Source organism: Dermacentor variabilis, chromosome 10, assembly GCF_050947875.1.
Source record: "Dermacentor variabilis isolate Ectoservices chromosome 10, ASM5094787v1, whole genome shotgun sequence".
Taxonomy (NCBI): Eukaryota; Metazoa; Arthropoda; class Arachnida; order Ixodida; family Ixodidae; genus Dermacentor; species Dermacentor variabilis.
This window is the reverse complement of record NC_134577.1, coordinates 111829835-111974013: the sequence shown is the minus strand read 5'-3', so window position 1 is coordinate 111974013 and position 144179 is coordinate 111829835. Positions and strand designations below refer to the sequence as shown.

The 144179-nt window shown below is 47.3% G+C and overlaps 1 protein-coding gene across 1 annotated transcript; it reads left to right on the top strand.

The window, feature by feature from the left end:
* Window positions 1-51689: 51689 nt before the first annotated feature.
* On the top strand, window positions 51690-101012 carry LOC142560878 ((3R)-3-hydroxyacyl-CoA dehydrogenase-like). Its single transcript, XM_075673285.1, has 3 exons — window positions 51690-51912; window positions 89121-89314; window positions 99937-101012. The coding sequence occupies exons 1-3, from the start codon at window positions 51762-51764 to the stop codon at window positions 100351-100353; spliced, it is 762 nt and encodes a 253-aa protein (XP_075529400.1). The 5' UTR covers window positions 51690-51761; the 3' UTR covers window positions 100354-101012.
* Window positions 101013-144179: the final 43167 nt, after the last annotated feature.

Here is a 144179-nt window from a genome sequence, read left to right as displayed (position 1 = left end):
GCGCCCGGAAAACATTTTGATGTAGTACGTATTGAGCTACGGAAAGCTGTATCGGGAGTTGTTTATGTTGCTCTACAATTGTCGCATTTGCACTTTTCATCTACCTATAATAATTTAGAAGTTGAATAAATAATTATAGCTAATTATCTTATTAGGCGGAATGCAAATAAATATTCTGAGTAAGGCAAACCACATTGCCTTGGTTCGGTCCAGCTACGTGGCATTTACATATCTTTAATGTTTGGCTCAAGGTACGTGAAACCCTCTGTATAGACCTCCGGTCGATGTGCAACTAAGCGCAATTCAGTCATGATCCGTAATGCTGAATATTCTATTCGCTGCCGAGCAAGTTGTATGCGACTCTCTAAGGCCACGTGGGCACCCAGACTCGAGCCCCCAGACCTAAAGCCAGTTTGATTGGGTATAAGCACTGAATTTTCAAAAATATGGGTTGCTCTTCTGCAATTCGAAATTCTCTTTATTAGTTTAACCAGGTTGAATGTGAGGGAACTAGGTCTAGTACTATCTAACTCATTTCCACGTCCCTGTTTTCTAAGTATCGGAATTAGCTTCGCAAGTTTTTATTCTGAAGGTATCCAGACATCTCTTAAGAGTAGTTCACAATATTCAGAATTTCTTGCGGAGACGATTCACGAAGGATTTTTATCACTGCTTCGATAAGTCCATCAGGACCTGGAGCAAAAGAAAGCAAAAAGGGAACAAAATTCGCCAGTTTTTGTAATCTGACTTCGTGAAGTCTTCAAGTGGCACCGGATTCAGTAGGTGTGGTGGACCGATTGAACCGGGGAAACGGCTGGCGCAGGACAGGGGCAATTGGAGATCGCAGGGAGAGGCCTTCGTCCTGCAGTGGAGATAAAACAGGCTGATGATGATGATGATTTTTTGTCCATTTGTAATATTCTCTAAAAATTCTGACAATACACATGGAAAAAGAACAAAATAATATTTGTTAGAACCTGAATCATCTTTCGAGACGTAAAAATCTAAAAAGAGCTTTCTTGTTTTTAGGTTTAGACAGATAACTAAACTTGTTCCTATTATACTTACGTTTAGTTTTAGATCCCGTACGCTTGAAAGACGCAGAAACAAATTGGTAATTACTTCAATTTTGGCAGTAGCGGCAGCATCGGACGCTTCTCCGCTGAACCACGTTTTTGAAATATTACAGGTACGGTGGCTTCTGCCTCGTCTACAACCTTTATCCGTAGAATCGTCGGGCACTCGTCGCAAGACTGTGGTACCCATACCCAATCTTTGGCCTACCCCGGTTTCAAGCATTCAAATTTACTTCCGGTTTCTTCTGCCACTTGCAGCCTCATTGCCGATACTGCAAGCCCATACCACTGCATGGATTTCTTTGCCATCGATCTCCTATCAACGCACTTTTCGTAGCACCCCCTGGAACAGCGGCTATGTCAAGTCTTGACAACCGTTTACCTGAGCATTTCGGCAGTATCGGCAGCATCTGACGCATGTCCGCTGAAACACATTTTTGAAATATTACAGGTTGGTGTTTTCTATCAGTTACCTTTTGTACGTGCGAGCCGCTGCTGCCAACGCTGCTTGATATTTACGAGTGTTACTAGTACCCGTTGAAATGTCGCGCTGTTGTGTGTGCCGTTCCACGGTGCCTGACAATGGCTTGTACATGACTTGCTGTGAGTGCGAATTCAAATTTCACTTTGGTTCTTGATCTGGTATAACGGAAGAAGCTTTTACTGGAAAGAGCGATATCTCTAAGAAGGCATGGAAATGTGAGACATGTCGGGGGGTGGGACAAGGGGCGGAGGCTGAAATTGAGCGGCAAACGCCGCAGCTCGACTCCTAGCAATCGAAACCAAGCTAGATACCCCTTTGGTTCTGCCAATCAAACTAGTGGAACTGGAATCGTCTGTGCAACATCTTTCTGATAAATTCGATGAATTTCAGACGGGGCAGCAGGCTCAAGAAAAAGTTATCACGCAACTATCAGACAGAGTTGATCAATTCGAACAGGCAGATTCGAGCAGTGAATTGTCCCAAATCAAGCGGTATCTGGATAATCTTGAATGCCATGGCCGCAGGTTAAATATTGACACATGTACTTATCTTTATCGGGCGACCACGTTTCGCCGCCTAACAAATGTTATCGCACAGTGCGGTACGCGCCTGCATGTATCCGAAGTTTCTGGAAAGTTATCGATGCTTCTATCCACTGTCTGTTGTCGCCGAACCTTGTGTCATCTTATTTCATCGCGTGGCGCGAATATTGTAGAACTTTGTGGAAGGCACGCGGGTCCCAACAATTAGTCTGGAACATTCGTCGACTGCTGTATAAAAGCCAACGCGCTTGACCCGCTGATCAGATTTTTCGGCGACCGCCGACTGTGTTCGCCGCTATCGTTGTGCTTTAAGTGTAGCCTGTCTTGTGGGCACAGGTTCGCCCAATAAAAGTTAGTTTTGTCGTTCACAGTACTGCTACTGTGTTAACGTCAACATCACGTGACATCTGGTGGAGGTGCTTTACGTTCATCTATCGGACGCCCCCGACAAGCCGTAATCCAAGCCCGGACCGCAAAGACAACACCAACGTCGTCCCGGAACACCGTGCAAGCCGCCGGCTACAGCAGCTGCCCCCAGAACACGGTCTTCTAGCAGATACGACCAAGAAGACAGTCCAAGAAGATCGTCCAGAAACGACCAAGAAGACATCCCCAATGGCAGCCGCAGCGGCCCCAATAATTCTTCAGCAGACCAGGGAACCACCAACGTTCCGCGGTTCCACATTTGAGGACCCGGAAAGCTGGCTGGAATTGTATGAGAGGGTCGCTACGTTTAACAGCTGGGGAAGCGACGACAAGCTGCGACATGTCTATTTCTCATTGGAGGACGCCGCCAGGACGTGGTTCGCGAATCGAGAGGCCAGGTTGACGACGTGGGATCTGTTCCGAAGCGGCTTCCTAAAATCATTTACAAGCGTCCTGCGAAAAGAGTGAGCCCAAGTTCTACTGGAGACCAAAGCGCAGCTGCTGAATGAGAAGATCGCGATCTTCCCTGTGGAACTGAGCCGTCTGTTCCGCCACGCCGACCCGGAAATGTCCGAGGAGAAGAAAGTCCGCCTACTGATGTGTGGTGTAAATGAGGAACTTTTCGCCGGAATGGTAAGAAGCCTACCGAAGACCGTCGACGAGTTTCTTCGTGAGGCGACGAGCATCGAGAAGACACTGGAATTGCGGAACCGGCAATTCGACCGCCGCACCAAGCAAACAAGCTACGTCGGAGTTCAATCAATGGCCACCGACGACCTGCGCCAGACCATCACGGCAGTCGTACGAGAGGAGCTTCAAAGAAACTTCCCTTCATAGCAACCTCAAGTGGCTTCAATCGCCGAAATTGTCAAGGAAGAAGTCCAGCAATCGCTTGGAGTTCCTGAGGTGAAACCACAATATTCGCACCCACAGCCAGAAGCAATGACCTACGCCGCCGTCACCCGCCGTCAAGGTCCCCCTCCACGACCGTGCCAGGGCCCTGTAACGCCGCAATTCCGTCGACCACCGCCACCAGCACGCCCACCCGTCGCCCAGCGCAGCTACCCGAGGAAGACAGACGCTTGGCGCGTTCCTGACCACCGCCCGCTCTGCTACCACTGCGGAGAAGCGGGTCACGTCTACCGACGATGCCCAAACCGGTGGATGGGACTGCAAGGGTCGGCCTTTAACGCTCCGCGCCCGCAGCAACGTGAACGCCCTCGCGATATCGCCGACTACTTCGCCGCTACTCAGTGGAGCTCTGGACGACCGTCCCGTTCGCCATCACCAGGCCGCTACCTGTCTCCGCAGCGCCGGCCATACACTGGCCCAGCCCGAAGCCGGTTTGCGAGCCCATATCCGGAAAACTAAAAGCAGTAACCGATGGAGGTGTGGTAGCTGTTCGCCGAACTGACGAAGATCCTCCGTCGCCGACGAAGCCGCCGTAGAAACTACCATGGCAACTTAACGACACGCCGCCGTCCTGACGAAGTCTGGAAGCAAAGGATACGACAACGAAAGACGACCTGACGACGTCACATACCAGCCACAGGTCAACGCGACGCAGCCGTGATCGGACGCCAAGACCGAACTCTAATGCAAGACAAAGAACCACCGACCTCGATGTGCTTGTCGACGGTCACGCAGTCACTGCCTTAGTAGACACAGGAGCCGATTACTCCGTCGTGAGTGGACCCATCGCCGCTCAGTTGAAGAAAGTTAACACCGCATGGGAAGGCCTTCAAATGCGGACCGCTGGAGGGCACCTGATCACGCCGACTGGAATCTGCGCGGCAAGAATTAACGTTCATGACGGGACTTACCGTGCCACCTTCGTTATCCTCCAACAGTGTTCACGAGAGGTCATTCTCGGTATGGACTTCCTGGATCAACACGGCGCAATCGTCGACCTGAAGTCGAAGTCAATAACGCTGTCGGAAGATGAAGCGACACCGCCGGAGAGCCCTCGTAGTCACCACGCCTTGATTGTGCTTGAAGATCAAGTAAGCATCCCGCCGCGCTCCAGCATTATTATTTCCGTCGGCATCGAAACACCCGCTGACGTAGAACGCGTCATCGAGGGTGGCCAACATCTACTGCTCCAGCGTGAAATTTGCGTCGCAAGAGGGATCGCTCGACTCCACGGAGGGCAAGTGGAAGTTATGCTAACCAACTTCAGCCAAGAGTTCAAGCACATCAGCAAGGGCACGACAATCGCATATATCGCGGAAATTGTGGAAACAAGCAATGCCTTTGTCCTCTCGGATTCAGCCGCATCTACCCCGATGAGCATAGTCCCCGAAGCAGACTTCGACGTAAATCCAAGTCTCACCACGATTAAGTAATAACAGCTCGGAAGTCTACTTCGACGATACAGGGAGTGGTTTTCGACGTCATCAAGGATTCGACAAACACCAGTCGCAAAGAATCGCATAATACCCGAAGAGTTTCCTCCACCACTCCGCCGAAGCCCTTATCGAGTTTCTACGCGAGAACGGGACGCTATAAGGCACCAAGTCGACGAAGTGCTGCGCGACGACATCATGCAGCTGTCAAAACGCCCATGGGCATCTCCTGTAGTCTTGGTGAAGAAAAAGGATGGAACCCAACATTTCTGCGTCGATTATCGTCGTCTGCACAAGATCACGAAGAAAGACGTATACCCCCTCCCACGGATCGACGACGCATTGGATCGGCTCTGCAACGCTAAATACTTCTCGTTGATGGACCTCAAGTCTGGCTATTGGCAAATAGAAGTCGACGAAAGAGATCGCGAAAAGACCGCTTTCATCACCCCAGACGGCCTCTACGAGTTCATGGTTATGCCATTTGGACTGTGCCCGGTGTCTGCAACGTTCCAGCGCGTGATGGACACGGTTTTAGCAGGATTGAAGTGGCAGACCTAGCTCGTTTACTTGGATGATGTCGTCGTCTTCGCCGGAAATTTCGACGATCACCTTAGGCGACTTGAAATGGTACTAGAGGCCATCAGGTCATCAGGGCATAATCTGAAGCCGAAAAAGTGCCGCTTCGCTTACGAAGAGCTTCTGTTTTTAGGCCACGCCATCAGCAAATCTGGAGTCCGCCCCGACCCGCAGAAGCCTGCTGCCATCGCACAGTTGCCGCAGCCCATCGAGAAGAAGGCAGTGCGTAGATTCCTTGGCATGTGTGCCTACTACAAGCGCTTTGTCAAGGACTTTTCACGCATCGCGGAGTCGCTAACACATCTAACCGAATGCGATGTAGAGTTCAAGTGGGAAACGCCACAGGCCGATGCATTTCAAGAACTCAAACGACGCATGCAGTCGCCGCCGGTACTTGCACACTTCGACGAGGACGCCGATACCGAAATCCACACGGACGCCATTAGCCTAGGCCTCGGTACGGTCCTAGTCCAGAGGAAAGACGGACTTGAATGGGTGGTATCTTATGCTAGCCGGTCGCTGTGAAACGAGGAAGGCAATTATTCTTCGACTGAAAAGGAATGCCTCGCCATTATTTGGGGTACAGCAAAATTCCGCCCTTACCTATATGGGAGGCCATTCAAAGAGGTCAGCGACCAGCACGCGTTGTGTTGGCTAGCTGACTTAAAGGACGCTTCAGGACGGCTGGCACGGTGGAGCCTCAGACTACAAGAATACGACATCACTGTAACCTACAAGTCCGGACGAAAACACTCAGATGTCGATTGCCTATCACGCGCCCCGATTGACCCGCCGCCGCAAGATGACGAGGATGACGACGCCTTCCTTGGAATGATAAGCGCGGAAGATTTCGCCGAACGGCAACTAGGAGACCCGGAGCTGAAAGCCGTGGCCAAGTATTTCGAAGGGCACACCGACGTTGTCCCTAGAGCATTTAGGCGTGGATTGTCTTCATTCACGCTTCAAAACAATTTACTCTTGAAGAACTTCTCACAAGTCCGCGCTGTCTACCTTCTTGTTGTTCCGTCGGCGCTGCGTTCAGAAGTACTGCACGTCCTACATGACGATCCGACCACTTGGCATCTCGGTTTCTCCCGGACGCTATCGAGGATACAAGAAAAGTATTACTGGCCGCACCTAACCGCCGATGTCGCCCGTTACGTCAAGACATGCCGAGACGGTCAGCGACGCAAGACACCACCGAAAAGGCCAGCGGGCTTACTACAGCCGATTAAGCCTCCTTACCGACCTTTTCAGCAGATCGGGATGGACTTGTTGGGACCGTTCGTGACATCAACTTCCGGAAATAAGTGGATCATCGTGGCGACAGACTATCTCACCCGCTTCGGTGAAACTAAAGCTCTACTGAAGGGCAGCGCAGCCGAAGTGGCGAAATTTTTCGTCGAGAACATCCTGCTGCGACATGGTGCTCCAGAAGCCCTCATCACCGACAAAGGAACGACTTTTACAGCAGAGCTAACCAAAGTCATTCTGCAATACAGCCAGATAAGCCACAGGAGGACAACTGCTTACCATCCGCAGACGAATGGTCTCACGGAACGCCTGAACAAGACCCTCGCCGACATACTATCAATGTAGGTCGACGTCGAGCACAAGACGTGGGATGCGGTCCTGCCGTACGTAACATTCGCTTACAACACTGCGGTGGAAGAAACAACACAAATCGCGCCATTTAAGCTGGTTTACGGCAGGAACCCGACGACGACGCTCGACGCTATGCTGCCGCACGTCACTGACGAGGAAATTCTTGACGTCGCTACCTATCTCCAGCACGCCGAAGCTCGACAGCTCGCCCGCCTACGTATCAAGAACAAGCAGCGTACCAACAGCCGACACTACAACCTCCGACGACGCTTCGTCGAGTACCAGCCCGGCGACGGTGTTTGGGTATGGACCCCGATTCGCCGATGAGGTCTGAGTGAGAAACTATTACGACGCTATTTCGGACCCTACAAGCTCATCCGACGTATTGGCGCGCTGGACTATAAGGTCGTGCCAGACGGCATTTCGCATTCACAGCGGCGACGCGCACTATCTGAAGTGGTCCACGTGGTGCACCTTTAATCCTTTTACGGACGCTGACGAACTTCCTTATTTTGTTGTTTTCTTTGCTACGAGTGCTTTTCTTTATAAATTTCGTTTGTTTGCAGCATCGGGTCGATGCTTTTTAAGAGGGGGTATTGACACGTGTACTTATTTTTATCGGGCGACCACGTTTCGCAGCCTAACAAATGTTATTGCACAGCGCGGGACGAGCCTGCATGTATACGAAGTTTCAGGAAAGTTATCGATGCTTCTATCCGCTGTCTGTTGTCGGCGAACCTTGTTATATCTTATTTCATTGCGTGACACGAATGGTGTAGAACTTTGTGGAAGGCGCGCGGGTCCCAACAATTAGTCTGGAACATTCGACGACTACTGTATAAAAGCGAACGCGCTTGACCCGCTGATCAGATTTTTCGGAGATCGCTGACTGTGTTCGCCGCTATCGTTGTGCTTTAAGTGTAGCCTGTATTGTGGGCACAGATTCGCCCAATTAAAGTTAGCTTTTTCGTTCACAGTACTGCTACTGTGTTCTTCAACGTCACCACCACGTGACAATATTGAAATACACGGTATTACTGAGAGCAAGAGCGAATACCTAATGATAAAGGTAAACGAAATAGGGATGCAAATTAAGCTTCCACTATTGAACAAAGGTGATGTTTGGGCTATACACAGATTTCCCGCTAAACCAGACAAAACACGGGGGATCATTATCCGTTTTGTTCACGGATAATGGTCGTGAACGTATTTTTCTGTGAAAACATGACGCGGCTATAACGTGCTATTGTATCAAAGACGAAGGAATGGGCCCAGACCTCTGGACTGGCACACCTCTGGCACTCAAACGGTAAAGTTTTGGTGCGAAAAAGGAGCGGCGACCGAGCTGTTCTCATACGCGGCGAGGAGGATCTGGCCTGTCTTACAGCCTCGAAGTGATGGCGGCATACGTGATAGCAATACACGGATTATGTTTACTTAACCACAATGGTGACCCTGGAATTCCAATTTTCTTGTGATGTCGCGTCATTAAAGAACCAGTGTCCACTTTCAATATTTCATTTTAATGTGCGAAGATTGAGAAATAAGTTTGACAAAGTCAGTTTGTATGTCTCAACTGCAACATTGCTTCCACTTGCTTTGTTTTAGTGAACGTGGTTTACATCAGAGGATGAATGCGCTTCTATTTCTGAGTATGAATGTATCTCTCTTTATAGAACGAAAAAAACGAGGAAGCGGAATTGCTATTTATGCCCGTTCTGGTTTGTCGTACAGTAATATGCCCAACCTCAACATTGTTAACGAATGCTATGAATGTATTGGTCTTCAGTGCATGAACACCTTGATTTCGCTTGTTTACCGCCCGCCATCTGGATCCATGTGTAAGTTTTTATAATTTTCTGAAAAATTATTAGAACTCAGCATCGAACTTAAACTCGAAACAATATTAATGGACGATTTTAATATAGATGCTTGCCCAGACAACCTAGAATGTATGCGTTTTCAGGAAACTTTTGAACCATATGGGTATTCAAATGTTATCAACGTGCGGTACTCACATCATACCTTCAAGCCAGAAAACGCTTGACCTCAGTGTGACGAGTTTTTCTGCTGAATATGTAAGAGCAGGGGTCCTGATGTGCGATCTTAGCGATCACTTCCCCATATACTGTCTGCTACCTCATAAACAGCCATCCAGTATATGCTGGGAAAGCTGAAAAATAATTTATTCAGAACAAAGCGTTAAGAGATTTGTTGAACTAATCTCTGGTTATCGGTGGGACGAAGTGACTGCGGAAACTGATGTAAAAAATGCTTACGATGCTTTTACATCTACCTTCGCGTTCTTATGCAACAGATGTTTTCTATTTAAGAAGTTAAAAAAAACAAAGCTAGAAAGCCTTGGATAACTCGTGCAATCTATAACAAGACAAAATGTCGTAACAAGCTCTTTCACATTTTTCTGAGTAGCAGAAGTGAAGATGACTTTCGGTCTTTCAAATCTGAGCGTAACAAATCATATTCTGAATATAAACGATCTAAACAAAAATATTACGCCAACAAGTTTTTTGCTATCATGGTAAATTCAAATCTCATGTAGAAAGCGATCAACGAGGTAATTAACAAAGGCTCTATCGCAAAAAAAGGTTGAACTTCAGCATAGTGAATTGTCAGATATGGAGGTTTCAAATACTTTAAATTCTCATTTTATTGATGCTGGTGCGTCCTCACCAAATGATACACCGGTCTCTTGCACGGAACATATATTAAATCGATGTTCTTCTACAGTGTTCTTGGCGCCTACTGAGCAATACGAGATACAGACCATAATCTTATCGTTGAAAGACAGTTGTGATTCAGGTGAAGATGACATAAAAGTGAAGCCGTTGAAAGCCGTCAGTGAAATTGTAAGCGCGCCTTTTGCACATATCTGTAACTTAATTCTTTCTAACGGTGTGTTTCCAGATAAGATGAAGCTAGCCCGGGTGACTGTCATTCATAAAAGTGGCCCAGTAAACTACATGAATAACTACAGGCCAATATCCGTTCTTTCTGTCTTCGAGAAAATTTCTTCGCATGTAATTAATAGAAGACTTTGCAAATTTTTAAACACATATAATATAATAGCTCAGGAGCAATATGGTTTCTGCAAGACTGAATCTTCAGAAGCCGCTTTACTTGAAATAAAAGTACAAATTCTCGACAACATAGAAAACCGAATTATAACCCTAGGTATCTTTCTAGATTTTAGGAAGGCCTTCGATTGCATGCAACATGAAGTCCTCTTGAAAAACTACATCTTTATGGAATTCGTGGTGTCGCATTATCCTTAATAAAAAGCTATCTCACCTCTAGAACACAGTACACAACAATAAATGGAGTTCCGAAATTCAGCACAATAAGTACGGCTTGCCGCAAGAATCCGTCTTGGGGCCTGTTTTATTTTTACTCTATATTAATGATATTGTCAATATTCAAGGCTGTTCCAATATTATATTATACGCGGATGATACTAACGTGTTCTTCTCAGGAAGGGAAATAGGAAATCTTTTTGAGTAAGCTAACATCTGGTTACATCAACTAAGCTTGTGGCTAAATGCAAATAAACTCCAATTAAATATAACTAAAACTAAGTATCTAGTGTTTACATCAGAAGGAACAGTAATTCACCCTCAGCTAACACTCCAATTTCAGGAGATCAACCTCGAACAGGCACCAACAGCCAGATTTTTAGGAATTGTATTCCATGAAAATATCTCCTAGTCGACGCACGTAGATGTTCTCAGAAAAAAATATTGCTCGTGCTGTCGGTGTGCTAAACAGGTTGCGATATTTGCTAACGGTAAATATTTATAACGCGCTTATACATTCTCGATTAACGTATTGCTTTCTAGTTTGCTCAACCACTACACAAACTAACTTAAGATAAAATCAAACACTCCAAAACCGTGCACTGCGCGCGATAGGTAACTTAGAACGTACTGATACCACTAAACCATATACTATACCAAATATAAAATATTAACAGCATCAAAACTTCACACTTACAAATTATTCATCGAAATTTCACGGCAATTCTGGGAAGACAGATGTTCCTTCCAAAGTAAATACAATGGCAGAATGAGAAGCTATAACCTCAGAAAACCTCTGATGGGAAAACCACGTTGCAGAACAAAATACGGAGATCAAAAACTAGCAGTTGAACTTCCTAACCTTCTAAACGACTACCCCTCGGTATTGGACCTGCTAAATTCTGCAATTTCAAAGCAAAGCTTTAAAGGCGTTGGGACACCAAATTTTGAGGCTATAAAAAGCATGTTGTAGGCTGCTTCCGTAAGCAAGGACACCCAGAACAATGTATTGGACGCTGAAAACATTTCAAAATAATTTTAATTCGGCTCCAAAAAGTCATTAAAAACTCCTTCTCGTAGTCGAGACCCATCGCTAGCGCGGCAGTTATTACGTCACAGAGGAGGAACGAAAATATTGACGTCATAGCACATTAGCATAAAAACGTGACGTATGATGAGTAGCGATGAAATGCCGATTACGGAGCCTGCTGAGCCGAGTGACCGAGCATAGCCTCCACTATGACCGAGCTACAGGCATATAGAAATCCTTTCTTAATGCAAAGAAAGCGTGCAGGCACGGACACAAGAGGAGAGAAGTGGACAACACGAACGCCATACGGAGGCCCGCCAACGGCAAACTGCGTGCGGCGAGTGGCCGTGCGGAAGGGCCTTTACACGTTTGAGTGTAACACTAGCCGGCCGACTCCGAAAGGGACCAGGATATGCGGCGTTCGTGTTCTCCGCTTCTCTCGTCGCATAGTCGCATAGTTCGGCAGCTAGGAGCGGCCTCTCGTTCGCTTGGCCTTTCTCAATCTGAGGGCCCGTCCACGCTGCCGGCATGGAAACTCGCCGCACGCCGTTTGCCGTTCGCGGGCACTCTTGCGACGGTGGTTTTGCTCGCGAACGGCGAGATTTCCTTGTCGTAGAGAGGACGGGCCCGGGACCCATTTGTGCGGCAGCCGTACGGCGAAGCGGCCAATCAGTGACCGAGGAGTGGTTACTCTGACACCGACGGCAGCTTCAGCCTTCACCGCCTCTGATCGTTCAGCGCCGCCGATATCGCCGCTAAGCCTTTTCCGGTTCACTCAAAGCTAAACGGCGCTTCGGAAGGAATCACCGACCCTCACAAGCCGCAATATTTTTTTACCGTTGTTGTCGCTCTTCGCAATAATTATAATAATCGCGACATGCACTTCGAATCGCCAGTTGCTGACCTCTGCTAGCAGAGCACGCGTATGCGCGAGCAGACGACGCAGCATAGTTTTACGTCACTATTTTTTTGTGGCCGACGTGACCAAGCCATGTTGCGTTTCCTCCTCTGTGACGTCATAGCATCCCCTGGAGCCCAGAAACCGAAAACGAAATCGCTCGGCATAAAAATTCTATTATTAAATTATTTATCGGATATATATGAATCCCGCTGTGTGTATCGTGCTCCCTGAAGCATGACGCAACGTTTGAATCAACAAACGCATGAACGAAAATTTCGGTGCCTCCACCCCTTTAAGAAAACGGTAGAAGAACTGTTACTATCCGAAGACTAATAGAAATGTTCAACTACAGGTATAGAAAATTTCGTACATGTCTTTTTTCTCGTTGCTGTCGTTGATCTTAGAAAACTGTGTAAACTTTAACCTTTCAACTACAGGTATAGAAAATTTCGTACATGTTTATTTTTCTTGTTGTGCTTCAAGTGCTTAGAAAACTGTAAATTTTAACCTTTTTTCTTTGTTTTTACGCGAATTGTGTACTCAAGTGTTGGAAAATGTTTATTACTTTAATTTCATGTGTGACCTCCTTAAAGTCTGCAACTGCCACTTTGCTGCCAATGGCATGTCCTAGTCAGGCAAACGTTTGCCTTTAGCTGTGTCCCCTATGACAATCTGTTCATTGTCTTAAATAAATCAATAAAGAAAAAAAGAAATTTGCTGGACATTGATTACAAGGTTAATTCCAAGGAGCTTTGCGTTTTCGATTGGTGACGTGCATTATGACTTCCATCGAGGACTCAAAGATCCGCCAGTATCTGAGGTTTAATTGAAAGCTGCATTCTTCAAGGAACGTTTCAAAACTGCACAGAGGCTCATAGCCATCATACCTTCTTGCATATCTATGCAAGAAAGCATGGTCGACTACAAGTGATCTTGATATTTGTCATAATGCACCAGCGTGCCGATTTCGCTTCTGAAAGAAATCGAAGAAAAATCGATCTAAAACATAATATGAATATGGTTGCTATTTGTAGTACATTCTATAGGATTCCACAAGGAGATTGTTGCATAAAGTAAGATAATTCGATGATTGAGACGGGCCGCAAACAAGCACAGTAACTTTCGAATTTAGACTAGTAAGATTGTTATCCAAAGTCCATTCACACAGGTGTTTTTCACCTAAATTATTTCGGAAACCCCAAAACACATGGCGATAGTTAAAGTAACCGGCGAGTATTACGGCTTTTCCGCAGGAAGATAATGCGCCGACTAGAGATCGGATATCATGTCCACTTGCTGGGAAATATAAGTTAACTAAGCAAAAAGCGAGCAATATATGATAAATGTTGCATGGAAAAAATTAGCATCCCCCGAAATGTAGCAAGAAGTTACAAAAGGGAACCCATACATGTTTATCACAAAGAAAGTCTCGCAGTTGAAGAAAAATTTGCCCAAATACGGTGTTGGAACCCAGAACTAACGCCATTCCGGGGTGGTCGCTCTACCATCTGAGCTAACCAGGAGGCTAGCCGACAACTTGAGACACCGGCACACTGAAATAGTAAATTAGTTCGGCGGAAGCCATCAAGGTGCAGGAAACTACATGAAAGAGAAAAGTTGGCATCTACCCGAATTGTACCCCAATTTCCACCACCTGAATTCCATGAATCCGAATTTCCATCCACCCGAATTTTTCCCTTCCATGTACTTTCTTCCACTTTGCCTGCTTCAGAAGAACTGATTTGCCATTTGATAAATTTGTAGTAGGAGAAAAATTCAACGACAATTACACTCTTTGATTTTCGGAGAGCCTATGTTGAAGTTCAACGGTAACAGAAACTACCTGATCCTACATACACTCTTTCTAGAAGCCAAGAAACAGCGACACCAAGGACAAGATTGGGGACATTACTTGTTCATACTAATTGAATAAAGAAATTTTAAAATAACGGAAATGAAAGAGGGGAACCGCCGCAAGTGGGGAGCGATCCCCCGTTTCATAATGACGCGTGCGATGCACTACCAATTGTGTTACCGTGGCACGTTTTGCAATACACTTCCTTGGGTGTTTATGTTTTACTGCTGGAGCTAACCCTGGGAACGTTAGCCATCGGCACCACTCACAAACCTTGGCGACGGATGTGGAGCATTCTTTCTGCCGCAAACGTACGAGTACGTGATTTTATTGGGTGAAGGCAACTGGTTATTAAGCCCACACATGCGACCTGGAGGCATCAGTCTTGCCGGCTTCGAGACGCTCGTTATGTAATAACTAACAAACCTTGGCAGGAAGGATGGTCCACATCCGCCGCCGAGATTTGTCAGTGGTGACGCTGGCTTACATTCACAGCGTTAGGGCTAGTAGTAAACATAAATAACTAAGAAAGTGAATGGGAAAACGCCGCTACGGCAGCTCAATTGTTAGAGCATTGTACGCGAACTGCGAAGACGTGCGATCATTCCTTAGCTGCGGTAAGTTGTTTTATCATCCACTTTCATTGCCATTAATTTATCATTTCTGTAATTCAATAAGTAAAAACAAGTTTTTCCCCCCTTGTTCTCCTTGGTGTGATTGTTTGTTGGCTTCTTGTGATAAGATTATAAAAATTGTACCTTTCGGTTAACCCCCTTTCTTCTCATCTCTTTCGAGAAGTCTTTCTTGGAGGGGTTGTCTTTCACAAAGTTTTTAGTTTCTCTCTTAAAGTGGGGGCGACTGGCTCATCGAACATTCAGTGGTTTTCCGCGATAAATTTTAATAGAGCGTTTACTATAGTATGCACGTGTAAAAACTCAGTGCCCTTCCCCTCTGTGAACAAGGATGACCAGCGAAGCTGAGTATTTGGGCCGCTTAATGGCGAACATCACCTCCGCCACGGGTCGGCCCGTCATGACACTATCTTTGTGATCGGCCTACGTATGGGGAGTGCTTAACGCTTGCTTCACCTCTGCCGCACGTCGGCACGGCATTGCACAATCTTCGGGATCGGCCCACGTATGAGGAGTGCTTAAAGTCTACGTCACCTTTGCCGCGGGTCGGCCCGGTATTGCGCCACCTTGGGGATCGGCCCACGTATGGGGAGTGCTTAACGCCTGCTTCACCTCCGCCGCGGTACGGCCCGGTATTGCACTATCTTGGGCATCGGCCCACGTATGGGGAGTGCTTAACGCCTGCTTCACTTCGACAGCGGTACGGCCCGCTATTGCACAATCTTGGGGATCGGCCCACGTACGGAGAGTGCTTAACGCCTGCTTCACCTCTGCCGCGGTACGGTCCGGTATTGCACTACCTTGGTGATCGGCCCACGTATGGGGAGTGCTTAACGCCTGCTTCACTTCCGCCGCGGTACGGCCCGCTATTGCACTACCTTGGGGATCGGCTCACGTATGGGGAGTGCTTAACGCCTTCTTCACCTCCGCCGTGGGTCGTCCCGGTATTGTACTGTATCTTCGGGATCGGTCTACGTATGGGGAGTGCTTAACGCCTACTTCACCTCCGCCGCGAGTCGGGCCGGTATTGCACTATCTTCGGGATTGGCCCACGTATGGGATTTTTTTGCTTACCACGTCAACGACAGGAGAATTTCCATCGACGGTAGAGGTATACAGCTTCGCTGTAAAACTGGGCGGTAAAAGCACATTTCTGTCCAAAATATGAGAAAGAACTCACCGGCTCTAAGCCCTGCCTTCCAGATACCACCGCCATTTTGCCAGGCCATTTGTGACGTCATCTGCTCGACGCGACCGAGCCATCGTCTGCTACAAAATCAGCCACCGCACCACGTGAGGTCGGAGCATAGCTGCCGTTTGTTGCCGTATTCACTCCAGATATCGCGTGCCATGTCTTCTACAACGCGAACTTCCTGTGATCAAATAAGCGACGAATCTGAACAGCAGAAGCAGCGATAACGTTACGCATTGCGACCTCAACTAATAAACTTAGAGAAAGGAGACTGCACCTTCCACAGTGCAACGGAAATAAGAGTAGCGTGGTCGTTGTGAACTAAAGTATGCGACCGAGAGATGCCGCTAACAAAATCAAAACTAATGTCATCATTATTACTTAGTGAGCAACATTGGCCGCTACGGCAGCGGCTGGTGGGGCTCGTCGCGCTACTCGCTCGCGGGTTCGGGGAGCTTAGTTGCTGCTTTCGGGGCGGTATTCGTGTGTACGGTACTCTAACATGACTACGGCTATCTTTATTATGTCGCCAGGTGAGCGAGAGGCCTCAGCTGGCAAAAAAAAAACATTTCAAACAAGTAAGCGCATATCGCTTATTATCATGGCAATTAATCAGTACATGTCGCAATTTTCGCACAGGTCAAGTGGAGTTACTGTCGACAGTCACTGAGTTTACAGCATACAGAAACACAAAAAAGCCATCTATTTATTGAAATTGAATGCTGAAATTGATTTTTCTCATCGTCTTCGGCCAAAGAAGGGAAAACAAAGTTTTAGACAACGATATCTATGCTGGGTTACCTCGTACTTGTATTGCGTACAGTGCGGCTTGGCGTGTTTCATGGTATCTTGTCAGCGTTCAACGATTTCACCTATATTAAAAATGAAACATAAAAAGAGCTTAGAAAGGATCTACTTTCTGCAAGATAAGCTCGAGCTGCAATCTTCCATTGTTTTCATAACACATTGCCGTGAGGTACGAAGTGTAGGGGTAAAAAACCGTTATGCTAAATTTTACATCACGCGTTGTCTGCTCTTGATATTTCTGCTGCACATTGAGTGTTCAGGTGCGGCAGGAAAGGCTCCGAGACAAGTGGAGTACTCGTAAGAAAGCGAGGAACGTTGTGGAGGCAACAGTGCTTACAAGGACCTTTGCAAATATTGTGTCAATAAACAAGGACACTAAATAAACATGCAAGGTCAAATAATGCTCAGATATCCTTGGAAAATGCAATTCACGGTTTCATGTTGAAGAAACATCTCGGTTTGTGTACCCGAACAAGTCAAAAGAGGTTGCAAGGAGATGAATATTTTAATTGAATAACAGACGTGAGCAAGGGAAGCCTCAACCTGCAGCCAACCTTTCAACAACCAAACATATTTGTGAGGACCGTGACGAACATAATTTCCCACTCTGAGGCTTCCCTTGCTCGTCCAGTGTTGATTGGATGAATATAAAGCCAAATTTACTCCCGAGTATATTTCAAAATGTTTTTGGGAACACACTGCTCAGGTTTGTCATGTGCTGTTTGAAGAGGAAGAAAAATTGTTTTCAATGATTTGTCATGTTTTAGTAGTGTGGAGTAGGCCGGCTGTGTGCATTTGCCTTTTCTAAGTATCTCTTATGGTGCAGGGTAATCTAGTCATTGATTTCATGCAAATTCTGCATGAGCCTTTTCCAGTGAGCAAATGTAAAATACTGCACGTATAGCGTCCTCTTAGATTTCATCATGTCATATAAATATGTGGGTGTGCACATTACAAATAACATAAATTGGACCATAAATATAATATGCCTCAATAACCATTCTAATCAGATGCTGGGGTACGTATGGCGTAGCTTTTCCAAGTCACCGTCTACATCGAAACCACAGATTTAGAAGATTCTAATAACCTTGACAATTGAATATGCATCTGCAATAATGGAACCAAGTAGCGTTGATCTTATTACTTCACTCTGCTCGTTTCATTCCTTCTCATTATAACCCTACCACGAGTAACTCAATGAAAAGAAACCTAGCATTTATTCCACTAGCTAAACACTGCAAAGTCGCCAGTCCTTTCGCTATTTCATAAAAGTTCCCACCACCCCACACGTCCTGACGACTTCATACTGCGACCTCGGTACATTTCAAAGCGCGTCGATCATCGCAGTAAAGTAGGAAGGTATTCATGTTACACGAAGCCTTTCTTTCAATCCTTCATCCTCCGTACATCTAAGGAATGGAACCACCTTTTCTCAAGTATGGTAGCCATCACCAATAGCAAATTTTTTTGCAAAACATTAGCTAACATTGTATACGCAGGAGAATCATTACGTTACCACAACTCACTGCATTTGTATGCGTGTTTTTTTTTTGTTTTACGGCGCTACTTTGTAACCACTCCCCTTTTAATGCCATGTGGTCCTGAGGCTACTTTAAATAAAAGATAGGATAAAAAAACTGAAGAGTGACTGCCAGGGTTTCAGTCAACATGAAGTATAGTTTCTCCTAAATTGCGTTGAGCATTTTTGAATCTTTTAAAATTATTTCCAATTTCATGTAGCAAATTTACGTTGTGAGCGGCCATGCGATATTTGGTGGTTATGCCCGTCAAGCTGGTTCGCAAAGAGCAGATGACATAGCTTGTGAATGAGCAAGTAGGGTCTTGCTACATTGTTTCTGCTCTGCTTGCCATGGCTAGAACGACTTGAAAACAAGCAAGTTCGCACTAAACATGTTATTTCTATGGTTTCAAAAAACGACCGTAAATGCAAGTAAGCTTCTATGTAAAATTTTAGCTTTGCCACTCGATACGATACACAACTGTAGACTGCTGCTTTCCTGGCGCTCACACCCCTCTATCTGGTAAACTTGCAAACATTCCATGATGAGGCACATATTTCAAGAGGACCTGTTGTCATTATGGTGACTTTTGAGCTTCTTATGGCTTGGCGTTGGCAACTTGCAGACCAATAACGTCTCCTTTGATCGCCTTCCTGAAAAGAGAAATGATGAAGCCATGACAAACATGCGAGCAACAAATGGTGAAATAAAAATTATTTAAATAAATGAACAAATGACGGTTCTAGGTGAAGAGATCACAACATACCTAAGCAGAATAAACAGAAATTAGAGACCCAATTAGAGTAGCTCTTTGAAGGGGCAGCGCAATAAGACGAATACAAAAGGCACTACCACACAGGACAGCTCTGAAATCACAACTAACTTTATTCGAAGGCATACACACACTTATGTACACAACCCATAGACGCGTGCTCTCCCATCTATGGCGTCATTATCAGTGCGCAGACAAAAAAAAACACGCAAAACCATTTAATCTAATGCTACGCTATGAGGCGGCTTAAAAATTCAAATTCTCTGTCATGCAAATTTAACGATGGCATGCTTACACAACGCGACCCTTTTTTTGCTGATATAGTAGGCCTCAATAATCTCCCTCGTGGTCTGATTTTTATGCGCGGAAAGTATTGTGGTATATTTATATATCTGAGTGCACCCATGTTCAGAGCAATGCCGCGCGACATGCGAGTAGGCATTACCCGTTAGTGAGGGTCTATGCTCAGACAATCTAATATTCAGGCAACGACCTGTTTGAACGATGTATACATGGCCGCAGGAAAATGGAAGCTCGTAAACAACTCCCACTCTACAGTGCACAAACGGGGAAGTATGCTTAACAGTACAGCCTTTCCCATGATGAGTGGAGGCAGCCCAGGCCAATTTCCTATCAACCTTACCACAAATTTTGATCAACTTGTTAGGGGCAGAAAAAACAACCTTTATATCAAATCTGCCTGCTACATTTCTGAGGCTGTGTGATAATTTATGCACATATGGAATTACAACCACTTTTTTCTTCTTGTCGGCAGGGTCTGGATTGTTCAATCTTGTGGGTGCTCCTAATTTTACACGCTTAACAAGCTTCTGTACTGTCATGCGGATAGCATCCTCTCGAAAGCCTGGCACTCTCAAACGCTCCAGTTGTTTGAGAAACTCTCAGACGTCTTGTGAAAACACGATTTTCAAAGTGCGGAAAATAGAACCGAAAACGCAATGCTATTTTTTACCACCTTGGAATGTGCGGAGTGGAACTTTAAAATTGGTTTTTCTGACTGCGCGCCTACAGCCGCTGTCGCCACTTCTGTGACAGCCGCCAGATGGCAGCGCCGTTCTATCGAGCTCCACTGCAGACGCCTTGCCGCAGCCTTGGGTTCGTGCAGACGGGCAGTTTGCGCGTGTTTTACGGTCGCTGGCATTCTCTCTTGTCCGAATTAGTGATACCATGAGAAAGCGGTATCCACCCACAGGAATAAGATTTATCGGGCCCGTTGGTTCATACTGAAAGAAGGGTAAACTGCACGAAAGGAAGAAATGCATACAACGAAGCGCAGGAGCTGTGTTTCTTCCCGTCGTCTTAACGTTTCGCGTAGCTTAGGCTCAGGAGCCTGAAGATCTGGTCAAAGTGCGTGATCGTAGGATGATCTTAATCCCGACCGAAGCTTCTCACCACGCCAAAGAATCGCTACAAAAAGAAAGATGATGTCGGTGTTTGAACACACAAGTCACACACACACAAAAAAAGAAAAAAAAATCGTCGGCTTTTTCACTCCGTGAAGATGGTTAACCAGCGCATCTGAAACCTGCGGCCCCTGTGTTTATCACTGGGTTAATCGCGAGGGTTCATTAAAGTATTTCTCAATTAAGAGGCTACACGCACAATCGGCTGCGACGGAGAGAACGACGTCACTGACGGTATGCCCGCAGTCCGCCGTTGTCGCTTGCGTTCGATGTCTCGAGTTTGCTCGGCGGCGTGGTTAGCAGCCTTCGCCCGCCATTTGCCGCTTGTGATTCTTCGAAAATAATTTCTTCGAAATTAAATATATCCGTTACGCAAGACTGGGCGGCTAGTACTACCTTAAGAAATAAATGTACACGCGGCCTCCCCAGTACGACGACAGAAGAGAAGTGAAATTCTACGCTGGAATGATGAACGGCAACGCAGCCTGCTGTGGAAGAGGACGACGTTAGCGGCAGCAGTACACGAGAGCGTGCCGTGGATTTCGCAGAAAGTTCGCGGTCGGCACGAGGAAACACTCTGTTCCACGCCGAGCGAAGCGTCGCATTGCTGGGAGCACAGAAAAAGTGGCGCGCTGAACTGTCGACATAGTTCCGATAGCCGCCTATGCAGCCAGTTACGCAGCACGTCGGCATCGTCTACTGATATTCTTAACAAACTCGGCGAAGGCTACAGTTTCGCGGATGACATGCTTGCTGAAATTCGCCGTCAACAACGAACCACAGTATACACCAACGCTTCACCGCGTGCTTAGTCGGGCCTGCCCGCGTAGCCGGCTAGTGATGAAGTGAAGCTAGGCGCGACTGCAGCGCCACGGAGGCGCGGGCAGGGGGCGCTTCCGCGCAACGGCACCGAGTTTTCAAATGAAGCTAGTCTAGTAACGTTGTTATGCGTCATCGTTTGACGTTCGCCGCAAGCGCGTTTATCGCGGAGGCCGACTATATAACCGCTTGCCAGAGAATAGGCGTGCGCATTCAACATGGAAGGAGAAGACAGTGAATACTACCGATACAGAGAGCTGTGTTTATGGCTGTACAGAAATCGCAAGACAATGAATAAAGAAGTTTAATAATCCTGCATACCTTATGGTATATATCTTTGATAAGCAATTTGCATAACTAACAAGGCACACGTATTGCATAACCATAAGCTAACCAAAGCGTATTCGTGAGTGAAACTTAAACCATAAGCATATCCGTAAGTTAAACCGTAAGCATATCCATAGGCTAAATCATAACGCATAACTATAAGCTAAACCTTAAGCATAACCGTAGGCTAAATCATAAGGCATAACCATAAGCTAAACCATAAGCATCACCGAACCTTTTCGCTTCGAGATATCCAGGCTTAACCTTAGCTAAGCACCAGCCAACTTTTTATCAGAATTTTTGGATCTGCAGTGAGGATGAGATCGTTTACTGCACGCATGCTGAGAACTGTGATAAGTGAGCGCGATAGCGATTATAGACCGGCACTAGTTGGAGGCAGACGACAAGTGCGGCCATAGGTGTGAGAATGTACTATTTTGTTTATGAGGTCGATGTTCATGCGATTAATGTTTTCCAAAGTGTTGAAGTATTTCTGCGATAATAGGTACGTGGTTTTGCGGTTTCTTGTCCAACTGCTTTGGTATTTGACTAGCATAACGAAACCAAGCGCATCGAAAACGAAACGACGCTTTTACACCTGATAAGTGCTTCGTGTTGCTGTAACCAAGCGTGCGCTTGTGATTTCGGAGCGAGCTGGAACAAAGGATTTTAGCTTGCATGCGTGCTCAGAATTTATATCCTTACGAAGTAGCACCCAAACGTCATGCTTAGATGGACGAAAGCGGCAGCGGATGCGACGAGTCTGACTTGCACGATAGATCACCTTGCCTGCCACAAGCAGCGTTCCTGGAGAGTGCCGGTTGGTAAATCCTTACGCACACTAGGCCGATCCCACAGCGATTTCGGTCTGCCGACTGTCCACAACAGCGTTTCTTTCCTTCGTTTCGGCCCCTCTGTCACACTGTATCCTACGGCGACAATCTGCCGACTGTCGGCGGAGAGCTCGGCGTCGGTACCCTGTGGCAGAGGCGCCGGCACGAAGGTAAAAAACGCATGCATTTACGGCACAACTTGTCGATGGCATCTTCCATCACAGGGAGATCATAAAAATCTGGGCACTTTCAAACTGGTGCTATACTCGCGCGCGTGTGCAAGAGCATGTGCGCCGCCATGCATGGGACACGACGCGAGCGCCGCTCATTAGCGTGGACGTTCTTTACTTCGTAATACGCATAGAATAAAGCACAAGTGTCTAACAATATGCTAAATGCAATTTTAAGGAATTATTATACTGTACTTAATGACATTCGACTTTCGTACGGTAATCTCCCGGCTACATTTTGAAGTGTCAAGATTTCACCGGCAGGGTCGTCACCTACTCGTTTTTTTTTTAATTGCTTTGCCAATGTAAAACTAAACTTCAGACTTAAACCCTAAACAGCGTGCAGGATTCTATCACTGTAAATCATAGTCACTTCATTTCCATCATCGTGTCCCAACGCATTCTGGCGAGTTGTCAGTCCCTTTAACTACGATACGTATCACTACTTGCTCCGTTCGCTCTGGCACCCATCAACGCTACAGAGGCGCCGCGCTGGCATTCTTTGAGCCGCTGCAACTTGAACAATTCCAATGGCAAGCGCAACAAAGCAAACGTTACGCGCATGCTGCACATTTGAAACACGTATTCTTCGCCGGAATATACGTGTTCGCTCGGCAAGCATGCAGCCTATGACGTAACGGCTCGCGAACGTGCCAGCGTATCTTATGTAATGCCCGTTCAAGTGTAATATAAAAAATTCAATTACAAATTACGTGCTGGCTCAGATGCGCTCAAATTTTGCCAACGTGTTATTGAATGTACAAATATTATCTTACACCCTACAGATTATGGTCGAAAATTGGGTGTCATGCCCCCTTTAAAAGGAGACATTTCTGGGGTAGGGAATCTGGTGCGCTTCATTGTCTTCAGTTCCATTTCTACATCGTACAAGTCTTTGGATTCTTCCGTTAGGGATTCTGCTTCAGCCTGTTCTGCATGAGTAGAAGGTCCTGCGGCAGGAGAGCCATCTAACAGATTCGGTGTCAATCAATGACGTAGACAGAAATTTCGCTCGGGAGAGGGGAGCGGGGTGCTAACGTTCCAGCTCGGCCTGTTCCTTATAGAAATTGTCGAGGGATCAAATACATCATTCATAACTGCATTTCCATTGCCAAAGATGACGCAAACGAATTCTTGAACGCTACGCAATGTCAATAAATGTGAAATACGTATTTTTTCATCAGAAAATATATTCGTATGTCCCAAAAAGATGTGCAAGAAATAATTGATATTGACATGTGTACTTGTTTATCTTTGCCGGTTGACCGCTTGTCACCGCCTAACAAATGTTATTGCACAGCGCAGGACGCGCTTGCATGTATCACATGTTTCTGGAATGTTATCGATGGTTCCATCTGCTGTCTGTCACCGAACCTTGTGTAGTCTAACTGCATGTATGCGCGACGTGAATAGTGTAGAACTTTGTTGAAGACACGCCGGTCCCAGCGATTACACTGGAAGATTCGACGACTGATGTATAAAACCCGACGCGCTTCACCGGCTGATGATATTTGCGACGATCGCCGAGCGTGTTCGCCGCTATCGTTGTTCTTTGAGTGTAGTCTGCTTTCGAAGGCACATGTTCCCCCAATAAACCGCTAGTTTCGTTAATCACTGTTTTTCTGCCATCCTCGCCGTCACTACTACGTGACATCTGGCAGAGGTCCTTTACATTATAAAATATAAAGGCGCCAAATAAACGGACACACACTAGAGAACGGGACAGGAATCGTGAGGGGGCGTCCGGTACATGAGGTGCTTTACATTCATGTACCAGGCGCCCCCGACAAGCCGTAATTTAAACCCGGACCTCAAATACAACATCAACGTAGTCTCAGAACATCGAGCAAGCCGTTGGCGCTACAGCAGCTGCCCACGGGACGCGGACTTCTACCAGAGACGACCAAGAAGATCATCCAAGAAGTTCATCCAGAGACGACCAAGAAGACAGGGCAGCCCCATAGTTCTGCAGCAGCCCAGGGAGGCACTGACATTCCGTGGTTCCACATTCGAGGACCCGGAAAGCTGGCTGGAGATGCATCAGAGGGTCGCTACGTTTACCAGCTGGAACAGCGACGACAAGCTGCGTCAAGTCTATTTCGCAATGGAAGACGTGGCCAGGGCGTGGTTCAAGAATTGAGAAGTCACCTTAACGACGTGGAACCTGTTCCGAAGCGGCATCCTGCAAACATTCACAAGCGTCCTGCATAAAGAGCGCGCCCAAGCGCTACTAGAAACCAGACTGCAGCTTACCACTGAGACCATTGCGATCTTCCCGGAGAAGAGATCTTGCGCTTCCTGATACGGGGCTTCAAGCAAGAACTTCTCGCCGGACAGATCTGCAACCCGAGGAAGAACGTAGCGGAGTTTTCTACAGAGGCACCGACGATCGAGAAAACTGCAAATGCGCACTCGGCAATAGAACCACCAGGTGCTCACGCCGTTGTACGCTATCCAAGGACTTTGTTGCGACGATCTTCAAGAGGTCATGGAGGCAATTGTGCGCTAAGAACTGCGCAAGGTCTGGCCCTCGTCGCAGCCTCAAGTGGCCTCGATCAGTGACATCGTCAAAGAAGAGGTTCAGCGTTCACTTGGGTTTATTGAAGTGCAACCACCATCGCCCCAGCCGGAAGCGATGACATACACCTCCGTTGCCCGCCGACAGATTTCCCGTCTGCGCCCGCGTCAGGACCCCATGACCCCGCGATACTGTCGCAAGACGCCGCAACCGCCATCGCCGCAACCTCACCCGCCTGTCGGCCAGCGAAATGCCCCGAGAAAGGCGCCCCTGACCACCGTCTGCTCTGCTACCACTGCAGAGAAGCTGGACATGTGTACCGCCGATGCTCATACCGCGAAATGGGACTAAGAGGGTTCGCTGCGAACGCGCCGCGCCCGCAGCAAGGTGAACGCCCTCGCGATATCGCCAACTATTTTGCCGCGACTTAGTGGAGCCCATGACGACCGTCCCGTTCGCCGTCACCCGGACGCTACCTCACCTCGCAACATCGACCATACACTGGCCCAACCCAGGGACGGTCTGCAAGCCCATATCCGGAAAACTAAAATCAGCAACCGATGGAGGTGCGGTTGCTGTTCATCGAACTGACGAAGATTCTCCACCGCCGACGAACACGCTGAAAAGTCTTTCTGGGCGATATACTGAAGGGACGCCCCCATCCCGATGAAGAATTCGCCGACGAAAGATGACCACCCCACGCGACGTTCCAGCTTCAGATCAACAAGACGCAGCAATGATTCGACGTGAAGACTTAACTGCAACTCACGGCAGAGAACCATCGACGTCGACGTGCTTTTCAATGGCCACGGAGTCACCACCTTAGTGGACGCAGGAGCTGATAACTCCGTTATGATTGGACCGCTTGCCGCCCAGTTGAAGAAAGTTAAGACTGCATGGGCAGGCCCTCAAATCCGGACATCTGGAGGACACCGGCAATCTGCATGGCCAGAATTGCCGTTAATGACCGCGCATACCCTGCCACTTTGATCATCCTTCAACAGTGCTCACAATACGTAATTCTCGGCATAGATTTTCTAAACCAACACGGTGCAATCATCGACCTGAATTTGAAGTCGATAATGCTATCCGAAGACCAAGCGGTACCGTCAGAGAGCTTTCGTAGTCACAAGGCCTTGAGTGGGCTTGAAAATCAAGTCAGCATCCAGCCCCGCTCCAGCATTGTAATTTCTGTCGGCACCAAAACACCTGCCGACGTAGAAGGCGCCATCGAAGGTGACCAAATGCTGCTGATCGACAGTGACATTTGTGTCGCAAGAGGGATCGCCCGACTGCACGGAGGAAAAACGAAAGTGTTGCTGACAAATTTCAGCCAGGAGTTCAATCACACCAATAAGGGCACGACGATGGCACACATCGAGGAATTTCGGGAAAACAGCAATGCGTTTGTCATCTCGGATTCTGCCGCAAATACCCTGACAACCGTAGTTCCCGAACCAGACTTCGACATAAATCCAAGTGTACCCATGAGTAAGGAGCAACAGCTAAGAAGCGTTCTCTGACGATGCAAATACTGTTTTTCTACGTCATGGAGGACAAGCCAAACACCAGTCGCAAAACTGGCATAACAGAAGAGAACATTCGACCACTCCGTCAGAGCCCTTACCGAGTTTTGACGTGAAAACACGTGACGCTATTAGGCAGCAAGTCAACGAAATGCTGCGCGACGACATCATCCAGCCGTCGAAAACCCCGTGGCATCGCCTGTAGTCCTGGTGACGAAAAAGGACGGAACCCTACGTTTCTGCGTCGATTATCGTCGACTGAACAAGATCACGAAGAAGGAGGTATATCCCCTTCCAAGGATAGACGACACATTTGATCGGCTCTGGAACGCTAAATACTTCTCATCAATGGACCTCAAGTCTGGCTACTGGCAAATAGAAGTCAACGAGAGAAATCGCGAAAAGATTTCCTTCATCACGCCAGACGGCCTCTACGAGTTCAACGTCATGCCATTCGGACTGTGCTCGCCGCCTGCAACGTTTCAGCGCGTCATGGACACGCTGTTAGCAAGATTGAAGTGGCAGACGTGCCTTGTTTACTTGGATGAAGTCGTCGTCTTCGCCGGAAATTTTGACGATCACCTTAGGCTGCCTGCGACAGTAATAGAGGCCAGCAAGTTATCAGGGCTTACTCTGAAGCCGGAAAAGTGCTTCTTCGCTTACAGTCAGCTTCTGTTCCTAGGCCAGCTCATCAGCAAATCTGGAGTCCAGCCCGAACCGCAGAAGACAGCTGCCGTCGCAAAGTTCCCGCAGCCAATGGACATGAAGGCAGTGCGCAGATTCCTTACCAGTGTGCCTACTATAGGCGCTTTGTCAAGGACTTTTCACGCATTGCGGAGCCGCTAGCACATCTAACCAAATGTGATGTCGAGTTGAAGTGAGAAACGCCGTATGCCGACGCATTTCAAGAACTCAAAGGACGCCTGCAGTAGCCTCTGGTACTTTCGCACTTCGACGAGGACGCAGATACCGAAATCCACGCCGACGCCAGTAGCCTAGGCCGCGGTGCCGTTCTAGTGCAGGGGGAGAACGGACTTGAACGGTGGATAGCTTAAGCTAGCCGGTCGCTGTCAAAATCGGAAGGCAATTATTCTACGACTGAAAATAAATGCCTCGCCATCACTTGGGCTGCAGCAAAATTCCCCCTTACCTATTAGGAAGGTCATTGAAAGTCGTCAGCGACCATCACGCGTTGTGTTGGCTAGCTAAGTTAAAGGACCCTTCATGGCAGCTGGCACGGTGGAGCATCAGACTGCAGGAATATGACGTCATGGTAATCTACAAGTCCGGACGAAAGCACTCTGACGCCGGCTGCCTATCTCGCGCCCCCATCGATCCGCCGCCGCACGACGACGAGGACGACGACGCCTTCCTTGGAATAATAAGCGCTGAAGGCTTCGATGAACAGCGACGAGCAGACCCGGAGCTAAAAGGCCTCATCGAATATTTGCAAGAGAACATCGACGTTGTCCCTAGGGCATTTGAGCACAGATTTTCTTTGTTCACGCTACAAAACAACCTGCTCGTGAAGCAGAACTTCTCACTAGTCCGCGCCAACTACCTCCTTGTTGTTCCGTTACCTCTGCGTCCCGAAATACTGCACGCCCTTCATGACGATCCAACTGCTGAGCCCCTCGGATTCTCCCGGACGCTGTCGAGGATACAGGAAAGGCATTGCTAGCCGCGTCTGACCACCGCCGTCGCCCATTACGTCAAGACATGCCGAGACCGTCAGTGACTACAACAAAGGCGCCAAATAAAACAACTGATGAGGGAAGGCAACACGGTGCGCCTAGGTGGTTCTTCTGTGTCGCCTTCCTTCGTCCGTTGTTTTATTTGGCGCTCTCGTAGTAAGAATGTATGACTAACTCGCCCACCAGCACGTGCTCAGTGATGTCAGTGACGCATGACACCACCGACAAGGCCGGTAGGATTACTACGCCTGATCGAACCTTCTTGCCCACTATTTTAGCAGATCGGTATGGATCTGTTGGGACCGTCATCCACTTCGGTGAAACTAAAGCTCTAACGAAAGGCAGCGATGCCGAAGAGGCGAAATGTTTCGTCGAGAACATCCTGCTGCGACACAGTGCCCGAGAAGTCCTCATCACCCACAGAGGAACGGCCTTTACAGCAGAGTTCGTCCAAGCCATCCTGAAATACAACCGGACAAGCCACAGGAGGACAACTGTCTAGCACCAGCATACGAATGGTCTCGCAGAGCGCCTGAACAAAACCCTCGCCGACATGCTAGCAATGTACGTCGACGTCGAGCAGAAGACGTGGGACGCGGTCTTGCCGTACGTAACTTTTGCTTACAACACGGCGGCGCAAGAAACAACCAGCAAGAACCAGCAGCGTACCGACAGCCGACACTACAACCTCCGACGACGCTACGTCGAGTACCGGCCAGGAGACCGAGTTTGAGTTCGCACCCTGATACCCAGTCGAGGACTCTGTGAGAAACTATTGCGACGCTTTTTCTTTCCCCACAAGATCATACGACGGATTTGCGAACTGGACTATGAGGTCGTGCAAGACGGAATTTCGCATTTACAGCGGCGCCGCGCACGATGTGAAGTGGTTCACGTGGTGGCTCTTCAGCCCTTTTACGCACGCTGACGAACTTCGTTATTTGTTTTTCTTTGCTACATGTGGTTTGTTTGTTACTTTCGTTTGTTGGCAGTATCGGCTCGATGCTTTTTAAGAGGGTGGTATTGACACGTGCACTTGTTTATCGTTTCCGGGTGACTGCTTGTCACCGCCTAACAAATGTTATCATGCAGCGCAGGACGCGCCAGCATGCGTTGGAAGTTTCTGGAATGTTATCGATAGTTCCATTCACTGTCTGTCACCGAACCTTGTATAATCTGATTGCATGTATGCGTGACGGGAATAGTGTAGAACTTTGTGCAAGACAAGCAGGTCCCAGCAATTACTCTGGAACATTCGACGACTGATGTATAAAAGCCGACGCGCTTGACCCGCTGATCAGATTTTGGGCGATCGCCGAGTGTGCTCGGCGCTATCGCTGTTCTTTGAGTATAGCCTGCTTTTAAGGGAACAAGTTGACCTAATAAAACGCTAGTTTTCGTTAATCACAGTTTTACTGCCTTCCTCCCCGTCACTACTTCGTGACCATATTAGTGCTTCCACCTTTTTTGTCAATTTAAAAGAAAATATCACACGAACTTTAGAACTATGTCAATTCGAAATGAGCAAAGGAGTGCATGCCGCTGATATGAAAAACATGAAGGCCATGAAATAAACAAACTGAAGACAAATACTTGAGTGAAACTGTGTGATTCAAGAACCTTCTTTACATTTTTGTACATATGCAACGGCAAGAGGAAAATCTGAATTGTGCTGTCCTTCCTTCCACTGTATTGAGCAGGAGCAGCTGTCACCGGTCGTGTATTGTAATTGCACCAAAATCATAGTCGGAACAGAGTGTACACTGTAAAGCAGGAGTTTTGCAAAATGTACATTAGAAATGCGAAGATACAATGGAATATACAAATGCGCAGATGCACCTTGATAAAGGGCAAGAAAGTGTCACTGGAAACAAAGTTCAGTGCATGTATACACAAAAGCTCCCAGCAAGATATTTAATCCTGCCTATATACCTCCAATAAATCTACGTATGGAAACAAAAGTCAGTGTATATAATGCATCAAACAAGGCAAATAAACATGTAGCGAAATTTCAGATTCCGAGATCACAGAATCCTAAAGTCCGCCCCCTCCTTTCCGCTCACTCTTCCCGATGCATTGCGCGCGACGGAAGGCGGCGCGCTTCCTCCCCGCATTTCTCCCTCGCTCACTCAAGACTGAGCTACCGTCGTCGGCTCAACCATCCCTCAACGCTGTCAGTGCTCAACGCTGTCACTCACACGTGCAGCATGCGGCGCGTGGTGCCCATGTTACCGCCCTTGAAGTTTGATGAATAAGCAAGAAAAGGTACACCGAGCAAAGTACACCGACAATAAGGTACCCCGACAATAAAACCCACAACAGAGATGCAACGTATTTAAGTACATTTCAGTACCTGACGCAAGCAGCAAGCGCACACCATTGGAAGTGTCCCGTCATGCCTACTTAGCGTGTGCGCCGTGGTATGTATGTGCAAGGATTCTAGATGCAGGCGTGACGCAAGCTTCTTTTGCTTGGCGAGGACGCGTATAGTTGCCCAGTCAATATTGTGGCCTGTAGATTTCACATGCTCAGCAATGGCACTCGAGGCCACGTGCCGTTTTTAGACATCATACTCATGCTGCCTCACGCGTTTCTTGAAGTCACCTGTCTCGCCGATTTACTTGTAATCACAGTTCTCGCACGTTGTGGCGTGGACCATACCCGGGAAATTTTCCTGTGGCAATTCCTCTTTTACGTTTACTAAAATGTTCCTTACTTTCCGGTTGGCACACGCGCAATTTTGACCTCGTACCTGCCCATGATACGAGCGATGGTCTCACTTGTGGCGGGGACATATGGAACGGCAGCTCACTTCTTCGGAGACGACGTATAACGCTGTCTTTCTAGGAGTAACACTTCTTTTGTTACCGAAGACAAAAAGGACGGAGGGTAGCCAGAGGTTCTTAAGTCTTCACAGATACTCCAGATATCGCGCGTGCAGTCTTCCTATCTTGTGCAAGCGGTTTTTGCTTGCTGGAACAGCGTAGCAGGAACAGACATATTGTGTGAAACCGGATGTACCGATTTAAAATCCAGGTACCGGCCTGTATGTGTGGAATTTTAGTAGACGTTGAAAGGAAGGCCAGAGTCACCGCGCTTGAGAATAACATCAAGAAACGCTAGGCAGCCGTATGCTTCTTGCTCGACAGTAAACTGAACCGCCCCTTCCACGCTGTTAAGACGAGCAGTGAAGGCAGCGAGAGTAACCTTGTGAATAATACAGAATAAATCGTGTGTACATCCCGGGAAAACCTTTGGAGAAGGGGTAAAAGATGCAAACGCCCAGTGTTCGACGTTCTGCATGACCAGATTCGCAGCAGAAACTGATATAGATGCTACCCTATAGCGGTACCATGCGTTTGCAGGTAACAATTGAAAGACGAAGTATTTATTCGACAAACATAACCTATAGAGACGGGACAGGTCTGGAACGTCATTCGGAGAGCTATCGGGCAGCGACACGTCAGTTTGATGACAGTGGTGCAAACCTTTACAGCCAGTTCTACTGGAACGCTTGTGAATAGGGACATCAAATGAGACCGTGGTGACGTCTTCATGAACAGGAACAGCTTGCCGGATCTTTTCAATAAAGACGCCAGAATTGCGTACCTGAGTGCCGCTTTTTCCAAGGAGTGGCGAAATGATCCCGTGTAGGTAACCGGAACGCTTGTACAGGCGTGAGCGAGTATAGTCGAGAATGGCCCGCATAGGAAAACCTTGCTTGTGTATCGTTGGTAGACCATAAAGCGTAGGAGCTGATGCCTTGCGACTAAGTAGTCGGTAATAGTGTGATTTATGCTGGGGCGGGACCAAATGGAAGACTTCAGCTTGAAGCTTCTGTAAGTACCTTAGCAGTTTTCCTGTGGGATCACGCGTCACACGAGTATAGGTATTGGCGTCACTAACCTGCGCCAGCATCTTTTTGTTGTAGCCACCACTACCAAGCAAAACAGTTGTGTTTCCTTCGTCAGCCGTAAGAATGACGATGACTGGATTGCTTCAAAGTCGGTCGATAGCCTGATGTTCCTCTAGTTAGAGCGCGGGGTTCGAAAAAGGCTTTTGAAGCCTAGAAAGCACGTTCATAACACGCGTGCGAGCTTCTTCACGTCTAGTGGGATCGACTTAGCTTACAGCCTTTTCAACAGCACAAGCCAGCTAAATCGTATCTCGTGTGAGCCCTGTGCTGGAGTTTAGAGCAAGGCTAAGGATCGAAAGCTCTGCTTTATCAGGCTTATAGGAAGAAAGGTCATGTATACCTTCTTCGTAAACTTCGGGATGTTCCTTTTCAGGATGGTCGCAGCCTTTCCACCTAGGGATGATGCATGAAGTCGACATTTCGTGTTCTCACTCTTCCTTGAAAGTTAGCGTGTAGATGTATTGAACCGAATTCCGCTGGGCACAGGAACTATAGTCGGCGAAGGGCACAGAAGGTATCATTTTCCACCGTACGGATCCTAGCCTTGCACTCCGATATTCTTGTTTGTAGTGGTAGTCGCTCAGCTCTTGAAATCACGCAGTCTTTGCTCGCTTATTCAGCATATATTTATCCGACCAGACTAGCTGCCGTCATACCTTCAATTACCGCTTTCGGAGTTTACACGGAACATGTCGGCGACGGCGACGCCAGGAATGCGCCTGAAGTGTCCGCATAATTGCTATCGCAACAATATTGTTACAAGCGTGAAAGTCTTATATGATTTGGGAATGTGCCGCCAGCAGTAGCGGGACACGGTGTAATAGAGGGAAAAAGAAGACGTTCGCCTAGAGATAACGGATGGAAGATGAATCTCGGCTGGCGCTTAGGACCGTCGATAGTGTACCAATAAACCCTCGCTACGCAGAGAATAGCCCGTAACAGAGGGGTGGAGGTGCTGGGTAGACGACGTCGCCGTATTACGGGGTCGCAACTGCTTGAACTTCGCCGAAGCCGCCGTCTAGCCGGTCTCTCGCCGACAACAATCATGCCACAGAACGAAGGACCAGACCCGGAGCCAGTTGCTACCACGCAAAGGTCAACGCCAGCTGCTGCCGCACACCACTACATGGAACCACGCTCGTTCGCGGGAAGAGCGGGATATGTTGACGAGTGGCTTGCACAGTACAATCGGGTGAACCGATATAACCACTGGAACTCGGTCACGAAGCTTGACAACGTCGTCTTATTTTTGACAGAGACCGCACTGATGTGGTTCGAGAATCACGAAGAGTCCTTAACAACATGGGAACTATTTGAGGAAATAGGAAAATGGTTTAGCGATTCTGATGTCAAAAAGGAAAGTGCGGGGAGAACACTTGCCCAAAGAGCTAAAACTCCGACAGACCTGCACTACCTATATACAGGAAATGCTGAAGTTGCGGAAGATAATAAACCAAGCAAGAGGATACCTGAGGAAGACTGAGCAGGCATGTTCTGAAAGGGATCCCAGAAGACGTATGCAATTTGCTGATAGGTAGAGATGACCTCACGTCCATCTCAGATGTCTTGCGTCACTGCCGTACATTTGAGACGTTGAATACACGTAGTATTGTGCACAAATTTTGACCACTGGCAAACATTACAACTGTCGCCACCGTCGATACGAGTCCGTCCACTGACCTTGCCTCTAGTATTCGAGAATGGTACGCGAAGAACTGCGGCAAAACAATGAAATTGTGTGCAATACAGTTCAACCGCCGGCTACGTATCTCGTATATCACTCGGCGCCCGCAGCACCATGCGCTACTTTGCAGCCATCTATGTGTGTCACGGACGTCCATGTGGTTGGAACGACGTGGAAACATCCAGAGACGTATCCGTCAGAACAGCGATATGAGCAACGCTCCCACCCCAGCCTTGATGCAGAGGCGGACAACTCGTGTTCAGCGTACTGTGGTTCCGTAGCCAGTTCGACAACCTCTGCCCACTGAGTGCTTTGGGCGGCATTTCGTCGAGCGTACTCTGCCCTTGTGTTACAACTGTGGTATCGAGGGCTACATCGGCAGGTACTGCAAGTTGTCCCTTAACGCCGCCAGCCCCGAGGTGTGACCGATCAACTATATCTGGCCAAGAACGCGTTATCCGTGCGTACACTATCCACGCGGTATGTCCGACGAGTCTCTGAGAACGCTGCGAAACCATTCACCGGCCTCCGATTGGAGCTTCACACCACCGCCTGCCCCTCGCGTAAGCCGGTCCCCGCCTCCCCGGCGCCGCTGCCCGTCGCGTTCGCCAGAAAACTCGTCACCGTGACCATTGGAGGTGGGGCCGCTGGACAGCCTTTGATTATGACAGTAGTGCCTCGCCAATTTGCATGCTTGAAAATAAGGTTTGTGTGCGTGTAGACGGCGTCTCATCATTGGCCTTAGGGACACTGGAACGACCGTTTCTGTAACGAGTTACGCATTCAAACGCCTACTAGGACGAAAAGTGCTGTTTTCATGAGACCATGCCGATGTGCTTCTTAGGGTGAGCGGAGAACTATTGTACCCTGTAGGTGTGTTCAGTGCAGCAGTTAGCTTGCGTTGTGAAACGTTTAACGCGGAGTTCGTAGTTTTACCTAATGCTACGCAGGACGTAATTCTCGGCCTCGATTTTCTGATGCTGTGTGGTGCCAATGTAGATTGCCAAACGGTAGAAATTAATGTAGATTCGAGCCTTCCCGCCGTATTTGTCGAACACCCGCCGTGTTACGAAAGTGCCCTTTGTGTGTACGCAGATAACGTACCGCCGCTGTCTGCCATATGTGTCCAAGTCACCTGCTCTCCTGCAACCGACCGTTCATTTGACGGTCGGTTGCCGACCTTAGTTGCATTAAGGATGTTCTAATGCCCTATTGTACTATCGACGGGCGTACTGTCTCATGGACGATGGATTGCTCCAATGAACCCCTATACTACGGGAGGGTCTGAAACTTGCGGCTTTTCGTGAACATTAGTATTGGCGTTCGCCTTCCTTGCAGAAGCCCCTGATGCCAAGGATGAGTCCAAATCGGGTTCACGTGCCACGGACACTTACATGATGGCTTTGATAAACAAATAGCTCAGTACCAACTAACGTCACGGACTGGCAAATATTCTACGAAAACACATTGCAGTGTTCGACTTTTCTGAGCAAGAGGCTCCAGCATCCTTTCCACCTTCTCGTGTACATCATTGCATATACAAGGGATCTCACCAGCCCCTGCGACAAAAAGCATACAGGGTGTTACCTTCGGAGCGCAAGGTGATCAATTACCAAGTCCATGATATGCTAAAGAAAAACGTTATCCAAGAGTGGAGTAGTCCGTAAGCAGCCCCAGTAATTCTAGTCAAAAAGAAAGATGGCACATGGCGATTTTGCGTTGACTACCGCCGCCTCAACGCCGTTACCAAGAATGACGTATACCCTTTGCCACAGATTGATGTTGCTATGGATTGCCTTTCTTCGGTCTCATACTTTTCGATTGTAGACTTGCGCTCCCGATACCGGCAGATTCCGATGCACAAGGCGGACAAGGAAAAAACGGCATTCTTTACACCAGACGAACTTCTCGAATTTAATGTGATGCCGCTCGGGTTGTGTAACGCGCCTGCAACTTTTGAGCGCTTCATTGACAAAATTTTGTGGGAACTCTGCATGTGTTATCGGGATGATGTGATTTTCGGACGCACGTTAGTGAACACAACGCTCGCCTCAGCCTTGTACTAGAGTGCCTAGGCAAAGCACGCTTGGTACTAAACTCCAAGAAATATAACTTTAGACAACGCCAAGCACTATTTCTAGGCCACCTCGCAGGTAGCACACAAAGTCTTGAAAACGTCGTATTAAGGGATTCAAGGTCTGAAACGGATTTTTGACCAAGATCGACGCATCAAAGACGTTCCAAACAAGATAGCTTAAAAACGAGGGGTGAATACGTTTTGATAACGTTGGAAGCCAGGCAGCTTAAAAACAAGGGGTGAATACGTTTTGAAAACGACTCAAGGCGCCACCGCCACGCCACGGCGCGTCAGCCTTTTTAGCTGCTTCTACAATATTCAACAACCCATCAACTCGATCCAACTTTGCGCAAGGTGGAGATATCGTCGTCAAATCCTGTGACCAAGGTGGCCACGTGATTCGTGATGCCGCGCAGCCGGGCGAGCCGGGCATAGTCGCGTCGTCATGGCGTCGTCGCGTCACCGCACTCGCATCGCGCTGGTTTGTGTTTGCGGCTGTTATGAATGTGCTGCCGCTGCCCTTTGCTATGTAAGTGTTGCAGTGTTTTGCTGTCAAGAAAACGATATTCTGTGATCAGGTTGGGTTGTGCGATATGTTTGTGTGGTTTTAATTTGGAAATCAGTAGTGTTTTCAATTGTTATGTGACCAAGGTGGCCACGTTATTCGTGAAGCCGGGCATAGTTGCGTTATCGCACTCGCATGGCACTATGGTCTGTTTGCGACTGTTCTGAATGTGCTGCCGCTGCCCTTTGTCATGTAAGTGTTGCAGTGCTTTGCTGTCAAGAAAACGACATTCTGTGATTACTTTGGGTTGTGCGATCTGTTTGAGCCGGGCATAATAGCGTTATCGCACTTGCATTGCGCTGTGGTATGATAGCGGCTTTTCTGAATGTGCTGCCGCTGCTCTTTGTCATGTAAGTGTTGCAGGGTTTTGCCGTCAAGAAAACGACGTTCTGTGATTAGTTTGGGTTGTGCGATCTGTTTGTGTAGTTTAATTTGGAAATCAGTAGTGTTTTTCTATTGGAGGGCGCGGAGTGGAGGGCACTAACCAGCTCTTCAAGTTCATTGTCATGTTATGTGAGGCGCCTTTTCACTGACGCTATAATTAAGGCGTTAAGGGCAGTATAAGGACGAAAGTTAGAGGGTCGAAATCGTGCCTGTGTGTCCCTAGCGTCGGGATCGGCCGCTAGGCGTGATCCTAACAAGAAAGCATTTTGCAGAATGCGAAGAAAGGCGGCAAAATTTCTGTCTGTGCGCACCTTGCCGATCTCCGCAATAGAGCCGTCATCGTGGTATTTTAGTCTCCCGTTTAGCAAGAGTGTTGCAGACAAGGGAACTGGTTCAAACAGGCTTTTTTAATGATTCAGTACTAGTGTGGTATCCCAAAAGGTGAGGTCAAGTGCTCGCCCTATTTTCTTCCCTCGCGCTACAGCGCACTGACAGAATTTCGCGTGCACCATACCGTGCTTTTATCGTTCGCGCTTCAGGTTCTCGATTGTGTTTTCGCCCCCTTTACTCACGTGATGGGTATTTCATGGTCTTACCGGGTACCACATGTGTCCATATATTGTGTCCAATATATGAAACGGCCAAATTCGATTTTATTTGACGCCTAAAATGGTAGTAATGAATTGAGTCCCTTGTAGCTTTGTGCTTGTTATCAATTTTACTATTTGGCGAATGGATACAGCATGTACGCTGCATAACTCGCTTGTGGATACTGCATACGTGAGTCGAGTATGCCCTTGGTATAAGATAACTTGTATGCTTTAGGTAGTACGATTGTTTGCAGTTTGGGACATGTGTCGGAATATACGCTGCGCGCCCTTCGCGCTTTACGACGGCCTGCCGAGTTCGTGCGGGTGCCATGTGTGCGCATGGAGTTCGCGAAGCGCTCTGGCAGTTTTTTATATATATATATACATGTGTTCTGTTCACGCGCTTCGCACAACAGGGCATGTCGCAGTTCTTTGTCCTTGTGCAACACATTTTCCTAGCGTACGTCTGTGCATTATTTGATACCGGTTTCACACAGGGCTCTTTTAGCCTCTATTCAGTCCGTTACAAATCGAATTTCTCGGTCCTGATTGGCTCCTCTGCGCAAGCTACGAGAGTGAGCCAGTTGCATCGATAATTTCGATCCGGATCGGGCTTGATCGCGATCGAGAGTTGTCGTGTGACACCGTTTTTACACATGGCTCCCACATAGGGAACACTTTAAGTTCAATGCTACTGAGTAAAGAGCAAGTGCATATATATGCCAGTGGTGGTATGTGGCCAAGTCTTTCTGGTGAAGCCAATACTTGTGCATTCAAAACATTTCAATTACCAGCGTAGTGCATCAATGTGTCTACTTCGACAAAATGGAGCACCAGTGCAGATATCTGGCATACCTGTCCAGGGCAGCAAGTGTGTCTACATTGAAACCACTACCAGCATGTGCGGCAGTTCTATTTCCAGCAGCGGGACTGCACAATAACCACTAGGGTGCTCTCAAGCTGTTTATCTATGAAGCTCTGCCTGGACTGTGTGCCAAATATTTTTGGACGTGAAAGTGGGGGTGAATTGGTAAACATCAGTGGAACTGCGCCTGGACTTTGTGGCAAATGTTTTTGGATGTGAAAGTGTGAGTGAACTGGCAAAGAATTTGCTCTGGGCTACATGTGTTAGTTTTTCTCATTCAGAGTGCTTTTTTTTACTTTAGGAGACTGGAGATGTGCGCAAAGTGTGACATGTCAGTGTGCTAATTAATGTATTTGCTGGTTTGCAAATTATTCGTTGCAACTTTGTTTTTGCCAGAGAGGTACAACTTTGGCTCTTGTAAAGGGCTTTTTAGATAAAACACTTACTATTTATTATGACCATTGCTTCCTTTGTTACACAAATGCAGCTTCCAGTGCATTCCAGTTTATTTCGATGCTTATGTAAGTTTCTAATATGAGGCTTGCATATTCATTTATCACGCTCTGGACTGGCAAGATGCAGCATTACTGTCTCATCGTTCGCTGTACTACAGTAGTGTTCACTTGTTACACTTGTTACACGTTTAAGTATTCTGCACTAATTTCACTTTATTGCTTTCTTGTTGTATGGTTATTCTTTCTCGCCATTACCTTCTTTGATATATCCTAAAGGCAATATTTCCAATTTTGCATTGTTCCCATTTTTTTTATTTCTGCCACAGGATTATTTTATGATGGTATGCGGTGGTATTTCCTTTTGTGCTCTTTTCAAGCTTCTAGCTGATTGGTAACATTCCTTGGAGGCAGTTACCATCCGATTCATACTCTTGCATTTTTCAGTCTACTTCTTCCATTCGCTCCGATGTCACTTCTGCATAACTCTAGTCCATCTAATAGCACGTGCACTTTACTATGATAAATTAGACACTTTAGTACACTCCAGGCTTTTCTGTTCATTTTTGTATGTGTACTTGGAATTTTGTTTATGTGCTAGTGAATGTTCACTTTCGAGTTCATTACGAATCCTTTCTGCGACTTTTGTCATTGTTGATGTACTTTTACTTCTATTTGTATTTCTCACACAGTTTGTTCGAACCTTGCATAAGCATTACATTTTATTAAAGTGTTTTTGCTTTGTCACAATGTTCTCATTTCATGCACTCTTGGCATGAAGGGCTTGGTCTGGCCACCTGCCAAGACGTGGCCATTTATTCTTTCCAGGATGTCATTCCCATTGTGGTTGTAAGCATCGTAGCTTACTAAAGGCGGTGTTAAGGATTCATTATTCCTAACAGGCTCATTTTCGTGCGACTTGGTAGAGGATGCGCCGGCCATGCGGAGAACAGTGCTTGGCACTGCGCCATGGCTCTTACAGTCAACAACGACGCTTCTACTCATCTGGGGCGCGATTGGAGATCGTTGTTCGAAACGCCCGATCAGTCTCACCTCACGCGATTGGCCTAGGCCGTGCGAACGGCCTAGGCCAATGAGGTTTGTTTCGCGTGAGGCGAAACTAAACGCGTGTTTTGAACAACGATGCTGATCGCGCCCGTCACCCGCGAAAATTAGCTTCAGATGATCGTAAACCTTTCAAGACCGCTTCTAGACCAGCTTTTTGATAACGTCCTAAAAACGTTTAGAAATTGGTTACGAATAGTTTTGGCAAAGGGATTACTTGTGTCTTTCCCAATCGTATTTCTAGACCAGCTTTTCGAATACGTCTTGCAGACCTGTTCTAGATCGTCTCAAGAAAGTAATTAAGCCGGACATTAGCAGAGGTATACGACGTTTTCCCGCCGAAGTTCTCTCATTCGTGTCTTCTTTAACCCGTTTATATCGTTTCGGATAAACGCTACGAAAACGTTACGTATCTCTTTTGTGCTACCTGGGCTCGTGAACAAAGAGGGCATAAGACCTGATCCACCGAAAACTGCTGCGGTCGAAGCCTTTCAGCAACCTCGCTCAAAGAGCTACGAAGCTTCTTGAGCCTTTGCTCATGTTTCCTGCGGTTTGTTCTCGTATTTTCTCACATCGCGCATCCGCTGACGTGTCTGCATCAGAAAGGCGTGGACTTTGACTGGGCCCAGAATATGCGTGTGCTTATCGTTAAATAAAGTTCCTTTTGACGTCCCATTAAGTTTTCAAACACTTCGAAACCTTAGCTCCCATAGGACTGCACACGGATGCTGGCGGCATTGTTGTCGGCGCTGTTCTTATTCAACGCTTTGATACCAAAGTAAGCTAGCCTGTAAGCCTCTGTAGACTAGCCTCTGTAAGCTAGCCCGAGCGCAATTACACCGTCGCAGAACAAGAATGTCTCGCGGTGAATTTCGCAGTGCAGCGCCTTCGGTCATACCTATACGGGCGCCCTTTCACGATAGTTACAGAGCATTACTCTTTTTACTCGCTCGTCAGTCTGCATGATCCCTCTGGTAGGCTTGCACGTTGGACACTCCGTCTACATGAGTACGATTTCACCGTTGCCTACAAAAGCGGTCGACGGCACGCCGAAGCCGACTGCCTGTCGCTGCTGCCACTTCCAACGACGGACTGTGACATGGACAACATTGACCACCACATCGTATCCTTGGAGCCCGCATTTCCTAATCCCAATACCTTTGAGACTGAGGGGCAAAACGACACTTTAAAATGACTGCTTGCTGCCATGCAGAAATCAATAGCCAATCGTTTGCGCACACGTAATGGGCTTCTATACAGGAAGAACTATTCTACCACAGGCTCACGATATCTCCTGTGAGTCCCGAAAAGTCATCGCACTTCCATCTTGCGGGTTATGCATGACGAACCAACTTCCGGTCATTTGGGAGCACCTAGAACACTTTGTCGTCCTGAAGAAAGATTTTACTGGCCTGATATGCGTCAGACGACGCGGCAGTACGTGTCTAGCTTCAACGAATGTCAGCGTCGCAAACCTCCCACAAGTACTCCTCCTGGTAGATTACACCCTCTGCCACCCGCAAGGACTCCATTCGAGCAAGTCGGCATCGACACTTTCGGCCCGTTTCCACGGTCGTCTAACGGAAATCGTTGGATCGTTGTGTGCACTGACCACCTGACACGCCACTGTGAGACAACTGCAATACCAGCGGCCACTGCAGCTGACATGTGCCTTTTCTTTGTACGTTTTATCATTCTCCGACACGGGCCTCCTAAATTCATTATTAGCGATCATTGGCGACAGTTTACTGCAAATGTGGTTGAAGAGTTCCTTCGTCTATGTTGTTAAAGTTTTCGACACTCTACGCCATACCATCTACAAACAAGCTGCCTTACGGAACGCACCAACAAAATTCTCACGAAACTGTTATCCATGTACGTCTCGACGGATCACAAGAACTGGGACAGCGCTCTACCTTTCGTCGGTACCTTTCGTAAGTCGTTATCACCACCCAGCACAAAACTACTGGATACAGCCCCTTCTTTCACCTTTACGCTTGGTCGCCATTTTGATACGATCTTTGATACCCTTGATACAATCTTCCCATTTATGAACCCCAATTAAACCTGCATATCTAAGACCATCTGTCGAGCAGAAGCCCACCGCCTCGCTTATTTGCGCACTCTTGCTTCCCAAGATCGCTCGAAGGCACGTTACGACCACCGACACCGACATGTCACATATGATCCTGGTGACTTAGTGTGGCGCTGGACACCTGCTAGAAAATGTAGGTTGTGCGAAAAACTTCTGGCGCACTATGTTGGACCTTATGTTGTGTTAGACCGTATTAGCGAATAGACGTTGTTACGTTTCGCCTACGACGCGCGGTATAGCCGGCGCGGATGCAACGGACGCCGGGGCTTCGTTCAAAGCGGCAGACATTTTGGCCCGTTCGGCGCCGCCGCTACGCCTCCCCGCCAAGCGCGTCCAGGCATGTTCCAATGCCACGTGTCTTCGTGTGCGTGTGTGTGTGTGTGTGCATGTTGGTGCCCACGCTTGTCGAAGCGCGGCAGCCGGGGAGAGGAGCTCCCCCAACTGTGAAGCGAGGAGGTCTGACCGGCGCCGGCCCGGCGGATGCGTCACCTACTCGTCCCAACGTTCCCGAGCGGCGCCGGCCCGGCGGATGCGTCACCTACGCGACCCAACGTGCGCGAGCGGCGCCGGCCCGGCGGATGCGTCACCTACTCGTCCCAACGTGCCCGAGCGGCGAAGTCACGTGCGCGTCTATAGAGGCGTTCCTTCTTGCCCTCAACTGCGAGAGTATAAAAACAGCTGCCCCCGGACGCCGAGGGAGGCTCCAATTTCTTCAGTTGAGTTACGTGCTCTCCAGTCTCTCCACTTCGGTCGACCTGACCGCCCGCTCTTTTGCGATGCTAGAATAAACAAGTTGTTCTGTTACCAGTCGACTCATGCTTTGCCGGGACCTTCGAATGCTTCCAGTTGTGCCCCAGGCCGCCAGGCCAACGCTACCCTTGGGGCTTGCGACCCAGCTGCAACAACGGGCGTCAGCGCTGAGGTTACAACAACTGTCTGCCAGCGGTGAGATCGCGACAACGGAGGCCAGCAGCGAAGATATGCAGTTGACTATATGCTGAGCAGCACAACGGCCATCCGGGAGCAGTGCAACGAGCCCTGTGTGATGACTGGTTGCCTGCAGCGGAACGACTGCGCTGAATTCTTGGCTGCGAGGTTTGGTGAGTGCGGGACTTTCTTCTTCTGAGTTTTGCCAGGCTTTTGTTAGTGTCAGAAACTGAGCTGGTAATTGTGGTTGTCGTTGCTGCCGGGTTAGTTTGCGGCAAGACAATAATAGGCAGTAGAGAAAGCAGCATTCAGAGCAGCCATGGATTTGAAGTCGTTGCGCAAACCGAAATTGCTGGAGCTTGCAAGAGAGTTGGGTCTGGATGTCTCGGACAAACTCAGAAAACCAGAACTGCTAAGGGCTATTCTTGAGTTAGAAGCTGAGGATGACGAGCTGTCGGAATGCCTTGAGACCATTGAGGAGAGGGAGACTGCAATAAGACAGGAGCGCGAACTTAAAGAACAAAAAGAGAAAGAAAAAGAAGAGCGTCAACACGCTTTGGAAATGAAGCGTCTCGAGATAGAGATGGAACGCGCTCGTAACGGAAGTCAGGCACACGGTGCAGGAGAACGAGTATTGTTCAAAATGACTGACCTGATGCGGCCGTTTAAGCTTGGAGAGGACATTGGTTTGTTCCTGGTTAACTTTGAGCGAACGTGCGAGAAGCAGGGGTTCTCTCGGGAAACGTGGCCACAGCGCTTGCTCACTTTGTTACCCGGCGAGGCGGCCGACGTAGTCGCTCGCTTGAATAGAGAGGAGGCAGAGGATTTCGGCAAAGTGAAATCGAGTCTGCTAAAGAAGTACAGGCTGTCAGCGGAGGCGTTCCGTCGGAAGTTTCGGGAAAATGAGAAAGGCAGAAGTGAGTCATATACAGAGTTTGCCTACAGGCTTATGTCAAACATGCAGGAGTGGCTCAAAGAAGAGAAAGCGTTTGGTGACCACGAGAAAGTTCTGCAGTGTTTCGGGCTGGAACAGTTTTATAGTCGGTTACCTGAGAACGTGCGTTACTGGATCTTGGATAGGCCAGACGTTAGTACGGTTGCTAAAGCCGCTGAGCTAGCCGAGGAGTTTGTGACGCGTCGGGCTCGCGGAGCTAAGGACGGTCAAAAGGGTGAATTTGGCTCGAAGTTTGAGAGGCCGAAGTTCACGCCCATGAGATTAAAGGGGGACACACGTAGTGCGGATGCGAGTGAAAGCAGTCCGACAGAACGTAAGGAGACGGCGGCAGCCGAAGCCGAACGCAGAAAGCGGTTCGAGACGAGGCAAGCGCGCGTGTGTTATACGTGCCAGAAGCCGGGTCACTTTTCGGCGCAGTGTCCGGAAACAAAAACAAAAGTCGTGTTTTTGTCATTATGCAGCACTGACGAGAACATGAAGCTTCTCGAGCCTTACATGCGAGACCTCCTCGTGAACGGGAAAGAGTGCCGAGTGCTTCGCGATTCCGCAGCTACGATGGATGTAGTTCACCCGTCTTACGTAGAACCCCATATGTTCACGGGCGAGTGCGCATGGATCAAGCAAGCCGTGGAAGCTCATAGCGTGTGTCTGCCCGTAGCAAAAGTGCTCATTGAAGGACCTTTCGGAGCGCTTGAGACGGAGGCCGCAGTGTCATCTATGCTGCCCCCCCAGTACCCGTACCTATTTTCCAACAGGTCCGATCACCTCCTGCGCGAGAAGGGGCTTTTGTTTGGTGAGGCTAGCGTTCAGGCCTTAACCAGATCGAAGGTTCGGGAGCTCGCTGCAAAGGCGGTAGTTGCGGCGCCGACGTTGTCAAACAATGAAAAAGGGTCAGAGGCGCAGCAAGCTGATATTCAGAGCACGCCTGAACTGAATAAAATTAAGCCTGTAGCGTTAAAGGCACCAGATACTGGAGAGGAAATGCCCGATAAGGGAAAGTTAGAAGAGCTATCTGCGGATTTGCTCATCGCGCCTACGTCAGACGGACTTAATAGGTTGCTAAAAGTCAGCCGGTCGGCTTTGATAGCCGAGCAAAAGAAGGATGGCAGCCTAGAAAACATACGCTGCAATGTCAAGGAAGGTATCGCCAGGAAAAATGCGCGTTTTGTGGAAAGAGGTGGAGTCCTGTACCGGAAGTATCTAGACCGCAGGGGAGTGGAGTTCGATCAGCTGATCGTGCCTCAATGCTATCGTCAGGATCTGTTGCGCTTGTCGCATGGGGGTTCGTGGTCCGGACACCTAGGAGTTAAGAAAACTAAGGACCGTCTCTTGCAAGAGTACTATTGGCCAGGGTGTTTTCGGGACGCAGACCATTTCGTGAGGACATGTGACACCTGTCAGCGGGTGGGCAAACCAGGGGACAAATCGAGGGCGCCGTTGAGATTGGTACCTATCATTACGGAGCCTTTTAGACGGCTCGTTATTGATACAGTGGGACCTCTGCCGGTAACAGCCACGGGGTACAGACACATTTTGACTGTGATCTGCCCAGCGACAAAGTTCCCTGAAGCAGTGCCGCTTAAAGAACTCAGCTCAGTTGAGATAGTCAATGCACTACTGTCCATATTTGCACGAGTTGGTTTTCCTGCGGAAATCCAGTCAGATCAGGGCACGGTGTTTACGAGCGCTTTGACGACAGCCTTTCTCGAAAGGTGCGGGGTAAAGCTGTTACACAGCTCGGTGTACCACCCACAGTCGAATTCCGTTGAGAAGCTCCACTCAGTCATGAAGCGCGTGTTGAGAGCATTGTGTTTTGAACAACAAACGGACTGGGAGCTGTGTCTGCCTGGGGTGATGTTTGCATTAAGGACCGCGCCGCATGCGGCTACGGGGTTTTCGCCAGCTGAGCTGGTGTACGGTCGCTCGCTGCGATCTCCGCTTCGCATGCTTCGAGAATCGTGGGAAGGCAGGGGCGACGACCCAGTCGTGGTGGAGTACGTGCTTAAGCTCCTCGAACGCTTAAGAAGGGCACAGGAGTTGTCAGGTGAAGCGATGGCAAAGGCCCAGCAGAGGGCCAAGGTTTATTATGATCGGACAGCCAGGGCCCGTCGTTTTGAGGTGGGGGATGAGGTCATGATATTGCGCACATCGCTAAAAAACAAACTAGACGTGCAGTGGGAGGGCCCAGCACCAATTGTTCAAAAACTGTCGGACGTCAACTACATGGTGAGTCTGCCAGGAAAGCGGAAAGCACAGCAAGTTTACCACTGTAATCTGCTCAAACCTTATAAACAACGGGAAGCAGTGGTGTGCATGATGGTAAACGTTCCTGAAGAGCTTCCGGTCGAGCTTCCGGGACTAGGCTCAGTGACGAACAGGAAAGACACCGATCAAGTCATTAGTGACTTAATCAGTAGAGCATCGCTGTCGTCTGAGCAGAAAACCGAACTACACCAGCTCTTACAAGAGTTTCAAGGTCTGTTCTCTGAGAGGCCTGGAAGGACTTCTGTCCTTACTCATGACATAGAACTTACCTCCCCAGAGCCAGTACGATCCAAGGCGTACCGGGTGTCACCCCGCCAGAGCGATATTATGGAGGCTGAGGTAAAGAAAATGCTACAGCTCGGTGTTATTGAGGCGGGTGAGAGTGATTATACCTCCCCTTTGATTTTAGTTGAGGTACCGGGCAAGGAACCTCGTCCTTGCGTCGACTACCGCAGGCTTAATTCCATCACTAAGGATCAAATTTATCCGATCCCTAACATCGAGGAGCGCCTTGAGAAAGTTAGTAGCGCTCAGTTTATTTCCACCCTAGATCTTGTCAGGGGTTATTGGCAGGTTCCACTTACAGAAGAGGCTAGTAGGTATGCGGCGTTCATTTCACCAATGGGAACATTCCGTCCTAAAGTGTTGAGTTTTGGTTTGAAGAACGCGCCATACTGCTTTTCAAGCCTCATGGTTAAAGTGTAGCGGGGACAGCAAGAATTCGCTTTACCGTATCTAGACGACGTAGCGATATTCTCCGCATCCTGGTCTGAGCATATGGCACACTTGCGGGCAGTATTAACCCGCCTGCGCGAAGCGGGCTTGACAGTCAAGGCTCCCAAGTGCCAGTTAGCACAGGCCGAGGTTGTCTACCTCGGTCACGTGATTGGTCGGGGTCGTCGCCGCCCCTCTGAAATAAAGGTGGCCGCTGTGCGAGACTTCCCGCAACCGCGCACGAAGACCGATATTCGGTCGTTCTTAGGTGTCGCCGGCTACTATCAGAGGTACATCCCCAGGTACTCTGATATCGCGGCTCCCCTGACGGATGCTCTAAGACAGAGCCGCAAACAGTCGTCTGGGACGAGACAAAGGAAAGAGCTTTTAGCGCCCTAAAGAGTGCCCTAACAAGCCAGCCTGTGCTACGATCGCCCGACTACACAAAAGGGTTCGTTGTTCAGTGCGATGCTAGTGAGCGAGGCATGGGCGTTGTACTGTGCCAACGGGAAAATGTAGAAGTGGAACACCCCGTCCTGTATGCTAGTCGTAAGCTGACCAGTCGTGAGCAGGCGTATAGCGCCACCGAGAATGAGTGTGCGTGTCTCGTGTGGGCCGTTCAGAAATTGTCATGCTATCTAGCCGGCTCGAGGTTTATCATTGAGACGGATCACTGCCCTCTCCAATGGCTGCAGACCATCTCTCCCAAAAATGGCCGCCTCCTGCGCTGGAGCCTCGCTTTGCAACAATATTCCTTTGAGGTGCGTTACAAAAAGGGGAGTCTCAACGGTAACGCCGATGGCTTAAGTCGAAGCCCCTAACGTAGGAATCAGCCTCAAAATTGTTTGTTACTGATGTTTTTCTTCCTGAGGCAGGATTTTTAACATATTGCTTTTGTGTAGTGTTTCAAAGTGATGATGTGCTTTCTAGTGCAATTTTCCAATTTGTGGACGCGTTCTAAGTGCTGCTAGACTACTGTAAGGAACTAGGCAGTGGTATAAAAGGGGCAAGAGCCTGGCAGGGCTTAGTGAAGGTTGTTTCGTGCTTGCTGACTGAGCGGTTGAGTTTCGGCTTAGTTCTACCGCTTGCCGGGAACGAGAACAAATATGTCAACTCTCCCGAAGTCACTTTGCAGTGTCCTGTGCGAACCTGAACGAGAGAACGAGGCCTTCTCTGTGCGCTGCGCTCAAGAAACGTCGAGGGACGCCCGACTTCGGTTATGAGCATCATCGAGCGACATCCCTCCGGACAGCGGATGCAGTCCCCTGACCATCGGGATCTCCCTCCCCCGGCGGGGCGGTCTGTTACGTTTCGCCTACGACGCGCGGTATAGCCGGCGCGGATGCAACGGACGCCGGGGCTTCGTTCAAAGCGGCAGACATTTTGGCCCGTTCGGCGCCGCCGCTACGCCTCCCCGCCAAGCGCGTCCAGGCATGTTCCAATGCCACGTGTCTTCGTGTGCGTGTGTGTGTGTGTGTGTGCATGTTGGTGACCACGCTTGTCGAAGCGCGGCAGCCGGGGAGAGGAGCTCCCCCAACTGTGAAGCGAGGAGGTCTGACCGGCGCCGGACCGGCGGATGCGTCACCTACGCGTCCCAACGTTCCCGAGCGGCGCCGGCCCGGCGGATGCGTCACCTACGCGTCCCAACGTGCCCGAGCGGCGCCGGCCCGGCGGATGCGTCACCTACGCGTCCCAACGTGTCCCAGCGGCGCCGGCCCGGCGGATGCGTCACCTACTCGTCCCAACGTGCCCGAGCGGCGAAGTCACGTGCGCGTGTATAGAGGCGTTCCTTCTTGCCCTCAACTGCGAGAGTATAAAAACAGCTGCCCCCGGACGCCGAGGGAGGCTCCGATTTCTTCAGTTGAGTTACGTGCTCTCCAGTCTCTCCACTTCGGTCGACCTGACCGCCCGCTCTTTTGCGATGCTAGAATAAACAAGTTGTTCTGTTACCAGTCGACTCATGCTTTGCCGGGACCTTCGAATGCTTCCAGTTGTGCCCCAGGCCGCCAATCCAACGCTACCCTTGGGGCTTGCGACCCAGCTGCAACAACGGGCGTCAGCGCTGAGGTTACAACAACGTACCACATAGCGCGTCTCCTTTCAAATGGTCGACGCTCTTCAAACACTGAAGTGTTTCATGTTGCCCGCTTGAAGCCCTGCAGCGGGCAACAAACAGCCCTGCAGCCCTGCAGATGCTGTTTGACTAGACTGGTGGGCTTCATCTGCGCGGGGGAATGTGTTACACGTGTGAAAATCTTTTATGATTTGGGTATGTGCTGCCAGCAGTAGTGGGACACGGGGTGAGAGAGGGAAGAAGAAGACGTTCGCCTAGGCCATAATGGAACTTCGGTTGGCGCTCAACTGTCGGTTGCGTCCCAATAAATCCTCCCTACACAGGGAGTAGCCAGTAACAATATATTAAGAGTATCAGAGTCCCGTGGCCCATCACTCTGTGCAAAAGAAGAAGTAACGAAACCTAACTTTCACCATGCGGCAATTCGCTGCCCGGCGAAAATGTCTTTTATTTTCTTTTGTGGAACGGGGGCACCGATGTGTAAAAAAGGAACGCAAAGGAAAGCATTTTGGCTACAATGGAATGCCTAATTTTGGCATCTAATGTTGCTACAGAAGGAATATCGAAGCAAAGGTGAGACGCTTGGTCCACAGAGAACCATACGCATACTGCTCGGTATCCTTCACCGGTGAGATAAAAGACTTTCCGGAGAGGTTGCCATAACATGGAAGTGAAGGTGATGCTCTCAAGCGAACGCGTTACAATCCGTCGAGTCCCCACAGTGATCGCAGCGAGCGATAATTGTTTCTCTTTCTCGCCTGCTAGCCAGAAAGCGACCAAAACTCTGGCAGGCCAAAATCCATTCGACCAGAGAAAAACGAACGCACACTAAAGTGCGCCGCGGGGTGGTTGGGGCCACACGGTTCTGGCAGCTCGCGAGTAGCGAGAACAAGGAAACTGAACAGGTTGGATTTGGTCCGCGCGAATAAAAGTCAAGGTATAAAACACAAATGAGAACTTAGTTACATTTGGCGGCTTTACTGTCTTGACAACGGTGCTTTGGCGCAGGTGAAAAAAAATGTTGATATTTTTTTCTGTGACATGTCGGCGCAAATCAACCAGCATAACGATTCGTCTCATAGGACGTCGCTGCGCGCTTTGCCAACTTATACGAGAGCGTGTTGATTTAGCTTGTCTCGTTGTATGGTCCGATGTACGACTTAAGAAAAGTCGCTACACCTTTAATATCAGAACATTACACGCACAAAGCTCAGAAATTGAAAATTTAATGCACGATTCTTGAAATGTCAATGTACCTTCCGCATCAAAAGTTTATGAGAACTTTATTTCCATAAAGCTTCGGAACTGAAATTCATACGCTCCGTAGTTTCCGCGGCCTCCGCAAGATGCCGCGACGAGCTCGCTCGTCATCGAAACGGCCTTGAAACTTTGTGCTCGGATGGAGCTCCTCGGGCGTTAACTGACTCCAGGTGGATGGGGGTTACCAGAAAATTCAGCCCTAGTTCAGAATGTTTGCACCGAAATGTCTTTTCCAGCGTAAAAAAAGACCCCCCCCCCTTCTACACAAAAGCCAGAATTAATTCCTGTGCCAGGGTTGCTTTCGTCGGTGGTGGATGACAGCAGGAAAGAATTTCGGCGTGGGGGGGGTTAAGCCGCATAAGCCGCCCCCTCCACCTATGGCTACGCCCCTTGTGTCAAAGTTTGCTTTTGCGTATGTTTCAGAACATCCGAAACCTGGCTGGCACGAACTCGGGTAGAGGCTGCACCAATGAACTGCGGCCGCTGATTAGACCGAACACTACGGGCGTGGCGAATCAAACGTCTACACGGCCTTCCCTTTGGTCTATCAGCGCTTCTTTTCCTTTTCGTCACTTTCGCCGCGTTGTAACAACATTCTTATGGACTTTCTTAGCAGGTATACTGTTTTCACTATTCTACCTACCAAGCGCTTGAAAAGAAGTGTCGCCCTTATGCGTAAATACGGCTGGGTAAAACACTAAGGGTACATTAAACAGAAAAATTATTTGAGCTTCGTTAGGGGATGACCGTTCCGCGATACCAGAGAAAATAACTCTTAATGCGAGCAGACGCTTCGCGAGCCCAAGACATTCAAGACGCAAACACCAAAGACAGGTGGCGCCACCGCCTTGAAGTTCCGGCAAGAGCTAGCCGTGGTGTCATGCATTTCGACGCCGTTCTTATCGGTCCAAGTTAAATTATTATCGGTAAAACTGTACTACATTGCGTTCGAAGAAGTCAGAGACAAAATTGGGGATATTTCAAGAAGTTTGACTGAATCACAACGTATTAGGGCGAAATAAGTTCTTTAAGAATGATTTATTAGACTAACCTGAATAAGGGGAGATGCTGAAATCTATCTTAAAGTTCATGTCAAGTGCAACGATAACCTATCACAGCGATTGTATTTTGATCTGTCGGAATATTTTTTTGGAGGAAAGTGTATAACACGTTTTCTCGTGGTCTTCCAGCTCCTCTTCTTTCGGTAAACGAGCGAGACAATCAGGGAGGAGGTACCTGTAGATCAGACCGGTTTGTTCACTCGTGCGCACAAAAACTATCGAAAAAAGACAAGCAAATGCATGGCGGACGCCGACAACCACTGATACAAGCACTCTCGTCGCAATTGTGGCGGTCGCACTCGTTGCGATAAGGCATCGACGGCGTTCTGCGGGCACTCTCGCCTCAAGCGTGGCTCCGAAAGGTATGTCTCTCGTCGGACGGTTATCTCTAGTGACGGGAGGCGCCAGCCGCATCGGCGAGGCCACATGTCTCGCCTTAGCCGGCGAAGGTGCGACGTTGGTTGTCGCCGACAAGCAGCTGGAGGGTGCACAGAAAGTGACCGAAACCTTGCCAGGTTGGTGGCCTTGTCGTTGCATGGACAGTTCTCCTTTGAAAAATGGACCCCAACTTTACTGTGCTAAGCCGTTATATAAGCCGGAAATATCTCGACATCTCTGTGGCGTCACGTTATTACGCCTCAGGCAACACAAACGAAATTAAAATACACTTCGTCATTAGCTGTAGGGAGTCTATATGCAAATGCTGTCAACACGCATGAAGGCTCGCTGATTAGCTGGGTTCGAGCCCTGCGGTTGTGATGGTTGTGATGCGCGTGCTATAACAATATTCCATAGGCTGGTTCTTTCTTTTTTCGTGGAACTTATGACGAAAGAAACAGAACCGCATTTTATTAACCGCTAGAAAATGGCGGTAAAACGTAATTTTTCTAGTTTACAAAGTGGTGTAAATGGCTGTCATTAGGGGAAGCATCGGAAAATATTAAAATTGTTTGTTATTGTTTCATTATTGCAATGAAGCCTGGAAAAATCAAAGGGCCAAGCAACCAAGCAACGCTGCGCCTCTTTGTCTTCGTCCATCCCGAAAAAACAAAAAAATGAGAACCTTAACAAAACTGACATTTGGGCGAGTTGCTTTAGGTTCATCTTGGATAAACAGCGCAACACAGACACGAATCGGAGCTGAAGTAGTGACTAAACAGCCGCTCATTATTAGTTTCCCAGTTCGCAACATGCTATTCAAGGGTCACATTAGAGGTAGAATCAGAAAATATGAACTCCAGAGCGCCGTCTACGGGGTCCGAGCCCCCTCCGGAGTTCTGTGGGGCGAAGGGGGCCGAGGCCCGCCCTCCCCCGGGCGATGCCCGAAGCCAACACCCCCCTCCCCCCCCCCCCCCCCCCCCCAAAATGTCATGACCAGAGCTTTGTCACCCACGTCATTAGAGGTTCCTTTTGGTTTGGCTCTACTTTTTCCCCTAAAATTTTATTGGAGTTAATAGGTTAGTGCATCATTGTTGGAGTGGACGGCTTGAAATACATAATTTCACTTTATTTCTTCAAATTTATACGATAGGAATAAATTAAAATTAAATAATGGGCTTTTCCGTGCCAAAACCACTTTCTGATTATGAGGCACGCAGTAGTGGAGGCCTCCGGAAATTTCGACCACCTGGGGTTCTGTAACGTGCCCTCAAATCTAAGCACACGGGTGTTTTCGAATTTCGTCCCCATCGAAATGCGGCCGCCGTGGCAGGGAATTGATCCCGCGACCTCGTGCTCGGCAGTCCAACAACATAGCCACCGAGCAACCACGGCGGGTAGACGATAGGATGACAAGCGCATTAGAAGCATCAGCGGCGGCAGCCTCATCCGCATTTTCTCACTTCATTGTTTATTTCCGCTGTAAACACCATGCACATATACACTATATTTAAATATATACACAGGACAAAGATTATTATATTTTTAGCCAATCAACAATTATTTTTAAAGGTCTGGATAGCCTATGCCTAGTACGTTGCTGTATATTCACCTTTCTTCAAATTACTTTGCGTCCATTTTACCCAGAAGAAACGTGCGACATCAGTGACCCCTTGGGCAGTCTTTTATCAAAGGCGTGTGAAATGCACGTGAATGATATGAGTTTCAGTATTGACACTCTTTGCAGTAAACGGTTCTAGTGACTCCAGAAAAAGAAAGGAGAAACCATTCTAATAATTTACAATATTATTTAGGAATGGAAACATCGTCCCTTGCATACAGAGGTCATAAATATATACAGGGTGTCCCAATTGACAATGACGCCCCAAGATTTAAAAAAAAAGTACCATTGCATTACTCGAAGAAGACCTTGTGTTTATTGTTTCCAGTACAGTGTAGTAGACGCCAGTAGTTTTTTGTTACTGCGATTTATTTAGGTACTTCTAAATAATTATCCAAATCGAGAGGTAGCCTCTTAATTATAGCAGCGTCAATGAGACATTTGTAGGCGCAACCAAGGGAGATCTAACTGCAGTGTTTTCAGCGACGTACTAATTGCGTACTGCTTTTTCCGACTGATAAGTGAACGCCGCGAAATATGAAAAATACCACATTACTGCGCTCCCACCTGCATCATAGAGCACAACACTCGAACAGGCTCCTTCTGAGTTAGCCAGAAGGAACTCGAGGAAACGAAAACATCATGATCAAGCTAGTGCCTTACCTGCCGCGCGCCGGCCGAAGTAACACATGGCGTTTGGTAGGAGTTGAAAACGAGCTGTGATAGCTGCTGTCTTCGCGTAGATAAATTGCGCGGATGGTTTTTTTTTTGTCACAATACCTATCACCGCAAACGCGAATTGACAACGTGAGTGCAAAGGCATAAAGGTGCGTTTCGTTTCACCCCATTCGCCAGGTCTTTCTCTAATGAGCAGAAGGAAATCATGATCCTGGCCTTGGCAGCTGCAAATGGCAGCAACAGGAAGGCTGCCAATGTACAGGGTGTCCCAGCTAACTTGGACCAAGATATTGAAAAAAACCTATGCGTTTTTCAAAACAGAAATCGCGTGGATGTTGTTAGCGTTGATCTAAACTTACAGTACCAATTTGTTGCTCGTCCTTTTTTTTTAGTAAACAGCCGAGATAAGTTTATTAACTTTTTAAATATAGCTTGAAACGTTCAGGCGTCAATAGGAAAGTTGTGGAGCTCCTCTTCCAGCGAGATAGACTTAGCGTGGCCGTTTTTATTCGGCAAAAACGAAACACCACGGAGGTAAAAAAAAATACCACGTGACAGCGCGCTCTGTGTGCCCGAGTGCACAACGATCACAGCCGTGCTCAACCGTGCGTCGTAAGAAACATCGCTCGCTTCGCACCTCTCGTGCTGCCCACGATAGAACTTCGCGTTGTGCTTGGTTCCTACTCTCTTAAGCAAACTGACACCCTATTTCCACGCAACAATAATCGTCATCTGTCTTGTCCGCATTTCCTTTCTCTATATATAACGCGTCGAGCCCGGTACTTCCCAGTAACGAACGGCATGCGCGTTATCAGCACGACATAGCATTCCCGACAGGAAAGAAGGGGGCGTGGCGTTCGACAGGAAGGAAACGCAAGCAAGGCAGATGACGATTATTGTTGTGTGGCCGATATACACCCCAAAGGGTCTACTTTTCTCTAAGAGTGTAGTTAAACGCCAGTGGATTTGGGTGGCAGTTGATATACAGCGCGACTCCCGTTTCTGCGGCGATAATTGCACTCTTACGCTAGCAGAATGCATGCAGCGGAAAAGTGACAAGCTAAGCAGTTCAAATTTGGGAGCAAGATCCCAACAACCAAACATTCATTACAACAATCTTGATAACGTTGTCGGAATTACGCTGGTTGTCAAACAAGAAACAATTGTAAACTGACACGGAAGGTTGTTTTTTAGCTTCCTGTCCATTCCTTGTCGTCAGAGAATTTGTAATTTCATATTACTTAGGGGCCTTTTCAACGTCGTATAAAAGTTTCACACAGACGGCTCTTTTTCATGGATAACGGTTGTAGAGATTCATTCGCTGTGTTGCCTGTCTAAAGAGTATGTTGAAACAAGTCGCCCTCTGCCATTTGCAGTACTGGCATCGTTTCAGCACGTCGGATATAGCATTTTTGATGACGCAAGACGGTATCTCGCTTGAGAGCTCAGCAATCTTTGCCTTTAGCGCTTCTGGTGCAGTTGTAGGTTTGAGGTAAACTCGATCTTTCACATGTCCCCACATGAAGAAGTCAAGAGGTGTCAAAGCCGGTGACCTTGCAGGCCATGCCACTGGCATCGTCATGCCAGGCTCGGGCAAGGCTGCTGCTGTTAGCTAGTGCACCGTCGTGCTGATACCAAGTTCGCTTTATAAACGCAAGAGGAAGATCACAGCGAAAATCTTCGAGTAGGTCTTCCAAGGTGTCGTTCACGTACCATTGAGCAGTGAGCATGCGGTAAAAAAATATGGGGCCAATTATTATTCCGTCATAGATACCGCACCACACACTGAACGACCATTGGTACTGGTGTCTGGCCTGCGCCACCCAATGCGGGTTTCTATCGCTCCAGTTATGCGCATTATGGATGTTGACGTGAGAATTTCTAGAGAAGGTTGCCTCATCTGTCCAGAACACTTTGTCAACAAAATCCGGTAATTCGTCACTGCTCACAAGGATCCAATTTGACAAATCTAGCCGCCATTGAAAGTCTCGTTCTTGCAGATTTTGATGCAGTTGGAGGAGATATAGATGTATTTCAGCCTTCCGAAGGACTCTTGACACTGAAGACCTTGAAATGCCGACCTCACCACTCACATCACGCGCTCTGGAATGAGGGTTTGCAGTCATGAAAGACAAAATTCTCGTTCAGCCTCTTCACTCATGGTCCCCTTTCTGTGCCGCGTCTTCTTGAAGCTACCTGTTTCTTTCAGCGTCAAGTAACTCCTCGTAATTGTGTTCGCGCTAGGTCTTCCCCCACATTGCCAATTTCGGTACACCTTGGCAGTTTTCCTCATCTCGCCCCGTGCCGCTCCCAAGACTAAGACAATGTTCGCCTTCTGCTCGCTTGAGTACGGCATGCTTTAAGCACTGCAAAAAAATTCTTCTAAATGGTTGCATGGCACGACAGTAATTCAATTTAATTGAATTATGGCGCCTCACGACAGTAATAGACAGCCGGGCTTAGATGCATCTAGCCGCTGGCACCACTTGGAAGAAAAGCGGCGGTGCAACGAATGATGCCTTCTCTCGTACAGGTTCCAGATGTATGATACATGTTTTGTGCGTATTTTTTTTTATTGCGCATGGACTAGAACGCTGGAAAGATTCCTGTTCTTGTCATATCGAAACAAACGGCTGATGACGGCGCGTTTTTCGGCGACAGGCACGAGCGGCTGCTGACAAAGTGCTTTTTCGGAGCACCGTCGCCAGCCGCTGTCCGTTATGTCAGAGCCGAGTAAACGTCGAAGCCCTTTCTCGTAAGTGAAGGGAAGGCACGGCGCTGGCCATGTTTTTACAAGTCACTCATGAGAGCGCTGTAATCGCAGCACATTCAGGTGCAGCGAGCGCGTTGTCACGTGGTATTTATCTAACTCCGCGGGCTTTCGTTTTTCCCGAATAAAAACGGCCACGCTGTCTCGTTGGAAGTACCTGGGTTGAGAAATATTTGTGAAGCTCCACAACATTCCTATTGACGCCTGAACGTTTCAAGCTATATTTAAAAAGTGAATTAATTTATCTCCGCTAATTACTAAAAATACAAGCAAGAACATGGTATTGTAAGTTTAGATAAAGGCTAACAACATTCACGCGATTTCTGTTCTTATTAACGCATAGGTTTCTTCACAATATTAGTCCAAGTTAGCTGGGACACCCTTTACATAAGTCATCGATGTGTGGCGATAGACGAAGGGAACCGACTATCATCAGAAATTATGAAAACCTGAGAGAAACTGGCAGCTTCAATAAAGAGCAGCAGAGGACTGCACCTTTCAGTGCTAGCTTACGCACTGATGTTCTTGCATTTCTGGATTCAAACACTCATCGTATAGCGTGCGGGAAGTCGCCACCCAGGTACCAATTGCCAAGTCATCAGTTTGGAGGATTGTAAATCACTCGGCATTTCACTCGTACAACCTTAACAAGCACCAACCTTTTTAAGATAGGGACCTGCAGAACCGTCTAGATTTCTTGAACGGGGTCCTCACCAAAGCCGATGAGTCACCAAACTTTTGGAGTAACATCGTGTGCACAGACGAAGCCAATATTTGCGGAAACGCCCAAGTAAATTTGCATAGTGTACACTATTGCAGTGGCTCCAATCTACACTGGGTAAAGCTGTCAATGTGTGGAGCGGAATTTACGCCGGTAATATAATTTGTCCCATCTTCTTCAAACACACATTAGCTGGACAACGTTACGTGGACGAAATCCTTGAAAGAATGTTGGGTGTGTTTCTCAGCGAAGTCCCGCTATCCAGTCTTCCACTGATGTGATATCAGGAAGGTGGCAAGCAGCAGCCGAGCACGAAACTGCCTAGGAGGTCGCGGGATCGAATCCCGGCCATGGCGGCCGCATTTCGATGGGGGTGCAATGCGAAAACACCCGTGTACCTAGATTTAGGTCCACGTTAAGGAACCCCAGGCGGTCAAAATTTCGGGAATCCTCCACTGCGGCGTGCCTTAATCAGAAAGTGGTTTTGGCCCGCAAAACCGCATAATTTAAATGAAATTGCCTGGATGCGACTTTTCATGCGCAATGAATTGGATGGCACAGACCTGTAAATTCGCAGGCAAGGTCACCTGATCTCTCGCCACTCTATTTTTTGTTTTGGATTATGTGAAAGATAATGTTTACATCATAGAGACGATGACGTCAGGTGATCTCAAGGTTAGGCTAACGGATATCTGCCCTACAATTCTAGCGTCGGTCATCAAAAACGCCACTGAAGATGTGGTAAAGCGTACTCAATACTGGGTAGATGCAGAAGGACACTTCTTCGAACACGTGCTCGAGGCAGCAGCTCGTGTTGAACGGCGCTCACTAATTCATATATAATATGGGCCACTGAAATCTGATGGTTTTATTTTTCTGTTGTTTTCCGCGCACATGTCCCGATGGCCGATTCGGCGCATTTAGAAGTGGTTCATTTATTTCTTGAATGTATCGGTTTTGTCTTTTCGCTACACGTGGGTCGGTTCCCTGTCTGTTAATTTCGCTCCTATTTTATGCCACGAGTTTGTTTTTGCCGCAGCTATACACTCTAATGAAAAATAATACGGCTACTTTAATAATTTCGCTTTGGTGCGAAAGAAGTTTCCGGTGTGAAATATAGCAGCGCGCGCACTCTTTCGATGCGGCGAGCAAAGCCGTGATTTTGAACGATTCTATGCCTATTCCATTGCTTTTCACGTTTCGTGCGTTGCTTCGGTCGGTTGCTTCGGCCGCGTTATCAACGGGCTTTCGTTATCAATGTTATCAGCCAGCCTTGAGAGACGGATCATAAGTGTGATGTAGAAATGAAAGGAAGGAATTGTTTAGAAGCCAAGAAACCTGCTGTTGCTACTCCTTCCATAAGATTATTAAGGTGATGCGCTTTCTTGTTCTGCGGGTTTGAGGTAGACGAAGCCGTTGCTTTCAGTCAGCTTATTTGAGGGCGCTGCTTTCTGAAGCGGGTGGAAGCGCAGTCACTTGATATTTGTCATATTTCGTGGGTTTGCTTACCATCCGGAAAGCAATTGGTACGCAGTTAGTACGTCGCTGAACATACCTCAGTTAGATGTCCCTTGGCTATGCCTGCAAATGCTTCATAGATATTTGAATAATTAGGACAGTATTTTTCAAGCTATACAATTTATTACAATTACGTGTTTAACTCTCAGTAACGAAAAAAATGATGAATCATTCCACTCTGTGAAGGTGGTTGACAAGCGAAGCTGTTGAGCATAAGGCACGGAGTTGACACGTAATATTAAACAAAGGTACGAACTCATTTATTGTCTCGCCGGGTGGTCATCGTGAGGAAAGGAACGCACATTCATTTATCGTCTTGATCGGTGGTGATAATTTCATTCGCAACTGCACTCACATTCTTTGATGATGTCAAATCGATGCACGTACGCCGCAGGTTGTTCGTCTGGGCCGTATCAGTGCGGCATCGCAAGGGATATATCTGCAACACGGAATGCGTAAAGCGCTCCCTTTTCGTTACCGACACATCGACATTGAAACGTTTGTCGTTGTTGGTACCGACAACGACAACCGCAATTGTGGTATCGCCGCTAATTCAAGTAAAATAAGTACCCATGAACCTTACGGGACCATGACTCAATGCATTTTTTGCCTGCCCACGGGTGTATGAGCAATTCTTCACGAGGGTATGACCCATTGATGATGGCAGTTTTCGACATACTTTTCTGCATGTTGTATGGGTGAGTAGAAAGAATTTAAGCACTGTTCGCTACAATTTGCTGAGTGCTTGAAGCCTCAGCTGTACGGGGCTATGAGCCAGTGCATGTTTTGCTGCTTACAGGAGCATGAATGCTTACGGGGGTGGGAGCCATTGATGACAGTTTTTGTTCACGGAAAACAAAGATGCAGGGAACCGTAGCTACATACAGCTTCGCTGTAAGAATTACTGGCGCCTTGTCCACTGTACTGGAAAGCAGATGCACTAGGTTTTCTTCGAGTAACACAATTCGTCATCATCATCATCAGCCTGGCTACGCCCATCGCAGGGCAAAGGTCTTTCCCATACTTCTCCAACTACCCCGGTCATGTGTTAATTTTGGCCGTGTTGTCCCTGCAAACTTCTTAATCTCATCCGCCCACCTAACTTTCTGCCACCCCCTGCTACGCTTCCCTTCTCTTGGAATCCAGTCCGTAAACCCTAATGACCATCGGTTATCTTCCCTCCTGATTACATGCCCGGCCCACGCCCATTTCTTTTTCTTGATTTCAATAAGATGCCTTTAGCTTGCGTTTGTTCCCTCACCCAATCTGCTCTCTTCTTATCCCCTTAACGTTACACCCATCATTCTTGTTTCCATAGTTCGTTGTGTCGTCCTCAATTTAAGTAGAACCCTTTTCGTAAGCCTCCACGTTTCTGCCCCGTAGGTGAGTACTGGTAAGACAAAGCTGTTATAAACTTTTCTCTTGAGGTATAATGGCAACCTATTGTTCATGATCTCAAAATGCCTGCCAAACGCACCCCAGCCCATTCTTATTCTTCTGATTATGTCAGTTTCATGATCCGGATCCGCTGTCAGTATCTGCCCTAAGTAGATGTATTCCCTTACCACTTCCAGTGCCTCGCTACCTATCGTAAACTGCTGTCCTCTTCCGAGACTCTTCAACATTACTTTAGTTTTTTGCAGATTAATATTTTTTTTCAAAATTATGGGGTTTTACGTGCCAAAACCACTTTCTGATTATGAGGCACGCCGTAGTGCGGTACTCCGGAAATTTCGACCACCTGGGGTTTTTTAACGTGCACCTTAATTTAAGTACACGGGTGTTTTCGCATTTCACCCCCATCGAAATGCGGCCGCCGTGGCCGGGATCCGATCCCGCGACTTCGTGCTTAGCAGCCCAACACAATAGCCCCTAAGCAACCACGGCGGGTGCAGATTAATATTTAGACCCACCTTTCTGCTTTGCCTGTCCAGGTCAGTTGCTCTTCTTTAAAGACTTGGTGCATGATAGTCGGGACACCATGTACAGTTCACTCAGTAACTGAAATGAGGCCCAGCCAGATTCACTCCAACTCAGAATCAACAGCGGTCATGCGCAGCAGCGCTTGTACTCTGACTCACAATAAAACAAAAAGAGAGAAAGAGAGAAAGAAAGGCTGCAGTTTCTCCGGAAAGGTGAAGCAGTATTAGCAATAGCGAAGCGTATGACAACACCACAAGCTAAGGTTACACCACGGAGAGACGCCAGGTGATTGGTGGTGCGAGAATACTCAGATTGTGAAATTTAACTGTCTCCTACTATGAGGTCTTGTAAATACTCATATAAGGCCGTCACTTCAATGAAGAATTCCTCGAGGTCACACGAAGTTTTTTCAAGTGCAACTGGTAACAAATGTATATATTGCGAGACAGCTGTTGAACTTCAACGGTTTATTTCGCAGCTCGCGCGCTCAAAAAGATAACGCTGGCCATGATGATGAATATATACAGATGAAGAAGATGAAGGGGTAATATAATGCTCACACAATTTCCCCCGCGCGCGGAAGCGGCCAACCTGGCCGCTGGTTATGGCGGGAAACGCCGTAAGAAAGGCTTTAAACGCGAAACATGCACAATCTCTGCGGCACGGCAGCGGCCGTCCAAAGGCGGAACAACTGGAGTGACACGATAGTTCACTGGCGAAGTCTGTTCCTGAATAATGTAGTTCAAGAACAGACTAAAACGGGATTGAAATTTCTCGCACAATCCAGGAGCGCGAATTGGGGTGCACAGTAACACTTCTTATCCAGGGTGGAAGGAAACGATACGGTGAGGTGCACCATAGCGAATTTTTTGGTCTTGTTGACTGGCGTCGGTGTTGAGGCGGGCACGTTCGCGACACCGAGCAATGCGCGAAACAAACTGCTCACACACTGATGCGGACGAATGCACGGGGACAACGAAGAAAGAAGCGTCGAGTATGTCGTGAAACGTCGAGGAAACGTCGAAAGAAACACATGGAAAAAGGGCGAGTACCCCGTAGTGCTTTGGGCGGCCGTGTTATATGCGAAAGTGACGAATGGTAGAATGACATCCCAATTGGTGTGGTCAGGGTTGTTGTACATAGATATCATGTTGGACAGCGTGCGATGAAAGCGCTCTGTGAGACCATTAGTTTGAGGGTGGTAGCTAGAAGTCGTTTTATGGATGGTATTGGACGCACGGAGAACATCGTCGAGAAGTTTAGAGTGAAAGGTCCTGCCGCGGTCATTCAAAAAGACACGTGGGGCTCCGTGCCGTAAAAAGATGGCTTCCAAGAAAAAGGCTGCAACCTCCTCGGCGGATCCCGAATATAGTGCGGCGGCTTCAGCGTACCGTGTCAAGTTGTGTTCAGCTGTGACGATCAATCGTTTACCGCCGGTGGTTAAGGGTAGCGGTCCATAGAGGTCGATACCAACGACTGCGAAAGAAGCTTCAGGACATGGGACAGGTTGGAGCAGTCCAGCCGGAAGTGAGGTCAGTTGTTTGCGGGATTGGCAGAGCGAACAGGAAGCCACGTATTTCGCTACGCTGGTTGCAAGTCCAGGCCAAGAGAAGCGGCAGCGAATTCGCTCATAGGTTTTATGGAAACCAAAGGGACCGACAGTGGGATCGTCGTGAAAGGTATCCAATATCTAGGGCCGAAGTGATCGGGGAACGACAGGAACCCAACGGTGTCCTTCGGGATAAAAGACGTACCGGTATAATAGCGAATTTTCGATCTTGAAGTTCTTCAACTGCCGACGGAGCCGAGCGTAAGGTGTGCGAGATAATCCGCGAATACGTTCCATAACGGAGAGGCAGTAGGAGTAATTACGTTGGCTAGAGGCAAACGTATGAGAATGGCTGGATGGGAGCCGGTCGAGAGCAGCGAGCGAAGGGAATGCAGGCGACGCGCCCTGCGGTTTTTTCACGAAAGATGGTAAGCAAGCAGGCTTTGAAGACGGTGGTAGGGGACAACGAGAGAGAGCATCGGCATCCTGGTGTTTCTTTCCAGACTTGTAGGTGATGTCGAAGTCGTATTCTTGTAAACAAAGTATCCAACGGCCAAGACTTCCCGTTAAATTCTTTAGCGTCGCCAACAAGCACAAGGCGTGGTGGTCAGTAACGACTGTAAAGTGGCGGCCGTGCAGATAAGGCCGAAATTTTTGAATGGACCAAACAACGGCGAGACACTCTTGCTCGGTAATCGTATAATTTTTCTCTGCAGCTGTTAGCGTGCGACTTGCGTATGCGACCACACGTTCTTCAGAACTTTGCTGACGTTGCAGAAGAACAGCGCCGATACAGTGTCCGCTGGTGTATGTATGTAGAAGAGTGGGTGCGGTGTTGTCGAAATGACAAAGCACAAGTTCGGACGTGAGGGCACGCTTGAGGGCGCCAAAAGCAGTTTGGCATTCGTCCGACCATACGTAGGGAGCTCCAAAAGGAAGGAGTTGATGGAGCGGCGCCGCAATGGCGGCAAAGTTACGTATGAAGCGCCGGAAATACGAAGCTAGGCCAAGGAAGCTACGCAAGTCACTGGCGTGTTGAGGCCTGGGGAAGCGGAGGACAGCGGTAATCTTGTCGGGGTCGGGTCGAAGGCCCTTCTTACTGACAAGGTGTCCGAGCACTTTAATGGTTCTGCTGACGTAGTGGCACTTTTTGTATTCAGCTGAAGGCCAGCAGCTGAGAGGTATGTCAGGACTTCGTCGAGGCTCTGCAAGTGCTGATGGAAGGTGGACGAAAATATGATGATGCCGTCAAGGTAGCTTAAGCAACCCTTCCACTTTAGGCCCGTAGTACGGTGTCAATCATCTGCTCAAATGTGGCGGGAGCATTACACAGGCCGAACGGCATTACTTTAAATTTATAACGTCCATCGGGTGTGGCAAAGGCGGTTTTCTCCTGGTCTGCTTCGTGCATGGGTAGCTGCCAGTATCCGGAGCGTAGATCAAGGCTCGAGAAATACTCCGCGCCTTGTAATGAATCTAGCGCATCATCGATTGGGGGGAGTGGATATACATCTTTGCGGGTTATTTTGTTTAAGGCATGGTAGTCTACGCAAAATCGCACTGAGCCGTCTTTCTTACGCACCAAAACGACAGGTGACGACCAAGGGCTTGAGGATGGGCGGATTATGCTACGTTTCAGCATATCGGCAACGTGGGTATCGATGATCTGGCGTTCAGCGGAAGAAACGCGATATGGCCGCCGGCGCACGATGGAAGTTTCATCTGTGTGTATGCGATTAACCATCGCAGGAGTCTGTCGCAGAAGAGGAGAGTGTACGTCGAAGGACTCTTTATGCTTGGATAACAACGCCAGTAATTCCCCGTCTGCTGTGGCGTTAACTCGGAGCTGATGGTACCGGCGAGAACAGAAGCAGGGACCGGATCCATAGCTGTGGGTGGTTGTGAAACAGCAGTAGTGGAGGTAAGCACAGAGACAGGCTGTGTGTCCAAGACCCACAGAAGAGCGGCGCCTTTAGAAAGCAGAACTGGCTGAATGATTGTGTTGAGTACAGCGAAAGTGGCCGTGCCATTGGTAAAGCGAACAAGGCTGGATGCCAGAACAATCCCTTTGTATAAGCAACGGGCTGACGGTACAATAAAAACATCACCATCGGCGATGTCACAGTTAACTATAAGGAGTTTCTCGCTACCAGGGGGCACCATACAATCGTCAGCAGATCGTAAGCGAAGGCGTGGTTCGTGCACGTTGTCGGAATGGTCAGTCTCTGTCAAGCTAACGAGGCGTTGACGGCACGACATCAAAGCAGACGCCGAAGAGAGAAAGTCCCACCCTAGTATAAGCATGTGAGCACAGGAAGTCGACACTGCGAACGGGATATGGTGGCGTATCCCGTCGATCGAAACTCTAACGGTGCATTGCGCCAATGGCAGAATGACAACATTATTTGCACCACGAAGAAGAGCTCCACTGTAAGGTGTATTGACTTTGCGTAGACGAGCGCACAAGCCAGCGCGAATAATGGAATTAGCTGCTCCCGTATCAAGCAATGCTAGGAATGGAACACCTTCTACACACACGAACAAAGTATTGGCCGGGCACGCTGGAGGAATTGTAGTCTGTGCAAACCATGCAGCTTTCCCTCCAAAAACTGCACCATCTAGTTTTCCGAATGGCAGTCAGGAGAGCGGGTGGCTGGTTGCAGGGGTGAAGTCGAGCGTCGGAGAGGGGAAGGCGAGCGGCGGCGACCTGGACGGTAGTTGCGAGGCGCCTCGGGAGGTGGAGAAAGTGAGCGTGGGGAGAGCCGGCGCTGGTAAGGACTCGGAAGAAGCAACGGGTATCTCTCATAAATATTGTAGCCACGGCGTTTGTCTTGATGTGGTCTTCGGCAAAAACGCGATATGTGCCCCCGAATACCGCAATAATAAGAAATGAGACGAGGCGTAGGCCGGGGAGTGTAAAATCCTGTGGCAGGCGGACGGGGTGGTGAAGTCGCCAGATGGTTGGGGCCAGTAGCAGGAGCAGGAGGTGCTGTCCGAACGAACGCTGGTTGCATAGCCGCAACCTGTGCATACGAGGTGGATGGCGAAGGAGCGCCACAGCTCTCAGCGCAGGTCATAGAGGACAGCTCCTCTTTGATGGTGTCGCGAAGGCCAGGAACAGAAGACTGTGGCTGGAAAACGGGAGGACTGCGCAGGCCACATGCTTGGAGCTCTTCCCATATGAGAGTCCGAATCAGCAGACGCAGGTCGGTATCCGACGAAGGAGGCGCATCACCGGCGACAAGTTGTAAACGGATGGCCTGCAGTGCGTCCAGGTGTTGGCAAGTCGCGATCATATCATTTACGGTATTTCGATTCTTCATCGCCAGTGCGTTAAACGCAACGTGGGCAATGCCATTTAGGATGTGACGAACACGATCAGATTCCGTCATTGTGGCGTCAACACGGCGAGAAAGGGCGAGGACGTCCTTGATATAAGAGGTGTGCGTTTCCCCGGGAAGTTGCGTCTGTCCGTCAAGCCTTTTCTTGGTAACCTCAGAGCGAATGTTGGGTGCGCGAAAAATCTGCCGAAGCTGGTGTTTGAATGCCGCCCAGTCAGGCAAGGTGCTCTCGTTGTTGAGAAACCAAGACCGGGCAACGTCAGTGAGGTAGAGTGTGACGTTGCGAAGCTTGTGCATGTCATGCCACCGGTTAGACTCACTCACACGGTAATAATTGTCCAGCCAGTCATCAACGTCGTCACTATGAAGGCCAGCAAACATGGTGGGATCGCGCTGCCGCGTGCTGACGGTCCATGAAGGAACGGCCGGTGGGGCAGAGACGGTGACGGCGGAGGCTCCTGGAGGATCTTCTTGGGGCATTCTGGCGGAAAGGCGGACCAAGCGGCGGCCTGAACGAAGCTCCAGGGAAACTTGAAGGCGTAGAGGACCAAGGGATCGAAAGCAGCCTCTACCACTTGCGAGATAGCTGTTGAGCCTCAACGGTTTATTTCGCAGCTCGCGCGCTGAAGCAGATGACGCTGGCCATGATGATGAATATATGCAGAAGAAGATGAAGGGTAATATAATGCATATATATATATATATATATATATATATATATAGATATATATATACATATACGCTGTTCGAAAAGCTGGTCAGGCCCCAGCCGCACGTCCCCCCCCCCCGGAAATAACGAAAACTTTCCGCATATGATGAACTCCATTCTATTCGTGAGTTTACGTAGGCGCAAATCGTTGGTTACTGGTTTGCTTCCTTGCATGACTCATATCCACTATGTACCAAATAGGAAAGAATACTACGCCTCGTCATGCTCGCCCAACCAGTCATCGCTGTCCTAATGTTGCGCTCCGTATCCCGAAAAAAAACAGAATGGGTGCAATCGTAGTCTTGTAGTTCATAACATCATTTTTACACATCATAATAAAGAGGCCACCAGAGAAAAAAATAAAGGTCTGCTTTTCTGCTCAAATTAAATCTGAAACCTTTCTCAGGCCATAGCGAGCCGAGCGCCTCGTTGCCTGGGTAGCGTGAGTGCCAGGTTCATATTTTTTTTTTGCTTTACACGTGTCAGCGAAGCAGATGAACAAACGCGCCATCCAAGTAAGGACGAAGTTTTGCTTATTGTTACGTCTCTGTAATCACCTGACACCGGTTGGCTATTAGAGCCGGCAGACGAGAAGCCGCTTAGGCTGAACCACGGAGTGAAATGTACAGGAGCACCGATTCGCCTCTTGCAATGCATTTGGCGCCGCCAACTATGTTCCCATGGATAACAGGCGCCCAGTGTTCCTCCTTGCTTTCTGCCTCCAGTCACCTCCATTCTTCTTCCTCGCTTTTCGAGGTAACCTCTTCCCTTTCTTGCTTGCCTGGCTGTTGGCGCCAAATATTTGCGCCGTGCGTCGGTCAAGTCGAACGATTGCGCCGAGAAGCCTTTCAGCTATCAAAACACTAACCCCCGTATTCACAAACGCACCTCGGCTCGACCCTACACTTGAAATGCTCCTTGAGTGCGGTTTTTCGTTTCACAAATCGCCATCCACTCGAAACGCGCCTTGAGTGAAGGAAAGCTCGAGCGTTTTACTCGACAATGTCAAGGTAGCCTCGCAGCTACGTTGAATCTCTCCTTGAGTGAAGTTAGTGCGTAAACATGGCGGCCTTGTTATCTGTCGCTCGCCTTGTCAGCTTTTTCCGATGGACGCCAGTTGCCACCGTAGCTTTTCTTTAGTTAACGATGCGCCACATTTTCAAAGGCTTCGTTTTTGGGACCGCTGCAATTCTCTGGAGCGCTTCGGCAACGAAATTATTCCACTGCGGCGCAGAGACAGATCGGCCGTCCTGTCAAGAAGACTGCGAGCTAGTGCAGTGACTGTCGTATTACTCCTGGCATGAGCCAGTTGTTTACCTGCATACAGGGATTCTTCGCGCGACTGCTCCAAAACTACTATTGGCGCCAGAGAATTCACGTGTTTCTCACGGCTGATCGTACAAGGCCACATCAGTTCAAGCACGGCGCGATGCATTACTACGGTTGACTTCAAACCCATGAAACGAAAACAACGACGGAGATTCCTGCGATTAGTGCGTGTATTGCTTTTGCTAGCGCCGGCAGTCGCCCACGTTCGCGCGGTTCGCACTAGGGTAGATCGTCACTGACTGCGCTAACCAAGGACGGCAAAGCACACCGCAGCAAGGCGATCATCTCTATAAACGAGCCGGTGCGTTCAATAATTTTTTTTTAATTTTCTTTAATTCCATGCAGCTAGTTGAGCTAGAGAAAACAAAATAATGTAGTGTAATTTTGCGTGCACCGTGTGCAGTTGGTGGAATTTAAAGTCGTAACCAACAATTACGTTTCCCTTCGTTCTAAATCTCCAGTTTAATTAGCTTATCATGCCTCTGAACATCCCAGCCCAACTAGGAAGTGGCCAGTTATGAAACGGTATTCAGAATTATACCTGCACCTATGCACAGGTGAATGGAATGTTTGAGTAAAAAACGCAATAACAATACAACAGAGCATACTTTTTGCACATCACATTATTGTTATTGTGATAAAAAAAGCTTTAGCAGTGCTGCGACAGTTCCTAGTACAGACATTGCTAGCAAGTGGTAGGAGATATATCTCGCGTAGCTTTGTTGCGAACATTCTTGCTCTTTTGAGAGTTCATTATGTAAGTGTTAGATAATTGTATGTCGGTCTGGCTGTGCAAGCGCAAAACCGGCTGAAAGATGTTTCTTTGTTAAATAAATGAAAAGAGTATGAGCTTATTATAGTAAAAAACGCGCTCTAGTACATAAAGTCCTAACCGAATCTATATAAGTACGAAAGTTCATAAGTTCATTAGTTCATAGGTTTTCTGCAGTGTATTTTCAGTTCTTGCTTTTTGTTGCTTTGCAGAAGACCATTTATTTGATGTTTGTATTATTGTTTTGCCTCCTTATGTAGTAGCCTACACGGGGCCCTTAAGGGAATAATAAATGATGAATCATGATGATGAAAAGTAAACTAAAGAATACGAATACAGTACCTAAGCTTCTTTTTATGCGCCTTAACATCCTTGTATATTTATCACCAACCCCTTGTCTTATGCAAGAACCAGGCTGCCAACACAAGCATGTAGGGCAAGTGCCTTTCCAAGTGTGTTGTGTGTGATGCGCTTGCATGGGTGTGCAAGTGAAGAGATCCAGTTAATGTGTCCTACTGTACTACAGTAGTTGTCGCAATATTCTGGCTATGACGTCTATGCTACCGCATCTGACATCCTGTCAGGTCAAACGTCACCACTAAAAGCAGTTTGACTGCATGCATTTGCTTCATAAACACGTTCTGCAGTGTACAGAAAACACTGCAAGAGTGTCTCTTATGCTGGTCATAGTCCAAGGCAGCATGCGGATCAAGACGACCAATGACCGTTAGGGCTTCTCCGGTCTTGCAAAGGCTTAATGAGAGCGCCCATTATTCTCGCGGCCATTCTTGGCACGTTGAAATACGTTCAAAACGTTGCAGATAAGCATCTAGGTCACCGCAGGATTCGTTAAATGGTGGGATCAGTCGGTGCGGACTACAACCGGTTGTCGTCACTGGCGCACGCGAGTGAGCCTGTGCGTTACCGCCACTCTCCTGAAGTGTGAAATGAAGTTCGAGGGCTTTCTGCTCTTGCTCTAGCAGTTTCTGCTGCAGGGCCATTTGTTCTTTCGCTGCATTGCACTTCTCTTTTCTCTCATCGCGCAGTCTCGAACTCTCCACCTCCACCCATTCTCTTAACGCTGCCTCTTTGAGACCCCGCTCTCGACCTAGACTACAATTTGTGGGTTTCCATGTCTCCCCTCCGTGCGTGACTGATGGCTGTGGATAGCTAAAGCCAATCCTGGCTTGCTCGGCAACTGTGATGGGTTCAGGTCTCAACACACAGCGAGAAAGGCATGCAGAACTGACATTTTCTATAACCCTTTTATGCCAGAGTGCGCTAAGCAGTTACATACACACAAAACACAAGAATACATACAATACCTAAACAAGTCTAGAGCAGGCTTCGCGATTCCATTTTAGTCGTCCGTGTCTACGCAGCAAATTTTGCTGTCGTGAAGTGTCCGCTCTCATTCGACTGGCGACTAACTCACGCGCAGTACCACGGCGGTGTCCTCGCAGTTCACCGAATGCCTGCAGGCGTGTCCTCTAGTGAAGCTGCCACACCCCGGCACCGGGAAAGGGGGTGCCGCACACCACTCTGGGCTCGAGGATCGTGACAGGCCTGTTGGCGGCGAGCTCTCGGTTTCCTGCCAGCATAACAGGGCCGGAAGCACTGGTGGCAGCCATGCGCACTGTAGCACTGTTCGGTTTCGGCAGCGGCTCTCAGGTGGGACCGCAGGCACAGCCACCAACGCGGACCGTTAGCCACTCGTGCTTGGGCTGCCCGGCTATGCGATCGAGATGGACCGGTAGCCGTCTCAATCGTTTCTAGAACAGGTCCCACCAGGTCATCACTGTCCCGTGCTCGTTTTGCCGAGCCGTCCAATTGCGAACAACGACGGGCGCTCTCCTCGCGTACCGCCCGCCGCGCACCAGCGTGCACTCTTTCTTTTCTTCATTGTCCCCTCGTCCCGCACAAACACCCCACTCGTCACAGATGGGTCCCGCATGGAGTTGGATACAGTGTTTTCTGATGCCGCCGTGAATCGATCCCAGTCCACTTTTGACATAGTAGGTGTAGGCAGCCTCTTCCGCCCGAAGATAAGCCAAGGGGAATCGGATGATGGTCGCCAGACCAGCAGTCGGGTTCACATGACCACGAGACGGTCGTCCTTCCTAGCCTACAAGATAAGTCCGATGAATGTGCCGGCACGCGAAGGTGGTCACGCCAATGGGTATGCACTGGCACATTATTAAGCAGAGTGAATTGAACGTCCATAAATGTGTCCAGCACACACGTAACATATGCACTGGAAATGGCGCTAGACCATTTGGTGTAGGGCGCGTTAAAACCTCATTTTACCATAATGAGGCAACCAGGGTGTTTTTGTCGTAGGTGCGCCAACCAGCCTAGAAATAACAGAACCGCACGACTGCTGCAGGGGCAGGCATAGTACGAAACGATGTTAATGCCCGTCCGTTGGAGACAAACCAATACGGTCATGCCTTCTTGGCCTAAAGTACACTACCGTGAAAGATGAACGCGGGTCTGATGAAAAGTGGATCTTAGATAAGCTGCCGCCTTTCCTGGAGGGACGTCGGGCGTAGCACTCCTACGGTCCAACATTGAAGGCGATGAGTATGCCACAAATCCTGAAATGGCTGCAGGTCGTTGGATTCTTGAAGCAATAGCGCCCAGACATGCACCTTCCTATATCTGAGACGCTGGCGGAGCTCTCCGACCTTCCAGTGATGCGGCGGCAGTTCCACTGTAAAATGCCTTCTGCCACACTTGAAGACGTAGCAGCTATCGCAGGTTAAGTTTGTCCAGTAGAACGGAGTTGAGATGCTGGAGCTGTGGCACAACGAAGCGGAAAATTTCTTGGGGTGAGAGAGGTTACTACATAGATGCCGGGTTAGCCATATGAGCAGGAATAGACGTCGACGACGAATTTGACGATGACGCTCCGTCATGACGATGCCGCAGCGCTGTAGGCGTTCCTTGAAACGTTGGATTTCCTTTTCAAGAGTGGCCAGGCGAGCGACTATCTCGAACTCTTCGTTCACCAAGGGAAGCCGCCTGTCTTCGATCGATTGTGATGCCTGTTGTGGTCGTAAAGTGGGCGACTCAACAGCTGCGCTAAATATAGGAGTGGCAGCATCACTTGTCGCTGTACTTCCTATGGTCACTTGGCTCTTACAGCGAGGTGACAACGGCGTAACCATTCTACACAGAGACTTATTTCATTGATGGATCTGGAGGGGTCCTTGCTGGCTGTCGAGAATGACGTTGTCGAGCTTTCTTACTGGCCTTCAACTTCGTACAGCACGTCGTGGAAGCGATGTTATGATGGTTTGCTTGGCTTAGGCCCAATCTAAACGGCGCTCGTGGTTCGGGCTCCATGGTTTCGTCCTTGGGTAGGTAGGGGAAGGATGACTTCATGTGTCTCTTTCTAAAGAAAAAGTAGCAATACACAACGGAAGGCTTTAACGGCCGCAGGTGCTGCACGCAGCCGTGCATTTCGAGAATTAGGACCCTGAAGCGTGATTAGGCATGCACAACCTCTACCTATGTAGTGAGTAGCCACGACCTTGTCTGTGGGACACGAAAGTTACTCCAGAAGCCTTTAGGCTTCTCCGTCATGGTCAACGCCATTAAGCACGTAGCGCCTAAATCCGCACCACTGGTGCGGTACGCCTGGACTCGAAGGACACATTCTTCTGAGACTTGTATCTGTTGCAGTTCTTCGAGCCTGTGAACTAATGCCATAACCGACACCCATGGTGAGACCATATTAGTAGGTTTGTGTAGAGCTAAACCTTGAAATTGGGAAGTCTCGAGGCAGCCATCAGGGCCGCTTGAGTTATACGGTTGGGCAGATTCGACATGTCATATCTAGCACGAGACTTCATAACCACTTTGTACCACGATGTCGTTGGCGACACCGGAGATGTATGTGTCGGTCGGGTGGGCAGGCCTTGTCTTTTCGAGGTCTTTTCGACGCTGCTGGAGCTACATTTTCATCCTATGGAAGGCCAGTAGCTTCCGTCGTTGTCTTGGACGAGGTGTGCACCGTAACAGCAGGGTTGTTGTGGTGCACGCTGGTGATATCCATCCTCAGGGTACCGCCTTCGCTCGTTGTACTTGTCTCCGCGAAGAAGCTGCTCCTGGCTTAGATGGCAGTTGCACCGATAATGTTCCGCTCCCTCGACGCAGCGAACAGCAGCTTGGATGGATGGCGCTGTTGCGGCGAGTGCCGCGGGGCCACTGACACTCGCGAAGCCGCGCAAGAACTCGAGTTGGACGACGCAGCAAGAGGGTGTAGATGACGACGGACCTTGTAGATAGGCGCCAGTAGTAATTACGAACTGCAAAAGAGGTCCATAAACAAGAGATTTCCAGTAGCGGGAAAAAAACAGCAAACGGGATCAAAATCCGGAGCTACGGAAAAACACGGCCGAGCAGAACTAGCGCACAAAACCACTGCTGCCTGCTCTTATCCCCGTCACATTTTGATGCCGATCACAAATAAATTGGCACAATGCAAGTTTTCAACAACGCCGTCCCGATGGTGTCCGGTGTAAAGTTCCTGTGCGATAAGATTGAACGGCATTCGCGACGTATATTGCGGGTGCGAGGGAAAGCTTGCGAGGGTGAGTCAAGAAGGATGGAAGCAGACTTCCCTCTCGCCCAGTTTTGGTCACAAGGTCAAGCGCGTCTCCTCTTTTACCCTGGCCATGGCAACCAAGTTCCCTATGGTTGAAAGTGGAACTAGATAACCAGGAATCATAAAAAAGTGAGAGGAAGAGAGACACTAAATTCTATGGAAAGGTTAGGAAAAAAAATACCATAGAAGTTTACAAGAATGGCAAGAAAGGAATTAGCAATGGAAACCTGTATGGTGGCACTAATGGCTGGTTGCTTCAAGACAAAAACACGCCGGAGTAGACATTCGCAGCAGGACAAGACATGTCAACGTGGCAGGAAAAATTCGGAGACCACTCATTACTTCCTAATGGAGCACTAAGTCATTCAGCCAGCGACACCCTCAGGTTACGTTTACCTTCCAGAAGCACTGAGGTTCGAAGAGAATGGAAGCATTAGCCGATCAGCAGTCGAGATAGACAAGAGACGTTTAGCGAAATGGTGAAAAAAATACCGGAGACATTTGATAGGACCGGATCCGTTACTCGAATAGGTAACTGTACAAGGCAGATATAAATCTTTCAAGGAAGAGAGAAAATATTAGGATGTAAAGAGAATGCTAGATTGATAAGCATGTCTGGAATTCCTGATTGCCTCAAGCAGGCTAGGTGACTATTTCGCAAGGACCCGTTTTAAAGGAGATGCCAATAAATAATTAATATTGTTACGTAGGAAGACGCCAACGAAAAGCTATATACAAGTACATTTACAAGGGAATATGCCACACTAAACCAAGAGGCATCAACCCGCGCTAGCCTCCAATCGTCGTCGTCGTCTGCACACTGCTCGCTTCTTTGTCCTGTCCATTACTGTTCCGTAGCACTACGCACGGTGCCAAAAGCGCCGTCCTGGAGTGACTGAAGGCCGGACTCGGAAGCAGTGGAGTAGGCCTTGAGCCTACTGACGTGAACGACAGCACTAGATGCCAGAGTAGAGGACGAGGTTGAACTCACAGGAGCAATTTCGTACGTCACCGGTGTCACCTGGCGCAGCACGCGGTAGGGCCCTGTGTATCGCGAAAGGAGCTTTTCTGAAAGTCCGAAGTGACGAAAGGATGACCACAGGAGCACGAGCGCACCAGGTGAAAACGGTACGTCACGGTGGCGGGCGTTTTACTGACGCTGCTGAGGGGTTTCCGCGGCCGTCAGTCGAGCACGGACAAGCTGGCGTGCATGGTCGGCAACGGCGATGGCATTGCGCTCATACTCGCTTGTTCAGATTGCAGCAGGAGGAAGTGCCGTGTCAAGGAGCAAGGTCGGTTCGTGACCGTAAAGGAGATAAAATGGATAAAATCTGGCGGTGTCGCGCCGGGAAGAAATATAGGCAAATGTGACCTAAGGAAGGGCAATGTCCAAGTCGTGGTGGTCCTTGGAAACGTACTTGGACAGCACATCGTTAAGAGTGCGGTTTATCCGCTTTGTCAGGCCATTGGTTTGAGGATGGTATGAAGTATTCAGCTTGTGTTGATCGGAGCAGGAACGTACAATTTCGGCGATAAATTTCGAGACGAAGTTACGACCAAGGTCAGTAAGCAGCTCTCGCGGGGCGCCATGAAGTAAGATAATGTCACGCAAGAGAGAGTACGCGACGTCAGTGGCCCAATTGGTAAGGAGAGCCCGCGTGATAGCGTATCGGGTGCCGTAATCAGTCGCGACGGCTACCCATTTGTTCCCAGAGGATGACGTGGGAAAGAGACAGAGGAGGTCTAATTCAACACGAAAGAACGGTTCCACAGAGAGGGTGATCGGCTGGAGAGGAATCCATTTGCTTCTAAATGGGCACAAATAAAATGAAAATGAAAGATGACCGGCAGGTAGCACCTGAGGTGTTTTCCGACACTGGCAGGGATCACAGGCAGCACCATAGCTTCGGACGGAGCGAGCGAGACCAGGCCAATAGAAGCGGCGGCGGACGAGGTCGTACGTGCGGGTTACCCCAAGATGTCCTGCAGTGGGTGCGTCATGCATCTCAAAGAGCACAGTCTGTTAACCGTGTTAAGGTGCCGATAATCTACGCAAAGGCGCCATGAGCTATCCTTCTTTTTACCAGTGCAACAGGTGACGCCCATGAACTACATGACGGTTCAGTAATGTTCTTGGCAAGCATGTTGCGAACTTCTGCGTGAATAACTTGACGCTCAGCCAGTAACACGCCATACGAGCGGCGAATAATAGGAGGGGCATCGCCGGTAATAATGCGATGTTTAACAGCTGTAGCTTGGGCCAAATGACGATCGTTAAAGGCAAAAATATCGTGATAGGAAAACAGAACGGGGTAGAACTCACGAGTGTGCTCGGACGGTATTTCGGGCGCTATCATTTTCTGTAAGTCGGCGATGGTACAAGTTGCCGACTGCGATGTCCACCATCGCAGTAGAGGAAGATCGGCTGAATTGTAGTCTACTGCAATAGATGCTACTGAGTGATCCTCGAATGAGCAAATCTGGGCCAGAGACATCCCGTGTGGTAGCACTTGTGTCGTCAAGCCAAAATTGACCACTGGCAGGCACACGCAATTCTCTGTAATAGATAAAACTGTATGAGGTAGTGTGATCCCGTGTGGAAGTAGGACGTCTTGCATAGGAGCCGCGATGTAGTGACCATCGGGCGCTGGTGGTGATGACACTACGTAAACGTAAGTCAGTGCCGATGGTGGCAAGCAATGAAATCGACGGAATTGAGGCGCCTGGGGTATGGTTGAGCGGGATCCAGAACAGGTAGGTAAAGGCGGAGAGTACTGGCGGAACAATCGATTAGAGCAGAATGCGCGGAGAGGAAGTCTAAGCCGAGGATGATGTCGTGAGGACAGTGGGCGAAGGCTGTGAATAGCACGATAGCGGAGCGATGGGCGAAAAAGACGCGCGCTGCCCACATACCAATTACGGGGGCTGCTCCGCCATCGGTGACACGGACAAGAGGCGTCATGGCGGGCCTCATAATATTCTTCCGGCGGTTACGTAGGTCCGCGCTCAATACCGACAAATGCGCCCAGTGTCTATAAGAGCAGATACAGAAACACCATCGACTTGCACGACAAGAAGGTTCGGATGAGTGGGCAACGTGAGTAGAGGATTTGGCGGCGTAGGGAGCAATGCTGCGTCACCTCGAGGCGCTGCATCGTCTAGTTTTCCGGCTGGAAGCGGCGTCCAAAGGGAGTCGGCGAAAAGGAGCGACAGGGCTGGGGCGAGCGAGATTGTCGTCGGGGCGAAGGCGAACGAGAATAGGGGCGGTTCGGCGCAGGAGAATCCGTGGCGGCATTATCGGACCGTGCGGCATAGGGACGAGAAGGGCTATCTGAGGGGCGAGAGTAGGTGGTGGTGGTGGTAAAAATTTATTTCACTTATTTACAGAGAGAGTTGATGACGACCTTAAGGGCCGGCACCTTACAAAATCCAGGAATGGTCATAGTCCAAGACACCTGTGGCCTACGCGGCGGCTCGGGCCCTAGCCGCGAGAGCTCTTTGGCTCTCTAAGGTAGAGCAGCCGAGCAGGGCAGCCACCCAGCTCTCTCGAGTGGGCGGGAGGGAAGGGTAAGCCGGGTTAGAGGGGCAAGCCCACACCATGTGGAAAACGTCCGAGAACGCGTAACCACACAGTGGGCACTCCGCAAAGAAAGCAGTGTTAATGTACTGTAGTACTGCCGGGCACAGTAGCGTGTTAGTATAGAGACGGAGGAGCCAGCGCTCCTCTGCCTTGGTCAAACCGTTAGTGGGGGGGGGGGGGGGGGGTTAAAGCGACCGTGAGCGGATTGGTAGAGCTGAGTGATTTCGCTGAAATTATTGGACGGATTTGGTTCTAGATCCTCAGACGGCGGGTGTTGAAGCGATGCTCGGTGGTTGAGCGCGTGGGCTGAGGCATCAGCGGCCTCATTTCCTTCTAAACCCGTATGTGCTGGAGTCCAGATGACGATACATGTCCCGGGACGGTCCCGGTAGTCGCATTCGCGTACGATTTTTGCGGCGCGGCTGGCTATGCGCCTTTTTTCGAAGTTTCGGCAGGCACCCCGGGAGTCTGTGATAATGGCTCTGGAGTCAGGATCTGCAGTGACGAGTGCTATGGCGACTTCGCACGGAAAGTGAAGCCCTGAACGTGTTCGTTTTGATGGACCACTGCCCCCGTGGACCGGGTCAAGGAACTCCAGCGACTGCGACAGTGCCGAGAAATGGGCTCGCTTCGACGGCAGTCGTCAGGGCTTGTCGTCAGCAGTGCACCATTCAGGTGGGTCGTGGAAACGTGGTGGGTAATAAGATGTGGGACGGGGCGGAGTCAAAGAAGCCGGGTGGGTATGAGGGCGATGGGCTGAGCAGGTGTTGTGAATACCCATGTTTGCGCATTCCTGGCAAACAACGGCCTGGATCAAGGAAACCGTGACTGCAGGTGTGTTCGAGGAGCTGGAGTCGAAGGCAGCCGGATAGGCGGCCTCGATCTCTCGCCGGACGATACTGTTAACGCCACTGTTGTTGGGACGAGGAGCGTCGGCACAGAAAAATGTTGCTGGGGTGTTGGGAAAACTGCTGGTGGATACGTCAGCTTTTAGCGAGTTGCAGGCGGCGGCACTCTTTTATGACTGTATCCACCGTCGCCACGTTGTTGAAAGCGAGCACGTTGAAGGCGTCATCGGCAATGCCTTTGAGTACGTGGGAAGCCTTGTCGTACTCCGTCATATGTGCGTCAACTTTGCGGCACAGAGCCATGACGTCCTGAATGCACGTGACGTAGTGCTACGTTGACGTCTGCACACGGCTGGATAACGCCTTCTGCGCGGCAAGTTGGTGACCGTATGGGTTGCCGAACAAGTCTCGGAGCTTTTGCTTAAGCGAATTCCAACTGATGAGCTCATCTTCGTACGTCCGAGACCAAACTCGAGGTGTGCCACCCAGGTAAAAGACTATGTTGGCGAGCATGACAGTAGGATCCCACCGGTTATTGCGGCTGACGTGTTCGTACAGGCTGATCCAGTCATCGACGTCTTCCCCATCTTTGCCCGAGAATACGCCAGGATCACGGGGAGCAGGGAGAGTGATCTAGGTCGTCGAAGTGGCAGCTGGTGTCGGAGGCGGCTGAGTCGAGTTGTCATCGACGGGAGCCATGAAGGAAGGCTCGATGTACCGTCCACTGCGAAGCTCCATGACGAGGTACAGGGAACGTCCACCTCCGCCAGATATGTACGTAGGAAGACGCAGACGAAAAGCTATATACAAGTATATTTACAAGGGAATACGCCTCACTTGGCCAAGTGGCAACAGCCCGCGCTGGCCTTCAATCGTCCTCGTCGTCTTCCCGCTGCTCACCTATTCGTCCTCCCCAATACTGTTCCGTAGCAATATCATCATCATCGAGGTCGCGATCATCGGGTGAGAGTTTTTTACGGCGAAGCTGTTTCGGGCTCGCTCCCCCAGGATCGTTTCCATGTGTGCACACAAAACGCGGTCCAATCTCGAAGATAGTGCAATGCCGGGCCGACCCGCGGCGTAGGTGAAGCTGGCGTTAAGCACTCCCCATACGGGGGCCAATCCCAAAGATATAACAATGCGGGGCCGACCCGCGGCGGAGGTGAAGCAGGCGTGAAGGCCACCCCACATTCAGCCCCTTTACCGGCGTTTTCTGGCGTTGCGTCTCTCGGCGTCGTCGCATAAATGCCGCCAGAGAGAGCGTCCAGCCATAGAGTTTCCTACACGTCCAGCCACACGAGCGGCACGCTAACCAGCGCTGATTGGTCGACGTTCATCGAGCCTCTTCGGCAACGGCGGCGCGATCTGGTGTCTCGAGCCCGCCACCCTCGGCGTCGGCGCTAAACGACGCCGGGTGACGGAACGCCAGAAAACACCGCCAAAACGCTGAATGTGGGGCTGCCTTGAAGCGCTCTCCATATACGCATGCCGATCACGAATACAGTGTAATGCCGGACGAACCCTGGCGGAGGTGCAGTTCGCGATTAAGTGCCCCAAATGCACAGCTTCACTGGTCGTCCTTCTTTACAGAGTGGGAGGGGACTGAGTTTTCTTGTTTTACTTTTCGCACGTAACACCATACTTGTTAACTTAATTAGTAAAGAAATGTTTACTGCAACTTATATGGTTGTGTGTTACTTTAATGTGACGAACAAGGCTTCATTTTTAGGGCGAAGCTGCGACCTTTCATACTTCAATAAGTGCGTGCAGGTTTTATTCGAAGAGGAACTGCATAAGTGGCCCGTGGAACATGACCCGTGTAATTAGCTGTTCGTAGTCTCTGGGCTGGCCATTTAGTCTGCTACAAATTCGGCCTGTTGAATTGGACGCTTCGCAATATTTCAGTGGACTCATGAGAGAGAGAGAGAGCCACGTTTCTTGACTTATAGGAACTAGGCGCTGATCCAGCACGTTTGTGTAAGGCGGCAGTGATTTTATTACACGATAATGTAAGAATTTGATTATAACTCCATTTTATTCGAAAAATCTTCATGCATATATTGTGCAGCGAGATAAATCGGGGATACCAACGAGCTCTATTTTAGCAACAATATGAAGCTAAGAGACAATGGAGCTGAGGATCGCATTATAGAAAATAAGATTAGAGTTCTTCTTGTGAGGGGTGGGGAGAATTGCAAAATAAATTATCAACTCAGTAATATTGGTCTCAGCTGCACTCATTCGGACTAAGACTCACCAAGGATTAGACACAGTCACTCTCGTTAGTTGTCATACTCACGAAAATCAAACTGCGCCCAAAGTCACCCCACTTAGGATCACTGATATCAGATACGAGAAGGTTCACTGAGAATCACGGACTCTGTCAGAATCATGAAATGCTGGGTTCAAACTGAAAGTGACTTGCGGAATAATTGGCTGAGACTCATGTAGACTCGTTGAATCGGGATTTGTTACTCAAGCTCGCAGCTTCCGACTTAGACTAAAGTCAGAATCATGAGCTTAGACAAAGGCATTACTCGACTACTTTGGATGTATATGTACCTGCTGCGGGAGGTCTTTGAAGACATAATCACTTCCCAAACAACAAGAATATTTCCGACAATAATCAAAACATTCGTTTCAATACAGTTATACCACTGTTTTCTAGAACTGTTGAAAAAAAGTCTGCGCAGCCTCAATTATTACTGAATTCAGCTTCTATTAGCGGCGAGAATTAGGAGTGGCGCCCTCTCGCGTGTGACGTCACGGCCAGGACGCCGCTCGCTCCGTCCTGCTCGGCGGCCGCGCGCACTCGTTCGCTTCGTGTATGCTTGGGGTATGGGTGGCTCGAGCCGCACTTATTGAAGGGTATGTCGGCTTCTTTCTGCTGCCATGCCTGAACCGCAGTTCCTTCTCTTAAAGCACGTGAGTCAATAAAATTTGGGGCTTGGATATCGCAAGCTATGTAGCGTTGAACGGGGCTACTGGTTTTGCAATGCATATATGCGCCGTGTCTGTCCATAAATTTTGCGTAAAAAGAATGTCTGGAAATTCAATACGCGAAGTTGTGTACGATGCTTGGCTAAACACTTAACATTCCCTTAGAATTTGGCTATGAGAGACATTGCATTTTACACGAAAGAAAATCTTGGTAATTGGCGTCAGCACGTTATCCGTGTTTGAAAGACATTGCCCAGCGAAGCTGTCATCATGATTCTTATTACTCTGGTGAGTTGTTCTAGCCAAATATGGCCATTTATTAATACGTAAAAGAAAGAGTTAGGCGCCCATTTTTTATGAAAATGTTTGCTGCTAGTTTCACCCCTCTCAGAAACAGGCCTCCAAAAAACGAATCGCTCATGGCTGCTAACACGACGGCGCGTCATGTAGAGTATTTATATAGTTAATTCACAAATGCCATAGTAGCAATCACCTGAGAGAAAAGTTTCTTTGTTAAGATCGAGAGCCACTCAACTGCAAGCGATGAAATGTTTCATAGTGGCCCTCAGTAGCCTTTATCGACAATATGGCACACCCATCACGCAACGGTAGCAACCGACTGCCGGTATGGCGAGGCACGCTTTGTTCGTGAAACCCATCAGTTCACTACAATTTCGAATTGAAACCATAAAGCATTGTTTTACAGCTCCAATTGGAATGGCTAAAGTATTCTCGAGCTACTACAGCGCAGCTTAGATTCCCCAGAAAAGCAAAATTCAAGCACTTTCTGTCTCACCATGTCTCGATCCAGCGTTGTTTAATTGTGCAAACGGAGAACTATTCGCTGCGTCGGTACATAAAAGAGAGCCTCGCCCAACTGCAGGCAAAATAAAGTTTGCTCCAATCCAATCGCAAACATTCATAATGAAAACACCACAAGACTTACAAATATATTCACTTGATTTTTGACCCTCCACAGGGGAATTATATCTTCAATATGTCCCATACTACTAATGATTGACGCTTCGACTTCTTTCTGGCTGCAGCATGCGGTCCAACAGGCATATTTCAGTAAAAAATTTAGGCCGAGTAGCCTGTGTCAGTTCGCCAAACAAATTCGCCATGTATATTCCTCAAGCAACAAACACCAGTAAATTTCTCAAGTGAGTTGAACCTGTAGCACAGAAAAGGGAATATATATTGCTACATTTCATTTTGTATTCTGTAAATAGACGTAAGCCTTCATTAGCTTTACTTCAAATTGCCGCCGCTTAAAATAAGCACGTGAAGAACTGCCTAATTTTAAGAAGCAGTCAAAGAAGCAAGTTGTACTTGTAGAACCTAACTGCAGTATTAGTTAAGTCCTCGTGTTACCGCCGAGCGTTTCTGTGAAGAAACGCAAAAATTCGATATTACACCATGAACTACTCGTCGTGAGCAAACCAGCTTTAGCGGATTGTAACTTTTGCAGAATTCATATATAGCCAGCGTCTGTGACATACTTGTTGCACCGCGGCAGGTATCGTATCATACGTGAGTTCTTATTTTCTATATTTTTGCGGTTGTCGATTGAAAAACCCGCTATGGGCTGGTCTGCGCTCCTTCGGCTGGCACTGTAGCGTTGCCTTCGAGAACTGCATTGTCGTCTAAGAAATAAGCTCTTTGAATAAATTTTCGCAAATGAAGACGTCGTAAAAATATATTTGAGACGACCGCCATAAGTTTACAAGCAAAGAGAACGAGGGCGCGCAAACGAAAACACCGCCGAAAGCGCCCGGACGCCGCTCGAACTGTAGCAGACGACAGGCGCGAGTCCTTGCCCTGACATCACGCGAGCGGCGCTCGCAGCGCCCCTATAGTTCGTTCTCGGTGCTAATAACAACAACATGCGCGGATCGGAATGTGCATGTTGATGTATAGCAGCGTTTCCGTAAAGAGTATACAGCTTGTTGTAAAATTTATGCCTTGCGCGGCGTTTTGTTAGTTTTCCTCTCAGTGACGCACCATATACATAGCAGCATCGCAAGTTTAACTTTAATATATCGCAAAAAAGTCTCGCTTCTCGGTGGATGTGTGTACAGACAGATCCGTATCGTCGTCCGCATCAGCTGTGGCTTTCGTCGTGCCTGAACGCCGTGTCATTCGACGGTTTCTTTCTGCTCAGCAAGACAACACCGCCATCTAAGGAGCTAGTGGCAATCATAAAGCAAGTTCGCTATATTTCGCGGCAAACTCCTCTAGTATTGACAATATTTACTGACACATCGGCTTTGAAGCTACTTAGAGTTGTAATGAAAGAAAGCTCCTGCAGAGTGTCGACTCGTCCCACTGCCAAGCTGAACTCTTTAGAGGGAAAGAACGACCACCAAATTATATTTCAATGGTTTCCCGGTCACAGCGGTGTACTACATGGCAGTGAAATGGCCGGTGGTGAGGCTAAGGAGGCTCTTGAGGACTCAGAGCCACTGCTTCCGATTCATATTCAAGAGCGGATGCCAACTGCCTTTCTGAAATCTTGTACGAAAAGTGACAAAAGGGCTCTGTGACCATCCAGAAAATTGCCACAGATGCCTCCAGAGATTAAAATTAACATACCATTAAGGCTACCACCAAAAATTTTGCGTGACTGTACCAGTCTTGTGCACAGGCTTAGGCTAGGGCTGACCTTTACGCTTGGTTACCTGTACTTAATGCGACGCACCGAATCTCCAGACTGTAAGCTGGGCCATGTGCATGAGTCTATAAGAAATGATTCATGCGACTGCTCTCAGTATGTGGAAGAGCCACATAAGTTGACTGATCATCTTGTACGCCTCGACAGCCCACTTTTATCAAATGACGTTATATTGGGCCCTTGGCGGGAATATAAATCTAGTTGTCAGGCCACGGTCTTACTTGACATATTAAAAACGTCGGGTCTGAACTGTAGGCTTTGAATTGACTTGCGTGTTACGTGTTTTGCCTCTTCTTTCTGTCGTCATTTTCACACATATCATGCTCTACTCTTCCGCCTCTAACTCTTCCTCCAGGACAGAATGGCTGGGTAGTGGAACGGACGTCAAGGGGACCTATCGGCATTGCGCTATAAGCTTATCTTTATTCCTCTCTTTCACATTCGGAACTAGGACGATGCATTGAGGGCAACAAGGCCATGGAAGTCCCCTGCTAACCACTCTTGTGTCACGCAGGTCCTGTGGAAGCAAACAAATCAATTGCTTAGGAGTGGCCCCTTATGAAATCGTGTGCAGAAAGCTTGGCTGGTGACGCTGCTAGTTGAAGCTGCTTCGAAATTTTCATAATTGGCTCCACCTACTAAAGGAGATAAACCGTCTGAATGGCGTCTGATCGCTTGCACTGCTAAATAATGCGTTAGCCTTAGGATTGACAAAGTGGCAATAAGTGTATATGTGTGGACTGCGGGAAGCCGGTCAAGTGGAAGAGGTAGAGAGGGGATGGGAGAGTAAAAAAAGCGTAAATATATATTGCAATTGACGGTTGTTTGCTCCGGACCTCTGTCAGTTGTCTTTCGTTCCTCAAAGAGGCAGGACGAGAGTTGAGTGAGCTCCTAAAGGATAAAGTGTACCGTAAGTATGATAAATTAGTCATTAACAAAGAGGTCTACGCGTGGGACGAAAGGAAAAATCAAAGGTTTAAAGTACCTGAAGCCGCTTCACGCGGTATTGATCACAGCTATGAGAGCGGTGTAACGAAAGCCTCACAACTGGGGGAAAATGCAGGTCGTCCGCGAAGGAAACGCGCCAATGTTTCTAGTACTTGACAAGCCACAGGTTCAGAATCACTGTCCTTCTTTTACGCCCATGGTTCTTCGAATCAAGCGAAGCATAAACCGCCTTTGATTAATATTAATGCCGGTAGTTGTCGTGACGTCAAGACGACCCCATCGCCAGATACGTGCCAGTTACGTTTGAGATCCCTGAATGCTAGAAGCATTGTAAACAAAATAGATAGGCTTGAAGTTCTGCTCATTTCTTACGATCCTCACCTAATGGTGATTTCCGAGACATGGTTACATAGCGGTATTCTTGATGAAGAAATTGTGCCACCGGACTACGTCATATACAGACGTGATCGCGGCTCACGTGGCGGAGGCGTTGCTGTGATTGCAAAACGTGCAGTAAGCGTAACGCTGCTGGAACAAATTGATCAGCATGAAAATTTGTTGTTGCACGTTACTGCGCATGGTCTCACTTTTTTTCTTTGTGCTGTGTATCGTGCACCTGATGCAGTGGATTCCTTCATGTATAGATTATTCGACCGCTTAGTGCCTTACCAAAACCGGAACTTAATTATTACCGGTGATTTTAATTTCCCTGCTATTGATTGGGATAAACCGTATTATGGCCTTTCTGCCTCATGTGATATTATTCTGATCTGATGTTTTCTTTAAACCTTAAGCAAACCGTTCATGCATACACCAGAGAGACATCTGTCTTAGACCTTTTCTTTGTTAGTCAAACCTTTTTTGATGGAGTGCTTAGTGTTGAAGCTGGAATCTCGGACCATCGTCTGTTGTTCTTCTGTTGTGTTTCGTCAGTTGTTGCCGGTATGCGACCAGTTAAAATGATCAAGGACTACGCACGCGCTGACGATAACGCAATCATCGACTCTTTACAATCACAGTTAGATAACCCTTGCAGCAATGACTTTCATAGTTTATGGCAGCACTTTAAGAATAATAATATTTGGGGTTTTACGTGCCAAAACCACTTTATGATTATGAGGCACGCCGTAGTGGAGGACTCCGGAAATTTTGACCACCTGGGGTTCTTTTACGTGCACCTAAATCTACGCACACGGGTGTTTTCGCATTTCTCCCCCATCGAAATGCGGCCGCCGTGGCCGGGATTCGATCCCGCGACCTCATGCTCAGCAGCCCAACACCATAGCCACTGAGCAACCACGGCGGTTACACTTTCAGTATACAGTACAGTATACTATTGAACATTTTGTTCCCCTTAGAAAGGTTTGTATTAATCGCCGCAATCCTTGGATAAGTCGTGAAATTATTCAAATGAAACGTAAAGTAAGGCGCTGTATGGTATGGTATGGAGAATTTTATTGGGTCCTGAAGGTCAACCATACGTTGACGCGGGCCGCTCCCACGTTGGGACTGTCAGGCCGAGCCCTTCAGCCACATCGCGGGCCTTCTGGACTGCCCGTAATTGGTCAGAGAGTGATTCACTGTGTAGCATTTGCCGCCACCATTCTTGTTCCTTGTCACGGTCTGTGAAGACCGCGGGGCACTGCCAAAGCATGTGGTCAAGAGTAATGATGCCATTGCACTTATTACAGTTGGTTTGAATTTCCCTCTCCGGATAGATCCTGTTAATAAAATATGGAAATATGGACAAAATATAGACGCTGTAGGAAGAAAAAAAATACGTTGTCCGCAACAGTTCCAGGTTCTAAAAGAGGAACTTGCCTATAAGTTAAAATTAGCAAAGTCCCGTTATTTCGACACGACGCTCCCCGAATTTATCAGAAGTGGTCCCGAAAAATTTTGGAATTTTCTAGGTCGCAGGACTGACCACTTGACCAAAATTCGAGTTAATAACAGCGTTGTAACCGACTCCACGATCATAGCGCAAGGTTTTAACTCGTATTTTCAAAGCGTGTTCCTTATGGAACGGGCAACCACAGCTAGAATTCCAATTGAAGATCCTGGTGACGTACCAACTATCTCTGTGAACGGTGTTGTGTCTATGCTGCGTAAACTTGCAGATAAAAAATCCGCGGGTCCCGATGGGCTTCCAAATGCCTTTCTGAAGCGTTTTGCAGCTCAGGTATCTGTTTTCTTAACGAGGATCTTTCAAGTCTCGTTACTTTCGGGAGATGTGCTGGAGGACTGCAGGATGGCCCGCGTTGTGCCAATTCTAAAAAAAGGGGACAAGCTAACCATTTCTAATTATCGACCAATCTCAATCACTTCCTCTTGTTGTAAGCTGCTTGAACACATAATATCGGTTTATCTTAACTCCTATCTTGCTGAAAATAACATTTTATCACCTGCACAACATGGCTTTCGGAAAGAAATGTCCACTGTGACACAGTTAGTTACAACAATTCATGATTTTTCTGTTGTGCTTGATAAATCAGGGCAGATTGGTGTACTTATTTTAGATTTCCGCAAGGCATTTGACACAGTTCCCCACAGTAAACTTATTTACAAACTGGAAAGTATTGGCGTCCTACTTACCTTGTTAATTGGATTAATGCTTATTTAAAACACAGGACACAGTACGTAGAGGTTAATGGTAGTAAATCTGAAGTGCTTCCAGTTACGTCAGGTATACCCCAAGGAAGCGTTTTAGGCCCGCTGCTCTTCTTAATTTATATTAATGATTTGCCGGCTGCTATTTCCGAAAATGTCTCTGTCAAGCTTTTTGCAGATGACTGCATTCTCTTCAAGAGCATAAACGAGCGTAATGATCATTACCTCTTACAAAACTCACTATTAGCTGTTCATCAATGGCGCCTTAAATGGAATATGCAACTTCACCTAGATAAAACTGCCCTCTTGCGAATTTCGCGCAAAAAACAGGTTTCTCCTTTCTCTTACAGCCTTCTAAATCATTCTATTATGGAGGTCACACATCATAAATACTTAGGGGTTACAATAACAAACGATTTAACCTGGTCTGCGCACATTGCAGACATTTGTTCCTCATCATTCTCCAAGCTGTGCTTTCTGATGCGGAAGCTTAGAGGCGCTCCAAGTAAGCTTAAACGTCTTGCATACATAACATTCATCAGATCAAAATTAGAGTACGCGTCGGTCTTATGGGACCCGTTCATAAAGAAGGACATTTACCAGCTTGAGATGGTGCAAAGGAAAGCGATTAGGTTTATTTATAACAAATACAGAAGGCTTGATTCACCTACGACACTAATGAAAACAAATAACATCCAACTACTTCAAGTACGTAGGAAAATGTCCCGTTTGTTGTTCCTGCATAACCTTTTAGCACATAAACTAAACATTTCGCATCCCACAGAATTTAAACAGTTATCGTCTAGACGAACACACCACACAGGAAGTCATTTACTGGAACCAATTTTTACAAGAACTGAAACATTCAAACACAGTTTTTTCCCTAGGACCGTTTCCGACTGGAACTGTCTTCCAGGGGCCATCTTCCAGTCCCCGAATTTTGTTAAATCTCTGGAAGAGCATTTGTTTGAGTGAATGAGTGCTGTATATGTGCGTATGCGTATATATATGTATGAATATGTACATGTGTATATATATTATTCTGCTTGTCTATTAGCGGCAATCTGTTAAACTGCCGTTCTTTCTTTTTCTTTTTCTTTTTTATGTCACAGTGTATTTACATGCCTTGTATAGCCCCTCCTGCATGGGCCATAACTGCGGGCCTGCAGTATTTTGAAATAAAAATAAATAAATAAACCACACTTTCCACTGTGGTGAACATGGCTTAAATAATGAATTCCTAGGTGCGACGTATTGCTAACGCAATTATCTCGCATTTGCCATTAAAGGACCAGGGAACATTTTCTGTTTCTCTCAGATACTAATTTGCAGTAGACCGTCTTCAGCCCCCTAACGCGCTCCCCTACAGACCCCTCACGAAAAAGAAAAAGGATTTCCAACAATTAAGAATGCGGCGATCTTCAAGCCACAGTGGTTTGCGTGTAAGGCGGCTAGAACAGCGCGTGGCTTCATCCCCTTTGTCAGGCTGGAAGCTGTTACCCTATAATAAATGTGATAAGTAAGTGACAGAGGCGTTGAAGACGACGTTAAGTGCCTAGCCAGATGGAACTAGAAAGTATATGTAAACAGCTATTCGATGCAGTGTTCTTAAACAATTCCCGCACGCGGTCTGCGGTGGCGTCCCAATCGAGGAGTTCCGTTGGTCTACTGCAGGTGTGACAGATTTGTATGAATATGAAAGGGGGGTTTGATAACGCACGCTGTTAAGTACCGTAGCTTTATTTGTGGCTGCAGTAACGTTTTTTTTAAACCGTGTGGTTTGCGGTATTTTACACAAATGTGTCGTGTGCTGCCATAATTAAACGCGTTTGAATAAGCAATATCACTGAAGCAAGCTTTCTAACAGTAGCACTTGTCTTCGTGAGAGCCCCTGACAGAGACAACCTCTGTCTTCTTTCAGCGTACTGGAGTAAGTTATTTATTTAGTCGACTGACACGGCGATAAACTAACTAGATCACAGTAAACACAGTGGTAACAAATACGAACGGCTGATGCGTACGCTGCTATTTAAGAGAGGGGTTGTGAAAAATGCAGCCTGAAGCAGTACATGTTAACAGAATACAAAAATAGGTACACAATTCCCCAAATACGCTAAACTTATGGTGGCATACACCATATTCTTTAAGCTTTGCGAAAGAACCGTCCTGCTTGAAATCTTATTTTCGCGCCGTACTATGCAGGGGATGCGAAACACTGTGCTATGTACGTGGACGTGGCTGACTCCGCTTCCGTGGATCAGCTCTTCCACAACGTCGAGACCACATTTTCACAGCCGCTCAGCATCGTCGTCAACTGTGCCGGCATCTTCGCAGCGGCTCCTTTCGTCGAGTGCAGTGATGAACTGTTTGATGAAGTTATCAGGGTCAACCTGAGGGTGAGATTGGATGGCCGAACCAGGCGTAAACTCGTTCCTTTACTGCTTTGACACTGCATTGACTTTCATTACATTGCAGTAATGATATAAAAATATTATCAAAAAGTAATGACCGGTGAAATAAATTGAACCTTCTCGTCTGTTTGCTAAAAAGCTGTTCGATTTGGTGACTGATTTTGCGACAGCCTTTCTCTACATAACTTACACACAATGCGCCCAATCTGATTAGACTGTCTAAAGAACTCAGTATTGGCGTTGCATAATAATTAAGTAACCAAGCAGAAGATAACAACCAGAATATTCGGTTCTGATTGATCTCCCGGCCTTTCCCCTATGCCTCGACCCTCTCTTACTCCCATTTTCACGTTAATTATTCCAATGTTCAGGTTGCGAGGAGCTTTATATTTTCAATCGTATTCACTGCATATTTCAAAAGAGATTGTATCTGTTTGTTAAAATAAGGGATTCGAGATAAAAGGATCTTTTAGTTCACGATGCATCGTAGCAGCCGCTGACACCAGCGTTTGCTGGTCAATCGTGAATAGGATTGATAATTACCAAAATTTCACGAAGAAACTTCTAAAATAACGAACTTACTGGGATGTAGTTTCAGAGTTGAAGTCAACGGTTGAAAACGCAGACATTTGCTGGACCCTATGTGCCTTGCGCAGATTTAAAGAAATACGCACTCAAAATATGCAGCTAAATTTATCGCTGTTGAAGTCAATATGTCTTCGCATGCTGCGAAAACGAAGAACACAATATTAACTAAAGTGGCATTCCAATTCATAGCAAATTTTGAGTCAGAATTCATCAAAACTGGGGCTATGCACACATTTTCTAACAAAATCTTGTGGTTTGTGCTCTAGCTGCTTTGAAATCTGCAATTACTCTGCTTTATGACAGACCTTTAAGTGAGAAAATCCTTAATAAAACACTGCGTCTAGTAACACTACTGTCGGCTATCGCGCGAACTGTGGCATCCGCCACTGACACATCATGATATATTATAATTTCCTCTCGCACCGAATGTTCCTTAACACTCAGAGAAGGTCTTCGCTAAAATTCGCGAGGGGGGGGGGGGCTCAGTGGCTACAGTGTTCATCTGTTGAGCACGAGGCGCACGCTAGCGATTCCGGGCCCTCGTCGGCTGCAGTCTTGTGTAGAAATTATGCGAAATGCAGAAATTCTTGTGTTCCAAGTTTTGGTGAAAGTGAAATAGCCGCAGGTGGTCAAAATAACGCGGAGTCCTCTATTACTGCGTCCCTCATGTCCCTTGCGCAGTTTCGTGACCTCCATACCTAAAATTTATTTTTACAGGGGAGCTGTTCCGCAGCGTGTTTCTAATTTTTCTTATTTCGAAAGTTTACTTGTGCAGTGGTGAACGCTGTCGTGAGACGGCTTGGTCTTGTAAGCGTAAAGGCAAATGCAATGTAAATGCAACGCAATGTATGTCGGTGCCCGGAGTTTGCTTTGAATAATGTAATTATCAATGATAATAAAATAAAACTTATTGGCTGTGAAGCGTATAGCTCACTGGACTATAGAGCGTTCTTGTACGTTCTTTTGTTTTTGGCCAGCAATCCTCAATTTCTGCTTCACACAGCACCGTCTCCACGTTGGAGGCCAGCTAGAAGTTAGTACCACTGCGGCGGTGAAAGCAGATGGCGTGGACGCCTCGAAGCGGTCGGGTAAGACCTGGACGTCTGTGTGAAGGCGTAACAAGCGTCGGTGATGGATCATCACTGAGAACCGCCAACGTACGGGCGCTTAGAACTGACGAACATTGTGAGAAGTATAGCTCCACTGTCTTTGATGCAGCAGTCACTCAGGTTGCCATACCTCTAGGATAGATATTTTTTGCGCTGCAAGAAATATAATTAAACTATGGAGTTTTACATGCCAAATTGCAAATCTGATAATGAGGCAGGCCGTAGTGGGGAGTCCGGAAATTTGGACTACGTGGGGTTCTTTACGTGCACCTAAACCTAAGTACGCGGGTGTTTTCGCATTTCCCTGCCATCGAAATTCGGCCGCCACGGCCGGGATTCGATCCCGCAACCTCGTGCTTCGCAGCCCAACATCACAGCCACTAGGCAACGAGGGCGAGTTTTTGCGCTGAAACCTGCTTCATATATATACAGGGTGTGCCAACTATCACGCACCAAGATTGAAAAGTATGCAAATGCCACGTAGCTGGGCAGAACCATGCTAATGTAGTTTGCCGTCGCATGGAGATGCTCAAATTATGTTTTCACCCCCCTAATTACATAATTAGTCTTAATTATATTATAGAACTTCTCAAATATTAAAATTCGATGAAAAGTGTCAATGAGAAAGTTATAAGGCAGAAAGAAAAACTCCCGGTACAGCCTTCTGTTGCTCAATATGCGCTACTTAAAAGTGTTTTTCCAAGCGTCAAAGAAGCCCATGAATACACGCGAAATTGCCGAGTGACTGGCCGCTCGATGCAGTTTGCATATAATCGCAGGCTTCTTTCACGCTCGTAAAAACACTTCTATGCAGCGCGTATTCAGTGACAGAAAGCTCTATCCGGAGTTTTTCGTGTTGGTCTACATTATTCTCAATGATCCTTTTCATGTAATTATAATTTTGAGTTGATAAACAAATTAAGACAAATTTCGTTTTAGGCGGAATGCAAAAAAGTGATCTGAGTATCTCCAAACGACGGCAAAACGCATTAACTTTATTCTGTATACCTGCGTGGCATGTGCACATTTTTAAATCTTGGTGCATGATAGTTGGGACACTCTGTATATTACACGCACACACACATAATATAGTGCAGGGTAGGAAATTAATTTTTGTGGACGTCTTGAGCTCACTGCCTTTGTCCTTCATCATTTTTTTTCGTCTCTCTATCTGAGCGAGCCTCGTACAGCTCAGTAGGTGTTGTATAAGAGATGATCGGCATAGAGATTGCACTAGATTTCTTAAATCTGCTGTTTCATATAAGCTTTTGCAGTCAACTTCAGAAACACTCACGAAGAGGTAAAGTGAAGCAGAGTGCAAATAAAGTTGTTGCAAAATCTTTGCTTAGTTTTATTTGGCCTGGAACATGCGTGCACTGCCTAGAGTAATGGGCATGAAATGCTCAAAGCACTGAATTTGACCGAGAGATAAAGGAAAGACTTGCAAATAGCGGGAGTAACCTGGTATGCTAAAGGTTATTCAGGTTGAACCCGGTTGTCTACCCTACACTGGAGAAGGAGGAAAAGGGAATCAAAATACGAGGAGGAGAGAAGATCACAGCATGCACTCATACGCACACAGTGAATCGTTAGGTCATTAATTTCGTCAGAAGTAGTCAATAGGCTGGTGTATCTTCTGAAACGCAGCACCGATTTTGTGGCTTCCCACATCGCAGACGCACGATGCCACAGCCTCAGGATATTCGTTTCTGTGAAACGGCCTGTCGTCTAAGTGTCCTGAAGCTGTACCAAGGGCAAGCCTCTGATTTACGGATGATGCTCTCAGGATATGCTTTAAGGTTTTTTTTTATGGGAACATGTGTTACAATTGGTGCTGTCTGTCATTCCAATTAGGGATGAATAGGCATTCAGAAAAGACACGCCCACTAAGAGACAACACAGTGAGGTTTCATCACGTGGAATGAAACCGGAGAACAGTTGTAATTTCACATAGGAATTTATAATATGTAGTCAGTCACCGGTCAAGCTGGATTCCCATGACTAACCACTGAACGGGCCGATTGATGACATGAGTGACGGAAAACTGAAACTTCAAGGGTGATCCGCATAACTTCCCTAAGTGACCTAGAAAAAATGGCTTAGAGAGCGAATAGGCTACCAGGAACACATACGCTACATCTAAAATTATTTTAACATGGGATTTGAAATAGTCGACGACAATTATTATGATATCCTTCGTCTCAACAGAGAAACCACAGGTTTAAAAAGTTTTTCGACTATGCATATAAATGCCAGAAGTATAAGGAACAAAGTAGACGAAATTGAGAATATGATGTCCACAATAGAAAATAAATTTGGTGATATATGTTTCACCGAAACATGGTTATCACAAAACGACCACATACCTATTCTTGATGAATATCGCTCGCAGCACATAACTAGAATCAATCAAAGGGGAGGTGGTGTAGCTGTGTACATAAAAGAGAGATTACATTTTACCATAGTGGACGAATTCTCTGTAATTAATGAACGCGTTGAATGCCTTACTATATATATAGGAAAGACCATGACATCGGTAATATATAGACCTCCTTCTGGCGAGAAAGAAATATTTTGCAATTTTTTAGACGCTTTGCTATTGTACGCCTGTTCTAGCAATGAACCTGTGATAATCATGGGAGATATAAACATAGACATGAGCTCACATGACACGTGGGCTTGGCATCTGAAATCAATTCTAGCTTGCCACGCCTGCACAAACCACATTAAGTTACCAACCAGAGTTACAGAGAATAGTGCCACGTTGATTGACATCTGTGTTACAAACTTAAATGAAGATGAAGTACTTGGCGGTGTTCTTACAAGTGATATAAGTGACCATTTACCCCTATTTTCTTTCATCAATTCCAATAACACTCGCGCTACCCGGACACCTTGTCATCGTCGAATAATAAATAATTTTTTGTTACAACACTTTCGGGAATTAATTGTAGCTATAGACTGGCAGGCGGTCTACAATGAAAGTGATGTTAACGCAGCTTTCAACATTTTTCTTTCCAGCATACAAACTTCTTATGAATCCGCTTTCCCGATACGATATGAACGTACCAGAAATAAGAAAGTACGAAAACCTTGGATAAACCGTCATTTGTATAATGAGATAAAGAAAAAAAATGCGATGTACCACCTTTTCATAAAAACACGTGACCAAGAACAGTTGGCGACATTCAAAAAGTTCAGAAATCATCTACAAAGCAAACTGAAGGAAGCTAAACAAGATTACTATCTACAACTGTTTTCTAGCATACGTAACGAACCGAAGCTGATATGGAACGCAGTGAATAATATAACAAGTAGAAAGCCGAGTATCGCGTCCCAGACACCATTACTGCACAAAAGTCAAATGACGAGCATGAACGAACATTTCGTTCAGGCTGGTACATGTACGTCGAGGGGAGGCGAAAGAAGAATGGTTCATGCAATCGACATCCCACTGGTGACGAGCTCCATTTTTCTACAACCCACAGATAGCGTTGAGATGCAATATCTGATACACAAAATGAAGAGCACAGCCTGGGCCGGACGCGACGGAATTCAACCGAAGCCGATAAAATATGTCTCAAGCGAAATAAGTGTTGTTCTAGCTTATATTGCTAATTTGTCAATATATTCAGGGATCTTTCCAGATGCTCTAAAAACCGCTCGCATAACACCAATACATAAAGGTGGTGTGAAAGATCAAGTCTCAAATTACAGACCAATTTCGATCTTAAATATATTTTCAAAGTTTTTGGAAAGCGTCGTAGTTGACAGGCTGGGGTCTTTGTTGACTAAACACAGTGTAATCTCAAAGTACCAATATGGTTTCCAAAAGAATAAGTCAGCAGAGCAAGCTCTTCTAGATATCAAGGATAAAATAATTGAGAACATCGAAAAACAGAAGGTTACACTTGGCCTTTTTCTAGATTTACGGAAGGCTTTCGACTCGATCGATCATAAAATATTATTCCATAAACTAGAAATCTACGGAATACGCGGCGTCGATAATGATTTAATAAGAAGTTACCTAACGAATCGAAGCCAATTTGTTCAGATAACTTCTAGTACCTCTGACATTTGCCTATAAAACAGGGTGTACCTCAGGGCTCAAAACTTGGCCCACTATTGTTCTTAATTTATGTAAATGATATTGTACGAATACCCGACTCCCCTGACCTGGCAATGTATGCCAATGATACCAACGTGTTTTTTACTTCCAGTAACACTTCTGAACTTTCTGTCAGTGATAATGCGCATCTAAATCGCTTATCAGTGTGGTTGAGTGCAAATAGTCTTGAATTAAATACTGTAAAAACAACATATATTTTATTCAGGGCTCGTAACAAGACCATACCTAATGACATTAACATTAATTATAATGATATAGCAATTAATCATGTCCAAGAACAAAAATTCTTAGGCGTTTGGTTTGACGAACGTTTATCTTGGAGTTCGCATATAAGGATGTTATGCAATGACCTTTCTAAATCTGTCGGTATCATTAACAGGAAAACCCAGCTGATTCCGCTTTGGCTCAAACAACAGTTATACAATACTCTCATTTACTCTAAACTTTGCTACGGGGTCCTGGTTTGGGGTACTACTTCAAAAACAAGCTACAACAAATTAATTCTCTTACAGAAACGAATCCTTCGTATATACTGCAGTTACCATGGCCGTTTTGTAGACCTTGAAACAGCTCCATTATTTCAACGCTACTCCCTTCTTCGTGCAGACAGAATATATTATAAGAAACTTCTGATGACCATACACAAGGAAAAATTATTCACCAAAATGGACAACGATAACATACCGCGTTATGCACTGAGCCGGAATACCAGACACTTACCGAAAACAAGAACAAATTATGGTAAACAAACTTTCATATATCAGTCGACAGAAATAGTAAACAAGGTAGGAGAATTGTTAAACTTCAGTGCTTCAGAAAGTACCTATAAAAAACAGCTTAATGCATTATTACTCGCCGATGACATTGTTTTCAGTAATTATTAACATTCTTCATTTTATTGCCTCTGTGTGTAGACATGTATGATCTAACAAAGAGCGCATACTGTGCTAATCTTTATGAGGCTTACTGGTTCTAACGAACAAATATTGTAATCATTTTTGTTCATGAATTTATGATCTCTTGTGTGAAATATATATGTACGTTATATGTGTATTCATTTGTACTGATTTTATCCGCTGTTGTAACCGTGGAGTCTGGGACCTCTGTCAGGCCTGCGTGCCTTTAGTCCCAGTCTCACCTCGCTCGGACGAGAAATAAAGTACATATGATGATGATGATGATGATGTGAGGGCCATGCGTGGTCCGCCTGGTCCGTCCCCACGGCGGCCAAAAATAGCAGAGGACCGAGCGGACCATCTACTTTGTAGACGCGGCTCTACGAATCGACCAATTATATAAAAGCCCGACGAACACCTGTTCGAGGAGGTGTTTGTCCGATGCGTGAGTTTCAGTACGTACAGCGCTTTAAAGTATCGTCGGACGGAGCAGCAGATGAAAATTGCCTTTTTAGCCCTTTTCAATGACTCTTGCTTTATCAAATTAATGCATTCTTCGCGGCTGCTGTCGTATATTTCGGGTTGAAAACTCAGCGTCGCGGTACCATACTGTAAAAAATGCTTTTCTAGTTGACACTGTTTAGAGTGCCTCTCCTGCAATGCTGCCTCCGCGTTGTCCACGTATGCGCTGAGGCAACCCTCATAATTTTATCCCTTTAAAACTCACTCCGATCACCTTGTCTGCCCTAAAGATATCTTTAGGCTAATTCTCTAATTAGTTTCGTCGCCTGTCCACGTCTGCAGTTCATTAGGCTGTTGCTTCGTCATGCTCTCAGTTGTCTGTCTACATGCTTTCTCGCAATGTGCGTGTGTGTCTATATTTTATCGCCACACGCGGATGACCGCACGTGCAAAGCCAATGTGGAATACGTAATTTAAAAAAAGTTTAATTGTGCTACGTATCGTTTCATCTTCACAGCTTTTGTAGGTTTCTTTCCCTCATTCCCACATTTGTTTGACAATACACTTTGGCGTCCCAGTTACTATTGTGCTTCAATGCATAAAAAGGGGATTTGTTCGAAAACTAAGTGGAACAGTGCATTTCTACCGCAAACTGGAAGGCGCATATTTCAAAGCTGCTGTCATCTTCAGAATTTGTTCCAAGTGTATGTGCCATGCTATGTGACTGGCTGAAATTCGTAAATTGCACTACGTGTTGTAAAGTAATTATGCTAAAACTTATCGAATTACGTTTCTTTAAATAATCAAATATGCATTTCAATTTCTCGTGTGAGCACTGTCGGTCTCTCTAATTAATCCAGCTGGAGGACTACGATTGTGCTATTTGCCACAGACGATTTTAAAAGTTTTTGCGAGTCGTAAAAAATCGGGCACATTCACGTTCTCAGAGCCACCTCAGAATGCATGAACGAAGAACTGCGAGCAAGAGACTAGCAAAGCTATTCAAGGCATCGTACTGGCCACGTCCCACCGTCGTGAATGTATATGCATACCTGACAAACGTTCGCCACCTTCTAGCGGTTGCTTTGAATCGAGCTCCCGCTTGCCGAATTGAAAGAGAGAGACAACAAAGGGTGTTGGCAGTTAGGACTTACACACTAGTATCAACTTATGTGGCCTTCAGGCAAGAAATAACGCAGTGGGCATTTCTGGCACGTGCGGTCCGTTGCCCGCCGTAGACATCAAACCGGCACCCTGTAGTCACGTGATGCGAGGGCCGAGGACCAAACAGGGGTGTGGCTCGGCGTGTGGGTCCAGTTTTACTGTACTACAGTGTATTCCACTTCTTTAACGTAGCGATATAGGCAAGACTGCGTAGATGCAGCACTGTATCTGTTCTCGAAAACGGAATCAAGGCTCTTCCTTTTCTGCATCTGCCTCACGGGCAAATTATCGGCACTTTCATTCCATGATATCACAGTGTCTGAGTAGCCATTGAAATTATATGCCGTGGACTTGACGCTAATGTAATAAATTCTCTGACACCAGTTTTTCATGTTGGACCGGACACTGAGCTGACAAGAGAGATTGTAGAGGTTGGTGCTTTTGCATCGCCAAATGGAAGTTATACCAAGTTGTCATGAAATGGTGTTCCAAATTGTTTTATAATAGGGAATACTGAATAATAAAGGACTTCTACTTGATTGATTGTAACACAGAGGTATATATTTAAAAGTAACTGTATGTAGGGATTACTCAAGTAATCATGCATAATAAATTAATGAAACGTTTTACCAAAAGGCCTTGCAGTTCATTCCAATAGAAGACTCGAAGCATACCATTAGAGGAGCTCATAACCGCTTCTAGAATTGCAAAACTTGACGATGCTAATTTTTGCAGGGAAATGAATTGCAGTCAATTTGCCACAGAAAGCTTGTTCTCTTCAGGTGTTCAATTTTAACTGAACAGCCAAAGTGCAGAACCAAGGATCGGCTTTGGCACAACTGCCCCGCCTTTAGTTGATGCCCATGAATGACGTAACCGCTGACGCTTCACCAGTAGGCGAGCATCAAGCGAGAGTCTGAATCAAGCAGCGATCTCGCTCGGTGAGTTCTTTTTCTTATTTTTTTTATTCTCGACGATTTCCTTCATGCTTGCCCATGAGTGACGTCACTCATGGCCATCTACTAATGTCCTAAGGTCGTGATAGCTGCGCTCTTACGCTGTGCAGCTTCGTTTTTCAACGCGAAATTGACCGATATTCACTGTAAAAATTAGAAGCGTAAAGTTTAGTAATTCTGGAAGTGGTTAGGAGCTCCTCGGATGGTGAACTTCATGTTTTCCATTAAGACAAGCCGCACGTCTATATTGGTTAGAAAGATAATTAGACTAATTTGCATAGTTACCCGTTTGATTACTACACCGAGTCATATTCAAATGCACGTCTCTGTGGTGTAAGCAATCCAGATGAAATCATTTAAGCATTTCATCTTTCCCAATTTAAGAAATTTGAAACGCACTTCGGAAAAGACTAGGTATGTAATCTCCTTAGGTGTACTGACTGTTGAATATCGTAAAATACTGCGTTAACGTGGGTGAGAAAATCTGACCGTGCCGATTGTTATTGTGAAATTCTTGAGAAGGGATATCAATTGGTGGTATGTATGCCAGTGCACCTGGTCCGCACACGCGGACCGGTTTATTTTCGTCATAGATGAACTTCACTAACTTGCACACAAAAGATGATATTTCTTTCTCTCTTATAATTCAAAATATACGCAGTTTTCTAGTTTTGTAAGTTTTTGTGTTGCACTGAAAGCATCATATGTGCGCGGAAAATCCAAATCACATGTTTTCTCGTTGCTTGTTTGCACACTACTCATAAGTTCTGACGTGCGTGACCACTGTAGCAGTGCTAGGGGCGCCTGTGTGCGAGTGTGTGTGTTGTCACAAAGTTCATCTTGAATGGTGCCAGCAATGTGGTTACGCTGTTTCTCACGTTTCACATGTAATGCGTAATCAAGTGTACCAGGTTAATTTTGAACCCTTCCAGGACTTCCTCGATCATGAGGTCATTTTTGAAGCGCACTGGTCATGCTTACGTATTCAGGCGGAATTTTATTCCGTTCATGAACAGTTCCTTAATTACTTCCTATTTGCCCGATAGGTAAATGCAGGCAAGCTGAAATTGCCAAGGTCTTGAACATGAGCCCTGTCCCGCGAGTTGCTCATGTTAGATTCGGTACATATATATTCTAATGCTTTCACAGCGGCATTCTGACAAGTTGGGTTACACTTTTTGCGCGATAATATCAGCTCGCTCTGTGCGTAGTCGTGTCGCACGCCCTGTGATGTGACTGCTGGCAGTAAGGTCGCCTCATAATTAAGAATTATACTCTGAATATATACTATTCCATTTCTCAGGGCACCTTCCTTGTGGCCAGGGCCGCCGCCCGGCATATGGTCAATGCCGGCAAAGCGCTGCCCGATGGAGGAGCAGCTATTGTGAACGTCGCCAGCATCATGGCCAAGTGTGGCTGGCCAGACGGAGCGGCTTACTGTGCGTCCAAGGCAGCCGTCGTGGCCCTCACCAAGTCCGCCGCGCAAGAACTGGCGGCGCACCGCGTTCGCTGCAATGTCGTGCTCCCCGGCATGACGGAAACGCCGATGATCGCCGGCATACCCGAAGAAATAAAGGCCTCGGGTCGCGAGGCAATACCGCTGAAGAGGTGCGGCAAGCCGCGAGAGATCGCCGAGGTCATCAAGTACCTGTGCGTGCCGGCTGCTAGTTCCTTCATCACTGGCGCTGCTCTCGAGGTCACTGGAGGATTCTACATGTGAAGATGGAGTTTGCATCGGCGTTCATGGAGCCTGTCTCATGCCAAGCTCCCATGGGTGCGCATGTTGACACGCTTCGTATACAGTAAATTTGAGACAATAGTGGGCACTCGGCACAGGCCTATTCCACCATGTGACAGAAACTGAACATTACAAACTACTTGGCTCATAAATATGTTATGGTGGTTGTGCTACAGGCAGGGCTAGCCTGGCAGACTTGGCCGGCAATCGCACCGCCTGAATGTCTCTTTCCTGCCAATATGTCACCATCAGTCGATCAACGCAGTCTCTCGCAGAAATGCGAGAAGAATGCGCGGCTCTTGCTATCGAATTATTCGCTATTTTTACGGGGGTGCGAAGTGTTTTAAACATTCGTGACGAAGTCCTCCTCTTCCCATGTTGTCCAGAAGTCTCCTCCTTGCAGGGTAGGTACGCTTGCATGACCAGATGAAATGTTCGCTGTCACCTACTTCATCGCGCTCAGCCCACAATGAAGCAACGCCGTATAATCTTCGCGGTGCTGGTCGCATTCTACGTTGTAGTCTGCAGATAAGATTGCCCCGCTTGCCGCAATATCTTCCTTTCTTTTGCCACTCCCTGATTGGCTGCTTAACGCTCAAAAAGCGCGTCGTCGAACGAATAAACGTCATTGTCTTCCTGGCGCTGCGTGGGTGGTGTGTTCCTTGGGCCGGTCATCCTGCTGCCCTCGGCGTCTAGCCGTGGAATACGTAACAGCCGCTAACTTAGAAGATCAATGCAAGGGTGCCGGCCGATCATTCCCTTACTCTGTTGACCCGAGGCGGTGGACTAGCGGCTATGGTATTGTGCTGCTACGAGATTTCGGGATATATTCCGGCCGCGTCGGTCGTATTTCGGTGGGGGCGAAACGCAGAAACTCCCCGTTCCCTTGCATTGTGCGCACGTTAAAGATCCTCTAGTGGTCAGAATTATTCCGGAGTCACCACGACGGCGCACCTCATAATCAAATCGTGCTTTCGCCACGTAAAATGACAAAATTCAATTCTCTTACTCTGTGTAGACCCGTTGCTTCTGTGCGGCAAAGTTCGTATACAACGCAGGCCTGATGCGGTTGTTTCCAAAGCGAAAAAAGGTGGCAACGAATTGTTTACTTACGAAGTTAAGTCACCGGACTTATCACTGTCGGCTGCCTTTGAAACTTTTAGTTGGCAAAGGCATCTCCTTTTTTCTTGCCACTGATGCGTATACGTGCGAAGGTATCCAGTAAAACCTTCCTTAATCCCTTTGTGGACGATTTCTTTAGAGGGACTCTGAAACGATTTCGTACAAACGTACTGATTCGTTAGGGTAGGTCCTTCTGACATCTAAGTGGCACATCTGAATTTAAACATTTCGCGTGAAGGGTTTAATTTACTATAAGTTCTTAAAAGAGTGGGTCGTAACCGATCGCCACGGCATCGCCCGCCGGAGCTTTCAGGGGGCCTTTACAATCTACGTAGCTCGCACCCGTGTTATCGGTTGGGCGAGCCATCCGACTGGCCACGCAGGTTGCGTCATCGAAAACATTTCCAACCTTACGGTGAACAAACGTTGCTCGTTATAGTTGGATTGCTGGTTAATTCGTCCCTATATAAAAAGTAACCGAAAAAGAGTACACAATTTAATGCTGTGTTTAAACACTTCCAGCAGACAGCTGTCGTCTGGCGCTTGTATTACAACGTACTGCGCGAGCGGCGCTGTCAGTGTTGGTCTCGAAGTTTGTTTTCGTGAGAGCCGCAAATGGCCCTACTACTGTGGGCTGCAAATCTAGCGATTGATGACATGTCAAGCTACCACATCGTGTCCCTCTGCAAGAAAACAGGCGGGTGCAGCTGTTGCAATGCTTCCGGCTGTCCGTATCTGACCGGTACCAGGATCTACGCGCTTGCGGCCGTCACTCCATGTTGGAGGATTACTACCACCATAGATAACTTTAGCGTGCCCAGTATCTCGGCAACCGCAGGCAGACTGGACGTTCTCGCAGATGGGCGGAAACGCAAACGAGAGTGGCCCCAGCCCCCCGAATAAAAGCCATGGTAGCGACATACATTTACCCTGCTTTCGCAGTTGCAGCGATCAGCATGAGGAGAGACAAGAGAGGTCTGCTTCTCAGAATTGCTTGAGCGCCATCACGTGGCATTTTTCGCGCCATTTTCTCTATTGTTTTGTTGTTTTCCGCGCCCAGGCGCACTGGCCACCATGACATTAGCCGTCGACGACGAGGCATTCCCGGGCATTTGACATGTTTTGGCCAAGTTTTGTGGCTACGCGCCTCATTGACGGGCTCTGTTTTTGTTTTGCTTTATGTTAGGGATTGATTTTACGAGTACAGAAGGTGCAAACGTGTACGAACGGGGCTTTTTTCTTTGTTGATGGGGTACGATGCTCAGGCATGTGTAAGCTTAGCACGAGTGCTATTTTCAGTGCTGGTTCACATTCCTTTTTTCCTGATTCGGCTATCCTTAGCAAAAGTATTAAGCTATGGAGCACGTAGGCTGTGTGCTGTCATATATCGTGCTAAAAACGTAACACGCGTTATTGTACTACTGAGAGTGTGTAGCTTTGTCAGTGAATGCTCTTGCTAAATGCTACAAATATCTTTTGCGAGGACAAACTTTCACGATCAAGTGTAAATAGTTCAGACTATTGCGGTAGGCTGCCTCTCCTTCACTATCTCGGCAGTATAAAGTGGTGCACGGGTTTGTTGGCCCATATTGACTTAGAAAGTGCACAAAAGTTGAAGGTGCTCATGGATGAAAACTATTTCTATGCGTAACTTTCGTCCTTGCGTACGCTTTGTTTACAAATGAAGTGTAAATGTTTCACTGTGATGTTTGCGCTGGAGGGCCAGCGGCAGCAGCTTGTGATAAAAGGGTAGGACCTGTTTCACTGATGCCAGCATCATGACGAAACGACCAGAATAGCTGAAATGCTCCCCACTGATCGCGCATCTTCCTAGAAGACGCTCGCTTCATGCAGGTGAACATGGCACGCGCCTTAGGTTCTGTCGTCATGGTACTAAGATGACTAAATTATTAGGCTGCACAAACTCAACACGGCAGTCAATGGGGTATACTCAAATACGCACATACGCACTTCAAGCAGCGCAAAAGCATCCGAGTTGTTGAATCCGTAGCTGCTACATAGTGGTACACACATGCTAACGCATCGCTTTTCGCGTGTACGGGCAAAACCTTGACTTCATCGCAGCCCTTTCACGCCGGGCAAGGGCCTTTAAAAAGCCAAATGAAGAATCTGATCCATGCAACAGAAATAGTGCGCGAAGTGGCTTTTTCTGTGCAAGCCACGACAGTGTTTTTCAGTGCAGGTACAGTGGTTATGGACGACATACCACTGAAATAAAGCTCTGGCAAGTATAGGAACATTGTGTACATTAAGTATACATTATTGGCGAGGCAAAGAGCTCCGATTGCTTAGAGGCTATGGTATTGGGCTACTAAGCACGAGGTTGCAGGATCTAATTTCCCGCATGTGGGCCACATTTCGGTGGGGGTGAAATGCGAACATATCTAGCTTTTCTGGATGGATGGATGGATGGATGGATGGATGGATGGATGGATGGATGGATGGACGGACGGACGGACGGACGGACGGACGGACGGACGGACGGACGGACGGACGGACGGACGGATGGATGGATGGATGGATGGATGGACGGACGGACGGACGGACGGACGGATGGACGGACGGACGGACGGATGGATGGATGGATGGATGGATGGATGGATGGATGTTATAAGCGTCCCCTTTGGAACAGGGCGGTGGGTTCCGCCACCAAGGTCTTGCTACTATACTGCCTAATGTCCTACCTAGGTTAAACAATAAAAAAAGCAAAAAACAGTATGAACTACCACACAAATTTTCTGATCCCCTAGTGCGAACTGTGCTTTTGTACGTCTCCGTTTTTGGTCGTTTCCCCACTTTTCTTCCACCAATCCTCCAATCGCCTCTGACTAACGCCTATTGCGGGCATGTTTACTTTACCCCTGCTCCCACCGAACCCAAGAGCTTCAAGGAGGCCTGTGGTTCCTAAAGCGACCGCTGGGTAGACGTCTTCACATTCTAATAAAACAGTTTTCCTAATTTACAGTTTCCTTAATTTACCGCAGCAACCACATGCTTCTTCTTCCTTCTTATATCTCGCTTTATAGGTGCGTGTTCTAAGGCATCCAGATCTCGCTTCGAAAAGTAATGAGCTTCCCTTTGAGTTATCATAAATACTTTCCTGATTTCTTTCTTCCTCTTAAGTAGTTACTCATGGCAGGTTTCTTTTTCATTTCCGCCACCCATGAGATTATTTCAGCCTCTCTGACTTTCCGCTTGACCTTTGTTGCTGTGTTTCCCAATCTACAGGCCGCATACTTGCTGGTAAGCTTTCTAGTTCTTTTCCTCTGAATCAATGTTTTTCTTGTACAGATACCTGAACACTCTCCCAGCCCATTTACTTTCTTCCATATTCCTCAACCGTTCTTCATGCTCAATTTTACTGCGAGCTTCCCTCACTTCAAAACTAGTCCAGCCCATATCACCCCGCACAGCTTCACTTGTAGTCTTCCCGTGAACGCACAATGCGAGGAGACCTACTGACCTTTGGTTCCCGTCGAGTCCTGATTGTACCCCTGATTTAAAGCAAACAACCGCATTTCCAAAAGTAAGTCCTGGAACCATTACATCTTTCCACATACCTTGGCGGACCTTGTACCTATTGTATGCCCATAGCGCTCTGTGCTTCATTATAGCTGAATTTCTCTTCCCTTTAACTGTTATTGTTTTTTCCTGTGTTTCCAAATATCTATTGCCATCGTTTATTCATATACCAAGGCATATATATTCTGTTACCCGAGGTATTTCCTGGCATTGTATCTCCACTGTCTCTTCACTGTTTTCATTGAATACCACAACACGTGATTTTCTAACACTAAATTTCAAACCTAAATTGTTGCCTTCCTCTCCACAGATATTAGCCAGACGTTAAAAATCACTTTGATTGTTAGCTAGCAACCCAACGTCGTCTGCATAAAATAAACCTGGGAGCTGCTGCTCTGCTACTGTTCCCGCTTCTTTGTATGCGAGAATAAACCCGATATTACTTCCTTCTAGCGCCCTCTCCAACCTTACCATGTACATCATAAATAGTAGCGGGGATAAAGGGCACCCCTGCCTCAGTACTTTGTTGATATGAATTTTCTCCTCGCTCCTCATCCCTTCCAATTCAACGCAAACGGTATTTTCTAGGTAAATCTCTCTCAAAAGCTGTAGACAATCGTGACCTAAGCCTTCCCCTTCCATAATATCCCACAATATGTTGCGGTTTACGTTGTCGTAGGCTCCTGTAATGTCTATAAAGGCGACATACAATGGTCTGCTTTCTGCTTTTAATATTTCAATACATTGAGTAAGAACAAAGAAGTTATCATCCAAAAGCCTACCTATTCTGAAGCTCTACCAAAATGCCATTATTCTCTGCCCATGCGTGAAGCTTTAACTTGATTGCCTGCATTGCTAGCCTGTATATTGCCGATGAAATGGTCAACGGTCTATACGAGTGAATTATATGTTTCTCGCCCTTACCTTTATAAATTAAATTCATTCTACTTTGTCTCCAACAGTCTGGCATTCTCTATCTTTTAAACTTTTTCCACTGCTTTCACCAGAGCTTCCTTACTTTTTGGTCCCAGTTGATTAATCAGCCTAACGGGAACCTGTGGCTGTGCGCTAAGGAATTTTCTTCCCCTTTCTTCCATCTGGAATTTGTCAGCACCAGCTCCTTTTCTACTTGGGTTTCTTTCATGTTCTTTTTTTCTTCAATACAACCTCGTCATTGCCTTGGAAAGATTAGGCTGTAACTTTTCGGATGTAATTTATTGCCGCTTCTCCTTCCAGTCTGTTTTCATCTTCGTCTAAGATATGTTGTTGTATTGTTGTTGACTTCCTGCCTAATAATTTTATGTGGTTCCAATATATTCTACGTGCGGTCTTCTTTTTCTCACGTATTTCTGACAACTAACCTTCACTTTTACCTTTTGATCTTGCTTTCACCAGTTTTTAAACATAGACGTTTTCACCCGGTATATTTCAGATGTACTGGTTATTTCATCCGGCGGCAACTGCGCCTTCTTTGCCTGCCTGTGCTCTCAAGATGCTTTCTGCCGTTCGGCGATCGCTTCTCCTATCTCCCTGTTCCACCCGCTATTCTGTTTCTTTTTTCCTTTCCACCGAACGTGTTGTTTCTTTTTCCGTATTTCTGTCGTTATTACACTTAGAATCTCACCATATTCCCATTCTTCACTTGGCCATTCGCCAAGCTCTTCCTCCACTTTAGTGACTATATTTGCTTTTGGCTCAGCGTTCAAATTTGGACCTGTCATTCTGCGCTCCATGCTCCCTTTCCCAACTACAAATCCCATGTTCAATATGATGTGTTTATGATCACTCCATACGCTGCTGAACCCTTCCTCATCGATGACCATTTCTCTCAACTTATCATGAATTCCTTCTGTCATCAGACAGTAATCAGTTGTCGATTGCTGATTTCGCACTTCCCAGGTGATCTACCCTTCACACTTAGGCCCTGTATTCACGATTAGGAGGTTATGTGGCTCACAAAGGTCTAGCATTGATTTCCCGTTGTTGTCGGTATAGCCATCTAAATCCTGTATGTGGGCATTCATGTCAACTAATAGGGCAATTTCTGCATCATTCCCGAAACCCTTAATATCAGCGCTTATGCATTCCACTAACTCTTTATTCTTCCCTGTGCTATTATTTCCGGTCCACAAATACGTAACGCCCAGCCAAGTTTTTTCCCACTCATTGTACCTGATAACCAAAGACATTGTCAATTTACTCTTTTCCATTTGGCTCCCTGATGGATGGGCATTCCGAGTCCCCCTCCCTTTCTTTCCGACTTAGTTCTGTTGCACCCTTCGCAAGCATATTTCTCAATAACTGGCGGCTCTTCTGAGTCTCTAAGGTGCGTGTCTGTAACCGCATACCCCTCTATTTGTTCGATATTTAACTCGTCCTCAGTCTCTGCCCACTTTCCCTTTCTTCTGCCTCCCTTCATGTTCATGCAGCCTATTGCATGGCGAGCTCTCCTTCTTGCATTTCTCCTTTTTCCATTATCCACGGTGATGCTCTTCTGAGGTTCCCCTATGGGACCTTCTTCATTACTAGCTAATTTGGCCTCCTGAGCGCCCACGGGCCCCCTAAAAAAGCAACAGCGCGATCACCAAGTCGCCAGCCCACTTCTCGTGCTAGCCTGTAATTGTAGCGGATCCCGTCTCGTTTAAAACGAGCACACACGTACCTGCTAGCGCCCCAAGTGACCCCGGCACAAAGCTAGCATGTTTTAAATGGTACGACGTGGTTTTCTGCGAATAATAAAAGCTGCTGGTAGAATTTTCAAAAAGGCAGGTGACAGACATATTCTGCAAGACAATGCCGTCTTCCAGAATGCCGTCTTCCAAATCCAGTGACTAAGTTGCGGCCAGCAAGAATTTTTTGCCCAGAGTGGTTAAAAATTCAGCAATGCAAGCCTATGGAAACAACAAAAATTTGTACTGGATTTTCGAGACAAAACCGGTAGTTGTGATATAACTATGACGTGTATCGTAATAGCCGTTGCAGCGTATATAGTCCGCAGACTCTGCTTTCGATTGATGCCTATCTGTACTCTCTACACATGGCGTAACACTATTCCCAAAAGCGATTTTGGAAACAGTCGTGAAATTTCACGTGGTATCTATAATAACGCGAGCGTATCCCTTACGGAAATGTTGGAAGCCGGGGCCCGGTGGTTTATTCGCTCGCATCTATCGTTCCGCGTCATGCTTGTAGCAGTTCAATGCCGTGCTGCGGGACACCTCTTTTTTAACGCCATGTAAGGTTAAGTTCGACAGTCTCTCACCACATGGTCGAAGCAGAAAAGTGAAGGTTTTGATGCAGTTTTAGTTTTTTCAAGATGGCTCCTTAAGTATAAAATTTTCTACTTTTACTTCCTTAAACGTAGCAATGGGTTGCTCAATTGTTAAGCCATCCCTTTTATTACCAAATTTTATTCCTTGGACTACATAAAAACATGCATGCGCATGGGTTTGTGTTACGTAAAAAAATAGCATCGCGCCTTGTAGCATAGACATACTCAAAAATTCTGGACATTAGACCTCCGCCATCCTCTGGAACTTCACGGCAATCGTCATGCGCAACTCAATGGGTGAAATTGGTACGTGTGGAAAGACACAGGCGAAAGAGGCTATTTACTTGCTATTTACACTGGAGGCAGAGACAAAGGCGGACACTCGCTTGCGCCAAGGGCACCGACCCAATTCTTCGTTCTCGTGGCGGCTCGTCTCTTGAGCATCTCGCGGCAATATCGTAATACTACTGCCCCCCCCCCCGGAGGCAAAAGCGCCATCACGGTGCTGTTAAATATCTAAGGCGCGTGGAGAGAGGTAGGGCTTGATTCGGGCGACGTGGACAGCGTCACTAGTTGTCACAGCGGAGGACGTAGTGGGCGTTGCTAGAACAATTTCATAGGTGACATCGGTCACTTGGCCGAGCACGCGATATGGGCCTGTGTAACAGGAAACCAGTTTTTCACAAAGGCCAACTTTACGCAATGGTGACCAAAGCAACACGAGGGTGCCGGGCGCAATATGGACATCACGGTGACGGAGGTCATAGCGCTGCTTCTCTTTGTCTTGAGACACTTGTAGACGAGCGCGAGCATGTTCGCGAGCATGGTCAGCATGGGCGATTGCATCACGGGCCTAATAGCTAGTTGAAGAAGTGATGGACGGAACCACAGTGTCTAGTGGTAGCGTTGGTTCTCGGCTATACAACTGGTAAAACGGGGAAAAGCCAGCAGTTTCGAGACGGGAAGAGTTGTACGCAAAGGTAATGTAAGGTAGAGCCAGGTCCAAGTCACGGTGTTCGTCTGAAACGTACTTGGATAGCAAGTCTGTAAGGGTCCGGTTCAAACGCTCAGTGAGGCCGTTCGTTTGAGGGTGGTAGGAGGTGGTACATTTATGCTATATTGAGCAGGCATGCATGATGTCGTCAGTGACACTGGCCAAACTTATATGGCCATGATCTGTTAGCAATTGACGCGGATCACGATGCATCAAAATGATGAAGGAGGAAGTCCGCAACATCAGTTGCGCAGCTGGTCGGAAGACCGCGGGTTAAGGCGTAGCGAGTCGCATAGTCCGCCGCGACTGCAACGCACTTGTTTCCCGATGTAGATTCCGGAAATGGGCCGAGAAGGTCGAACGTACACGATGAAAGGGCTCGGCAGGGATGTCGACCGGCTGCACGTAACCAGCGGGGAGCTGGGAAGCCTTCTTGCATCGTTGGCAAAATTAACAAGCGGTGACTTAACGTTGTACGGACCGGGCAAGGCCAGGCCAGGAAAAACAGCGACCTACACGGTCATAGGTTCGAGATGTGCCGAGGTGGCCAGCCGTTGGTACGTCGTGAAGCTCTTTCAGAACGGTGGAGCGGAGGTGTTTAGGTATTACAAGTGGGAACTCAGCGCTGTCCGGATGAAGCTTACGACTGTGTATAGTACCGTCGCGGAGGACGAAGAGGCGTAGAATAGCAACCGCCGGAATGTGTTCAAAACGCTCGATGAGTGCTCCGATGTAGGCGTCACGACGTTGCTCGTCAGCGAAATGAAGCAGCTGTGATACAGAAAATATGCAATAAGCACATGTAATATTTGAAAAATCAGAGTCGCCAACAGGGTAATGCGACAAGCTGTCAGCATCTTGGTGCAGGCGGCCAGACTTGTACACTACGGAATATGAAAATTCTTTTAACCTCAAAGCCCATCGACCAAGCCGGCCTGTAGGATCTTTTAGCCATGAGCGCCAACAGAGAGCATGATGGTCACTGACTATGGAAAAAGGGTGACCATAAAGGTAAGGACGGAACTTCGCAACCGCCCAGACATCAGCAAGGCATTCTGGTTCCGTAATGGAATATTTGCGATCCGATGGTGTTAGGAAACGGCTCGCATAAGCAACAGCGCGATCTTGGCCACGCTGACGCTGGGCTAAGACGGCATCTATGCCATGACCGCTGGAATCCGTACGCAATTCTTTAGGGGCATCAGGGTCGAAGTGGGCGAGATTGGGTGGTGAGGTTAGAAGAGTGACGAGACGAGAGAATGCGGCGGCTTCCGAAGAAGCCCACGAGAGTTTTACGCGTTTCTTCAAAAGATTAGTGAGGGGTCTAGCAATTGCCGCACTATCTTGAACAAAACGACGAAAGTACGAGCATAGCCCTACAAAACTTTGAACGTCTACGGCTGTATTAGGAAACGGAAAGTCTCGGACAGCGCGAGTTTTGTTGGAATCAGACTGTACTCCGGAAGCGTCAAAGAGATGGTCCGGAAGAGTAATTTGGCAGTGGCCAAAACGATACTTGGACGAGTTAAGTCGCAACTTCGCCTTTCGAAATGCATCAAGTGTAATTTTTAGACGCTCGAGGTAAGTGTCGAACGTGGGAGAGAAGGCGATGATGTAGTCAAGGTAGCAGAGACATATGGACCATTTGAAACCTTGGAGAAAGGAGTCCACCATACGCTTGAAAGTTGCAGGGGCATTGCATAATCCAAATGCCACTAATTTAAATTGGTATAGGCCGTCGGGTGTGATCTACGCGGTTTCTTCTCTATCCATATCGTCAACAGCAATCTGCCAGTATCCAAAACGAATGTCAGTAGAAGAGAAATAGCTGGAAGCGTGCAGGCAGTCAAGGATGTCTATACGTGGGAGCGGGTAGACGTCTTTGTTAGTAATGTTGTTCAGATGGCGGTAGTCTACACAGAGGCGCCACGTGCCGTCCTTTTTCTTAACCAACACCAGAGGTGACGCCCAGGGACTCAAAGGAGGCTCAATGATGCTTTTATCTAGCATTTTGTACACTTCACTTCGAATTACTCGGCGTTCCGACGGAGAAACTCGATATGGTCATCGCTGAATAGGTGTAGCATCGCCAGTGAGAATGCGATGCTTGATCTTGAGCGTATGGCCTAAAGGTCGATCGTGGAAGTCGAAAATATCTCGGTAGGGCGATAATACTTGGCAAAGGTATTCAGTCTGTGCAGAGGACAGGCCTGTCGCAACCATTTTCTTTTTGTTGGAATCGGCGCCCGAGGCTGGCGCGGGGGGCCTTCTGAGCTCGCAAAAATCATTGGTCGATAACGCTGCCACGTGATGGTCGCCGAGACAATCAACGTTGGCAAGGCAAATCCCTTGCGGTAGAATGTGCGTCGCCAATACTAAGTTAAAGATAGGCATGCGAGTGCGGTTCGCAGTAATTGTAAGTATACTGTGAGGCACGGTAACGTCAAACTGTAGTGGAATGTCGGGCAGAGAAGTGACGAGGTATTCGCCATCTGGAACTGGTGGGGAAGACAAGTAACAGTTCAATATAGGCTATTGACTTTGGCGGCCGGCGCAGAAAGCCGCTGGTGTATAAGCGGCACTGGAGTGCGTCACAAGGTTCTGCGAGAATCGGTAACTCAAGGCGAAGTGTACTTACTCGCAGAGCAGTAAATTAGAGGAGAATGCGCTGAGAGAAAATCGAGGCCGAGAATTAGGTCGTGAGGGCAATGAGCAATCACGGCGAAGAGCACAGGAGTTTGGCGGCCGGCGATGCTGACTCGTGCTGTACACATTCCGATGATAGGCACAGTACCGACATCCGCAACGCGGACGACGCGTGCCGACGCTGGGGCGAGGAGCTTGTTCAGTCGTCGTCGGAAGGCAGCAATCATAATATAATTATGTGCGTCTGTATCGATGATTCCCGTGACAGGATAGCCGTCAACGTCAAAGTTAAGAAGGTTTTGGTTCGTAGGTAACGTGAGCAGAGGATTTGAGGGCAGGGTCGACAACACAGCTTCACCTCCAGAAGCTGCAGTGCCTAGTTTTCTGGCTGGGTCCGGAGGCGATAGGCGGCGCAGAGAAGCGACGGGGTTGGGGCGTACGAGACTGATGGCGTCGAGGTGAGGGCGAGCGGCTATAGCCAATGTTTGGAGCATGATTATCAGCGGCAGTGGGTTCATGGCGGGTAGTATAGGGAGCAGAAGGTCCAAATGTGCGGGTATAAGCGGCCGCGTATGTCCCAGGTGGTGGTGGCCATCGGTTGCGGCAGTGACGAGCGACGTGGCCGATGCGACAGCAGTGGAAGCAGATTGGCCTGTCATTAGGGGTCCGCCATTCGTGCGGGTTGCAGCAAGATGTGGCAGAAAAAGACTGCCGGGGACGAGGAGTGCCGCTGGAGAACTGGGGAACGCTGGGTTGAGAAGCAGAACACACGGAGTTCAGACCCATGTTCTCAAGTTCCTGTCTGACGACGGCCTGAATCATTGCAATGGTGGTTGCTGGCGGATAGGGAGGCGTCGTGGAGAAGGCTGGCGAACAGGCGGCCTCGAGCTCGCGGCGAACAATACGGGTGACTTCGTCACAGGTGGTAGTCTGACGCGGTCAACCCTCACATATCGACGTAGCAGCAGTGTTGGGTAGCCGCGTGATGTGGTATGACATACGGCGGCTCTTAGCTTGTTCAAGGCGACGGCATTCTTTTATGATGGCGTCGATAGTCGAGTGGTTGCCGAAAACAAGCAAATTGAAACGTCGTCGGCGATGCCTTTTAGCACATGCGCCACATTATCTGCTTCAGAGATAGCATCGTCATCTTTGCGGCATAGAGCCAAGACGTCGAGGATATATATGACGTATTGCTCTGTAGCTGTCTTAACACGAGACGCGAGAGCCTTTCTCGCGGAAACCTTCAGCCCAATGGGGTCGCGGAAGAGTTCCTGCAGCTTTTTTTTTGAAACTGTCCCAATTGGTTATCTCGTCGTCATGCGTTTGGTGCCGCACGCGTGGGGTGCCATCGAGATAGAAGATGTCATTGGCGAGCATAATGGTTGGGTCTCACCTGTTATTAGCGCTGACATGTTCATAGAGCTTGATCCATTCGTCAACGTCCTGTCTCTCCAGGCCAGAGCACGAACTAGGGTCGCGATGTTGGGCAACCGTGACGATTGGAGCAGTTGTACAAGCTGAAGCCATTGCAGAGGCGGGCTCGTCAATGGGAGGCATGGTGACAAGCTCGATGTAACGACTACTTCGGAGTGTTGTGGTGAGGATGGAGATCGCTAACCTCCACCGTGTGGAAAGACACAGACGAAAGAGGCTATTTACAGGCTATTTACATTGGAGCCACATAGCCAGGCCGACATTCGCTCGCGCCAAGGGCACAGACCCACTTGGTCGTTCTCGCGGCGGCTCGTCTGCTGAGCATCTTGGGGTAATATCATAATAATATTTTAAACAATTTTGTTTCTATATAATAGCTGAGTATCAAAAAATTTTCGAGTGTCTGCGGTAAGAAGGTAATCCCTTATAAGAACATATCCATTTATGGCACTTAGTCGGAACATTGCTGGTGCGTTTAAGCAGCGTTTGGTGGGGGATGGCTGGTTATATCAAACAACAGGAGCAAATGGCTTTGCACCCTCTCAGCAGAAAGTACATTGATTTGAACACGTGCCAAATTTAAAGCGTAAATTAATTCATTACAGCTCGAGTTTTGAACGGTAATCGCAGAGCGAGTGTTATTCAGTCTGTTTGCACGCGTATGTTTTTGTGAGGCAACAGGGAAGGAGAGGGAGTGTGTATGGGTGTACACGTATGTATTTGTATTTGCGTGGGCGCACGTGTTTGTGTCTTAGTATTTGAATATGCATGTGCGAGCATACGCGCGTTTGTGTGTTTGTGCAGTTCCGCGTGCGTGCGTGCGTACATTTTTGTGCGCATATACATGTGTGGCCGCGTGTAAATGTGAATGCGGGCGAGCCTTTCTGATATCTCTGTGTGTTTGCGTTGTGTGAGTTTGTGCGAACGTGCGTGCACGCGCGCGTGTGTACGTGTGTGCGTGTGTGTGTGTGTGTGCGTGTGTGTGTGTGTGTGTGTGTGTGTGTGTGTGTGTGTGTGTGTGTGTGTGTGTGTGTGTGTGTGTGTGTGTGTGTGTGTGTGTGTGTGTGTGTGTGTGTGTGTGTGTGTGTGAACGAGCGAGTGAGGTAGCGAGAACTTCCTCGCTTTACTCCTACTCTTGTTGATGAATGGGATATAGAGTTTATTTGCGCTCATATTTTAATCTACGAAACAAGAACTAATGACAGTGCATTTGTAGCATTATCTCTATGTAATATCAAAATCAATGCAAAAAACGCAGTTCCCTTCCACTCTGTGAATAAGTATGACCAGCGGAGCGGCGTACGGCAAACTGCACCTCCGCCGCAGGCCGGCCCGGCATTTCACTATCATCGGGATCGGCCCACGTATGGGCAGTGCTTAATGCCTACTTCCCCTCTAGTGCAGGTCGGTTCTGTATTGCACCATGGGATCGTCGGATCGGCCCACATATGGGGAGTGCTTAACACGTGCTTCACCTCCACTGCAGGTCGGCACGGCATTGCACTATCTTCAGGATTTTGCTCTACACGCGGACACGATAGTAAGGAAAGTAGCCCTTAAGAGGAAGCTTTACCTCGGGTGCTCCTAAATACATGTACATGGAAATTCTTTTTTCTCTGCAAACACTGCACCAATTTTCACGAGGTTTGTTGCATATAAAAGAAAAAACTTATGGTTGTTGTTGAAAAAAAACTGATGGGGTTGTTGAAAAACTGTTGGTTTCGATTTTTCGATTTTGGCCATCATTTGTTTATTAAAAATCGGCGAAATCCCAAATTTTCAGCAAAAGAAACCATCAAGTTTGCAACTCTGCCTTCCGGCAATAAAATGTGATATCACAATTCTGTGCATTCTATTTAGGAGTACATTTGAAGCGGGCAAAATTTATATATTACACATGAATCTTAAACAATTTAGCAATATAGAAATACAGCTTTTGCAGAACCCTTGTACAGAATGTCACGAATTCGCGTAGGACATGAACTGACATATGGAATTTGTCCACTTTGAATGATCTAATGGATGCCGTTTTTACAGAATCGCGATAGCCGTTCTTGGTGCAGAGCTATTAATTAGTAAACTTTATGGTTATCTTTTTCGCAGTTTCGAATTGTTAAAAAATTTTAAAGAAAATTCGGGCCCTAAATAGAAATTCCGCTTCCAACAGTCAGAAGACTTTACCTCTCACCCAAATTCAACAAATTTCATTAAAATCGGTCCAGGGGTTACCTCAGAAAAGCTTTTCTGAGGTAGCCCCTCGACCTGGAGCGGACCTTTTCGAGGAGCGATGGCTAAGCGCTCTGACTAGCTCGGAACTACACGACCAATTATGGGCTATCCAGCGGGCCCGGGCAGCGGTGGAAAAGATATGCCTCACCGCACATAGTGCCCTGGTTGTCTGCGCCCGGGCTGGCAACCTCGCAGGTCCTTTTCTTATTCGAGTTTTTTTCCTTTCCGTGGGTTTCTCCGTTTTACATCTGTTTGAATTGACCGAGTTGTTGTTTGTTTGTTTGTTTGTTGTTGTTTTATTTCTATTCTTGCCATACAAATTATCAGACACTGACTGAACCCATAGCCAGAGGCTAGTGTGGGGTTCAGATACAAAAATGCACGATGGCAATGACACAACACTTGTGTAAGATAGAAAGTCCAAAGTCACGGCGAAAGACCAGAGTACACTATACAATGAGGAGAAAATAATACAATATGCATTTTACAGGAGAATGAATAAAGATCTGTAATGAACAACACTGTACAACAAACACAAACCGCGAACGACTGTCACATAGATCAAATAAGGCTCAAAAAGTATGTTCTTAATGCTTTATTAGTTTCGTGGGACTGTTTTATTTCTGGGGGTAAAGCATTCCAAACCTTGGCTCCTGAAAACTGCACCAATCTTTCACTGTAGATGTTATTATTCGGTGGCAAATTAAAGTTACTATGTGTGAGGTTTCTCGTGAGTCGAGAAGGAGAGCGAAACAGGGAGGCATTGAAAGGTTGGTTATATTTTACTATGTTGTTTACACACAGCGCTATCTTTAAATACCGCAAAAGATCGAAAGGAAGGATATTTAATAACTGGAAAATTGGTTTACTTGGTTCAGTATACTTGCTTTGTGTTATAATTCGGACAGCCCGTTTTTGTAATCGCCGGATAGGATCAAGGTAAGTGTTCTATGTTAAACCCCATGATTCTACACAGTATGTTAGATGACTGTTAATAAGGGTAAAATAAAGGGTACGCAGTGTATGTGTGTTAAAATAATCACGGGCCTGTAATAAGGCATAACAGCCAGAAGCCAACTTTGAACAGACTGCGCTAATCTGATTTTTCCAGTGAAGATGTTCATCTAGAATGACACCAAGATACTTAAATGAGTGTGTTCGCTCTAGTGAGTGGCCGTTAATGAAAATGTCAATTTGGAAGCTGTCAATGATTTTTGCTCTTGAACTAAATACCATATATTTGGTTTTGCTTGAATTAATCGTTAGCTTGTTGGTAAAAAACCAGCGTGTAATTTTTTTCAATTCAGCGTTTGTCTTTGCTTCTAGATCCTCATGGTTGTCTGCTGTCACTATGATCGCAGTGTCATCAGCATACATTAAAATATCACAGCAACTTAGGACCTTCGGCAAATCATTCAGGTATAAAGAAAATAACATGGGCCCTAAAACGGATCCTTGAGGAACCCCGGTCTGTAAATATTTAAGTGATGATATGATGTTATTGATAACTACAGCTTGTTGACGGTTTTCGATGTAACTGGAAAGTAAGCTGTAGGCTTCACCACGAAATCCATAGTGGTTTAATTTGTTGAGCATAATAGCGTGATCCACGGTATCAAACGCTTTCTTTAAATCAACAAATAGAACAGCGGCCAGTTTGTTTTCATGTAATGCTGTGTTAATTGAGTCAGGCTTAGGACTGCAGATGCCGTTGAATGATGTTTTCGAAATCCATGTTGCTGTTGACAGAGTAGGTTATATTTTTCTAAGAATTTGCAAATATTACTGGATAAAATCTTTTCGTAAATATTATTAATAACACTTAGGACAGAAATGGGTCTGTAGCTTGACGGGTTGGATCGGTCTCCATCTTTATATACTGGGACAACTTTGGCAATCTTTAGTACAGAGGGGTACTTTGCACATTTTAATGAATGATTAAAAAGTTTGCATAAGATGGGGACCAAGATATCAATGTTTTCCTTAAGTATGCGTGGGTAAATACCGTCCAATCCGGCAGATTTATTGCCTGGTAAGCTGAGAATAATGGATGTAATTTCCTGGGGTTCGATTTCAAACATTACAAAAGTATTGAGAACTGTATTGGATGCAGCATTTTGTTGTGATTCGGGAAGTTGAGCAGCTAATGATGGACCGATATTGGTGAAAAAGGAATTAAATCTTTCTGTAGTATTGTGATCTATTTCTTCTGGGAGAACACGGCGGAAACTGGCGTTGCCAGCAACTTCGTTTATTATTTTCCAGACCTTTTGTGAATTGCCAGAAGCCTGTTCAACGAGGCGCATGTAATATGCTTTTTTTCGTGCCCTCATCATCGACACGGATCTATTGCGCAGATTCTTAAATTGTTTGGAATAGTAAACATTATCCTTGTATTGCTTCCACTTACGGTACCATGAATCCTTCTCTTTTAGAACGGCGAGGATTGGCTCAGTCATCCAAGGGCATAGTGGTGCTTCGTAAGAGCGAACACTAATATTTCTGCTGCAGGTAGTAACCATTTGCGAAAGCGTGTCTATTAGGCTACTAAACTCTGTATCGACGTCATCATGGTATATTACACAGGGGTCAATGGCCAATAGATTTTCTCGCAGTAGGGCATAATCTATTTTAGATACATACTTCTTAATCTCACGCTCTGGTTTTATGTCAATGTCAGCAGCAACAAAAAGTGGGAGGTGATCGGAGATGGGTTCGCTGTAAACCCCAGCGCGTATCCCAGTCGGTATATTTGTTAATGCATGATCAATAATAGATGAAGAAGAGGTAGTTACACGCGTCGGTGTATTAATCATATTTCGGAAATTGTACGATGTTAACAGGTTCATGTAATCTTTGTGGAGTTGGAGTTGGGCCCGAGCTAAAGCTTCCTCTTAACGGCTTCGCTGTATAAAAAAAGAACAAAAGAAAAAGAAAACGCCTCAGCCGGCAATTACGCCGCCTCAGATTTTGTCTCGATGGCACCGTCCCCATCGGGAAGGCTCCATGAGCAGGAACCAAGCCGTTCAGCTTCGTTATCTTCCTTGCCTTGGTGGCAGCCCGTCATTTTGCTGCCAGCGACGCGCTAAATCTGCACCACCGTTGCGTCATGCATCACTTCTGTGAAAAAACAAGTTTTCGGCGGCACACATTCACCGCTATATTGACACTGAAACCTTAAATGCATGCAGTCCTTTATGAAAACTGTTAGAGTGCTCTCAAATAACCTGCACGCGCCGTCAGCGCGAAGTGCAATGGAAGCGTTGGATGCTCTCAGTTCAGTACTTGCAACTCTTGAGTAAGCATCATGGCTCATCCGCATCATTAAATTCGCACTGAAGTCAGAACGGCTAGGGTTTAGCTTAAAAATGTACTGTCATGCACTGCAACGTACTGCTGACGCCCACCGGCTCCTTGGTCTTCACTGGTGACTTCAACGTGCACCACCAGCTATGAAGAACCAAGATGAGCTTCACACAGCAGATCGAATGACGGCGGCCTAACGTATCGACGGAACACTTTGCTTTGACTTGAAGGATTTCCTCGCGCTTTTCTGCTTGCACAGATAGGGTTCCCTCTATCCCGCTTTCTTCTTTCTGTTCTCTTTTCCCTTCCCACAGTGTGGGGTAGCAAACCGGACGCTCGTCTGGTTGTCCTCCCTGTCTTTCCTCTCTTTGCTATCTCTCTTTTCTTTAAATGCATGCCATCGAAAAAACAGTAAAAATAAAAATTGGAAGCGGACTGGGCACAAGAGCATGCTCACCGGCCCATACTATTGATGACAGCATCGCAAAAGGGTTCATTATCACAAAAAGAACAGCACTTCAAGTTAGCGCAGTGTATCTGTGGATCCTCCTTTGTGTCCCGTCTTGAGGCGATGTTCTTTTTGTGATTTTACAGTTCTTTTTCCGCGTCAGTTACGCTTTCCAAGAGCGTTTACCTGGAAATAGCTTGTTGGCATGGCTCTTACGGAAGCATGTTTAATCAAAATGTCTTCGCTCGGCTGTATAATCTCCAGGCTGGGCTCCAAACTGCTCATTTTCTTTAGCCAACTAAGATTGATTGCTGAAAATTTAATTATCGTAGCTTTTTAATTACGTACCCAACTTCTCAACTTACTCCGCATCCGGAGGTTACTAATCTGAACACTCGAATGATAAAATGACGTCACCAATACTTTTTTTTAGTTTTGTTTGGTGCAGTTAAAAGCAGCCCGCATTTTGATGGTGCTGCAGGCTTCTTATAAAGCAAGTGTGAAAGCTTGGACAGGTTATTTTGGCACGAATCAACTTCATGTGCCCAACCATGCAACAAATGTGCCCAACCATGCACTTCTGCCTTTATAACCGATTGTTATGGTACATTAGTACGTCAGCACTGTGGTACATTACACAAGGTATGCGGGAACACTGTGCCCGCTCCCAATTTGACTTCCGAGCATTGGTGGCATCAGGCTCGGTTTCCTGGCATCATTAGGAATCGCATTGACTACATTTTCAGTAGTTTACAACTTATGGATAAGCGCGAATTTGTACATTAGAAAGAAAATTACTGAGATATTAGGATTAGGGATTTGGTGCATATATTTCGGCTGTATTATGTTAAGATGTAAAAAAGTACTGTGCTATTGTCACAATTATTGCTGACATGAAATATAAGCTCCGTCACAGTACCCGTGGAGGAAGTGTCCCGGTGACTACAGGGCTAAATTGAAATACAGAATACTGCTTTGATAAATGCGACTGATTGGATAGTGTTTAGCTCTTTAATTTTTGGTATGTCGGCGCTACTATGCAGTGTTGGGTGCCGTTTTTACCACGCGCACTATGTTTCAGGTAATATTCAAAGCAACTGTACACAAATTTTTTTTTTTTGGAAGGGGGGGTGAGATATTTATAGCGTCTAATCACTGTTCCAAAGTTATCGGTTAGCACAAGGCGCGCGTGCATGCGTTTATAATATCCAGTATGTAGTCACGGATTTAATATCGAAAGAGCGTTATCAAATCAGACTGCGTGCGTGAGGCTAGTAATGGCGCACATTGTCCATCACATTTGAGGACCCGAGATTGTGCTGCAATGTACCAGCATTCGAATCTGATGAACCGATGACTTGATCCCTAGATCAGATTCAGAGGAAGCCCTACTTTGCGCTCAGCCATCGTTCTGCACTGAGTTTTATTTTCTTTTGAAGCGCAAGCTCACTATATAAAGAGTTCTATTCATCACTCATTCTTTTGAAAGTGCCTTCTTCACATCACTACAACTTCACAGTATAGATGTTCTATATTTTCACTGAGTGAATACTGCGAAATGGACTAGGGCTTTTGTTGCGTGTGGGCTTACACATTTACCGGAAGAATCTATTTTTCATATCTTTTTTTAATTTAAGAGGCTTTAAAACACATCAACTTTATATTAGCAGGTAGCCTTAATAATACAGAAAATTATATCCTTATTAGCCGGCCTTCACCTCATGTTAAGGAATTTCAATAAAGATATCCTTATGATAATTAAAAGCCTATCCGCATGACAACGTTTCAGCACAGTTCCCCCTTTGCAAGCTAATACAGACTTGAACGTGGTTCGTATCGTGGGCCCTTCACCTATATCCAACCGTCAAAGAAATTGTTATTCCGAATGATTCATTTCAGGAAGGCGTGTTACCTTCCTGCATTTCACTTACCTTGGCAAACACGCATAAGGCCAAAGTGCTACGGTATGCGCGTCGTGATAGTCCAAACCCACGAGCTACCGTAACTCACCTCGCTTCTATCGGTGCATTTAGCCTTAGTTAAGAAACGTATATTTTAAATCGACGCATCATGAATTCGAAAAGAAACGCCCGCGACCAGCCCAGCCAAGTTTCTTTCATTTCGTATTTCGTCCTAGCGGCTAATAGTTTTTCGCGGAGCAGAGCCCTCAGTGTGGAAGCTGCAGATAAGGTGCTTTATACTGTCTCATCACCCACCAAAAAAATGCACGCTGCGCTGCTGGCGTTTCCTAGAAAAATCTATATACAACGCCCAGCCATTTTCAACACAGCAACTTTGTTTTGCGTTCGGAAAGTGCAGGTGAGAGACAGGGTGGTTATGGAGATGAAGACACGCTAATTTTCGCCGCAGTTAAGGAATGAATGAATGAATACCTTCAGTTATTGAGAAAAAGGAGGAGCAAGCATCGGTGGAAGCACGTCTCAGCACATTGGGAAATGATCGGGGGACAAAGAGGGGAAAAGCTGGAGCCCGGCGGCCAGGTGAAGTCGCAGTTTAGGGTCGAGAGAATAGAAGCCAGAGTTGGTGAAAGTAGTTGAATTCCAGTGTAGATGTGTGATGCGGCGAATGAATGATTCCAGTGACCGCCCGGCGTCCGTCCTTTGCGTTAGTACAAGCGCCCGCCGTTCTTTTCGATAAACGTTTATTGAAAACCACTCTTGGCAATTACTTATCCATCGGCTTACCTCGCCGCGTATTCCTTAGTGGCAGGGTCTGTGGATTACAACAGCAATGTCGTGACAAGTTACGACCGTATCGTGACGCTTGCGGTTACGGCTGCCATACTTGTGACTCTTGCTATTGCTGGAATAATATAAACACGGGTTTACCGCACAAGTTAGAGAAGAGGCAGTTTAGAAAAACGTTTCTCGCCTTATGCCCCAACCACTGGCACGCGCCGAAAGCTTCGGCGCGCGCTGGCAAGCGAACGCGTCGCTTCGCTTCGGCTGGAGGGAAAGGGCGCGCAACCACTGGAGACAAGCTCCGACGCGCGCCGAAGCTCGCTCCTCGGCTGCGGCGCACTGTTGCTGGACTATTCCGTCTTCATCCGTCAAAGTCCGGCCTAAAACAGCCTGCTGTAAACTAAGCTTGAAACAATAAGGCTGTGATCTGTATGTGCTTTTAGATACCAAAAACACGTTTGCATAATGAATATACACCTGCCGCAACAGTTCGTTTTTATTTTTGAAGTAACAATAGTGTACAAAATATCGACATCAGCGCTCGCGCGTCGTCTGTCTGCAAGATCGCTTTGCAAACACCTGCACGACGATGCCATATATCAAAAACTGTTGTACCATTTCATTTTTTGGTAGCTTATTGCACAGCCAACTATGTAAGAATTAGGCGTGCAATGGTATAACTGAAAAAAAATCTGTGTTGGAAATATTGCCACGTAGTAGTGACGGTAAATAAATAGTGCCGGCTCAATGGCAACGATAGCGGCGAGCAATGTCGGCAATCGTAGAAAATCTCATCTGCGGGTCAAGCGCGTCGGTTTGCATACGTCAGTCGTCGAAAGTTGGCCTATTCGCTGGTGCCCGCGCGCCTTCCAGAAACTACAACACAATTCGTGTCACGTATGCAATCAGATTAGCAAGGTTCGTCGACAACAGACAGAACCATCGATAACATTCGCGAAACTTCCGATACGTTCAGGCGCATCCTGCACCGAGCGATAACGTTTTAACATTTTTTAGCCGGTGAAATACGGTAACCGGATACAGATAAAGCATCCGTGTCAATATAATTATGCTTGTTGGTGCATGAGAGAAACGTGAAAAAGTGGCTTCTGAGAAAATCAGCAAAACAGAATTGAAACACCTGTAGCACTCACAAAAAAAAAAAGCTAGAATAGCTAAAATGTATGTAATTCGTATCTTGTCTCCCCCCAGTTCTTGATTCTGCCAAATCTAGCCCATGGAGCACCTCTATTATTCTAGGTTGTTTTGATGCATCAACACCGCATCTGGAGGCCTTCACATTGAGTTTATTGCTACAAAACATTTTCACAGTGTAAGGGCCATGTTCTATTGTAACTGGTTTCCACATATCAAGTTTGCCTTTCTTTACATTAATGAAATGACATACCGTCAGATAATACAAGCTTGAGAATTAGAGGGTTTTAATAGGAGTCTTTCGTTGCCCTTTGCCAAGTCATACTATTGAAGCACTTATTCGCATGCATGGGAGCAGCTCATTTGCATAGTATAAGAAATATATAAACAGGTTATTTTCACAATTTATACACTTCGTCACCACAAAAAGAATAATTGCAGTTTATTGTTTTCAGCCTGCTATGATGTCTTGAGTGAGAAAGATATATTCAATTTGTTCTGCGAGGCACGCAATAATTGCTGTGGCATATTTTATTGCACAAAACTGCATACAGTAGCCAGCCATTATTAAAACTCAGAAGAAATTAATAGCACAATGCATATGATCAGGCACATAGCATATTATTGCACTTTCCTAATTCATGCCAGAACGACGACCACAGGCGTCCTTCTCTAACAAGGTCAGCATCCATCGTGCCTCCTAACCTCCCTACCTTTCATTTATCATTTTCTCTCTCTCTTCTTAATTCATGCCCTTTTTTTAATTGCACAAAAGCTACTGCACTAAAATAGTATACTAGTACATACTTAAAAAGCACAATTTTATACTACGATAATAATCAATCATTCAAATTTTCATTGTAGTGCCCAGGAACAGCTAGAGAGCCTTTGTACTGGTGCACTTAACGAGCTTTAAGGAATGTATAATGTCATGGACCACCTTATACAGGAACAAAAGGTGCGATTAATTAAGACTTGAATCTAGAGGTGCGAGTTGAAGTATATTTGAGAAGGCTCAACTGTGGTTGCCAGAATGGCAAAAGTGGTGCTTGAAGATAGACATCATTTTATTCTGGATGCGTTCAATGAGGTCAGAAATAGATTTGCTCATTGCACCCCCCTCCTACAGAGGCATACTCTAGTAGTTGGAGGCACACAGCAGAATTTCAGAAACACAACAGGTGAGTGGAAATCATGCAATATATGGCATGCAATTCTAAGAGCGTGAAGGGCATGTTGTGTAATTATCTATGTGAAGAGAAGGAGCTTAGCATTTTGTCGAAGTACACACCAAGATCTTTCATTTCATCGACCCTAAGGAGTGGAGCATCACGTAGGGTGTATCAAAATTTCACATGGTGCGTTTTGTGCATATAACTTAATGCCGTAGTGTTGGAAGCATTTAAGAGTACTTATTTTTTCTGCACCAGTTTGAGAGTGAAAAAATGTCTTTTTGGAAGTCGATGCGGTGGTGAACACTGTTGACAGTCTGAAATAGTTTTTAAGTTGTCGGCACACAAAGTCATGCTGTTCATTTATTAAAACGCTCTTAGCACTAACAGAAAGCGAGGAATCCCATATCGATTCAAACACCTGACGCACTGAAGAGGATAGATATAGGTCGGCAGTTAGTAACTGCACATCCAGCACCTGATTTGTGCATGGGCAATGCTCATGCTACCTTCCGAGTGCTAGAAGAGGTACTAGACTTTAGGGAACTATTGAAGATGCTTGTGAGAATGAGGAACAAGTATGCTTCCATACGTCTTAACCCTTTCAGACACCACTTTATCCCGTTGATTGAAAAGTTGCTTTCACCACATCTCTTGCATACTCAGAATCGTAGAAAGTGTACAGCTGCAGCAAATATTAAGAATTTTCAATTGTTTAGCGAGTTTTGTCAAGTTTACAAAATTTCGACTCCATGCGAAAACTCACTACAGGAACACAAAATATGAGAACATGTACTATATCGTGTTTTGAAAAGCTTGAAAAGCACTTATCCAGCCACTTGACAATTATGCCTGGTGCACGACATTGTAAAAAACAATGAAAGAAGTGAACTCGCTACATACAACGTACTGACACAGAGTAACAACACCCAGCCGTCTACCTTCCCACTCATTTTGTTAAAACATTCTGCACGTTATTCAAAATTGCAGCACAGTTTTAATAATAAGTGATTCAAGATGTATGAAACACATTTTAAATACCATTACTTTCATCAGTGCTTTTGCTATTGATGCACGCTCCTGCTGTGCCCAATTGTGTAGACAGCGTCTCAAAGGGTTAAGCTCTGTGGAGGAAATACCATCAGCACCACAAGAAAGGGAAAGTTTAAGGCAAAGTTTAAGGCACTTCATATACTTGGAAACGAGGTTTTCATTGACTGTTAGCATACACTGCGCCATACTGAGAAGGAAGGTTACTTGAAGCATATTTCACACCATATAGCAAACAGAAATGTTCTGCAAAGGCATCAGCAGTGTTCGAGACAACACCACTATTTTCATGAAGAAGACGTACATCTTTGGTACTCTTTTTAGAAGGGAGAGCCCACAAAGCTCCAGAAATATTTTGAATTATGTGTCACGCTGGCTTCAACACAATCAACGTGGTCAAAGTGATGATTGTAATAATAACAATAATAATAATGACAACAATAATAATCTTAGTGGTAACTTGGCACACTGGACTAAAAAGAAGGCTGATGCCTGTATGTTAGAGCATCTGATAACCAGCCATCTAGAGCAGGAATTTGCAGGATGCAGAAGACACTTCCTTCCTCTCCATGTGCACACACACTTGCTCAATAACACAGCATGGCACACACGCACACATTTCACAGGTGCACAACACACAGGAGTGCCATTTCAGTCTGGTTCCAAGGAAGGAGAATCCAAATCGCCAGGGGGGTGGAGAGAAAGCTCTGCATGCCAGATATAATCATGGAGTTGTGGTGTCGGGCCATAGAGGCACGATGAGGGCTCAGACTGTGCTGACCACTTGTTCAGACGAACTGAAGAAATATTAGTGCTGTCCAGAGAGTCGTCAAGCACCCTGCAGTATAGACTAGTGCAATGTTGCGCTGGTATTGCAGGGTGTGCTACTTGAGGGGTTTGAGGCAATCCTCGAAGGCTGGCATGAGCTTGTGACAACCGAAAAGACGGGAGTAAAGGGTGCGTATTGTCCGGCGCTGAACAAGCTTGAGTTTGTTAGCGTCGCGAGTTTGTTACGGGAACTATACTGATGAGCAGTACTCAAGTCGTGACAGAATGATAGAAGTGTAGAGTGCTCGGAAAACCTTAGGTCATCAGGGAAGGGAGACACGCGACACAAACCCAAGAAAGGGCCGGTGCTTACATACAGTGCTGGTGACATATGCGGAAAAGTTGAGAGAACAGCTAAATGCTACACCCAGAATGGGAAGGGCCCGAACAGTCTTTATAGAAGTGCCTCCAAGGAAGAAGGTTGGACGTGCAGCAGTTTCGTTGTGGCTGATACGCATGGCAGCACTTTTTACGGTGCTACTACAAAGTTTGATCCCAGTCGTTCACCTTTACGGAATGTATTTATTGTAAGCACATATGCTGTGCATCAGCATATTGTTGTTGTGGAAGCGTTAACTTGTTTATCAAACACATTCTGCGCAGATGCATTAGTAACTTGGTTTTGAGTAGATCTTTGTCCTGACTACAATTTATAGTATCGCAGCAAGAAACATTTTAGTAGAAGCTGAAGGGATTCCAGCAGTTTAAGCATACTGACTGCACAAAACACTGACGACACCTTTTCACCTTCCCCACAATGCACTCACACCATCTACACTTTCCATAAGCAAAAAGTGAGATAAAAAATCAATTACAGTTTCATTGACTCAGTACTTGCTGCTTCTGAAGCGGGCATCGAAGCAATCGTGGTATACGCTGCTACACGCATAGGTCTTGCATGATGCAGGTCCTGCTATGCACTGCACACAGGGCACACGTTGCAAACAGATAATTTCTTTTTGCAGTACTCAACTATAACGACACACTGACTCAAACATGACTGCATTGTCACGTATGCTTCAGTGCGTCAGTGTTCTTGATTGCTACACGAGCGATTTATGCCCAACTAGCCCAAAAGACGGACGCACTAGAAAGAAGTGAGTGAATGAGTACAGTGAACTTGTACTGAACTGGATTCACATGCCGAATAGAAGAGCGCAGTGTCAGCTGAAACAGGCGGCACGGCTGATTATGTAAGTACTTGTAATAGTTCGGCTACTAGTGTATTTCGCTTTCGGAAGTTATCTTTACCACTGGAAACAGCGCAGAGCTTGGCCGTGACACTTGAGTCAACCGACACCACACGAAACACGCCGCGGTTGACCAACCCAACTTCCACACGGTTCATTCACCACATCACACATCACACGAAGTCAGGAGTGCCATATTTTAAATCACTGCAGCACCAAACGGACCTGAAAATTCACTTCCTTCGACAGAGTTTCTTAGCTGGCCTCGTTCACTCGTCAGTTACGAACTCGATGGACCCGCTAGGCCTACGCGTAACGTAAACAACATCGGCGATAGGCGAGTGCTGATTATCCAGACTTCGGAACTCGTAAACATGTTTCCATTCGTTTTGGGCACAACAAAATACACACACAACAAGCACAGACGTTGCGGTAATCGTGATTCGGTTGGCTGTTTTAGCAGACGATCGCACTGAGCCCGGCGGAACCCAGTGGGCAGGTTGGATTAGTCGGCGTCGTTCGAAGTCGCTTCGGATCCACGTCGCACTGCCACAACCCACTGTCGTCGGTCGGTCAGTCGTGTCGTTGTCGGCCTACTATTACAACACTGTCTTTTAGGAACACTGTCGCGCGCGTCGTGCGTCCAAAAAACTCGGACGATCGTTGATGCCGGAGCCTCCGCTTGGGCGGCCATTACAGGCATAGCAGCCGAAGGCTGCGCAGCCTTCGATTGGTTGACGCGTGCGACTCGTCGCAGCCTCTCATTGGTGCACGCCGGCGCAGCTTCGCCGCGCGTCGGCAAACTTCTAGCATCGGCAGTAGACATAATCGCTGCGCGACGTTCCGCTTCGCCGCGTTTCCGACCGACGCTTTGACGCATTTGACCCTTCGGCGCGCGCCGAAGCTTTCCGGCGCGTGCCAGTGGTTGGGGCATTACATGCGCTTAACGCAAGCACCATTGCAGCATGTTACGGTGCGCGTCCCTTCAAGACGGAGAAGCGAACGCAAACATAAGAATGCTTTAGAAGACAGGGTGCCGTCTTGGGCCTCGTGTCAAACTTATCCTAGCCAGCAATATATTAGGTTTGCTGTTCTCCGATGAAAAATAAAGTTAAACCCCTTTAAGAAGTATATCAGTCTGGCGTTGTGTGTCGCTGTTGTCGAAAAAAATATGTCATGGTGCCAGGTGCCTTGCGTTTGGTGTATAAGTTGCGAGAACTGAAAAACAGTCATACTTTCTGCTTTCCTCATGCAGTCACCTGCCGCGTGCATCGGCAGTGTGATGACCTTTCATCAATACGTAGTGCCGGCCCGTACTGGCGGCGACATGACCTTGAAGTATAGTATCCTTGTGCCATTTATTACAAAATCACTATTTGTGTAAATGAGCATTCAAGTTGCTGATCATGAAGCTGTTGCTGTTTCAAAGTTAGGAATGAAGGTTTTTTTATTATACCTAGAAAAGAAGATAAAAAATTACAACGGCAGGTCGAATTTTCGTTCGCCGTTTCAGTTTTAACTATAGAGACGATTACGATGACGACGTTCGATGCCGTAATTTGGACGAAGACGTCCTCTAACACGGAAAGTGGCCATTTCTGGGTTTTTCGGCATCATCATTTCTCAAGTGTGATCAATTAATGAAAGTTGTCGCGCTTGGCAAGGACTATACACAGCCATGACCGACCACTAAACTATGACACGGGGCTCCTTTCAAAGATATCTTAAAGGATCCCTGAAGTACTTTTTGAACATAGTAAGTATTCATTGCCAATCTGTTAACGAGGCTATTGAGAACATGTGAGCCAATTACTAATGCACTCCATGCAGCAGGCAAGTTACAATCTCATGTCAAAAGTACTGAAAAATTACTTGTTCTCGCTTCTGTAAGTGCAAGTACCTCGCAAGCCTCCACGCAAGTATCTACACCCACAACAGCTATTGGTTAATTTCGTAATCACGAGAAGATTCTCCCTAATATCACTATTGTCCATCTTAGTTAATTAAATGGGAAAAATATACATGCGTGCGATCTCGAAAGAGGCGGAAAAAGCATTTTATCTCTGCCGGTCTAAACACGACAGTTGCGCGTTTTTACCGTGTGCTGCGTATGACCTCCAGATCAAAAGCGTAGTCTCGATGCCGTTGCCACCAGGAGCCGTCTCATGTTCAACGTTTGGGTGGTGCCAGCCGCCAGTGCGTCACTGCTCCCTGGCGCCCCCTTGCGTCTCCCTTGTGTAGCTTCCGGCATGCTTATGGAAATGAAAGGAGACAGAAAGTCGCTGATCGATGCGATAAGTGCGTATAACATTGCTTGTGCTTTAAAGATAAAAAAAATATTTGCGGCCGGAAATTCCTGAGGCAACGTAATCTAATAGTGATGTCATTCCATGATAAGATAGAAAAGTTTTAGGGTGCCTTTAAGGGCGAAGATGGATGTCAAGTAGATCAGTGGCTCACTGAGAATGAGCGAAATTTGCATTGTATTATACTTTCAAAGTTGTTGCCCAGAACTCTGCAACAGCATTTGATATCGAGGAGTAATCCAGCGCGTGGACCACGTAATTGGTGCGATTCAGTATTTAAGGAATACGAACGATCGGAGCCACAGTAGTATGCTTCCACTACGGGTTCGTAAACGCTGCTCTTTATATGAATGCATGAAGTTATAAACAAAGTGCCGCCGTCTTGATTTTTTTTCCGAAAAAAAAAATATTTGCTCTTTCTTTGTCCACCACTCAGCCTCCCTCTCTCCCCCTAGCAAAAACAAAACCCAAACAAAGGTATTGCATGTACCGCCACTACGCGTCCTGTATTAGACCGTCTAGTGTACGTCCTGCTGCATAGGAGGAAAGTTTTCGCTTTTCCAAGGGAGAGGGGGGGGGGTCTGACCACCTTTGTGAACCCCATTTAACTTTATTACCAGTTCTACTTGAAACTTTGTGTGTGCTCGAAGAATTGTTCACTGAAGTGACGGTGTTATAGGAGTGCTTACGAGACCTCATAATAGGAGACAGTTCAATTTCACAGCCTTAGTCTTCTCGTAGGTCTAAACATATGGCATCTGTCGGTGGTACGATCTTTTTTCGTGGAGTTGTCGTATAAGCCTCGCTATCACTAATACTGCTGCACCTTTCCGGAAAAACTTCAGCCTCTCTCTCGCTTTCTTCCTTTTTTTCTAGGAGTCCGACTATAAGCGCTGCTGCGCATGACTACTGTGGATTATGATTTCGAGTGAATGTGGCTTGGCGTCATTTAGGTTATTGTGAAAATTGTACAGGGTGTCCTAACTATCATGCGCCAAGTCTTTAAAAGATAGCAATTGCGTTTCTCAAAGAAACCTAGTACATATGGTTTCCAGTACAGTGCAGTAGCCGCCAGTAATTTTTGTTACTGAGAGTTCATTACGTAATTGTAATGGATGATCGAGAAGTAATGTCCGAATTATCAAATTGCCAATGAGGCGTTTGCAGGCACCACCAAGGGACATGTAACTACGTTATTTTCAGCAAATTGTGCGAATATTCTTAGTAATTGTACGAATTGCGCACAATTTTTTTCCAGCTGGTAAAGAAACCCCACGAGATATGAAAAATAGCACGTGACTGTGCTCCCACCCGCATCATAAAGCAGCACCATCAAATAAGCTTATCGATAGCAACTGCTTTGCCTGTGTCAAACCGCAAAAAGAAGAGACAGCGCATCACCCTGATAAAGGTATGGAATGAGCGCCAACAGCAGGATTCGCGGCTGGGTAACTATTTCTTCATCTCATTTCTAAGTCATACTTATTATCCGTCTGTCAAGGCCGACTGACCACATTGCTAAAACGCCCTTGATAACGCGGCCGAAGCGTCTCTCTACCGCGCACGAAACGGGAAAAGCAATGGAATAGGTAAAGAGTGTTTCACAATCCCGGCCATGCTCGCGCAGCATCGAAAGAGTGCGCGCGCATATATATTTCGCACCAGAAACTTGCTTCGGACCAAAGCTAAAATAAAGCGACAGTTTATTTTTCGTGGCAGTGTATGGCTCCTGCCAAAACAAGCTCGTGTAAAAAAATAAAAGCGAAATTAACAGACAGGGAAGCGACCCACGTGTCGAGAAAAGACAAAACAGATGCGTTCAAAAAAGCAAATGTAGCACTATTAAATGAACCGCATTGACAATCGGGTAGTCTACGCAAAAAACAATTCAAAAAGAAAACCATCAGATTTTATTCGCCCTTATTATCTGTGAATTCGTAAACACCATTGAACACCAGCGGCTGGCTAAAGGACGGGCTGGAATCGGTGTCCTGTAGCTACGTATTACCGAATCCACTTTATCACATCTTCGGTGGCGTTCTTGACGACCAACGCTGAAATTATGCTGCAGACATTCGTTATCTTTGCCTTGAGCTCATCTGATGTCGTAGGCTCAATCATGTAAACACGATCTTTCGCATAACCCCAAAGAAATAAATCGAGAGGGGAGAGGTCAGGTGACTTAGCCGTCAATTTACAGGCCCATGCCTTCCAATGTATTGCGCATGAAGACTCGCACACAGCAAGTTTCCTGCTCGGCTGCTGCTGTGTGCTGAAGCCCCATCTTGTTTACACCACAGAAGTGAAACACGTGACAGGGGCACTTCGCTGAGAAACTCATCCACCCCTCCTTCAAGGAGATCATTCGCGTAACGCTGTATAGTTCAGTGTGTGATCGAAAAGGATGGGTCCGATTATAGCACCGACGTAAATTCCAAACCACAGATTGAAAGACGCACGACACTGGTGCCGAGTGCGCTTTACCCAGTGCAGGTGGGAGCCGCTTTATTAGTGTGAATTATGCAAATTTACCTCGGCGTTTCTGCAAAGATTGGTTTTATCTGTGCACATAATGTTGCTTCAAAAGTAATGTGACTTATCGGCTTTCATGAGGACCCAATTCAAGAAATCTAGACAATTCTGCAGGTCCTTCTCTTCCAAGCAATGGTGCTGGTTAACGTGGTACGATTGAAATGCCGAGTCATTTAGAATCCTCCAATCTGAAGAATCGGAAAGGGGTACTTGGGCGGCCAGGTCCCGCCCGCTGCATGAGGGTTTAGAGCCATAAATTCTCGAACATCCGTATGTAGGCTAGGACTCAAAGATGGAGTCCTCCGCCACTGTTTCTGGAAGCTGCCGGTTTGTGTCATGCTCGGCAAATCCACCTCAGCAGTTATCACCTTCGAAGGTCCGCACATCCCTTTCTATGTGAAGGTGGCCGGCTCGTACACACGTTGTCGCCCATACCGCACATCGGTACAGTATTGCAAGGCCTGCGGAGAAATCGGCCACCGGCAGGACGTATGCCCCAACCCAGACAAACATATCTGCAACCGGTGCGGGGTGCAGAACCCACAAGCAGATCATGATTGCCAGTTGCAGTGCAAACTATGTGGACTACCTCACGAGACGGCAAGCAAGGAGTGCGAGAAAAGGCTCAAGCCAAGACCCCCACCCCTGTACGTGAGGGAGAGAAGTCAATCAAGAGGCCGACAACCACCTATAACAAGGGAGACAAGTTCAAGCTCCTCGCAATATGGAACAAGTAAGCCACAGCAACAACAACAGAAGATCACCTGGGCGGAAGTGATAGCCAGTTCCAAGTCGACAACCGACTCATTTCCCTCACAGCCGACACAAGAGCGAAATTCGAGATACGAGGAAACCATCTCCTCTCTTAGAAGGCAAAACGCCGACCTGATCAAGCGGAATGAAGTGCTCATGAAACGTCTAGAAGAGCAAGAAGGTCGCCAGGAGGAACGCGACAGAAGAGCTCAGGCCAGGGAACAAGCCCTGGAGAGGAAGCTCCAACATCTCATTGACGAATTGCAAAAACAGCAGAAACTGACCACAACACCAACGCCGCCGAGGGAACATACTCCCCCGATGGAGGACCTCGATTTGGGAATAGAGTACAAGATGAACAAGGCCCGAACCGAAGACAAGGCCGAACTGAGAAATGAGTTCCGAGCCGAACTGGCTCAGGCCGTCGACACCATAAGCAAATCTGTGGCAGCCACCGTCCAAGCAGCCGTACAAACGCTCCGCCAGGAGATCACTCAGATGGGCAACGAACTCAACCAACGCATCTCCATTCTAGAAAGGGAAAAAGAGCAGGCAAGGAAAAAGCCAAAATACCCCATCAGAGATGCCCAGATGAACGAAACTCTGGGAAGCCAAGATGGCGAATAAGATAGCAAAGAAGAAAGAAGCGACCGAAACCCTCAAAATTTGGCAGTGGAATTGCAGATGAATAAATCGGAAACGGCAAAATTTAGTTCACCTATGCACCCTACACCAACCTGACGTCATCGCGTTACAGGAAACAGAAACAAATAATATTACGATGCGCGGCTACAAAACGTACATTGCCCAAGGAAGGACCCGGACCGCTGTCCTCATCAAGAAGCACTACACGACGCAGCAGCACCAAATCAACCACAGAATCGAACACACTCTGATTGAGCTGGTTCCTCCCAAGAAAACCCTGCAGAGCCTCTACATCCTGAATGTATACAGTCCTCCGCGCGACACACTAAAGGACTTGGACAAGTTCCTGAGAGAAGTGAAGAAAGTCACCAACGGTCAAAAACTTCTCGTGGTGGGTGACTTTAACGCTCCACATGTGGCTTGGGGCTACCGATCAACCAACAAGAAGGGTATGGACGTGCACAACGCGGCACAACACCACCAGCTGACGTTGTGGACCGATCCTCTAATACCAACTAGAATCGGCAACAGTGTCTCCAGAGACACCAGCCCAGACCTGACCTTCTCCACTGGCTTAAGGCAAGTCGAGTGGTCGAGACTGGACGACACTCTGGGCAGCGACTATCATATCATCCAGACTGAAATCATGCACCACAAAACCCCTGTGAGATTAGGTCAGGCCAAAATTACGGACTGGCCTGCTTTCCGGAAAGACGAACACCCCAGAAGCCTAGAGGACATCGAGGAGTGGACCAAGAACGTGATGGACTTGGTTACCAAGTACACAAAGACCATCCAACTCACTGCGGACAATCCCGAAGTCGACCCACACCTACTTCACCTCTGGGAGGCCAGGCGAGGACTTTTGAAGAGATGGAAGAAGCAGAAGAGAAACCGCAAACTCAAGATCCGCATTGCCGCAGTCTCGCGGCAGGCGGAGGAGTATGCTGAAAAACTCGGACGTCAGAACTGGAATCAAATGTGCGACCAGTTGCAGGGAACCCTCAGCAACCGAAAGACCTGGGCCATTCTAAAGACCCTTCTCGCGAAGACGGAATCAAAAACTGTCACTGGGCAACACATACAAAGACTTATACACAACTTCCAGGGAACTGAAGAAGAAGCGCTGGAAGCCATCACCGAGAAATACATCGGAGACGAGCAACAACGGAAGACGCAGCCGGTCATTCACCCGGAGTACGAGGGGGAACCCAATCCGGATTTAGACCAACCTTTCACCAAGTCGGAGATCGTGGCAGCCTTAAGAAATCTGACAAGAAACACGACGCCCGGCAGGGATAAAATTAACAAGACCCTCCGTAACCTGGACGACGGGGCAACGGAGAGTTTACTAAAGTTTATCAATGAAAGCTGGGAGAACGGCAGTATACCGGCTTCCTGGAAGCACGCGGACGTAACGATGATCCCGAAACCCGGCAAGCCCATCAACCTACAGAACCTGCGTCCGATCTCTCTCACGTCATGCGCGGGAAAACTCTTCGAGCACATGGTCCACAATCGTCTCTCGCCCTATCTGGAAGAAGGTGGGCACCTGCCGAACACTATGTTCGGTTTCCGGCCTAACCTCTCCACCCAGGACATTCTACTTCAGCTGAAAGAAGAAGTCATCGACGGCCTCAGCACATTCCACAAGAGTGCCATCCTGGCACTCGACGTGAAGGGAGCCTTCGACAACGTCTCACACGAAGCAGTGCTAAACAGCCTACAACATACCAACTGCGGACGGCGGACATACAACTACGTCCGGGACTTCCTGACGGTTAGAACAGTGACCATAGGCCTGGGGAATCTCAGGACCGAGAAGTTCCAAATACCGCAGAAAGGAACCCCCCAGGGGTCGGTGATCTCCCCGTTGCTGTTCAATATAGCGATGAGGGGATTGCCGAACCTCTTGGAGAACATCAGGGGTATCCGTCACGCAATGTATGCAGACGACCTGACCATGTGGACGTGCACGGGATCGGCGGGCGAACAACAAGACGCCCTGCAGGAAGCAATCGACAGGACCGAGCATTATCTGCACCGCTGCGGTCTTTCATGCGCGCCGGAAAAGTCGGAGCTCCTGATCCTCAAAAAGAGGACAAGAGGGCGGCCTCCGCAGGAGACACCTGACCCAACGTTGACACTAAATGGAGTCAACATACCCAAGGTGGACACACTCTGTATTCTGGGCCTCACTCTCCAGAAGGACGGTGCCGGTCTCGCCGCCATTAAAAAACTGCAAGCGACAGTTACCCAAGTCGCGCACTTGGTGCGAAGAGTGACAAACAAAAAGCACGGCCTGAAAGAGCAGGACACAATCAGATTAATACAAGCCCTGGTAATCAGCAGAGTCACTTACGGCACCCCGTACCTGGGTCTCAAGAACAGCGAGAGAGACAAATTGAACACCCTAATACGAAAGACCTACAAGCTGGCACTGGGGCTTCCACCGACGACTTCGACGGAGAAGCTACTCAGCCTGGGCATCCACAACACTTGGGAGGAACTAGTAGAGGCCCACAAGACGAGCCAGATAGAGTGACTCAAGCTCACCAGCACGGGTAGGGACACGCTAATAAGACTGGGCTACCCAGTCGAATATGAGTCCAGAAAACAGCGGGTTCCTCTACCCCTGAGGGAGAAGATCACGGTGGCCAGCATCCCGAGAAACATGCACCCTGAATACCACAGAAAAAGGAGGCGAGCGAGAGTGAAAGCTCTGCGTAAGGCCTACGAAGGACCAAAACAAGGAGAAGTCCGATACACCGACGCGGCGAAGTACAAGAACAGAGCGGCCCACGCTATCAGCGTGATCAACGGCCAAGGACAAGAGGTAGCAGCGGCCTCGGTAAGCACTCCAGACATCGACTGCGCGGAAGAAACGGCGATAGCCCTGGCGGCCACTACGGGCCAGCGAGAGGAACATCTAATCACGATCATCACCGACTCACAAACAGCATGTAGAAATTACCTAAAGGGCTGCATTTCTAAACAAGCCCTGAGCATCCTCGAAAAGCGAGACAATTTTCGAGAGGTGTACATTGTCTGGGCCCCGGGACACGAGTCCCTGGCGGGTAATGTAGCGGCTAATGCCGCTGCCCGAGATCACATTCTCCGGGCTATTCCACCAGGTTCACGAGCACCGGTAGACCAACAAGATAGCGTCCCGAAAAGATACGCCGATATCCTGAGCCACTACAGACTGGGTAGAAGGATCCATCCACCCCCGCATCCCCAGCTGACAAGAGAAGAGGCGGTGATCTTCCGAAAACTACAGACCGGCACATTCCCGCACGGCACCCTGCTACACGCAATGTACCCTACGACCTATACTCACAAATGCGCCTTCTGCTCTACGCTTAATACCCTCTACCACATGGTATGGGAATGTCAACAAAATCCATCGACACCGCCCATCACCGGACCAACCGTCGAGCAGTGGGAGGCCCAACTGATAAGCTCGAGCCCTGAAGACCAGCATCGCCTGGTGAGCAGGGCCAAGCTATCAGCTCAAGCCCACGGCATCCTGGACTAGGGACGCCGCCCACCTCGGACGATTTTACCGTCGGCTCATTTCAACTAATAAAGTTTATTCCTCCTCCTCTGATGATAGTCGATGCGCTTGGTCTACCGCCACACTTCCACGACTGACATATATTTGCGGCCTTCCTCTTGTTGTCATTTGCAGTTCCCAAGGAAAGGATCGTGTTTTCCTTCAACCCGCCGTGGTTGCTCAGTGGCTATGGTGTTGGGCTGCTGAGCACGAGGTCGCGGGATCGAATCCCGGCCACGGCGGCCGCATTTCGATGGGGGCGAAATGCGAAAACACCCGTGTGCTTAGATTTAGGTGCACGTTAAAGAACCCCAGGCGGTCGAAATTTCCGGAGTCCTCCACTACGGCGTGCCTCATAATCAGAAAGTGGTTTTGGCAAGTAAAACCCCAAATATTATTATTATGTTTTCCTTCTGCTCTTTAGAGAAAGACGTGGCGACTAGCAAATCTGGCAGCAAGCTACGCGCGCTGCTAGCAAATCTGGCAGCAAGCTACACGCGCTGGAGGAGAAGAGGAAGACGACGACCGATAGGCTCGCTTCCGAACGCCCGTGTGTAATTTTAAGTCTTTTTTAGCAAGTGTAGAGCTCATTTTTACTCTTTGTGCCTCTCTTTCACCGAACGCCGGTCTGTGGGCCACCGTCCTGCGAGAGAAGCACAGCAAGCGGCTCCCGAAGCGCACCGGACCGGTGCAGCGCGGCGAGCCTCCGCCGTCGGCCGCCCTTCGTGATGCTCTGATGGCATCCATCGCAAGCAATCAGCAATCAGGTCAGCACCTTGCTTCTGGAGACCACAGAGAAGATGAGCAAGCAAGGAAAAGGCTACGTGAAGATGACATCGACACAAGGGAATCTGCAGGAGTCAACGAAGAGATGGATCAGACAGCCTTCACTGTTGTCTCTCACAAAAAGAAAAGAGCCGCAGGTGTTCCTGTTATATTCAAGCCAACTCAGCCTGACAGCAGCTTATGGAAAGTAAACCCAAATCTTCTGGCTTCTGCGGTCGTGACAACTGCCCAAGAAAAGATACTCAGCCACCGTCTCAACAAGGATGGCAGCCTCATGGTGACAGTGTCTACACTTCCCGCAGCCAATCGTCTCCTCACAGTGACAGATCTATCGGGTATTCCTGTAGAAGCTCGAGTTCCATACTCCTACTCTGCCACGTACGGGAGGATACAGGACGTTCCTGTTGAGTACTCAGATGACGACTTCAAGGAGTATTTGAGCGAACAAGGAGTCATATCTGCTAAAAGGCAAGTTTTCTACCTCCCTAACGAAGATGCCGTAGTAACGGAAACCCGAAGACGCTCGGTCATCCTGGAATTCTCTAAGGACGCCCCTTTACCAAACCGAGTGTCGCTTGGATTCTGCAGTTATACCGTGACGGAATACATGGGGTCTGCTACTCAATGTTTCAGATGTCAAAGACATGGACATATTGCGCAATATTGTAAAGGCCCCATCCGCTGCAAGATATGCGCTGGTCCACATACGCATAAGGAGTGTACGTCACGTTCCCAGCCTCGGTGTGCAAACTGTGGAGCTGAGCATGCTGCGTCATACGGAGGGTGTCAGCCACTCTTGCACGGACGATGAAGCAAGTCCAAGGAAAAGTGCGGAAACGACGAGAACCACCACCGAATCTGGATGTGATGTATACATATACAAACCAAAAGCAACACGACACGGTGCAGTGCAGCGACACGGCTTTGAAAAAGTCCTACGCCTCAGTCGTGAAAGAAAACCAGCAAAGGCCTTCAACTGCAACGAATCCATCAAAGCCCTCAAGTGATATAACCTCAACCCCACCACAGCAGCAAGTCTCCTCAAGGTCGCAGCAGAAGAACAGGAAGAACCAAGGAAAGTTGTTAGATGGTAGCACTGCAAATGAGATATCAAGTATGCTGATTCCCATGATGTTCGCCGCAATCAAGGCTATTCTCCGTGCCAGCCCATCGTTTAAGAGCATCCCTGAAGTAGAGGCCGTCCTTGCTTTGGAACCGCTAGTGTCGTCTTCTTTTACGGCGCAAAGTCGTGATTCTTCGCAGTATCAACGATGGCTTCGCCAGCAATCGTCTCACAAGCGGTGTCCACCAACAAACACTTCCGCACATGCGCTATATTCCAATGGAACGCTCGCGGATTGCGCTCGAAGTTAGCCGACTTTAAGCATCTTACGCGAGTGTACCGATTCCTTTTTTTAGTCATTTCCGAGTCTCGCGTCGACGAGCACTTTAGGATAAAGGGGTATTATTTTCATCATTCAAGGCGACAAAATGGAATTAGCCGACTGCTCGTTGGATTTTGCAACGACATACCTGCCTCTGCGATTGACGTAACACCACTTGACAAGAACGAATATATTTGCGCAACCGCAGTGATTGAATCCAAAGTGTTTACCCTGATCGGCGTCTACTTGGAACCAGGATCACCTTTCGACGTGACCAGATTGGAAAACTTTTTGACAAACACTCAGTTTCCACATATTATTTGTGGCGATTTCAACGCACATAACGAGATCTGGGGCAGTTAACATACATGTGCTCGGGGTGCCGAGCTGGCGAAGCTTTTTGCAAAATACAATATAGAGCCCTTGAACGATGGCAGCATAACATACCTGAAAAATCCGACGACTGTTAGCTGCATTGACGTCACATTCGTATCAAGTCAAGTGGCCCCTATGTTCGGATGGTGTACAGATTTCAAGACTCAAGATCGAGTGATCACTACCCGATCCTAATCTCTGCCCTTCATTTTCGGACGTCGCCCAGAAAAGTGAAAATGAAGACGGTAGACTGGGAAGCTTACACAGCAACAGTAGACAAAGGAATCACAGCCTCGACTACGAATACAGAAATAATACCGACAATAGCTCATTGCCTCAAACAAAGTACCCGCTCTGCCATTAAGCATTGTAATGTACCAACAAACGACGAGGAATTTGAAAGGTTATGTGCCATTCGAAGGCGTGTCGAAAGGAAGGCTCTACGTACTAAGAATATCGAAGACCTCAGAACTTGTCGACGGGCACAAAGACATATACGACGTTACATCTCCAAACTGGACCGAAAAAGGTGGAGGTACTTTTGTGGGACACTGGACATACGACAACCGCTGAGCAAAATCAGGCGAGTCGTCAGAGGCATTCGCAAAGAGCTGCAACAGCTTTATCCTTTTATCGCCCTCTCATTACTTGAGAGCGCATCCCTGAAAGAGGTGGCAGAGCAGTACTGCAGGCTCCTTTCCAACGGGGCACAACCTTTGCGGCAAATTGCAAGTCGTCAGCCTAGTCCACCTGGAGCTACCCTTCCTGACTTAGAATTACCATTCACCATCGAAGAGCTCACGGCAGCAATCGGCGACGTAAACAAGCGATCATCACCTGGCCATGACGGCGTGAGTTATGAAGCGCTCGCAAATCTATGCCACACATCTCGCCTACGCCTTTTAGAGTACTACAACGTCTCGTGGATTACTGGGGAGGCTCCTACGGAATGGAAGCTTGCGAAAGTCATTCCTATATTGAAACCATCGAAGCAGCCAACAAATTACGCCTCCTTCAAACCCATATCTCTGCTTAGCTGCGTAGGGAAGCTATTTGAAAAAATGATCTACAAACGACTAAATTGGTTCCTGGAAACTGCAAAAGTTTACCGGGAGGAAATGAATGGCTTCCGGCAAAATAGATCCGCAATTAATAATGTCATTGCCTTGGTCTCATCAATTGAAGAGGAATTGGTCTCTGGAAACATACCTACTGCATTAGTTTTAGACATTAAGGCAGCATATTATTCGGTCTATCATAAAGCAATACTTGACGCTTTGCAAACTCTTGGTCTTGGAGGACGGCTCTACGCATGGATTGCAGACTATCTTCAAGGACGCCAACTTTTCATGTGTACCCCGGATGGCCCCACGGCGCTTTATGCCGTCGAGAAGGGAGTGCCACAAGGAGCTGTGTTAAGCCCGGTATTATTTAATTTAGTCCTCATCCATCTGAAAAGAAACCTGCCCCCTGGCGTCAAAATCACACTGTGTGCGGACAACATCTGCATTTGGAGTGCGGCGCGTTCCCTCAGTACCACCCAACAACGCCTCCAGAGAGCGCTAAATCCAAGGGGTCTGAAATTGTCCCCCGACAAAAGCGTTGCCATGGCTTTCACGCGGAGGTGTATGGAAAAATACCCACTAGTATTGGGTGGTCGTGCCCTTCCATACGTCAAGACGCAAAGGTTTCTTGGAGTGACGATCAATAGGAACCTCACATGGTCGCCCCAAGTGAAAAAACTGAGTGAGAAGATTTCCTCGGCGTCGCACGTATTCCGATTTTTAGCCGGATCACAGTGGGGCAGCAACTGTCGATCAATGGTGCTCCTCCATAAGGCCTACGTCGACGGAACACTACGATATTACCTCCCGGTCCTGCACAAAATATCTCCCACAAGCAAGAGAAAACTGAAGGCAGCACGAAACAACTGCCTTCGCGTATGTCTTGGCCTTCCGACGGGGTCGTCCCGCTCAGGGACTGTAGCAGAAGCTGGATGCCTGCCTTTGGAAGTGCTATGTTCGCAGGAGACACTTCGGATACACCTCCGCCACGTCATTCATACGAAGACTCACTTTTTAAAGGATATTTCCGGAACCCGTGCTACATCTAGCTTTGGGCAGGCCGTCGAAAGCATATCTATTTCGATTCCTGCTCAGGCGTCACAAATTATGCCGCGAAACATTTCACCATGGACACTGTCTACACTGGAAATCATGCCATATTTACCTGGAATCAGTGCGAAAAAGAAAATGCCTCAAGCAGCGACTTATCAGATAGCTTTAGAATATATGCACAAAGAATACGCAGCCGCAACGCACATTTTCACAGATGGATCTACAACTCCAGATCGTTCATCATGCGGACTTTTGTTCCCTCTACAGGGCAACGATTCTCGTTTCGTCTTGAGCGAGCGACATCATCTACTTCAGCGGAGCTATATGGCATTAAGGAGGCCCTTGTGTATGTACTTTGACAGCAGCCGCCAAAGACATGGGTGATTTTCACAGACTCAAAAGCAGCCCTACAAAGTATGTGGAACAGGCACAAGCGTTGCAATAATCAACCAGCAGCATTTGACATTGCTTATCTTCACAACAGGGCTAAGATTGTTGGGCATTGCATAAAGTTCCAGTGGATACCTGGCCATGCCAGCATTTCGGGAAATGAAAGAGCGGACGAAGCTGCCAGAAATGTACTCCAATACCGCAAGTCAGAAGAACATATTTTACAAAAGCCGACGCTTCAACCATGGCAAAAAAATATGCCTATCAAGAAAAAGACCGCATCTTGAATCTGCCGCTTCACCAAGATAACTTCCTACGTTACAATGACCCAGAAATTAGACCGAAAATTCCACGACCACTTCCTCGACACTTAGAGACATTGTACCATCGTCTTCGACTGAACGTGGCATACACGAACAATTATCTGTACCGCATAGGACTTACCACTAACCCATACTGTGATAACTGTCGCAACTTAGAGACAATTGAGCACATATTACTAGAATGCCCCGCGTACCGCGACGAGAGACAATTTTTTGAGCACCAAATGCACATGATTTGCCACGAACCGTTAACGTTACCGAGCATCTTAGGTCCAATGCCCGGTGCTTCAAAACAGCGACGGGTTTTGGATTTATTGTTCAAATACCTGACAGAAATTGGTCAAATAGGAAAGCTTTAAAAATTGCATCCTTCCTATACAAAAGCCTACATTTACCCACCATGTCACCTGTAGATATTAGTATCAGGTCCACTCGGGACATTTCATATTTATTTTTATCCTCTTTTTCTCCCACTCTCTTCTGGAATCTTTTAATACCATTCCCCATCCCTATACAGAGTAGCATGCCAGCGGTTATATACGCGCCGGCAAAATTCTCTGTTTTTCTAAAAAAGAGCCCTCTCTCTCTCTCTCTACGCGCCCTGTCAGATTTGAAAACCGGTAGATTACGAGTGTTTGCTCGTGCGATAGATGGCGCCACAACCTAAAGCTTATAAATTTTATGATCATGAGCTACATTTGTGGAAAAGCAATGTTCTCTCGGTGCCACCATTGTCGGTGCTGTCCGCATAATATGAATACAGCATGCGGTTCGCTTGAGCTTTTGTGTGCCTTAGGTTAAGTTGCACTGTGTAAACATTTATTTATTCATTTATTTTTATCTATTTAACACAATACCCGCAGCGTCCGTAGGCATTACAGTGAGGGTGGGGGGGAAGGAAACAAAGAACCAATAAATAAAGCAGGCCAAACAAAACGTACCCGGAACACATTAATCTCGCACATACACACAAAAAACTACCTTACTTCAGTGGGCGCATAGAGTTTGAAAATCCATTGTTTGATAGAATCGTTGCGACATCGGATGGTAGCTTGTTCCATTGGCTTATGGTTCTGGGGAAAAAGACATTTTAAACGGTTCAGTTTGGCAGGCTATTTCTTTAACCTTATTTTCATGGTGCAGCCGTTGAGAAAGGTAATCAGGGTTCGGAAAATATTTCCCGGGATCTATACCTGTTCGAGAGTGGAATATGTTGTGAAAGAGTTTCGTTATCAGATATTTCCTGCTTTGCTGTAGTGGTTCCCAACCGAGACTTTCTTTTGCTCTTGAAACACTGAAATTCCTGGTGTAATTTGAATGAACAAAACGAAGGGGTATGCTTTGAATTCCTCCTAAACTGTTCACGTCACGTACCTACCATGGATCCCACACAGCACAAGCGTAATCCAGAACAGATCGGACATTTCATTTGTACAATGATACCTTGGTCTCCAGTAGCACCTTTCTTGCATTTCTGCGCAGGAAACCTAGAACGGGGCATGATCTAGTTGTGATATGATCAATGTGACGGCTACAAGAAAGAATAG

Coding starts and splice junctions, on each gene's coding strand:
- LOC142560878 (XM_075673285.1), top strand. CDS start 51,762: ATGTCTCTCGTCGGACGGTTATCTCTAGTGACGGGAGGCGCCAGCCGC. Junction 51,913..89,120: donor AGTGACCGAAACCTTGCCAG/GTTGGTGGCCTT, acceptor CGTACTATGCAG/GGGATGCGAAACACTGTGCT. Junction 89,315..99,936: donor TTATCAGGGTCAACCTGAGG/GTGAGATTGGAT, acceptor TCCATTTCTCAG/GGCACCTTCCTTGTGGCCAG.